The 134523-nt window shown below is 45.0% G+C and overlaps 3 protein-coding genes across 5 annotated transcripts in view; 2 read left to right on the top strand and 1 right to left on the bottom strand.

Annotated features, from left to right (window-relative positions):
• Positions 1-802: 802 nt before the first annotated feature.
• On the bottom strand, positions 803-30868 carry ACSS1 (acyl-CoA synthetase short chain family member 1). Of its 2 annotated transcripts, XM_057379329.1 has the most exons (15): positions 30508-30868; positions 27297-27393; positions 20577-20776; positions 19289-19464; positions 17244-17396; positions 15547-15694; positions 15130-15267; positions 14485-14577; positions 11125-11237; positions 10627-10753; positions 9001-9128; positions 7671-7734; positions 7023-7141; positions 5701-5914; positions 803-958 (listed from the first exon to the last, which is right to left on the bottom strand). In XM_057379329.1, the coding sequence occupies exons 1-14, from the start codon at positions 30800-30802 to the stop codon at positions 5741-5743; spliced, it is 2025 nt and encodes a 674-aa protein (XP_057235312.1). In that variant the 5' UTR covers positions 30803-30868; the 3' UTR covers positions 803-958; positions 5701-5740. The 2 variants fall into 2 exon arrangements, with proteins under 2 accessions (XP_057235312.1, XP_057235311.1); XM_057379328.1 differs by lacking the exon at positions 803-958 and having other exon boundaries at positions 2719-5914.
• A 16892-nt stretch (positions 30869-47760) lies between these two features.
• On the top strand, positions 47761-120315 carry TTBK1 (tau tubulin kinase 1). Of its 2 annotated transcripts, XM_057379327.1 has the most exons (14): positions 47761-47940; positions 55348-55495; positions 65076-65149; positions 67914-68054; positions 69327-69431; positions 81778-81843; positions 83282-83374; positions 84043-84168; positions 89204-89358; positions 90049-90268; positions 93512-93687; positions 94347-94905; positions 116341-117944; positions 118873-120315. In XM_057379327.1, the coding sequence occupies exons 1-14, from the start codon at positions 47833-47835 to the stop codon at positions 119291-119293; spliced, it is 3996 nt and encodes a 1331-aa protein (XP_057235310.1). In that variant the 5' UTR covers positions 47761-47832; the 3' UTR covers positions 119294-120315. The 2 variants fall into 2 exon arrangements, with proteins under 2 accessions (XP_057235310.1, XP_057235309.1); XM_057379326.1 differs by lacking the exons at positions 47761-47940; positions 55348-55495; positions 65076-65149; positions 67914-68054; positions 69327-69431 and adding an exon at positions 77885-77951.
• A 6631-nt stretch (positions 120316-126946) lies between these two features.
• The window catches only part of SLC22A7 (solute carrier family 22 member 7), a 12819-nt gene continuing 5242 nt past the window's right edge, over positions 126947-134523 (top strand). The window contains exons 1-4 of the mRNA XM_057379351.1: positions 126947-127346; positions 129624-129727; positions 130649-130803; positions 132203-132371. Coding sequence (XP_057235334.1) covers positions 126969-127346; positions 129624-129727; positions 130649-130803; positions 132203-132371 — 806 coding nt within the window. The 5' untranslated portion in view covers positions 126947-126968. The remainder of the gene's footprint in view (positions 127347-129623; positions 129728-130648; positions 130804-132202; positions 132372-134523) is intronic.

Genomic DNA, 134523 nt, shown 5'->3' with positions numbered 1-134523 from the left:
CGTGCACTAGAAAATGTTTCCTTCCACAAGAAAGTTTTGGGATTTTTGTCATTGGGATGCRTTTCCATACCCATGGTGTTACTCTCACTCATTCACTGGGCCTCAGTTACAGATGTTTTTTGGGATTACTGGTTTTGGATGTATACATGAGCTTCTTAAAACATATTTCAGTGGCAGGAGAGACTTACCCAGAACAGTGTTTGCTCTCACTTTTCCTTTGTAACTACCATGGAAGGCRTTACCAAATTTCCTCTCTAATTCCTTTTGGTCTTAGACCAAAAAATATAATTTTCTGATAGTCAAGTTACTTGGGTTTCCTTTTCCTGCTTAAAACCAAGATTCAGCCTCAGATTAAGGAAGCATCTTTGAGTGCCACGACTGACAGCACACAGGGCAATCGCCTTCTGTAGGGAGTTATTATATCCAGTGGATTTTTGGAGAGGTTTTATTTCAAACATCTGTTCTACCTTTTTGCACATAACAATGAAAACCATAACAATGTTGTCAAATATCATGAAAAAAAGGTTTTTTGCCCCATCGTGGGAGTGGGGAAAGATTTTTAACAAATAACTGAAATTGCCCAGATGGATTGGTGCTCCAGCTGTGATTTTTGAGGGGTGTGTGTMGTTGTCATATTCCCATTACATCAATACACCAACCATCTTTCTCCTCTCAACCATCTGCTGCTGTAGCCAAATGTTTCGAGTAATTTTATTATTATACTTCGAGGCAGTTTGTTCCCCTGACATCTGAACAGGGACAGGGAAAGCCACGATCCGTTTGCAGCCACGAATAAAGGGATTACAGCAAAACCTTTCCTGTCTTTCCCACTATTGCAGATCTGATTGCAGACACTGGGTGGAGCAGGATGCTTACAAACCGCTTGTCCTGCACATTAATGGTTCTGCGTGTGCATCAGGAACGCCTGGTGGAAAATCGTATTTTTTCACTTGTTTCTCTGCAAAAAAAAAAGGGTTCAGGAAAGGAAAAAAGCCGCAGAAAGAAAGCTCTACATGCAGCAGTAGCGCCTTAAAGAACAGCTGCTGGATCCTGAGCCCATCCTGGGCGCCTGCTCCAGGGCTGTGAGTGATGGAGGTGCTGTGGCAGCTCGTCCCCTTCAGCCTCTTATTAATTAATTAATTCATTCATTCATTAACCCAGATGCGAGCGTGACACCCTTGCCCCTGTCCCTGTCAGAGCATCCCTTCTGCTCCTCTCTTGCCCACCTGGGTAACACAATGTACTGAGATTTTCCTGGCTTCTTTGCCCTGGTGCTGCAGAAGGGATCCTGGGGGTGTCACTGCTAAGAGTGGAACCAAGGCTTTGTTAATACTTAAAAAAAACCCCATTTTTTAGCTTGATAGACAAGGGCTGGCCAAAACAAGGGAGCCCCCCAGCTGCATGATGCCAAGGAATGGGAAAGGCTGTTTGGCATCTTGCCTAACAAAATGTGTGGGCTTTCCATGGAGAGAGTCTCTAGCCAAGGAAGGGAAGCCTTTTCTCCATGCTCTGGCTGAATTCAGGCTGAATTTAGGAAAATTAATCCACAAACACCAGAGGTTTATGTCCAAAAAGGAGACAGAAGAGTCCAGTAACTTTATTCAAATAAAAGGAAAAGGCCATGGGGCATTTCCATGGAGTCTCTCAAATTGCTAGAGGACGCAACCTCTTTTTTATCTTAATTTTGCGACCACATTTCCCTCTCTCTTTCCCCACTGGCTGAGGTACTTGAGAGGTACAGACTTCCTGAATCACCCAACACAGACCCCAATCTAATGCGCATCCCCTCCCTTTTTATTCTTTGTGTCTCTTTTTCTCTAAGTCCAGGGATTTAGTGCTGCCTTAGGTGAGTAACAATCTGTGTCAATGGGTGGAATTCCTCTGGAATTTCTGGTTCCCCCCATTGCTCCTTTCACCTGTCAGGATCTGGCCTTATCTACCAGCAAACCCCACAGTTTCTTTATAAAGACATCTCCCTGTCATTCCTTTCAAGGCAAAAGCCCCAGAAGCTGCAGAAGACCAAGGCACAGAAAAGTAAAATCAWCCCCAAAATCCAACAGGTAGAAAGTTGAGTCTTCTGCATGCTGGGCACAGGATGAACACTAGAAAGCACTGAGTTCTACTCTCCCAGYCTCAACAACTGAAAAGCCAAAGTTCTGTCACCTCAGACACAGGGAATCAAAGCAGATACACAATAGCTACAGAGAAACAGAGGCAAGAGTAAGAATGATCTGCCACAGCAGATTTTATTGCCGTGTTTGTAGGCTGGTAATTTTTGCACAGATGTGAACATTTCCATCCCAAAAGGTGGTTATGTCTCCAAAATCCTATCCCAGAAAAAAACAGGACTGAGATCACAGCATGAAAAACATGTTTCACCTCTAGACTCAGTCAGAAAACAGTTCCCTGTTCAGAATAATCAGTTTTCAAGGTGGAAAAGGATCATCTGTTCCTGCTTCATTTAAAAACAGAAATTTGTTGCTGAAATCAATTTTTGTGACTTTAATTAGCCACAGAGACAGCCCTTGAATATAATTGTGTTAGACCAGAAAACAGTCWCCATTTTACCAGTAAATTATCAGTAAATAAACCAGGGCAGCTGCAGCATCAAGGGGCCAAGTGAGGAGATGGACACCTGCTTKTCAGTCTRGACCTTTCTGTGACTAATGGTAATYAAGTATTCCCATTCATTATTCTCTGTTTGCATCACACGTGTAGAGCAGTGGGATTTCAGGATTTACACGAGACATGCAGCTTATTGCCATCCAAATGTTCTTCAACTTTGACTTGTGTTGCAGTGGCAGTTTTCTGGCATTAACTCATTTCCTGTGAGCTACTGTTTAGAGAAAAGGAGCAAAGCAAAACATCAATTTGGATCATGACTCATCCTGATCTCAAAYTCCTTTGCCTGCCTTTGAAAGTTCAGAGAACTGAGAAAGTCCCAGACCCTGGAGGGAATAGAAAGTCCGACACCTGTGATACAAAGCCAATCCATCACATGTATTTCCTTTACTGAAAATATGAATACTAAGATTATTGAATACACTGGTTTTGGTCAAGGACAATAAATGTGTTTAAAGCATGATTACAAGTAAACAAAATTCAATTAAAGGCTTAACATTAGACTGTACAAAACACACCTCTGGACAGATGGAACTTTCCCTTTATAAAATTGGGAAAATCATGGTCTGTGTCTCCAGTGGGGAACAAAGGCAGCATGACGAGGTCTTACTGGCCAAACTCGGTGGGTAAAAAAAAAACACATAGTGGCCCTTTGCAATAAATGGCAACAGGTAAAATCGACTCTGTGCCTTTTAATGAAGCTACAAAGGCAATCTGATGAATACACCACTCATGGACACACAAAGGTTTACAAGAATTCAACAGCTCTGCTTTTCTAAATGAAGCCATTGCCCCCAAGTTTGTCCCACAATCCCACTGATATTTAACTCCTTCACTGATTAGTGAAGATCAGCTCATCTTTAGAGCCTTACAGGGCCAGGGTCCTTCAGAAACTTCCTCCTTCCTGGCATTTCAGGCACTGACAAAACAGTGCCATTTCTGTGGGCTGAATCCCTCCCTGAGCCACAAGCCTGCTGCATGTGAAGTAGAAAGCACTGTCACCATACACCAGTGCTGCTGTTGATGCAAATGCAAAGCTCAACTCAGGCTTGCAGCGAAGAGCCAACTGCTGCAGTTAGCAGAAATAATGGGTAGAAAGAAGAATGGGGACTTCTCTGGACGGAAAATTTAAACTCTGGAAGGAAAATGTAAAATTTCAATTTTCAATTTAAAGCTTTCTATCAGTAGGCTACTCACTAATGCACAGAATCCTTCTGCTCATGGGAAGTGCTCTTTCCAAGCCCTGCCTAGCTCTGTTTTTAGCAGAGTCAGGGTGCTATTACACGGGCTGGGCATGGACTCAAAAGATCAGCTTGTTCCAATCCCCCTGCCATGGCCAGGGACACTTCCACTCGACCAGGCTGCTCAACCATCCAGCCTGACCTTGAATATTTTCAGAGATGGGGCACCCACAACTTCCCATTTACACCATATCTAGCACAGCCGTGAATTTATTGTGCTTCTGCAGCTTCCTGGTGAGCAGAGGAATTGGATGACAAATGTCCCAATGTCCCAAAGCACATTGCTCCTCACACAGACAGTGTTTGTGAGACAGTTCAGATGAACTAAACCATGGTTCTATGACCACTGGGACAACTCACATGGAAATTTCAGGTCAATAACACAAGGAAAATCTAAGTCTATAATATAAGGAATGCTTTCTTGACCAAAAGGAAAGTGTGTAATCTTGTTCAAAAGTAATTTTTCTTCCTCCACACTGTTATTTCAGTCTGCGTGGAGACAACTTGTTTAAACAAGGGAGTCTGCTTTTTCTGTCAAAAACATTAACTCTTGTCTGCTTCCCACTTGAGAATTACTTAAGGAAGTGGGTTGTTTTTTTTTTCTTTTGCAATGACAATAAAGTAGTGTYTATCTCCTAAAATATTAAATATCCAACTCTATCAAATCTTCAAAACTTCTGATCTTCAATTTCCCAGACAGTCCACAGGGTGTCTATACTTACCTTATGTAAAAATGGTTTTCAGTCAGAAGGATGGGTTATTTAACAAAGCATGATATTTCTTACTGTATTACTCAATCCCTAGAGACATTTAAAAGAATTCAAATTTTTTTAAAATGCAGTGTTACTCCAATTAAATTCGGGAATAAGTAACCCTACAAGCAATTTCTTCTGTACAGCCCAAATATAAGAAGTGCTTCAACTGCAATGTGTTCATGATAAAATGAGTCTAGAAATAAAACACTGGCTATATTAGTTGCAATTTTGAAAAGATTGAAAAGACAAAGGCTGTTCTTCCCTGCTATTCTGAGGTTGCTGGTTTAAAATGCCACTATCGCTTTCCACAAAGCATCTAAGAGGCACCTTTTTTGGTGGGCTGTGCAGTCTGTGGGTACCCACATGGCACTTGACTCTTTGGAAAATCAACATGGCAGCAAAGCACTGAGGACACATGGGAAGTCCAGTCGTGGGCTTTGTGGCTCCTTTTTGTAGCTGGAAGTGCTGGTGCTGGGTTACTGTGATGGGACATGAAGGGTCACAGGCTCACCGACTCTCAAAATCCCAGGACACACGGTGGTAGGAACAAATCCATAGGAGGAAAGCCAAAGGAGATATTAGAATAACTGGGTAAAGTCAAGGAAGAATTGTCAGAYTAACCATGTCCTTCTCATTTCCCTAATAATGCATATGAAACATTTAATAGAATACTCAGCATTGCTGAAAAGGCACCGCAGTTGCAGTCAAAAACAGCAGCTTGGACTCAGATATCCAAGCTGAAGGAAAGATTGAAGAAGTGTTTGCCAGRACTTCTTTTAAAACAGCAAGAAGTATTGTATAAAAAACATTTCCCTGTACAGTAAYGTTAAAATGAGGAACATTAACATCTGTATCTTGTGTTAAGTTTCAGCACAACCCATGGAAACCACCAATGGCTGCTCTACAACAGCCTGGAGAGCAAGGAAAAGGAGCTCACTGACTGTGGAAAACTGCAGACTGCTCCTAGCCCTGCACATCTCCAATTATGTTGTGGAGTGGAAAATCTTGTTCCCCTAGAAGGAAACAGTTTTTTTTTAAACACACCAAGAGAGAACTATGCTGTTTGCCTGGTTATTTGAGACCTTCCACATTTCTGAAGGAGTGAAATTCCAGAGCCGCCTGTTATGAGGAACTCTTCTCCTTGTACTTCTGGTAAGCATCCAGGATCTCCTTGACAACACTTGGATCATCAAGTGTGGTGACATCTCCCATGTTGCTTGACTGTTCAGCRACTACTTTCCTCAGCAGCCTTCTCATGATCTTCCCTGATCGGGTTTTAGGGAGGCGCTTTACCACCTGCAAAAAAAGGAAAAGACACACCTTCCATAGAACTTGAATCCTGCTGGAAACCACAAGGAAATCTGGCTGGGCCACCCTAAGCCTGGCACACTATTTCATGGCCACATCCCCTTTGGGGCTGCTGGGGAATAGATTATGGAACACACTAAATTATGTCAAAGGAAAGGAGTGTTACTAGCAGCAAATTCCTTGTGCTATAAATTTTATTCTTATTTCGAGTGGGTTTTGTTCCCCATTTCCATGGCCAGGCTGGTACCCTGATCTTTTGGGAGTCAGGTCCTGCATTTGCTAATAACTATTGAAATTTTTACTCAGATAAACTCAGGCGTTTACTCAGATAAACTCAGGCTCAGTAAACTCACTCTAACGGTGACACAGACCTCAAGGCGTTACCAGAACAGACAGAAATACACATATTCCCCTTTACAGGGCAGGAATATAGAGGAACAAGATTCTGCACACCAGCTGCAGGGTCTGCTACTCAAGGGATATCCCCTCTCTGCCTGGTATCTGTCAGCCTACACACCTTCCTCCATAACCAGAACAAAGCTAAATGCCTTAGCTATGCCTCCTGGGCAGCACTTAGCAGCAAATTCAGCATTCAAAGGCTTTAGCATGAATCTGAGCCTGGTGAGGAATTCTCAGGCAGTGACCAGAGATACCAACAGGTCTCACATTTTGCTGTGTGATCACAGTAGGCTACAAAACTCCATAGCATCAACTGCTATGGAAAAAAGTTAGAGGTCTTCTCTGCAGGTCGACCCCAAAACACAGGGAAACAGGCTTTCTCTGGCATTCCTGTAAATTCTGGAAGCTTCCCCAATCCATTGAGGATATCCTGGGCTGTTCCAAGTTGAAGGAGCCACCCTTGCCTGCTCCTGTTGTATTCTGTCACCTGTGCCTTGGTGTCCACCTCACAAGCACGTGGCTAAAGCAGAGCCCTCAAAGGAGTGTCTGGTCACTGCCTCCAAGAAGAGAGAAATGGATGCAGGCAGACTTTGGGGGCAGCTAAGGAGAAGCTCTGTGAGCTCTCCTCTAACACCAAAAGGGAGATGCTGGAAGGTGAGGAGGCTTGAGACTGGTACCAGTTTCAGTCTCCACTTACCAGAATGTGGTCAGGCACAGCATACTTTGCTATCTTGGATGCCACAATGGTTTTGAGCTCTTCTTTGATACTGTCTGCATGAGCTGTCTGCTCCTTTAGCACTATGAAAGCAAAGGCACCTGGAATGAGCAGAAGCCACAAACCTCGTATTAGATACTGGCTGGCAAGACCAGGGATGCTCGCTCAAATGCTTCAAACCATTCCTATGTACAATCCAGGAACTGACAAAAAAAAAACATTGATCCTGTTTGCAAAATCAAGTCAGAATCCAGCCCTCAATGGCTCAGCCTTTTCTTGGCATCTATGACTGATCTCAGCGACAATGACAAGTCAACATAAATTACCAAAGTGTCACTRGGATCAAAAGCTGGCCAATGCAAATCAGCTATTCCCATTCTGTTYAAAGGACATATCTCACACAATCCTRTAAAAGGAAGCTCTGCCATAAACACTATGTATGAAAACAGTTTAGGGAGTAACACCCAGGTTAGGAACATGCAGTGATTTTCATGGCTGTCTTTGTCTCTTGGAGCTGCAGCCTTAGGATAACTGCCCTCCCATTCCCTAAGCATCTCCTAACATGCAGCCTGGGTTAGAATTCAGGGAATTAGATACAGATGTCATGCCAGGACACTGCTTTTCACATACCTTCTCCTTTGATCTTATGTGGGTACCCGACCACAGCTGTCTCAGGGACCTCAGGGTGGTCAGCCTTCACAAAAAAATGAAAAAAAATACACAAATCATAACTGCATCAAGCCCWGCAGAGTTTGTGCCAGTTGCTCTACAAACAAAGCTCTCCTACATCCACTGCACACCCAGCTGAATTTGCAGCAGCTGGAAACCTGCTTTCTCTTTCTTTGTGCCTGACTGTGGTCCCAAGTGGTGACAGGCCACAGCCAAATCACAAGTACAACCAGTCTTGCAGTGCTCAGGGTGACAGGGAACTGTGGCCAGCAGAGGTAAAAAGTGAAGCTGCCAACACCACATTGGACTGGTGTTTATAAGTGCCAAAAAAACCACCAGAAGGCAGAAAGAATCAGATTTCTCCATTCCCGAATCAAAATGTATTTTTGTTAACATGCTACACAACAGTGATTACTTCTGTTGCACTTTGGAGTTTAATTTAACATTCTTCTGCAGTAATGTGATGGTTTGGGTGCACAGACCAGAAGAAACCTCATATCTGCATCCCACACCAAAGAATGGATTATGTTATCTTCAATTAGATTCAAATATGAAAGAAAACATCATACAGCAATCTAGGCATGTAAATATATTTGCATATACACATACATAGATTGTGAGAGGAGCAGGATCCTATAGCTATGATCAGAAACTTGCACAGACATAAGAATTGTTCACAGGGGAGAAAGTGGGATCATGTGTTCCATGTGAACACAGCTCAGGTTTATCAGATATTACATTTAAATGCMATTTGCAGGCAAGGCACATAATGTAGATATACAGGTCAAGGYTTAAATATAAACACTCTGAGGACTTTCTGTTTTCAATTCCCTGAGCTAATATGATTTTCTCTCAAAATGACAGGCTACCTTAGCAGCTGACATAAATCAAGGTTGCTTTATGTTCAACACTGCTGAACTCTCAGGCACACTCAGCTAGTTGAGATGAAGCTCAGGTTTAGGAAGGAGGGGTGAGGTGTTARCAGAGGGCAAGGAAGAAATAGAAGAGAGACTTATGGAGTGTCCACCAGCATAAAAAAATGACAACTGCAATGTCACTGAGAGGAAACAGCTCCGACAGTTCTCCTGCATGGACTGCCCACGGTGTTTTTCCTCTCTCCATTGCTCATTTGTTGTCCCCTCAACAAGGGAGCTGTTTCCTCTCACACCTTTTCTATTCCTTGTGCATYGAGCTGTGGCTATGCAGGGGCAGGGGTTTGAAAGCAAGAGACAAAGCTGCTTTGAAAAACACTCATGCCCTGCTAAGAGACCTCCACCTGCCTGGGCCTTACCATTGCATCTTCGATTTCTGCCGTGCCCAGCCGGTGCCCACTGATGTTGATGATGTCGTCCACGCGCCCYGTGATCTGGTAATGGCCTTGCTGGGTCCTGTAAGCACCATCCCCTGTGAAGTAGTAACCTGCAGCAAGGACACAGGGCTGATCAGCAGCAGCAAGTGGGCCAGTTTTGGGTTCTGGTGCAGGACAGACCTTGTCCTGGGGTGGTGGAAGGGCAGGGTGGATGGGACAGCTGGCAGGTTGTGACAATCTCCCAGCTGCCTCCCACCATTTCCATCCCCTCTGCCATCCTCTGTTCTGCCCAGGCTGTGCTGCTCCTGACAAACATSTGAACAGCACCAAAGCTCTGGAGCTCAGTCTCTGCCAAGGTGGACAAATCACTGCAGCACTCAGTAGCAAACAGTGGCTGATGCTCCTACAGTAAAACCAAACCAGCGACACAACCCAGCAATGCTCAGTTGGATTTACAAAACCAAGAGGGGCTCTCTGATCTCCCCAGGGTTCACATGCCTATGTTTGCACAGCAGCTGTGTGCTCAGGCCTCTTGGTGCCTCAACATAAAACCACCCCAAATGCCATTTGCCATCGTGCCACAGGCCACTGGTGCAGCTCAGAACTGCTGTTAGCTACTCCTGAGCAATGGAAAACCTTAGCTGTTCAGCTGAAAGGGAGCAGTTTTATTACATTTTCTACGTGGGAACACTGCCAATTTTTTATCACTTACATTAGGATGGATGAAAAGCCATTTTCCCTCCTGGCTAACAAAGATTCAGATCCCAGATAACAGCCACTGTCTAGCATGTGAGTGTGGGAGAAACACTCTACCAGATTAGCTAAAAAAACCCCAAACCATCCCACAATAAGCAGGGTGTTCAGAGGGTCTGAAACATTTGATGGGAACCACAAAAGGCCCAGGGTTTCCTGGAAACTCCAGTGTCACAGAGGACACATCCTGTAACAGATTGTGCTGGCTCTTCACCAAGGCTCTGTCTGCATCTGAATMGCTCCAGTGGCACCTCTGAGAAGCAGCAGGCAGCTACTGCTGTGAAATGTGAGGGTGGCTCTTGCCAGAACCCATTACTGGCCTATTCATGGACTTTCACTCACGTCTTCCACCCTTCCAGATCAATTAAACAACTCTCAACTAAACATCAACAAAGCATCAGATGCAAATGTAGTGAGTAACAAGGGACTATGGGGTCATTCAATTTCTTGTACCCATTTCCCATTCTTTTTATCCAGCCCATTTTGTACAATTTTCAGGATTGCCTATCTAATTCTTGCTTTTCAATTGCTTTCCTGAATGAAGACAGTTGTCTTGTCCAATGTCCTACAAAAAAAGGTTTCATCCAATATGCCTGTTTCCGAGTAAAACACAAGGCTCCAAAGAAAAGCTATTTAGACTTCAAAGCTAAGGAATTAAAGCTTTCTAGAAAATACATGCCTTTTTGACAGCTAGAAGAGTCAACACTACCCAAAACCATCAGGGCATGCTTGCAACACATGGCACACACTCCAAGCCATCATGGTCTGGATATTACAGAAATATCAGAAAGTCCTGCTGAAAATATTCACTGTTTATAGAGCAGTGAAACTGCTTTCCCTTGGCACTTTCCTTACCTGGGTAGGGTTTGAAATAGGCATCAATAAATCGCTGGTGATCTCCATAGATTGTTCTTGCCATGCCAGGCCAAGGGTGGGCAATGCACAGGGCACCAGACRCGTCATTGCCCTCTATAACCTCTCCCTGCAGGTTCAAGCACAGGAAGGATGAACAGGTGAACAAAAGAGGAATAGAAAAGATCTTCTGAGCCATTGGTCTGGCCAGAGTCACCCTGTTGCTTACTGCAGACTGCCAGAGAAGGTCATAAGTGGATAAAATAAATGTCAACAATTTTCCAGACACTTGCACTGCCCTATTGGCAAATCTGTGTGGAGAAATGAGATATTCTGTCTCTTTCTCGCTCTCCATATATATATAAATAGCTCATCTGTTCTATTATTTTAATGGAGAAACAAGCATCCTTCTGGATCCTGTCCCTTTGCTGTCCAAAAAGTGATCAAGGCAGAAACACACACCAGYTTCTTGTTTGGGCACCCAGCAGAGCTTCAACTCACGTTCTCATCCATCAGCACAGGCACAATGCCAAAGAAAGGTCTCATGGCCATAGCTGGAATGATCTCAGCTTTCTCCTCTGAGGGCCGTGGGGCAATGCAGATACCACCAGTTTCTGGAAGAAAAATGAAAAATAAAATATATGTAGTCCACGCAGGGCTGGATGAAAGGAAATTCCAGAACTCAGCAGCCCCATTTCCCACCCCAGAAGTGATTTTACAGGGAAAGCATAAGCATGTCAGGGGATTTGTCTCCCACTAGTGTTTCCACAGCTGTCTAAAGTTAGCAGGGAAAGCACTTCAGGAGTGTGAATTACTGTTATTACAGARTATGAGATTAACCCACCCCTTACAGGCAGGTTGAGCTTATCTTCTAGTCAAAATTGAATGTTTTAATYATCCTTTTTCCTTCCTGCTGGGATGGACATTTTATCAGACTCCAACCTTAATGAGATCCTTTCTATTTTAAATCTAAATCAGCAAGACAAGACAGAAACAAAAATAAAGGAGAACAAGGCTTTTAAAAATACAGCTCTATAAATAAAGGTATGTTCTGCTGCATGGAGAGTGCATTCCTCTGCTGGCTTTGCTGAGATTGTGAAAACTGAAACCAGGGGTTGGTAAGGCTGAATTTGACCCTGAATTTACATCAGGTCTCTGGTGGCTTCTAAGCTTTAGATCTGTAGAAAAGAGTTTCTTACACAGAGAATTATGTCCCAATTATTTCATTGATGGGCATGCATCCATCCAATATTTCTGTTAATTTTGAAAACAGGAATTTGAATTTTTTCAGGAAAAAGCACCCCAGACAYCTGCTGTTCTCAGTTTGAACAGACAAAATCCACATCAGAACAGGGACCCTGATGAAACCAAAGGCTGCTCTTCCTAAGACAGTTTTCCTTCCAAACACAGCACTGAAAGCTGTTTCAACACRGTGTTTGCCACATCCCACACATGCTGCAGCCAGCTGCACACAAAATCCCATTCCTGAGGGAGCTACATGGTAGCAAAGGTGCCTTAAAAATYATTTGCAAAGTGAACACCTGTTATAATTTGGTTTAGAAGCACCAATTTTAGCCACTGACAGATGACATCGAGACTTCCAGGCCCTGTCCTTAAAAAGCCTGTCTCTTCAGAGGCAAAGCAGAAGGAAAAAAGTTGTATTTACCTGTACCCATATTTTGGGCAAGGACAGCAGAGTGTGAGCAGGGGATGGGTGCTTTGAACCAGGCTCCTCTCTGCCATGGAGAGATCCCTCCTGGCAGTGGAGCACATGCTCTCTGCCACCAGATTGGAGTGCCCACTTTGGGGAAAATCTGTTTCAGAAGCACCAGCCCATTCTAAATCGATGTCAACAATGATACCAACAGCAAAATCTTCCACAGCCTATGCAGAGATGTCTTTCACAACCAGTTTCTGTTCATGGCTGTATTTTTTTTTTGTGAAATCAGAGACAAAAGTGAAAATACCTGGTGTCTCTTCTGCATGGTGAAGAACTKCATCTAAAACTCAAACACAGCTTTGATTCTATTACTGTTGTCAATCACAACAAAGCTCTACCTGGCTTCTTCACAGCAAGACCCATAGGAATTTTTCATCTGCACACACCACACTATTTAAATTGCTTCTCATAATTGCTCTCTCACTCATTTGCCTCATCCAAAGACTTTAAAGTGGATTCTTAAATCACCATTTGCTGATGCCTGCCAGGCTTTATTAGCTGGCAACAGGTTGCTGCTTTGGGGAGCAGTGTCCCGTGGAGGACACTGCACAGAGCAGCACAATTAACCAGCAAGACTGAAATTCTATAGGAAAGGTGACACTGCAGYACCACAGCCAGCATCCATCACACTGTTCCTGTGATCCCTTCCCACGGTCCTTTTTTTTATGTTCAAATGGCATATATAATCTTTCCAAGATTAATTTGGCTTCCTCTTTATTAAAGCATCAGCTGTGGGAAAAGATTGATTCCACTTTCTAATAAAATCAATGTCATGAATATTTATCTTTATATTATGCTTCCAGGAGCAGGAGTTCACCTGTTTACCTGTGAAATAATGCCTGGTTCAAGGTAAGACCAAGCACTAACAGACTGTCCAGTGAATGCTTTTTAACTTTTCACCTAATAGCTGTTGCTCCAAAATCCCAGGAGAAATACAGTTTAATACAAGATCTAACCCTGTGCTTTGGAGGAGACAGAAAACACAGCATGAGCACTGCATGCACCAGTTAACAAACAAACCAAAAAAATGTCAGTGCTAAACTGGATTCTTCTCATTTACATCCATGTGCTCTAATCAACTGCTTCTCCATGTTTTCTTTCAGAGCAGTGAGGAGGAAAGCAGATAATGAGGAAAGACCTAGCCACTCATCTTTCCTTCTGCTCACAACTCAGAAGATTTAAGAGATCAGYAGCTGAAGGAGATAGCAGTTAACATTGCTGCTCTGAATTCTGAGGAGGTTTTATCTCAAATCTGAAAATAAAAAAAAAAGATCCTGCAAGTCTGGTCTGGATTAAATGGAACTTGGTTGAGTGCCAGAAGAAAATTCATCACACTGAGATATAGGGCCTGCTAGCAGGGATAAGGACAAAATCAGGAGCAGCTTGACTGGAAAGGGAGTGAATGTTCTACTCCGTGGCAGTTTCAGACCATTTTTCAACAGAGGCAGAATGCCAGCAGCTGTGCTCCTGTCTCCATGGCAAACTGGATCTCACAACTTGAGAAGGACATATGGCAAGACACCTCTAGCAACTCCTGAGTGCTGGTGCCCAGAAAAGAGAGGACTGGGTGCTGAGGAAGCAGGGAAAGAGCTGCAGAACTCCTTCAAGCAGAGCAGAGCACTGCTCTGATGGGCAGCCAGCAAGTCTCCACTCACTCTTTCCAATCTGCCAGGGCAGTTGCACAAGGTCCCTTTGAGTGCAGAGCTCTGTTTTCCACCCTCCTCTGACCATTCAAAGGAAGGAAAACAAAGCAGACCTAAGTACAGATTGTGGCTGTGTGGTGCTTTCAATGTCTTTGTGGATGAACAATGTGGATGAACTAAAAATTAGTTTTGCAATTCAAGCTGACTATTGACAGCTTTACCCAGCAATTCAATCTCTGCCTCATATTTCTAGCACTTGGCATTTTACAGAATTCAAAATATCAAAGGACATTCAGAGAAAAACAAAAACCCCTACATTGCTATTGATTCTACATGTTATTACATCGCCATTATGTGCAAAAAATCCCCAGTGACTTTCAAAAGCTGATCCAAATGCCAGGATGGGTTTTTCACACTCATTGGATCAAAGTGAAATGTGTTAATCCTCTGTCCCCACCAGCACCCTGCCAATGGTTGGGGTCCCCTGTGCCCTTTTACCTGTCTGCCACCACGTGTCCACGAGGGTACAGCGCCCTTCTCCCACCACCTGGTAGAACCAYTGCCAAGCCTCCTTGTTGATGGGCTCTCCCACTGCACCAAAACAAGAAAAAAAACAACCTGAGACCCAGGAGACTGCAGGCAGCTCATTCTCCCTCCCGGTGCACAACAAGCAAAGTCTCCAAGCAGAATGATTACAGTACTTTTGCTGGGATGCATTCGTGTAACTGAGGACTGACTTTTTCCAGAAGGACCAAAAGACAAGCAATGAATATCACTGAGAGTAACTGATCAATGTAGGTCATGTGTAAGAACATCCATAATTGAAAATAATACAGGAAGATGCTGCTTGGGTCACCCYTGCCAGTAAAATTCAAAGTGATGCCCTTTACCATCAGATAAATTTACTTAAAAAAGAATGTTACCCCGCAAAACAAACTAGGAAACAGGCAATGACACAAAGCTTCCAAGGACCCAGCTCCATTTTGCATCTTCTGCTGAGAAAACATTTGAAAAGCCAGACACAGAGCCTGCTTTATTATCTGTTTTTGAACCACATCCCTTGTGGTCAGCTGAGTTCCTCTGGCATCTTCATTCCACCAGTTAGAACCCCATGTCTTTTTCAGATTATTTCATGCCCCTTACCTGAACCCAGAATCCTCAAGGAAGATCTGTCATATTTCTTCACCCACTCGTCTCCATAATTCAGYAGCAGGCGTATCGCCGTAGGTGCTCCATAAAACTGATTAATTTTCAACCTTTCCACCACTTCCCAGTAACGACCTGCAAAAATCACAAACTGGTTTTTTACCTTTCCAGCACTGACATCTCRCTGAAAGGTTAACAGCCAAGGCTGGAGCTGTTATTTCTGTGAGTACAGAGCAAAAACAATGATAAGTTGGTTTTTTTTTTCCTACCCTGGACGCACGGATGTTCCTGAGTGCTGTGTACAAAGCAATGGAGCTTACCTCTCCTGAGCAGGCAGGTCATGCTGGACAAGGTTTCTAAACCTTTTTGCCACATTGCCACGTCTAACCAAACCTTTTCCCACCACTTCCTCACCTGGGTCAGGGTACACTGGAGTGCTTTCAAACAGGACAGAGGTGGCTCCATTGCAGAGTGGTCCATACACAACATAGCTATGTCCTGTGATCCAGCCAATGTCGGCCACACAGCCAAAAACATCTCCTTGCTGGTAGTCAAACACATACTGCAAAGATAAACGTAAGGCCAGCTGATTTCCTGTTGGCAGGTGCTCAGAGGAAAGGGGCTGGGCTGCACATCCAGATGGGAGAAGTGGAGGCAGAAGAGTGGGGCATGGCCACACCAAGAGCAGCCCGAGGTGAGGAAGCGACTCAGAGGGAGCAGGACTGAGGATCCCGGGCTCCTGGCACTTTGGCAAACACACAGAAAGCGTGGCTGTACCAGCAGCTGCTCAGCTGGAGCTGCAGAGCTACAACCAAAGACTGGAAACCTGAGGGTGCCTTCTCCACGTGGGAGAGCTGATTCTGARTCACAGGGAGACCACAGAGTCTCACCAATATCAACAGATTTCCGTGAGAGATCTGCAGGAACTGGTAGGTGCCCACAAAACACCTTCTGAGAAATATTCTTAGCTGCTCAGCTTCTCCATGTGAGTGCTCCCTTTCCAGATGCTACCCCTCTCCTTGCTCATCAAATTCAAGATAAAGATCCTGGAGAACTCATTATCTTGGATATGGAAAATGCTTCCCACTGTGAAACTAACTCCTCTGCCATATGGTGAAGATGTCCTGACTCATAAGGCAGTCAGGTTTATGGATCAGGACTAAAAAAAAAACCTCATGAGTGTGTGACAAGAGCGTCACATGCGAGTGTGCAAAGACCACAGGGATCAGCTGATCACCCTACCTAGAAAAGACAATTTTCACTTTACTTTTCCAAGTGCCTTTTCCTCTCATGCAGTCTGCAGGTGGAAAAAATGCACCAGGGTGCAGATCTACCTTCTGGACTAAGAAAGGGATGCTTTGGAGTTTATACTGCCACTTGGAAAAGCTGATGTAACAAATGCCCTTCATGCAGAGAAGTCTGACACTAAAAATTCAACTGTGTCAGCCTAAAGAAAGAAAACCTTCACATGAATTGTGTGCGATTACAAGCAGGGTGATACCACTAAAGACAGATGGAGATCTTTCACTACAGCCCTGTCCTCATCTCACTGTTACCTTTTAATATGCAGAGCTCAGATCAGAAGCTTCAAGAAGCAGTGCCTTGACTCTTTTTCAAGASAAAGGATGTTAAAATATTTTGCCTAGATCACCCAGAAAAGCTGCACAGAGGTGCAATCACAAGAGAAGAAMTACAATTCTTGTTCTTCAGACAAGTACTATGTAAAGCAGCTGTTTTAAGAGTCCAGATCTTCTCTGAAATAAAAAAAGTCCAGCACCCAATACAAAATACTACAGTAATATCCACATTACCAGTGCCAGTAAAATACTTACCAGAACCTCCTCAGCTGCAAATTCTGGGCAGCCAACATTGGCACATTTTAAATGCAAAAGCAGTGCTGCCATTTCCTTGCTTTCATAACTCTAGGTTCAGATTTSCATTATATCCTATTCCTCAGAGCAAATCCTGAAGATTATTTACACAKTTCAGGCATTTTCCAGCTTGTTTACCATCAATAAGGCAAACTGGGCAGCACACAGAGAATACAGCACCCCTCAGTGATGCAGTTAGTGCTGTTGGAAGGTGAGTGACCCTTTGYCAGAGGAGGTTACCTTGTGTGTGAGAGCAGCGTAGAGCAGGTATCCAGCCTGGGTGTGCACAATTCCTTTGGGTTTCCCAGTGCTGCCCGAGGTGTAGAGCATGAAGAGTGTGTCTTCACTGTCCATGCTCTCTGGAGCACAGATGGAATCTGCCTTGGTCATCTCCTGAGAAAGAAAAGGTGACAATGACAGAGGGACTTTGGCTCCATCACTCCCYCTGTAAACATGGCAGCAGTGTCCAGAGACAAGAGCCACCATTGTTGCTGCCCCTCACAAATATCCATGGATTTACCATAGCTTATAGGAGCTCACCCAGAGGAAAAGTTCCTGTGAATGCACAGCATCTCACCTTTCCACCAGTAAGAAGAGCAGTCAAGGAGAACAGCCCAGATAAAATAACATTTCAGGGAAAAAAAACAAATGGTGAGTCTTAGCTGCTTACATTTCAAGTCTCTGCAAGGTGCTGGTAGAAATCCAAAATGTGACTGCAAAGACAGCAGCAGCAAAGATGACTGGGTACTGCTTAGTGCCTTCCTTTTCCTCCAAAAGCTGCAGTGCTGCAGTTAAACTGTGTGTTCATCTCCCTTCCCTGGCCCCAGCAGTGGATGGCTGCCCTGTCCATTTGATCCTCACATCCTCARATTCTAATTTTTTCTACCCAGGAGAAATTCTCCCCATTCTGTCACTCTCCTCATACTCTCCTGTTTGGCCAGTTGGGTGAGATCCTCTCCTCACCCCATGACAGGGAAGGATGCAATATCCTGCCAGGTCAGAGCTTCTTTTAGCTCTGTGCTGTCCCAATGAATAACAATTCCTGCAAGGGTTTGTAGGTGACTCCTTGGAAGAATTTCTTGGTACTGCCTTTTGATGAAAATACAATGTAAACACTCTGTATTTACAAGTGAGCACAACCATCAGCAGGTCCAGTTGTTTAAAAGTGTCTGACAAACTAAGATGAATAAAATACGGAGAGTTCACAGAGCTGCTGAGTTACAGCACTGCTGCTCATCTCAGGTATTTCTCATGACATTTCAGCGCTGCCARTTCAGGCTGACTTGCCAGTTTTTGWAACAAAGATGGAACACTCATATGCTCCATCACAACACGAGCTTAAATTTTGCAGTAAGACATTGCACAAGAGMTGGAAAGTACAATTGCTGTGAAGATCAGTAAGGACAGATAACCGCACTGACTGTTTAATTCTTGTTTTGTTTCAGATCCTACAACTGACAATGACATGAGCTCAGCTCTTGGATCACCAAAGCACCTCAGGCTGTTTGCAGACTAAAGAAAATAATCAGAAAGTCCTTTGTGGAGTAAGGAGCAAGACCATTTCCCAATAAAACCTGTCTTCTCTGTTTAACTTACACTAGTACTTCCTCCTATCTCATGTGACCAGCACAGAGACTCTTGAGCAATTAYCTTGCCAGCAGATTAGCTTTTTCCAGGCATTATTAGTACGAGCAGTTCCTGTTTACTGCTGCCAGCAAACTGATAAAACTACTCCTGCATTAAGCTGGAGTCCCACGTGTGCCAGCTAAACACATAAAAACAGCGGCTGCTTTCTTCCCTAGGAAGCAGCACAGGCTCTAAATATTCCCAAGAATATTTAGAATATTAGAATATCACTGTTTTCCCACCATGGGGCAACCACAACGCTGTTCCTGGGCTGGGCTAAGCCTCTCTAGGAATTTCATAATTTCTGCACTGYCTTTCAGCAGTGTCCAGTCTGAGTGCACATGCAAACCACACCACAGTATAATGACAACAGGCACAATGGTCTTAGTGAACCTTTGGGTCTTGGGAAATGCTCCTGAAATCTCAGCAAAACCATTAAAATGGAGCAGCATAACCCCTGCCCATGCTGAGATAAACCAGACATCAACTGAGCTGCTCCCACTCACAATCCTGGCAGGCTGCAAGTGCAGGCAATCCATTTGAGCATGAAGATTCAGATGCTACAAGGAGCAGAACTCAGGCCTCAAAGGCACACATGGGGAGGAAGATTATCCCAGTCAACACTCAGAGCTAAAAGGAGTTATCCAACAAGAACGTACCTCTTCAAGGGGAATATCACGGTCACCCATCTGGACTTTGYTATCTGTCCTCTGAGCCACAAACACGTGTTGGATGCTTGGACAGTTCTTCACAGCTTCATCCACAGTTGTCTTCAGCTCCACAATTCGGCCTCCCCTGACTCCCTGGTTGTAGGTGATAACTGCTTTGCAGCCAGCTAAAAAGAGAAAGAATTAGCAGACATGCCAGCCTGTCTTCCAGGCTAGGATGAACACMCTATTTTCATTATTTTGGGGGATGATGTATAGGACAAGATGTGTGACAAACACTCAGAACTGCTATCAGTCAAAAGCAGCCAGTGTCACTGATGAAAACCCTTTAAAAGCTGAGGACACAGAGATGGAGGGTAGCTGGGACCTCCATAGGTTATCTAGTCCATCTCCCCCACCTCAAGGCAGGATCCACCTATGCTAAACCACTTCTGACCCTTCAATCTTCCCAAAACACTCTACTCTACCCTTTCCCCAGCAGTTCCACTCCAGTGCCTACCACAAMCATGAGGAATTCTTTCCCAACATCCAGCCTAAGTGTCACTCACTGCAGTTTCCATCATCCATCCCTGCCTTGCAAAGCTGACACGCAGAACAGCTTCTTCCCAGTTCCCTGCGTGAGGAGTAACTAAAACATGTGCTTGCTCTCTGCAGATTAACTCCACTAAAAAGAAAAAATAAAAAAAAAGACAATTTCTGTAAGACTTATTCCTTCACACGAGCCACAAAGAAACAGATGTGGCTGCTAGAACACGAGCCACTCGCTATTTCTCTCTTCTGCTGCTATTTTTAGCATCAMTTTTTACCTAATCACACTGTACAAGTACTTTGGGGCTGAGAACAGCTCTGCCTGCTGGTACAAGGGCTCACAGAGCAGGGGCAGGCTGCCAGCACTTCCAGTACTAYACATAAATCACAGGATCACAATGGAGAATGCAGAATTAGTACTGTGCAAGAGTACCAAAGAAACACTGCAATTATACTGCAAAAGAACAAATCAGACCCAATCCCTAAGCTCTGGTTTTCCTTCCAGCTTCACTGCTGTCAAGCAATAACCCAGTGCAGGCTGAATGTTCTGCAATTTATAAAGCATTCTGAGGCCAGAGGACACTGCATATGCCACTCAGGGAAAGGCTCCTCACAGCACTCTGCAGGGGAGGGTGAACTGTCCTCTGAGGAGAAAATGAACCAAGGAAACTCTTTCTGCCAMGAAGAGGRTTGGGATGTGCCTTGGAGCACTGTSACAGAGGCTTTTGCTCCCCAGCCTGCATCTACTCACAGTCCAGGATTCTCCCAGCCAAGGACTCKGCGCTGAATCCAGCGAAGACCACGGTGTGAACGGCGCCGATCCTGGCACAGGCCAGCATGGCTGCCACCGCCAAGGGGGACACTGACATGTAGATGGCCACCCTGTCCCCCTTCTGGATCCCATATTTCTTCAGGGTGTTGGCAAGGCGGCAGGTCAGCTCCAGAAGTTCCCTGCGGCACAGAAGGAGCGTTGTCATGTGAGTGCACAAGCTGCTTTACATGGGGTGAGCAGAGAAAAGATGAACTTGGACAGAGTGAGGCATCATCACCACCTCTGGACCTCATCCCAGCAGCACAGGGCATCTTAAAGACAGGGCTTGCTGGCAGCCAGGCTGCTCCTGCCATTGTGGAGAGGAGGAAAAAGGGGCACAGAGTAGTGCTGGTGTTGTCCAAAGGCTCCCAGGCTGTTTATGGAAGCGCTCCACAACCTGGAGGTTCTTTTTAAATTGTATTTTAAGGGTAAGCAACGCATTTACCTGCACAAGGAAGAGAAGGAGTCCACAGACACTCGTGTGAGGGGCAGATTTTACAAGATTCTCATCAAAGCTGGATCACCTGCAGCCCAACAGCCTTGCAGGACAGAGGTACTGTGCCACTCCAGCACAGAGAAACTTGGGAACACCAAGAACTGGAACAAAGGTTCTTTTCACAGGACTCCACTGTGACACGGTGACAATGGCAAAAAAACATTCCTCTAAAGAATGGAAAAGCACTTTGTGGGCAAGGGCTTGCACACAGCCTTGTTCTGATGCCTGCACAGCGGATCACACTGTAACACACCTGGGATTGAGAGGCTGTCAGGAACWGAGCAGCTCTGCATGTGTGTAAAGCATGAATCCTTACTTATGTATCCTCTTCTCCCAGAAYTGGTCACAGCCATGAAAAAACAAACAAATGAACAACCCCAATTTTCAGCAAGTGGCTAAGCTGAAAATAAAATGAAAAGTTGTTTCTGGTTCTTCAAAAATTATTTTGTTCCTTTTTTTAAACCCTTGCAAYTAGGAAATAGGCAAAGTTGATGTGCTCTGTCTGCTTTGGAAACATCATATCAAAACTRTGGATTAAGAAAAACTAATTTTAGGAGTGTCCACCCTTTACCTTGTCTTAAACCAAGAGAGGAGACAAGGAAATTGAGCCTCAAATACAAAGCACAGTGCATCATATTATTTATTCTAGGACTGTAGGCTCGAGTAAATAGTCCAGTCCTGAACTCAGAGAGTGGCCAGATGTGTTCAGATGTGTCCCCGCTCTCTGGCAGAGTGACCACAACCCTGCAGAAACCCTAATCCCTTATAGTTAGAGATCAGCCTAAAGGACAGCACTGAACACCTCTTCCCAAGCCCCTCATGACCRTGGAAGTGGACAGTCAGATTTATTATTTTGTTTTCACTGAGTTCATTAGCATGCAACTCTGTGCAATAATGAATTCCCACCCAGTGATTGGTTTGGTGCCTTGTCCTAAAAGGTCACATTTTCTGGCCTGGAATTTATTGATGCTGCATTAACGAAAAATCTCAACGTGGATCAATAACGAAGAGGCAAAACAAARCTAAGCTGCCCAACTGCAGAGCACACAAAGGGAAACAAGCCCCAGAGAGACAGCTGTGAGAAAGCAAAAAACTACTTATCTGAAATGGGAAATACTCAAGTGCTTTCTGAGCTGCAGCCTTTTTCTCCTGCACAGAAATGCCTGAGTATCTCTGGCTAAGATGTGTTTTCTGAGCAACTCCACAATTCCTCTCAGGGCTCAGTGACCACGATGGCAGAAGCTCTCAATGGTTTTTATGATTAACCCCAATTTMACATTTACTTAATGAGAGCATATGAGCAAGTTAATAGACAACACGGATCAGTCTTTACCCACAGATCTATTCACTTCTCCTTTGTACGCTGAAATGCTGGGATGAAAATCTCTTGGAGGTGCAGCACGTAGGGGAGGAATAAASCCACAGGGGACACAGAGGGTCCCAGGGCAGGCAGCTCCCTCTGTGCAAGCAGGGCAGGCAGCAGCAGGATGTCAGCAGAGCCACTGCACCAGAAGGAAATGGGCTGCAAGCAAAAGGAAGTGCCCAGCCCCTCYTGACAGAGACAGCTGAGAAACTGCAGTCAGCTCATGGCACCACAGTCAGGGAATCCTCTGCAAAAACAAATTGTAAGAGAGCAAAGAAGAGAACAAACTGGACAGCAGAACACTGCTCCAGTGGATAAAGTGGCAGAGCAGAACAGAGAAATGGGGAAGCAGCAACCATTCACAAAGGAGCAAGAGCAAAGATCCAGTCTTCTGTGCATTCAGAACAAAGCAAGCCAGGGAGGTGGCAGGTGCATGAATGAACACAAAGGACCAGTAGGAGAAATGTGGACCTCCTGCTGGACAAATGTGGTACCAGTGGTAACCAACGGGACCTGTTTCTTTCTTTTTCTGTATTATTTAGAATTTGAGTAAGAAGATTAGAGTGCTAAGAGCCAAAACTGAGAATTAACTCGTGTCTCTCTATATAAGGTGTGCTTCCATTTTGCCCATAAATAGGGCTTTGAGCATGTTGTTTTCCAGACTCATCACTCTCTGTGCAGGCCTCTCCTCAGCTACCACAGCATCACCTCTAGGCACAAGACCTGCAAGGCAGATCATTGTTCAGGCCAGTCCTGTTTAATCTAACAGACACAGCACTGCTCTCCCTGCCCTTACATCTCTGTTCAGGGACTGACAGACCATATTTCTCCCAGATCCCTCCCCAGATTCAGCTGTGCCTGTGTTTGCAGAGCCCATCACTCAGTGCAGTGTCTGGAACAACTTCTGTAAAACCCATCAGCACCACGTGGCACCGCTCTGACGCATTTCAGGGACGCTTTGCAGCAACAGTTTTCCAGTAAGTCTGATGTTACCTTTCACCACAGCAAGACAACCTGCAGCTTTCTAAACAAAGGAAGTCAGTTCCTTTTACATGCAAAAAAAAAATTGCATCAAGACCTTCTTTGTGAAGCAGCCTCTTGCAAAGTTATTCTAGACTTTTTCTTAATAAATTCAATGCCATATACAGGTTTTGACAGCACCTGTTTTAGAGCCTTACCCCAAGCCATGCTCTCTGCTGTCACAGCACAAAAGTTGGGTTGAGTATTTTTTGCAGCAATCAGTTCATTTCCTGGAACCAGAGTTTAAGTCAAGTATCCAAACTGGGCATTAGAGCCCAACTGCCCAGCCTTCCTGCAGACATCCTGAACCCAAGGCGAGGGAAATCCCGTGCAACCTTCTTCAGGTAAAAAATCCCTGAGCTGTCTTGGATGGGGAAAGCTGAAAGCCTGAAAGATTTACTTGCAACTTTGACTTACAAAGGCARCTCTGGAAAGATGGAAGAGAGTTTTGCTGGCAATGGTAAGTACCCCCACAGCTTCCAGCTACAGTTTGCTCACAATTGTTTCAGGAATTTAATCCAAACAGGCTGAGATAAAGCATTAATTTGCTCAAASTCCCTCAATCRCTCTSTCACTGGACAYAAAYKGAGTRCAATGAAGGAGCYGGCTCRTTTTTGGATTATTTGTGYATCKKGKAGAAGGACTATTTGCAGTCAGGACTATTACTATTATATTTTAGGTATGAACTGAAATGTTTCACCTATGGCTTTGAACATCTTTGCCAATCTGCAGAAGTTTGGATTCTTCTCCTAGTACAGAGCACTTGAATTCTGCTGCACAAACACAACCCACCTCACTGACAGGGATGGGCTAACTGATGGCACAGCCCACCAGCTCTCTGAGACTTTCATTTCTGCCAAGCATGAGCAATGATCCAAAAATTATCTGAGCAAGACTCTGCAAGTGATATAATTTCAAGTTGTGAAGTAGGTATGTTTATTGCAGCTCTGGGTGATCAGGAGATATCCCAGCATAGCTATTGCTTGGTATATATCAGGTTACATGTTACACATTCACAGAGTTTCAAAATTCACCTATATGTATGCATGACCTATCCCCACTTCGTATTATAATGAGTTCAAAAGTCATTTCCATGTGCTCACGCCTGCGCAGTGTTATTTGGTGGTGGGCTCCGGGGGTCTTGTGAGGAAGTAAAATACTCATCCTCTTTTTTGAACTTTTCACTTTTTTGCTCTGAGTCCCTGGCCCAAGTCCAAACAACAACTCTGGTTTTAGCCAGAATAGGGGTTACACGAACACAAGCTGGGTCACAGTCCCTGCTTTTGTCAATAATCTTCTACATCTCATTCTGCTTTGACAAACACAATCAATGTTAAGTAAATAATATACACTGTCTAGCAAGCAATTAGTGATMTATACTGTTTAGCAAGCAGTTYCTAACAAGTTATCCCTTAACTTCTAACTGCATGAGTAAGCTGGGACAGCACTTTCCAGTGCAGCYCTGCTTCTTGCCAGTGCATGGAGGATGTCCCACTTCTGAAGGCTTTTYCCTTCCTCAGGGAGGAGAGAGCCCATTCCAGCCCTTTTCCTGCACAGCCACCTTCTTCCTTTGCAGGCTGTGATGGGAACAAGGCCAGCACTCGGCTGTTTTCTTGTCCCTGACAACTCCCCAGAGGAGAAGGCAGAGGACCCAGGCCAGCAGCTRCAATTTTCCTTGTGTCACCCAGGGCTTATCTCTGAGGAGAAGCAGCTCTCAGCAGCAAGCTTGGCAAAGCAGATAATGCAAAAAAATGGTGTTTTGCAGTGTATTTTTCACAAGCTCTGGAGAGCCCTCTCCCARCTGAAAATCCATGTCCTTCCTCAAAGCTGGTCCACAAGGCAGTGCCCAAATTAAATTCTTTGGCTTCCCAAAGTGTTAAGTCCTCACTCTAAAGCTGCTGCCCCATTAACAGCACMCCCAGATCCTAAGGAAAGGAGCACCTCTCTTCTGCCACAGACATGTCCAGATTCCCCTCATTCCCTCTTCACTCTGGGAGGCCACAGAAGGTTCACCAAAGACACTCAACCAGCATCCCAGCTCCTGGCCACTCCCTTTTTTGATATGCTTTCCCTCCAAAATTTCTAGCYCAAATAAGGCACTACTGCAAAAAAATTTCAGCTAACCTCAATCTCAAAGGGAGGTCACTGCCAACACACCCTGAAGAAAGCTTCCTGTCCCATTTAAAATGGTAAAAATGCAGCCCAAAGATCACAGAAAAAGCAAAATACTCAGAGTACCACTGTTTTCAACAAAGCTATTCTGGCTTAACRAGATAAGCAGAGAACCAAGTGACCTGTTTAACCACGTGGCAGGACCAAAGTCTCTTGAGAAACCCAAGTGCAGTCACATCTCACCCAGACTATCAGGCAGAAACAGAAACACAGCTCTCAAATACAGGCAGAAGTTTAAAAATAGAGGTTGCCAACACATCTTTCACCTGGATGTTCTCCTTTCTGGTACCAGTKACTGCATCTCTGTATGGCTGCACAAAGAGTGGCTCAATTTTCAGACACAGGTTACCCACCTTCATGTCAMAGCAATCACAATTCCACAGGCTGAAAATATATTTCTTCCACATGCATTTTGGCACAGCCAGGAAAAAAAAAACAAAACAAAACAGTTGTGTTGCAGTTCAGAAAAGACCTCCCTGTATCTCCAGAGATTGCTGATAAGATGTTTGAGTGCCTGCAGCAGCTCAGCACATTTCAAGCAGCAGCCTGAGGGGGAGGCTGGAGCTGCCTTAAATGAGGCAGTGCTCTCCTCATCAGGTTAATTGAGCACAGCTGTCACCTCTGACCTACCCCCTGCTTTTCATGCCTGAGGCATAAAGAGAGAGGTGAAAGTGCATAAACCTGGGAGAAAAACATRCCATACGTAACCTCTGGGAGAAACCTTTGGTTCCATCTCCATGTTTACCACCAGAATGGCAAAAAGCACTTAGCCAGGTAACCCAGTTCATGACAACATATTTACATCAGAACTAGCCTAAACACCCTGTTGGAGTAATAACAAGATTAAAACCAATGCACTCCTTTCAGATTTATATCAGACAGCGTTTACTTTTGTTGCATGGAGCACTAACCTCTCAGAGYTAATTTCACACCTGCTCCTCCCTGCTGACCACTCTCCTCACTCCAATAAATAATATTTGCAGGAGCTTTAATAAATTCCAGAGATGAATCAGTCCACCACAACCTATGCAAACCAAGGAGCTCTAGGAATGCCAAAATGTTCCAGGAAACATTCTGTAAAAGTTTGATGCTAGGGCTTCCTAGATATCCTCTGCTTTCTGATGCAGCAGATCACACATCTGGCTCCCTGAGACTGAGCAGCTCAAACATTTGGCTCCCTAAAACACGCACTGAGGAACATAGAGGTCTGGAAAACATTTMATTCTCACCAGAGATGAAATAAAAGGCATTTTTGCAGGCAGGACTGTCCCCTAAATGAGGGCACATAGCAAGGAGAAGAGAAATATGCAGAAACCTGCCCTGTTCTAACAAACCGTACAATCTGCAGCATCAATTACAGGTCAGCCTCAACTGCTCTGAGGATGGGGAAGAAGAACATGGGGAGCTTAAAATCCCCTCCAGCCAGGGCTCAGCATCGAGCTGTTGACCACCAACACAAGATGYTTGCACCAAGATGTTCGCTGCTGTGCTGAAACCAAAACTGCTCACAGAAATTTTCCTGTGCAAGCAGAAAGGAAACTGTCAGGTGAAAAAAACCCCATTTCCTGTCCCCCTCCAACTGCCAGGCATGGTGAGAAGGTTCCATTACCTGTATGTGACATGCACTGCAGTGCCAGGTTCATCTCTCTCCCAAATCAAAGCCACTCTGTCTGGAGACTTTTCGACATGCTGATCCAAGCAATTCACTGTGAAAAAAAAAATTAAAAAACCAACAAATTTAAAAAAAAAAACCACAAAGGTTTAAACAAAGCCTGATCGTGTGCAAGGTTCTCTGTACATTTGCTTGGTCAACTGCAACAGGCAAGCAAGGGCAAAATGAAACATCAGTTTTTAGCTGCTAATGTACAACAGAGGAACTGAGAGCACTTGCAGCTCTAGTAAAGCTGTACAACAAATTCTACACTTAAKTGGCACAGCTGCCTTAGAGATGGATACCCATGAGAGGCCATGGCAAATTCATATCAGCTCAGCTCCAYTGGCTAAGCTTAAGCCAGCCCAAATCTCTCCCCTGCTCCCAGCAGCACAAAGACAAGACACCCTTTTGATGTTTTTGCTCCCCAGAGCAGCGTTTCATTGCATAAATCGGACAATCTTTCCCAGCTGGCTTATTTAGCACTGCACCATTTGGATTTTCTAATTAAAGCTCATGTGAAACATTTTTATTCCAGGGTATAACAAAGAGCTGAGTCTCAGCTCACTGAAAATATCTAAAACTGTAGGATCTATGGCAAACTCAAAGTTCAGACATCTACAAATTACCAGACACCTGGGAAAAATTAACACMTCTCGGGCTGTGTAGCCACCTCCTACAATTTAAAGACATTAAATTACCTTTTAAAGGTGCATCTCTCTGCTTCAACAACTTGAAGTAGAGGACCTAGGGAGAGAGCTCAACCTGAAGAAATTTATAGAATTCACAAAGAAAAAAAACCTGCCTGCATGTCCAGCAGCAACTAGTTAGAAAGCATCCTTATAAAGTATTAATTCCAAACTGATGTGACACTTTCTTATTGTGTTGTAATCTTTCAAAAGCAGTTACTTTATTTCAATAGGCAACTGGTCGGGGACACTGTTGTATAACTCCGAGAAAACCTTTCTAAAAATTGCTGAAATTCAGATCATATTTCCTGGAAATATTAGTACTGATGGGAAAGGATTTCATTTTTCCAGATAAATTAAATAAGCCATAGTAGCTTTGGCTGTTTTGTGATGACACCATCACACCACCACACAGAGGGTGGGAATGAGCCCCTAAAGGTGCACAGAGAAAGAAATCCCTCAGAATTYAACATATTTCAGTACGAGACCAAGTGTCAATCTCAAAAATTTGAAACAGCATTCTTCAGCTGTTTAAAGTATTTTAATTTTTATCGTAAAAATCCTGCAGCAGTACTATAAAAATAAAGGTGATAAAGCTATTTCTGATATTATACAAGAGGACAAAAACTCTAACGGGAAATGTTTTAAGCATTTATACACTGGTTTCTTCTACCTGGATGCATATTCCCATTTTCCCTGGATGGGAATTGCTGTGGCTCAGTCCACAACCAGTAGCAACTCCCACCTCCAAACTCCTCGCAGCTACACCTGCGAATATTGTGCCATGCTACAGTGAATCACATGAAGTATTTAGTGCCCAACATTTCTTCCTCTTGAGCAGCCCCACTGGCCTTCAGAGGGAATTTCTGCAGCAGAAAGCCCTGGCTGAGCCAAGTGGGAGCTTTAGCTYTGTGCTCAGTTAAGAACAGGCAGGTGAACCAGAGCCAAATGCTATTATTTCCTTCCTGATCTTAGGCTTAMCAGAGCCTTTTGCTCATTTTACAAAATAGAATTTAGTGACCTTCCCCTTGCTACTACACTCTAATGGTTTCTCCATACATTTTCTTGCTTCCTTGACAATGCTCAGAAACAATTCATCTCAGTAAGACATGCTCCCAAGAACGTGTGGGGAATGGAGTAGTTTGCCAGGTTATTCTCCTAGACAGGAGTTACAGTTCAATAAATCCAAAAGCATTGAAGCTCACAGGTCGCCAAAATCCTACTGCAAGGGCCCCCAAGCAAAAAGCAGCAGCTGACTCAGTTGCTTTTGGTTCAGCTGCACTGGGAGACGTGCACACAGGATGTTCTGGATCASGGACCTGAACTGTTGCCATGTTTCTGCAGCCAGTGTTCAAATCAAGAGGGGAAAGGACAAAACCAGAGCTTCCTAACAGAAAAACAGCCACTTGGCCGAGTGCTGTCCTCATCATGCTTGAAAAGAAAACCAGCAACAGCAAACCTGTTTATGTCTGTGCATCTGCTTCAAAGGTCTATGATTTCTTTTTACATACCCAAAGAAAACCAAGTGACATTTAATATCTGCTGAAGAACAAAAGCCAGGGCCCAGCAATATCTGGATTTCAAAGATCTGACAGGGGATCAAGAAAGTGTTGATCCCACTCTACAGAGGAATGAAACAAATCCCTGAAAGTCTGCTCAGACAAGATCTTCCTTTCAACAGGGATAAATGAAAACAAAAGCCAGGCTAAAATCCCCTGATTATCCCCTGCGGGAAGCAGGGCTGTACACACATCTCCATAAGTTTGGGATCCACCACTTGGAATCAACCCCTGGGAAGACACACTCTCTCATGTTCTCTGGAAGCCCTGAGGAGGGTTTCATCTTTTGCTGTCAAAAAAACRGTGGCCAGAGATGTTACGGTTACTGCACTACCGAAGCAGTGCCCTCTCCCAGGAACGGGAAAAGAAGGTCAGAAACGATCATCCCTGTGAAGAGACATCACCCTACATGGGGCTGGGGCTCACTCCCACTGGATGAAGCACGGCCACAGCACAGAAGAGCCTTCAAGGACAAAACTCAGAGGCAGTCAGCGCAGCCACGGCAAACTTTACTCTTGTTTCATGTTGAGTGCTGAAGTCGGAGGAAAATACCAAGATCCCCGTTTAAGAGAAAAGAATTCCTACGCCTTCTGCCATAAAAGCCTGGGACCGTTCCCCACCTGTGGATCATCCTGAGCCGCCACGGGGCCGGGCAGCACCGGGCTGGGCATCCCAGCCCATCCCCGCAGGTCGAAGTGCGGCCGCCCGCAAGGCAGCGCACGGGCAAGAGGCTTAACCAGGGTTATCCCGCCTTCGGATTTTCTCCCCTCTTCCAGCATTTCGCAATTCCCGGCTCGTTTCCTCCCAGCGCCGCCCAACCGAAACACTCGGGTTTTCCCCCCAAAGACGCGGGCGCTGGCGAAGCTTCGCCCCGCGGGACGCCGCCCGTCCAKCCCGGGATGCGCGGCCGGGACGCCTTACCGGAGACATTGAGACGGCCGCCGAGGAACCAGCGGGCCGAACCGGCGGGCTCTCCGGGCTGGCAGGCCGTGTGGAAGGGACTGTCCCAGCGCAGCCACCCCCGCGCCACGTCCGCCCAGAAGCCGGCGGGGTCGCGGACCGCCCGATCCCGCCAGGCCCGGTACCCACCGGGCGGCAGAGCCCCGGGATCCCCCGCATGGCTGCAGCGGCACCGGGCGGCCACCGGCACCCGGCCCGGGGGGAGCGGGAGAACCAGGGAGCGCAGAGCCCGCGTTCGGGCGGCCGCCAGCGCCATGGGGACACAGCCCTGCGCTGCTGGCCCCGCCGCGCCCGCCCGGACCGGGAGAGGGACAGGGAGCGAGAGAGAGAGAGAAAAAGAAAGAGAGAGAGAGAGAAAGAGAGACCGCCTGCGGGGAGGGGCTGCCCCGGCGGGGCGGCTCCGGGAGCGCCGCACCCCGCACACCCGGCACACCCTGCATCTGGGAGCACCTCGCACTCAGGGGCACTCCGCACCCCCGGGAGCATCCTATACTCGGGAATACCCTGCATCTGGGAGCACCCCGCACTCAGGGACACCCTGCACCCCCGGGAGCACCCCGCACTCAGGGACACCCTGCACCCCCGGGAGCACCCCGCACTCGGGAATACCCGGCACCCGGAGCACACTGCCGTCCGGGGTACCCCTCAACCACAGGAGCATCCCACGCTCAGTAATACCCTGCACCCGGGATCACGCCGCACTCAGACACACCCCGCACCCACGGGAGCATCCTGTACTCGGGAATACCCGGCATCAGGGAGCACCCCGCTCTCAGGGACATCCGCACCCCCGGGAGCACCCTCATCCAGGGATACTCCGCACCCCCAGGAGCACCCCGCACTCAAAAACACTCCGCACCCCCGGGAGCACCCTCACCCAGGGACACCCCGCACTCCCGGGAACACCCCGAGGGATATCCCTGCACCTGGAGAGACAGAGAGATAGACCCAGCACTTCCCTCTGTGGCAATAACACCCGCACAGATGTGCAAGCGGGGGTGCACCCCTGTTCACATCCTCACCACCACATTTTCTTCGGTTCCGAAAACATCACCTGAAAAGGCACTTTTTTGTGTGTGATTTTCTGACACTGCCGAATTTTTCTGCTGTGTTTTATAGGCAACAAGGAAGATTAAATACGCTTTTAATTTCCTGGTAAAGTTGGCGTTAGCACTTGGCTGCTGTAGCTGGAGATTGCTTCCTTGTGTTGTGACTGTCACTTTCGGTTTGCCCCGAGCCCGGAATTCCAAGCAGCAGCACGTGTGCCACCTGGTGCCAGACMGGGGCACGGAGACCACTTCGGCTTTCACTTGGTTTGCCCAAGGATTGCTCAAAAGTTTTCTGTCCAAGGTGACTTATATGCAAATCCCACCCCTTTCAGGATTCCAGGGGGAATGCTTTTTACACTACAAACGAGTTGTCAAAAAAATGAAGCATGAATTTAAATTCTTTGGCCTTAAATCCTACCTGCTTCATTTGCAGACTTTGGAATCTTCTGGGAATTGTGCCCTTCTCTGGTTTTCTTCTACATGAGGCTGATTTTCCTTTTCTACCAGCAAATCTTGTTTTGATTATGATTCACCAAAACATCCCCCACTCTCAAACCTTGGCTCTCTTTTTCCTCAGAGAAAACCAAGGCCAGCAGCAACTCAAATCCAGCCTGATCCCCACCCCCCCATTCAGATGGGTTGCTGGGCAGAACAAGCACAACCCCAAATCTCCTTTCTTGCCTCAAAAAGAACTGAGAAGAGAGAGGAAAAGAGTCCCTGAGATGTTGCAATGTAAAGCAGTTACTCATTGGTCTCATCTTTGATTCCCGTCACCATATAAAAGACTTACTCAATGAGGYGTTATATTTCTCAATTGCTCATTCCGTTTTTCCCTTAATGACCTAAAAAGAAGAATGGTGAAGTTGTGAAGTCCACGGGTGTCATTTATCACTGTTCTGCTCCTAACTGTCCTGTCCAGTGATCTTCTCACATGGTGGGCACACAGTTGATATCTGACTCCACAAAGGAAATGCAGAGCCAGGCAAAAACACCATTAYAGAGCTATGAATGCACTGGTCCGTGTTAGAAATCCTCCCAAGTCACAATTAACCCAGATTTTAATAAAATCTTTTGATCGTTTTCAGCTACATTTGTGCCTGCAGATTAAATTGGACATGTTCCCAGGTGGCTGTTCCAGCAGGTTTCTGAGCCCATTCAGCTCCATCTGCAGAAGARCAGGCTTAGAGGGAGGTTTAGAGCAAGGATGAAATAAAGCTAAAATGCAGTTCTTGGGTGTTAATTTTAACAAATCAGCATGGACCTTGTGTCCAAAGCAGGTTWGAAGGAGCTGAATACCTCAGCTAATCTGGGATGTGCATCTTTGCCAGATCTGCTCACATCTGGTTACCTGAAACAAAGATCAAAATTGTGTGAAAAACATAAATTCACCACACTTCTGTTTATGAATGTGTAATAAATGGCCAGTGAGTGACAAAGGGAAAAAACAATACTTAAACAAGCATGTCTGCAGGTGTGTCAGTCTTCATAACAAACCCCCTCTGTCACCACCCTGGACCCGAGGGACTGCTTTGATGGGGGGGAGATAAATCTCCTTTGCTAAGACATAAATCCTACAAGGGATTGGGGAGCACTGCAGCCCTGTGGGAGCTGGTGTGGATCCCACTCATGAGACAGATGGGAACATCCAGCTATGGATGGAACATCCAGCACCAGGTTGGGTCACTTTGATGGGGACAGAGAGAAGGCACCAGTGTCCTGCAGGAAGGGTCTGGCAGCAGTGTCCCTTGCAGTGYGTTTGTGAAGGTTTATAAGGCACAGAACAGCGTCCGTCCACGGTGTGGGGCACAAGTGTGGGCACCAGCTGGGAATGTGGGTGATCTGCAGTGAAAAGGGAACATGAAAACACAGCCATGAGCATTGCATAGCGCATCTGTAGGAGCCACGTGCTGATCTGTGCTTCAAGAGCAAAGTGATTCACAGCCACCCTGGCAGGGCAAGATCTGGCCCTGTATGGATGGGGAATGGTCCTGATTCTGATCCTAATGGTGCAGTGCCCAGGCCAGTGCTGGTGCTGCTGGTCCTGCTCCCAGTGCAGTGTCCTGCCCAGACTCTGGTGACRCTGCCGCTTGCAGTGCAGTGTAGTGCACCAGTCCTTTGTTGGCCCTGGCCCCAGAGGACTGGAGTAAAAATCTGCAGCCAGCACTGCTGGGGCTGGCTCTGCTGCCAGCTCAGGGCACTGCTGGGGCTGACTCCTCTGCCAGCTCAGGGCACTGCTGGGGCTGACTCCTCCGCCAGCTCGGGGCAGTGCCAGGCCCACAGTGGTGACGCTGCCAGTCCCAGTGCAATGCAATGCCCAGCCTCACGCAGCTGTGCTGGCTCTGGCCATGGTCCCGGCAGTGCAGTCACCCGGCCCTGTGCAGACGGTGCCAGCGCTGGCCGCGGTCCCAGGACAGCGCAGTGCTCAGGGCCATGCTGGTGATGCCAGCGCTGATGCCACCAGCGCAGAGACGAGCACCAGTCCCCGTCCTGACAGGGTCCRCGATCGCGTTGGCAGTGCCGATGCCGGTCCCGCTGCCGGTCCCAGGGCGGGGCAGCGCCGTGCCGGTCCCGTTCCCGKTCCCGGGCCGAGTCCCCCGCCGGTGCGCTCCCCATTGCTCGGAGTCACAGCGCGCTGCGGTGCCCGGCCGCGTGTGCCGCCAGTCGGTGCGCGGAGCCGGTTGACGGYGGAGGCGGGGCGGGCCCGGGGCGGGCCCGGGCGGGCGGGGACGGCCCGCGGGTGATGTCAGGCTGATGCTGTCGGTGCGGCGCGCGGTGCATTGTGGGCGAATCCCGCCGCCCGCCGCGGCTCCGAGGGGGAGGATGCGCTCGGGGCCGGCCCGTCCCACAGCCGCAGCCGCAGCGCGCCGGGCCGGCGGCACCGCGCCCGACGAGCCCCACTGAAGGGCGTAGGGCATGCGCTGCCTGCACCGGCCGCAGCGGTAGGCGCCGGCGGCGGCGGGGCCAGGTGAGCCGGGCCGGGCCGGGCCGGGCCGCGGCGGGCACGGGCGGGGAAGGGAGGGAGGAAGGGAGGGACCGTCCCGCCGGCGGCCTGCGAGGTGCGGCACCGGGGACCGCACCGGGCCGGGCCGCTCCGGCGCTGCGCGCGGKGCACTGCGGGAAATGTAGTTTCCCGCCCCACCCGGTGTCTCCAGCCGAAGGGAGAGAGTCCCGCGCGCGGGACTCGGGTTCCCAGAATGCCCKCGGGGCTGGGCGGGCCGGCGGCGGAGTGACGGGCCGGTGCCGCCAATGGGAAGGTGGGCCGGGTGGGGCGAACCAACTGCCGAGAGGGGCGGCGGGGAGTGGGGGGGCGGCGTGCCGGCAGCTGCAGTGCAGGGGCGGACGCGGCCACCTCCTCGGCGGGGGGAGGCGGGACGGCCCGAGGTGAGGGCAGGGCAGGGCAGGGCAGGGCAGGGCAGGGCAGGGCGGGGGCCCGGGCGGCGGCAGCGCCTCAGCGCCTCAGCGCCGCTCCTGCCCGGACCGGGGGTCGCGGCGATGCCCGGGGGTGCCGCCGCGGGAGGGGCGCAACGTGGCCTCGCTGCGCCGTGCGCGGCAGGGGCGGGGGCGCCCCGAGAGGCTCCGCCGGAGGGAGCGGCCCCGCCGGGTGATGCCGGGGGACGCCAGCCCCGGTGCCGGGCGGGGGCCGAGCTGCGAAGGCACCCGCGGCCTTGTGCCGAGCCGGGCCCCAGGGAAACCCACSGAGGGTGTCGGCCACCTCAGGGAASCGGGTGCCGCCCGGGGCTGGGCRCTGCATCCTGCCCGGGGCCGCCGCATGTGCAAAGGCAGCCCCTCCATAGAGGTCTCTGGGGAGGGAGCGCTTCCATCGCGTTACGTTGGGATARCTCCGTGGTGCTCGGGTGTGAGGCAGGAGGCTGAGAGTTTCTCCTCTTTGGAGGGGTGGAAATGGTGCTCCTGTGTGCGTGGCCGTGTCTGCTGAAGCTTTGGGGCTCGGAGTCTCCTGCCGTGGCGCCGGCGCTGCTCGTGGCGCTCAAGTTGACATTGCTGCATGTGCCCAYAGTCATTGTGCTTTCCCTGCATTCCGGGAGAGGAGGTATCCGGTAGCCTGGGTCTGACCCACTGGGGACTCTTGAGATGAACACCATGACCTTGACGTGCATCTAGGATTTACAGGGACCCAGAWTGCTGTACGAAGCGCTGGAGTGTCGTTGTCACTCTGGCAGCTATATGCGTGACAAGTTCAAGACCCACTGTGGGTTTTGGGGATGGGGACTCCAGTACCTGTTGGTGKTGTGTTTTTGAGCAGTTCAAAGCCAAAGCTAGAGTTTTGCATTTCCTTAGGCTTGCAAGGTGGTTTGGTTGACGGAAGGAAAGTTTTCCTAATTCTAACYATTTCAAATGGATTTCTTGTACTGTCACTGCAAATGTTGCCKTTTAGCAGCAAACTTCTCAGTGAGTCACAACAGAGATTTTCAGCCTGGGGTCCTTCTGTGAGTGAAATCTAGCCTCGTGTTGTGTTGTGCCACAGRGTGTGCTGATGCTCCCTCAGCAGCCGTGCTTGTAGGTGCTGTGCCTGTGCAGGTACTCTGAGTGAAGTGTCAGTTCTGTCTCACAAGTGTCACTGTGTCACCACATTTCAGTGTGTTGCCTTCTTTTGAGATTATAAAGAGGGGCAGAATAGGATTGGTGTGTTAATATTTTGGCTTTTTTTAAATTTGTGTGCCAGTTATCTTTGAGCTTGTAATGAGCATCTTCATGGTGATATAGGTGGAATCAGAAATTTTTAAGATGAGTGGTGTATGTGGCATCCACTGCTGTTACTGTTGTGTGCTTTTGSATGCTTTATGATAATCTCATTCCTTCTGGAGTAGGCTAAGTTCCTCTTCTCTGGTGAAATAAAACCCTGGAATCTCTAGTAGGACACTTTTTTCAGGGTCAGTCTTGGGGACACTTGCCTAACCTCTTTTTTCTTGGAATAGTCCTCAAGGGAAAAGTAAGATCTCTGTCAATGCTCTTGGTCCCCCAGAGAGTMGTGTCTCTAGTGTTAGGAAATTATTCCATCAGCCCCCAGGGTTGGTGCTAATGAAGTGGCACTCCTGGCCCATGTGTGGTTTCATTCCTGCTCCATCCCTGCCCCAATGGTTGTTGGTGAAAGCTGCAACAGGCAGCCTGGAGCTCTCCCCCATAGAACAGTTGGAACTTGTTTTTTCAAAGCAGAAATGATCAGGCAGATCCAGGAAGGGCCAAATCCCTTTTTCTTCTGTGTGTTTAGTGTGGGAATGCTTTCATGCCATTTCTTACGGAAAGATTGACACATTACTTTGTAGTTTATCAGGTAGCCCCCTCCTCTCACRTGGATCTTGCTGTGGGCTCTCCTCTTCAGTTGTGTCCTTTCAGTTTGTTGCTTTATTCTTACCTGTATGTATATCAATGTGCAGGGTTCAGAAAAACCCTGGAGGGAATGGATRAGGGAATGGCTCCTCATCCTGGGAAGCTCCTAGGTTAGGTTTGTTTGCCAAAGCTCCATAGTGACCTTCCAGTAACATTGATTCACTTTGGAAACAGAGAAGAGGACAGAAAATAGGTCCTTATAGAGAAAWAAGTGTTTATAAAATCCTCAAGGACCTTGTAAACTTTCCTCACTTTTAAGGGTGTGTGGGCTTGGTTGGTRTCTTCTGCTGTGAACATTGCAAGGCACAGCCTAATGTTTGCTGGAAAGATTGTGGAAGTATTTGCTAAAAAAAGTGTTTGAGCTCTGCTAGTTTACTGGGCAAGATATAGAATTGACAAACTACTGCTTTCCTCCCCTTATTCCATCAAAGATAACCAAAAMGTGGGTATTCCTCTGAAACATCATGAAATCCCCTTAAATGCCATTGTGGGACACCATCCCTTTGGGATAAGTGTTAGGAATGCTTTGAGAGGGAGGAATAAGGAAGGCCAGCTATRAGGCCTCCCCCCCTAGGACAGAGGAAGAATGGGAGAATCTGTTGGGTATTTATTGAAGCAGTGAGAGGTGAGGGAGATGATGTGACTTTTCCATGGTGCATCTGAAAATTGAGGTTCCCTTTCATGTGAGAGTTTCCCCAGCTRTGAACAGGGCAGTGGCAGTCCTTGTTGGTCAGAGCAGCCCCTGCTCTTCTCCACAACCCTGACCAGTGCCTGTTGTGTTGTGAGCCACAACAGTTACCCCCAAAAATATGGAAAATAACTGAGCAATAGCAAAGTGGCTTGGACCTCAATGTATAAGTGGTTTTTCATGTGAACTTTTCTGGTTTTTTGGAGACTGGTGGATGCATCAATGTATTGGACATGATGGGGAAAATSTAAAACTGCCACAGTAGGTTTTTGCATGAGATTCACAATCCCTTGGCCCCTTTGGGTCTCACCTGGTTCCMTACTGTTTTCTGTGGTCCTCCTCCACTATTCAGGAGCTGCACACATGGGAAAGAACCTTTTTTTTTTGTAGCTGAGAAGGAAGATGCTGACAGCATGATGGACTGTAGAGTTAATCAAATAAGATGTGTTTGGAAAACCTTCCCTTTTGGTGTCAAGCTGTGTCATCTTTCATTTGGGGAGCAATATGAARGAAACAAACTGGATCCTGGGCTGGCTCCAGCCAGATAGGTGCGACAGAGAGCAGAGAATGCCCGTGGGTGCAGATTTGCTCTTGGAAGAAATGAGGCATCTGAGCCTTCAGAAAGAGATCCAGTGTCAGCTGTGGCAGATGGGAGTGGATTCCACTCTGTGTGCAGCTGGAGATGTTGGGGGGCCACTGTCAGCCGTGGGAGTGCCAGTGTGCAAAGCTTTGGTGGCCTCCCAGACAGRAAATGACAAAGGGATAAGGAGACATTGATGTCTGGTGAAAAGGTTTTGATTACAGGATCATAAACTCAGCTGCTCAGACCAACCCCCCGGATTTCTCCAGTCCTTTCTGCACCAGTGACCAAGAGATGATGCCCAAGGAAAGGCTAAGAAGACAGGCACCCTGTGCTTGGCCTGGCTGTACCCCTTACCCCTTGGTGGTACAGGCTGCAGCTTTTACTTTTTAATAAAAAAGCTTTTTTATTCATTGGCTTGAATAATTTTTTTGTATACAGAAGATGTGTTTTGTATGTTAAGAGCACTCCATTGTGAAACTTACCTCTACATTCCTATGTGTTTTCCTCTCTTTTAGCCAGTTATTTTAGAGGAGCTTTAGTTTTRTCCTGGAACATCTTCATTTCCAAGGCCTTTGGCCTGATACCTTCCTAAAAGCACATAGCCTTTCCTAATAGGTCTATAAATCAGGGCCTCTCCCTTCTGCCTGCCACTTAGTTTAATTTTTAATCTTCAGTTTTCTAAACATGTCTGCTGTGGAAGACTGATTTTCCAGATCTTCTGCACAGCTCTTCAAAATAAACAGCAGCCAAAAAATCCTTGGCATCTTCTTTCTGATCTTTTCTTCCATCAGTCTTTGTATTTCTTATCTGTCCATCATTCAGCAGACTGGCTGGCTGGCTGGCCTCTGGGCAGGTGTGGGTAGAGAAAATATGTAGATTTTATCCATAAGAATTTATTTCATCTCTTTTACATCATCAGGAAAAAACATCATCACTTGGAATAATTTGTGCTGTTTTCTGCTTTTGCAACACATCTTCTGTTTAAAAAAAAACAACTTTTGTATGCACCATAAGTTAGAATTAAAATGAAGCAAAAGTTGCACTGGCCAAAGAATTTTCCTTTTTTTTTTTCCCTCAAAAGGTGATACATTTCTGTTCAACAAARTGGAATTATTTGTAAGTTATATTTAAAATTCCATCTTGGTAATAGATCCTGATCTGCATGAGGAAACTGAAGTTCCCCATTGCCTCCTGTTTCCTAAAGGCACAGGCCATCTGTTCTCACATGGCAAATCACTGTTGCTGCTTTATTCTGGTCTGATGGGATAGTTTTACATTTTTTCCATTCAGCCTTGATACAAAATTTATTTATCTCCTATGATAAAGGAGATAAAGACTTATTTTGCAGTATGTAGTACTATTCGTCCCCTGGGGTGATCTGGCTTTTTTCTGTGTATCTTTTCCACGGAGAATGTGCTGACATACCTCCACGTTCACCCTTTAATTCATACATGCTTATTCCCTGCCTTACCTCTGARACCTGTTGCATCTCTTTGGTTTTCTGGGTTCAATTTAAATACCTGAATAATCCTGAAACTGCTCTTTCTCTGTGTATCTGTGTGTGTGGTGTTTCTTCTAAAATAAAAGCCCATTTTTAGACTGAATTTTTGGATCTTTGTAAAAATCTGCCTCCCATATTCTTACACCTGGTGTGCCACTCTTGCCCCTGACTTGTCTGTAGCTCCTTGACATGCAGCTTGAATTCTTGATACCTGTTCTGCTCGCTCAGACAAGGGGARGGTGCAGCTGTCTGATACTTTAACCTTCACAGAGGCATCAGCTCAGTGCTCCTCTTGATTGGACACTCTAATAAATTGTCTGGCTTGTTTCCCTCATTTCATGAAAGTTGCTTGGTGTTTGCTGAAACACCTCAGCCAGAGAATAAAAGTCACCTTTGTGGTGACATTGTGTTAGGACACTTAGGCTTTGTGGTTTAATTATGTCTTGAATTATTTAAACAGAATCCAGCTGCATTAGACTTCTAAAATTTGCTAGTTTAGGAGTTGTGTACGCAATTTATCGAGACTAACTGGTTTCTTTAAATTTTATTTTCCTTGGAAAAAAAAATTGGCCTCATGTAGAGCTACTCCAGTTTTTTTAAGCAGAAGGGGCTGAATCCTGTGATCTCACAGAAGGCCAAGGGCTTCCTGCTGTGGASACAAACACAGAGCACAGCTTGACTGAAGCTGAAATGGATCTGAGGCACTGCTCCTCCATTGTGCTGCCTCTTGCATTTGACTGACCCYACAGTGAACCAATTCAGGAAGCTCTAAGCCAAGGAAACACCCTTATTTATTAGGAAGAGGAATAGTTTTTCTGCTAGTATAGGTCACTGGGCCCATGGTGGCCCACTGGCCCATAGTGGAATCCTAAATACACAAGTTCAGAGCTGGGAGCAGACAGAAGAACTGTTTCTCTTCATTTCAGGCAGATTTTTATATTGGCTTATTAAGAACCTGAAGCTGTGGGTCCACTGTCAGGGTCTGTAGGATTTATGGGGTAATGTAGGTAATGTAACAGTGCTGCCATTAATTCTCATCTTTCATTCATTAGTATCTAGGCACCCAAAATGTGATTTTTTTGAGTGGGTGTCAGGGTTATTTTTTGTTTGGTTTTGGTTGGTATTTCTGCTTTTAGTAAAATTTGCWGTWGTTGCCTTTTTAGAGRTGTCCAGCCTTGGTCTGAAAAGAGSAAGAGATYTGGAASCCACTGTCTTCCTTGCTCCAGATYCTGTCCTTAAAAAAATACCCATGAAAAACTGATTTGCAATGGTCAGRCTTCAGCTTCTGGCAGAAGATGAGCTAGAATGTTAGAGCCCTTCAGTTTCTAAAATATTTGTAAAAGGGTGATACTTCACCACATCCCCTAGATTTTTGGGTTTTCTTCTGGCTAGGATATGTTTATTTTTGGGAGCTTAGTTTTGAGGTGGAAGGCACTTCCCAGCCATTTTTTCTGATCCAGGATTTTTAGTGGCCATGAGACATGGAGACTCTACTGTCTCTCACCACTGGCAAGGACAGGATTACCTCCCTTCTTTTTTATGCTTTTCTCTGCAGCAATATTCTGCTCTGTATGCATGACCTCTATGGCTTATTCATAGATGTCTGAACGTGAGTTTGGTTGTATTCAGAAGCATTTTGTTGGGGATGCACTTTTTCTTTCTGCTGTTCTCCATTTCTATGAAGAAATAAGAAGTGATTGCTTCTCAAGCAGAGATGAGGCTTGTTGCTTGTTGCTTCTTTTGCAAAACAGATTTTTTTYAGCCTTGCTGCCTGTGTTTCTGATTGGGATGAGATTATAGGTATTTTTTTTCCCCCACCAAACATCCCAAGCTGGACTTGAACCAATAATTGTTCTGTCTGTGGAGTATTTATTATTAGAAGCTTTCACCAGTAGCCAGCTTACTCTGGCAAGCTGAGCACAGAATGCACAATTACTCATTGCAGGTTGAGATAGGTTTGAAAAATTGCTATGAGCATTGACCAAGTCACGTACCAAATTTACTTTTCCAGTATTTTATTACAGCTATGAATAGAAAATTATTTTTACATTAAAATATGGCATAAGGTTCATGAAGCTTTTTTATAGAACCCAGTTTGGCCCATATATGTTCCATAATAGGAAATTGTCAGAATCCAGTTACTTGGCATAGCACTGGCAAATTAAGGATCAAGTGTGKTTTTTTACAATGCATCTGTCCCAAAGAACACATTTTAAGTTTTCTTGTGGGAGGRTTTGGTTTGTTTTTTGATTGTTTGTAYTGGGGGTTTTGTTAGTTTTTAGGGTTTTTTTCTGACACAACAACCAGTTTGTAAATGACTGACTTCTGAGAATCCTTTGTGATTTTKCRTTGGGAATCAYTTAAGTATTTGTGCACAGGGATCTATAACCTTGGATTCTACCCTGTGGCAATCTGSTTAGTTTTAATTCTGTTAAGTTTGTTATTTGTAATAATATTGTAGAAGGACAGTGGTTCAACACCTCAAAAGTGTTTTCTTTTTCCTTTTCCTACRTTATCAGGGGTGCTTAATTAAGAGAAAGGAAGAAGTGTTGAGGAATAYACTGAGTGTGGAGCTGCAGGTTGTGCATTGGATGGCAGGAAACTTCTGGAGCCCAGGCAAGGGGCCATGAACTGGTGCCCCTCCTTTGCCAAGCAAAGGCTGGGTGGCTGCTTCATTCAGAGAACCCAAATAAAACAGGAGAAGACTGCAGACCAAAATATCCCCATTTACCAAGAGGCAAGTGCAAGGGGCCTGAAGAGCAGACAGGAGCACAGTCTGTCAGGGCAGTAAAGTCCAGTGGTGCCAGTGTGACTCCCAGAGTGGTTCCTGAATGGTCAGACAGGGAAGTTTCCTTAGCCAGCTGTTTGCAGACAAAAAAAAAAGGGTGGGACAGAAGATCAGAGGATGAAACTCTGAATATGCAGGCAGCAGAGGAAGGATGAATCTGCTCCCCTGAGCATACTCCAGCTAGGGGGAAGAGTTCCTTACAAAAATGTGGAAATGGTTACAGAAGGGCTGTAGAGGGATGGTTTAAGTGACTAACAGTTGGCATGATTTGTCATGTTTTTGTCAGGCCCAGGAAGCCTCTTCKGTGTAATAACAAATAGAATCTCTGTTGTGATCAGCATTGGGCTTGAAGACTGAAAAAATGTTGTCCCATTTAGTCTCATTTAGTCTGATTTGACATCAGTGCAGCAAGTGGTAGTTGCCCCACTTATGCTAATTTTTATTATGAAAGTGCTTGGTAATATGAAGTCTACATGGCAAATCTAGAAATACATGAATTTTCCTAGCAAAATACCCTGTCTTCCAGAATTTGAATCAAATTATGAAACCTCTCATCAGAAACTTACTGTTATGTTCCTAACCTCTAAATAAATTTTTGACAAGTTTATGTAATACTTGATAATTATGGTGACTGCATCTATCAAAAAAAAATTTGAATGGGTAAGATGAACACAGCTTTCTCTGAAAGGGAGATTAAAGTGATTGATCTCAGGCTGTGTGCCTTTTAATAACCTGATATGACAGGGTTATAACAAGACCACTGAGCAACAGATGTTATCAGTTTGCTGTGTGCCTGAGTTGTTTTTTCAAGATAAAACCCAAGAACAAGGACTCAAGGAAGGTCCTGTTGACCACTCTGAAAACCGAATTGGAGTAGCTACATTTGATGGAAGAGGAATAACAGGCTCTACACAAAAGCATTTTCTGGAGAGAAGGGAGAGAATGTGCCTGAGGGGGACATTTTGCATTACCTGAGGATCTGGTCACACTCTGGTCTGGGATCAGGTGATGAAAACATGYCCCTGTTTTACAGATGTAGGCTGAGTCTGATATCATAAAGACAATCTCTGCTTTTATTCAGATAARTTTGTTTTGGCTGCCAGCAGACTACTCAAGCTTTTCAGCAGTGATTTATATTGATTTTGCAGGTACATATACTAAAGCTGCAGTTAAATGTTCATTGCAAGCAAATCATAATGTTTGTCTGTTAAATTAGTGGAGGTTGAGCTGGTTATAATATCAGAGGGATTTCCTGATGTTGGATTTAATGTTCTGCTTGTTTCAAAACTTAGAGCAACTCTRTCAAGGAGATSGGTGGAAGGTAATAGACTTTCCTTTCAAATTCTCCTGCTCTCATTGTTTTGCTTTTACTGCTGAGATGTGTTTGGGGAGGATTAGGATCACATAAACCCCTGGCAGTGTAGGCGTGCTTATCTGATGTGYGTTCCTAATGATTTGTTGTCATAATTACCTGTGCTGATTCTTCCTGCAGATAGTGGGGTTGGCACAGAAATTACTGGTGTGTCTGACTGCTCTGTGATGTGCATGAATGCAGTCTCTGGCAGTGTGGTGTTGTTTGTTTGGGGGTTTTGTTTGATTTCCTCAAGTCCTACGCTGTTACTTTCCCAGTGCAGGCAGTGATAATTTAGTTGGCTGTGCAACTGGGTAGCCATAATAATCCTGTCAAGGTGCATCTGTTATCATGTTTAATATGTATGTTCTGCTCAGTGCAGCCTCATGGTAGCAGAGAATCTGGCCTGTTTGTCTTGATTGCAGCTTTTTTTTGTTTGTTTGTTTTTCCCAGTCAATCCTCAATGGTCATAAACCACTCAAAGATGAAAAACAGCCCCAGCATCTTGCAACCTCACCTTTAGATGTTTTGATTTTTACAGAAGTGAAATGCTGTGAGCAGCAAGTCCAGAATGTGTAAGGCTGATGTTCTTCCACGCCTATGAGAAGAATATGTCTCAGAGGAGACTTCAGGCTRCAGCTGATAGGAGCTGAGCCTGCTGTCTAAGCAGGGATTGCTGCAGCAGGGRCAGGAAATGAAGGAGAAGATGTGTCTTCAAGGAACAGTTCAGAACCTTCCAAGCTCCTGCTGTCACACCTATCCTAACAGGGCATGATTTGTTTTTCATTGCTGTTGCAATTCAGCAGGGAGTATGGTGTATTCCAGGGCKGAGGGGCTGTTAGATCCATGCACTGTGTTTTTTTTAATCAGCTCCTTTCCTGTACTGTCATACTCATTCCTACCCTGATAACAGAATGCTGGTACGTGGTACAACTWATTTATACAAAGATTTAAGGGTTTTTGTGGTTTTTTTTTTTTGTTTGCTTCAATGTGAATTATTTCATTTTTATGGTTGGTATTGTGTGTTGGAAGGAGACAATGTTGGAAAAACTGTGAGGGACACCGAGTGCATGCAGTTGCTGCTGCCATTAACTGAGCCCTAGTGATGCTGAGCAGTGGAAACTCCATTTGGAAACTCCACTGGTTTTTGCTTTCTTACTTCTAAACATTCTCAGTCCTGCTTGTTGTGTTCTTATCTTATTCCCCGCCCCATCTATTTCGTTCGTGTACATGTTGGGAACAGCTACATTATGCTTAAATTCTATTTACAACTTTTTTTTGTTTGTTCCCCCTATGCTGGTGTCAGACAGGGAGATTGATCTGATTTCTAGCCTGCARTTTATTGGGTCATTTCTTTTGGTTTTGCAGACGTCCAACTTTGTCTCACCCAGAAGAAGCTGTAGTTTTTATCCATATTCCATAACACCTCTGGAATATGCTCTTAAGKTGGATCATGCTCCTCTGGTGGGGAGTTTGGTCAAATTAAAAGGAATTACAATATTGCATAAATTAAAAGCAGAATTTAGATGTGCTGATGGTTTCTGCACAAGGGTAATTCGTTCCTTCTATTGCCTCTTGTGAGGCTCCTGGGTTTTTAGTTTAATGTGCTACATCTTGCTATGGATGTAGGTAATGTTTGCCCCATAGGCCTGAAGGTGTTTCTGCAGTATTTGYACTGCCTCAGGAGCAAAGTTTAGATTTGTGCTGCCACTGTGATCTAAAACAGCTTGAAATTTGTTTTGTGCTGTAATTAAATTGGCATTCGGTTTGGCTGCATTACTCTGGYTGTAGCAGAGCATATCTGTGAACTTAGTTCTGTAATTCCATATTGCCAAATGGCTGCTATTCATGGTACTGCCCAGGAGGATTTAATCCTATTTCAAAGCCAGATTCCTTTAAATAACRGACATGATATCTTTGTACACAAGTATTAAAATTTTGATAAAGGAAAGTGGAATAGTGCACCAGGGAAAGCAATCGTACCTTGCCTGGCTTTGAGCACTCGTAGACTCTGCTCTAAAATTATTCCTTGGGATTATCTTCCCCCAYGAGTCACCAGACTGAAATCTTACTATGCACTTGCATCACTAAAGTGATGTGAAGAGACCTTGAAGAGTAGGGAGGGGATACTAATTTCTGTGTGTTCATGTTGGGGTTTTTTTATGTTTTTGTAGTGTTGGAAGTTTGGGGCAGTTTATGATTAACTAATTTTTCTTTGAATACCAGAAGAAAAGCCAACCTTAGGGGAGATTTTTGGAGGGTTTCTCTGTCCTGTGCCTCCTGCAGGGATGTGCAGGGAGGTTGTGTGCTCAGCTGCTGCCTTAGGGATGGCCAGTTCAGGTGTTTTGGTGAATATAAAGGAGCCTGGGCATGGCATTCCACTTGCTCATTAAAAGAGGCACAAATGCTGTGCTGCCAAACACAGCAGGCGCTTTCTCTTTCCAGTTTCTTACTTCAGTACCTGGTGATTGAAAGCACAGCTGCCCCATACAGATGCAGGACTCTTTCASTGAGAATTTGGAACATTTTGCAGCACCTTTCTTCTGAATCTCTCTAATACCCATTTTTTTCTTATTTCTCCTCTATCATTTTGATTGTCCTTTAGCAGATGTTGGATTGAACATTTCTCAGCAGCCCCCTTGCTGAGTTAGTCTGCTGCTCTTTTTTTTTTCCATGTAGTTATCTTCTATATCTAGAATGAAATCTTCTTTTGTGAAGATTTTTATAAGATCTCTTTGAGAKCTTTTGTTCATGTTTTGTTTGATCATCCTTTGTCTTGCACTTTTGACATACTTCTGYCTGCTGCTTCCTTGTGCACGCTGCATGCTGGCCACTTCCTAGCCTTCCCTCTCAGTCTTTTTATTGTTAGGGAATGAGTTCTTTTCTCTACTTGAGCTCATAATTAACTGGTGGCTTTTTCACCCTTTTTTGGACCTGAAGAAATGTGGTTGAGTGACCAGCTCTAGTCTTTTTTTAAAAATGTGTTGTTTATGTYGTTAATCTAAGTCTACAACCAGAGTGCTACAGTAACACTCATTTTTAGAAAGGAAAATACTCATATTTCAGGGGAAGGACAATAGAATTTCTGAGATCCATGCTTAGTAAAAGACCTGGCCTACTTCTAAAGCCAGTAAAATATCTGAGCAAGATCTTTTATTAGGCCTGTTTCATTCATTTTCTTCTAGGAAAGCGGAGTTAATGTGTTTCTGAAAGTCATTTTTGTACAAGATATATCACAAAAAACCCTTAAAATTAATATCAGCATAGGCTATCTGGAGCTCCATATAAAGGCAGGAAAAAGGGGTGAGATAAACACAGGCACAAGTTATCTCTCTGCATTTTCATTTGATCATCTTTAGCACTGTTTGTGTGGTATGACGAGGACTAATTTGTACCTGGCCGAAGTCTTTTCTACCGATCCTCATCTTTTCTTCTTGGCTGTTCATTACAGTGATGTGTCTATAACCCTGGCCCTGTACAGGCCTTCTGCCCTATTCACCCTTTTTAGGCTTATTGAATGCAATACCTGGCACACCTTTCTGCCTTGTGTTGGATGTCATCCAGCACAAGCCATAAAAACTGCCGAGGTAGCTAAAGCCCGGCCTTTTTGCCTGGTAACAATAACAGCCCTTGCAACATTTCCCTGTCCGATTCTCTTTGCCTTCTTGACTGTCAATCCCAAGAGCTCTGGATGGTGCAGCTGATGGTTTCACCCTTTAATTTGTGCTGCTGGCTTGGAGAAAAGATGTGTGTCAGGTTTTGCATGGAATGAGCTCAGGTATTTGCAAGGTGAGTTTACCTTYTTCCCTAAAAAGCTGGTTCTGGTTTAGTCATCAGCAAAATGTGGAAATGCAGCATATGCTTGTACTGCGAGCTGTAATAATTTTGTCATTTGTTCCCCCTGCCCCTTTTTCTGTCCCTCCCACCAGATAAATGGCTCATTTAAACTGGGAGCTACTGAAATACTCTCTGGCTGGCAAATGCAGTGCCTAGCAGCAGTCATCAAGGACGAACCAAACATGAGTGGTGGAGGGGAACAGGTCGACATTCTCCCGACCAACTACGTGGTCAAAGATCGCTGGAAAGTGGTGAGTAGCTCTGTTTTTTGTGGCACAAACAGAATTCCTCCTTCTCCTGGAGTAGTACAGCATTTCCCTGCTTAATCCTGGCCTCTGGCAAGCAGCAGTGGAGTGGTACAGTTTGACATTTTAGCAAGATACTGCAGAAAGAAGGGTTTTAGACTGGTGTTTTCAGAAGATTAAACCTGCCAAGGAATTTTAGGTAGGATTGAAATGTTGCAGCAGACTGAGTAATGTTTTAGTAGGAAATGTAGCAAATTACTGTGGCAAAGAATACTACAGACATGTCTATAAATAAATTGCATTACAGCAAAATGATGTAAACCCAAATGTTTTGGATTGGAATGTCAGCTACTTCAGGAGTCACAAAGTCCATGATTAACCAGCTGGTTCAACTTCTGTGTAAATTTATTAGGATACTTCTTAAAATGATATCATCATGTGTTAAGAGATTTAGTTTCTCATGGGAAAACTATCTTATCTGTTGTGCAAGCTGGACACACTTTGCTTTTAAAATGCTGAAAAAGTATTTCAATYCCATGTGTGCCATTGTCTCAATTTTTAACTGGGATTACCAGCACTCTCTGAATCATTAAGCTCCCAGCAGAAGCCTCACTAGTCTGAGCTATAAGTGATTTGCAGTAGTAGCACTGAGTTGTTCTTTATGCTGACTGGCCATGGTACTGTGGCCCTGTGAGTTTTGCAGTGGAGTGTGGAGTGCAGMGGACTAAAGAAAATTGGGACTGAATGCACTTGAGTTCCAGGCTGTGGATAGGTTATTTTTCAGACAAAACATCATCCTTTCATTAGATCTGCCTTGTGCCTGTATCTCTTTGTTGACCTGGGCAGTTCAACAGTGCTCTGTTCTTGTTGCTCCCCATTGCCTGTCTCCCTTCACTTTGTCCCAGCTTTCTCCACAGCCTTCACTTTTCTCTCTGGCCTATTGCTGAGCAGCCTATTTATATTTAAGCAATTTAAACCTCTCTTCATTCTCCTTGCTTCTTGAGAGCAGATGGAGAATCTCAGTTTTCTCTGTGATTAGACACTAAAATGGAGACAAGCCCTATGCCCCTCCCAAAGCTTTCTGTCACTGCTGAAGGARAGCTTTGCTGTGCTCCTGCAGCTCTGGGCTGGAGCACATCCACTTGTTCTGGAGGGATGATCCATGTGCAGATTAATTGACATGCAGGATTTGAAACATGCCCTGTGCTTACCAGCRTCTCAGAAAATACTGGTGGCAGCTTTTATCTGTCTCTCCCTGTACAAATGGAGATTTCCCCAGAGCCTAACATTTGGTCAGATTGGTGCATGTTCTTTGCAAAGCTGAATTTCAGTGCTCTCCTGATGCCTTTGCTTCAGGTGCATGATTGGTAAAACTCATTTTTCCCTAACATGAGGAAGAATTTCTTTACATGAGAGTGGCTGAGCACTGGAACAGGCTGCCCAGGGASATCGTGGAGTCCCCCTCTCTGAAGACATTCCAAAYCCTGCTCCTGGTGACYCTGTCTTGGCAGAGGGGTTTRGTTTAGGTGATCTCCAGAGGTCTCTTTCAACCCTTACAATTCTGGGATTATGGGATTCTCTGTTCTCCTTTATCTTGGGTAACTTTAGCTTGTACCATTCCCCGTTCGCTAATCTTGGAGTTACTCCTTCATAGACAGGAGTGCTAAAACTTCTGTAAATGATGGGATTATTTTTGTAACAAAGTCTAAACAAAGTAACKTCGTTCTTGGCAACAGCAGAGCTCTTAAAAGCACCAAAAATTCCAAGTAAAGTCTAAAATATGCTCAGCAATGATCACAGGGGAACATTTAAAACCGATTTTAAAGTTGGTAGAGGCACTAAATGTGGGGTTCAGTGCTTCACTCTTGCATGAATCTGCGACTGGGGTCTGCTGAAAGCTCTGCCCACTAACTCTGCCTTAGAAAAGATAGAAATGTGCAGCTGTATTGTCAACAACAACTACCTCCAACTAGAGGAATAACCTTTTATGTTTGTTAATGTCTCACAGTGGCCTCAAATACTGCAGTGAGGTCATTGCCCCACTTGAAGGCTCTGAGAAATGACATGTCTTGCTGTAAATAGCAATGAGAAATCCTTTTTCCCAGCTCCGAGTTGGGAATTTGACCATGTGCTGGCTCACTTGTGCATTGTGAGCCTTCATTGAAAAGTCCTTCACCCCACCAAAAGAAAAAGTGCAACGTGCAGACCCTTTTTCCTTTTAGGCAGGCCTTCTGTGCCTTCCCTTGCTTTAAGTTGGTGTGGGACCAGTCAGAACCACGAGCTCTGTGGGGCTTGGAGTAATCTGGAAAAAATGAAAATACTTCTGGTGGCCCAAGGAAATGGATAGCACAGGATCAAGGACAGAGGAAGTAGGGACCATACCTTAATGTGAGCTGTAATATCACTGGTAGCATTTCTTTCCTTTATCCCAGACCTTTCTGAACRTGCCAGCTGTATGGTCCAAGCTTTGCTGTGGGTGATGCATCCTGCTCAAGCAGGTGTGAGGCATATTTATGTGGTGCTGGGGTGCAGCTGCCAGAAGGTCTTTTGTGTAATTTGTCCTCCCAGTGTCTCTGACTGTCTCTGGCTGGGCATCTGCATGAACCTTGTAGCTCTTAGTGCTGGCACACTTCCATTATTGAGCCAATGGCTAATTTTAGATTGGTGTAATGTATTCCTTGAATTCCTTTCCTCCTCTCCTCCTTTCTGGTGGCTGACAAAGCTTTGACAAATGAAGATGCTAGTTCTCTGCAGTTAGCCTGGTGGTAGTTCATTTTCCTGTCGCTCCAAGTCAGTAAAGTTTGGCTGTCTGACAGCAGTAATATTTTTGTTCTTATTTATGAAAAAAGGACTTGGACAGGGTGTGTCTATGGTTTTTATCAAAAATTGTGGACTTAGAAGTATTCTTTTGAGTCATCATTCTTTACTTGCAGATATTTTTGATGCTTTGACCAGGTGAAATTTAGACAGTACTGGAACCACGGGACTTTTGCTGAGACCCCGGAGGGTCCTGATCCACACGTGCTCTGAAYGATGTGAACAGTTTTGTTCAGGGGAGGGAACAAAGTCAAACATGACTTGTACTTGCTTTGAACTAGGTGTGGATGTTAAAGCTGAATTGATGTTATCTCTTTATTTCACGTAGATGCCTTTTACTGGGGATTCACAACTGACACTTATTAGCAAGGCAGAGTTGGCAGCTCCTGTGCTGAGCTTTGAACACAAATGATGACTCGTGTATGTTCTTTTCCTAGGTGCAATCCATATTTTGTTTTCTTCCAGCTTTCTGAGCTTCTTGAACTGAAGCTCTCCCGTTTATTTTGGAAACTRTGCTGGAAGCCCCAGAAAACTTTYGTGGATTCTTTACCTTGTCTTGCTCACAAAGGGCATTWATGATTCCAAGAGGGAATATGGGACAAGGAAGGTTCTTTGCCAGATTTGGGACCTGTTTTGATCTTGATCTGAATTGCTTTAAGTCGGCTTTGACAGGTTGTCAGCTGATTTAGAATGTGGCCAATTGAGTTCTTGATTGGCTTTTCAGTTCGTACCTGTTTTACCTGAGTTCATGTCCCTTGAGTCCCTCCAGTCCTCTTCAGCAAGTTGAGTGGACTCTGGAGAGTTTGATGACTATAGGAAAACTCTTCCTCAGCTTTTWAGTCAGGTGAGGCCTCCTGGCCATTTCTGGATCAAGTATCCCATTGAGTTGGGCTGCARGAGTTGTAGGCTTGACTGTACAAGTGCTCCTAAAAGACAGTCACAGTGGTCACTGTTTGACCACTGTCAAATCTTCAAAGCCTGTGAATGACTTGACCTTGGCTGAGTTCACTAAAGATTGCTGGCTTTCCACCTGGTCCTTTGCTCTGGATTTAGAGCACACATTCCTGTTCCTTGACATTGCCACCTATCCTGACCCTGAACCACTCCTGCCTTGCTCCTGGAATGTTATCCTAGGAAGGTGTGGTCTTTATATAATATCCTTGGAAGGCAGACTTTGTTTAGAGCAGCAGTGTCATATATGCTTCTGGAATAAAAGATTAAATTTGTTTTCAAGCCTATTTTTGGCTGGGGTTGTGTGTTGCCTTGGTTTTTTGAACTGTGTTTCTGAAAGCGCTGATTTCTGCTTAGTGAGAAGGCTGCCTGTCGTTGTTGCTGTTGTTGTTTTGGGGTTTTTTTTTAGTAGGCTTTGCAAGATGATGCTAAAAAGAGTCTTTTTCAGGAAAAATCCAAAATATTTCAGAATATTTAAAGGAGGTTTCAAAGGGAGCCAATCTGTGTCCTGTGTAACCCCTGATAGTCTGTGTCCCAGTCCAAACACCTCCCTGTTTGATCAGGTGAACTGTTCACTTGATCCCACAGCCTGGAATAGATGCCTGGAGACACCCAGGGGCTCGTGCAGGTGGGTGGAATGAATCCAGCTGGTGTTGGCAGCCTGTAGTCCAGTCCTAACATCAAGTGGGMTGGTAGAAACAGGACCAGAAGAGAATATCCCCAAGGCAGTCAGCCTTAACACGGGCTGATGACTGTGATTGCCACTTAGGTGGTTTTAGTTAGGTGTTTCCTTCTCTTTCTGACTTTGTGTTTGCAGTTTCATTATTGTTGGTTGGTTTTTTGGKTTTTTTTAAGTGGTGTATGCCCAGTTCTCCTTTTTGTCCAGGAGAAAGCTGTGCTGAGTTCACCTCAGAAAGTGAACTCCCACTGAGCATCCAGGCAATAAGGAGAGGGATGTGTCTTAAGGCCCTGACCTCAGCCAAGAGCTTGAGTTACAACAACTTTCTCTGCAACAAAGGAAAGGAAATGGCTGCTGATGGCCTCTGGATATTGCCAAAAAAAATCCAGAAGAATGGCAGTGCTAGTGGTGATGTTGAATAGATGGTACTGTCTGGTGTGCTGGGAAAAGTGTGCCAGAGAATAATTTCCATAAGAGTATGAGCAAGGGTGCAGGGAAACAAAAGTAGCTTTGACAGCCTTCCATTGGCTGGAATGTGTGTTTAAAGTCAGTTTTCTGATTCAGCAGAAGCTCCAATCTTGATCTTGTGTCATCTCACATTTGTTTCTCTGCAGACTTTTATGTATCCTCCAATTTGGCTGTTTTGCCAGGTGTGCAGTCTCAATATTTTACTTTTTTCCTGAGTCTGCACACATTCCTTTGCTTTTTCTGATGTAGCAGTCCTAGCTTGTCCTTAGTTTTTCCAGACTCCTGATCATGCTTTTACTCCTGAAATGAGCAGCTCCTAATTCAGTGAGAGCCTCTAGAGCAAGGTGTTCAATACTGTGCATTAAACATGACTAGACCTTCCTACAGATCTTATCCTAGGGGTTTTACTGTGCTGTTCCATTTGTACTGTAGTATCTTTGCATTTTGACAGCTGTGTTGAACCCTCAGAGCTGTTCCTGTTGGGGCCAGTGAATGGAAAGGGATCATTATGTGTGTCTGTGCTGGCTCAGCAATATTTCTCCCCAGATCTATTTCTTGAATTAATCTACACAGTGARATATTTGGGTAGCCTGTATTTTTTGTCCATCCCAGCTATGCTGTGTTATATTTTTTACTGTTGACTTTTGCCTGTTGTGTTACATTTTCTGACTGAGAATTTTTTAATCTTCCTCAAAGTCCCTCCAGATCCCARCTAACCTTTTTGCCTTCTGTAGCTTTGACTGTCCCTTTCCCTTTCTCATTAATACATCAGAAGATCTTGTGTACTGCATCCTGAGGTGTTAGCTGACATTTTGTTGCAATGCTGAATGTAGCACTGTTTTGGAAGGAAGATYTTTAATAGCCAGCTCAGTTAATGTGAATTTCCAAGTGGAAGTAGGGCTGCAGTGTAATAATTTATGAATAATCTGTGGTGACCTAGTTATTGGGCTGTTTACTGTGTGAAAATCCCTGTTTAGCCCCATGGAAGGTCATGAGGAAAAATGACAAGAGGTTGCTCTGGACAGCARCTTTCAAAGGGTTATCAAGTAATGKCTTCAGAGACAATAATCAGGTTGTTAATATGGAAAATGCTGCCTTTTTCATGTGGAACTGTTTTTCTTGACCTGGGAGCTGGAAATGCAAATTATTTGGGTCACCTTTGGGAGGAAAAAACCCTGCCCGTGGTAGGCAGGGCCCTTTGTTCAGCAACTGGASAGATGCATAGGACAGGCTTTTGGAGGTGCAGAAGACACTAAAAAATAATCTAAACATTATTAAACATTGTGCAAGATCCATGTTTGACTAGCTGTCTGACCAAAACTTTTCCTCTGTAAGTGTTATTGCTGCTGTTGGAAGGAAGAGACACTCAGGACTTCCAGACCAGTTGTTAAAAGAGTGAACACAAAATGCTGAAGGGAAGGGCTGCACTGGGCTCAATGGACAAGTCCTAAGCAGCTCAAGATTATTTCTGCTGTAATCCTGAATTTCCTCCTGGGCAGCACAGAAGGCTTTAAATATATCTAAGAGAAACAAATATAAAAAGATTTTCCTGGCGTAGACACCAACACTTGCAACACACGAGGAGTCTGCATTGTATGTGGTTATATATAACTGTATGTACATCTGCTGTCAAGTCTCAGCAGAAGGAGGATCAAGGAATCACCTTCTAGGAAAGGCAGAGGATCCTGAGCTGCTCCCTGAATGGGATGCTGCTCTAGAACAGGCAGACAATCCATCTCTAGTAGGTACATATCAAACATGCTGAAACTTGGGTATCTTTAGCTTTGAGTTTGTCAAGTGAAGTGGTGGGTCCTATTGTGAAATAGTCTTTCATTTTGCTTAGAGACACAAAAAGCATAACTTGATTGGGTTTCAAACTGTAAAGTGAGAATGGGAAAGAATGAAGCTGTGCTGGTGGCTTGTACACAACTGTTTTGASGTGATGCAGTTGGCAGTTCTCTGAAATGTGACACCAAAGTAACCTCACTGCCAGAGCTGGTAAAGCATCTTGTAAAAGATTCCRGTGGATGTTTTGTTCTGTGTTTAACATCCTTTGAATGAGATGAAAATTTCATTTAATTTATTTCTTGAAAGCCTTAGTTCCAACTATCATGGTTATGTTTTACTGCAGAGATGTATTTGTTAGGAGGGAATGACACTTTGCATCTACCGTGGTCTGGGCAGTGGTTCTGTTCTCTCCTTGAAGGGTCTTTCCCTGAATTTTGGCAAGAACATCATGGAGGCAATAGGCCATTATCATTTGCTTTTAAAAGTATCACCTGTCACTGCTTGCTAGGCTTGTTCTTTGTTGTCACAGCAAAGAATTTATACATAGCACGGTCAAGTGGGTGGCTGGACTTTTGCCAGGCTGTGCAGGGAAGGGATTCAGGCACTGCACAGATTGGGAGCTGAGCTTCTTCTCCCTACGCARTCGAGGAGCTGGCTTTGTGGGAGCCAGCTTGGTGTACATTGTACCAAACCTCTCTGTACTTTTGCAGCTGAAGAAGATCGGTGGAGGTGGCTTTGGGGAGATCTACGAGGCCATGGATTTGCTGACCCGTGAGAATGTGGCCTTGAAGGTTGAATCAGCCCAGCAGCCCAAGCAAGTCCTCAAGATGGAAGTGGCCGTCCTGAAAAAGCTGCAAGGTAAGGCAGAAAGCCCTYTGGATGTGCTACAAGTCTCTGTGCACGTTAACAATTGGAATCCAAAGTTGCAAATAAATAGTTTTAATAATTTTCTCTTTGGTTTCCATCTATATGTGCTGTCACATTAAGTCATTCAGCTCAGAAAGTTGTTAAATTCTGCAACTCATGTGAGTTCCAGCAACAAGGTATAAGGATAATGAGGAGACTTACACTGAGCTGGTACACTGATCTATCCAATCTAGTGATACTGATTAGAAAATAAGGAAWAGAGGAGGCAGCATCTGACTAAGAAATGAGGTTGCCTCCCAGAGGACCTGTAAGCATGACAGAGTAAAAGGGTTGACTACTAGAGGAGTGCAAAAAGTGGGTAACAGGAAGTATAGGGAAACTGACTGTTAGCTAATTTTTTATCTACCTCGCTGTCCTGAAAGCAAAATGTGATGTGCCTAAATGAAGGGTGCAAGGGAGCTTGCAGTTATTCCTGCCTGATGGAGGGGGGATTCTACTAAAAGGATGCTATGGGGGGCTGTAAACAAGGAGTTTCCAAATGTGCCTTTGAGGAGCTGAGAACTGCTGGTTGCTGAAGGGCATCGTGCATGGATTTCCTTGCTGTTGCCAGGTGCAGTTTATGTGTTACAGTAAAATATGCATCTGAGGGGATTTCCTTTTGCAGGATTCCCACAGGGGCTGAGCAAACACCTTCTGCTGAAGCAGTGGGTAGGATCCCTGTCASCAGGGCTCATGCTACAGAGATAGCATTGTGGCCCTATGTTTGTGTCTTTGTGCAAAATCTCCAGAGAAATTATTGAATTTCAGGGYGAGACTGTTGCAGGCCTTGTGAAACAAGTTATTCAATGTTTGTGACAGATCCCCTCTAGGTAAAAGGCAGTGAATTATTTTTGAAGGTCAAATCGTTTTTCACATTTCAGCTCTCCCAAGAGGAGGGCTGATAAGGCCTTTCTTGAATACTCTGGGTTGTAATATATGCAGCTGAGCTGTGTAAAGGAGAAATCAGCACAGGTYATTACCAGGAATCCTGTTGATCTGTAAGAGGCCTGGAGAACAGCAGAGCGGGTGTCTGAGGTCTGAAAACACTGCAATGAGGCTGTGATTGAGATTTTCTGATTTGRTTGTATGCTTGAAACTGCTCAGAATTGAGTGAGGGTATGACTGTGTAGAACAATGGATTTTAGATCCAATGCTGTCATGCCAGCCAGTACCAACAGGTGCTGCACCCAGGGTAGGAAATGCTTGAAAAGCATGATCTGAAATCACCAAAGCAGGACTAACATCAGAAAATGTGCAAGGTGTCGACTAATGCATGTGTTTATTTCTGGAAGATTGTGGAGAATACCAAGTGCTTGAAGAAACACCCACATTTGTGCACAGCATGATGCTGGTAACAGGGGAGAGGGAGTGGTGGTGTGTGGAGCTAGGAAAAGCCCCTTGGCAAAGCAGTTTGTAAATACTCAGGGAAGGGACAGAAAAGACAGAAGAAGCAGAATTGGCTGTGCATCAGCTATTCTRCACATAAGAATGACACATTACTTCAGCCATGTTTTTACAAATCAAGCTGTTCTGTTGAGGAATTCAGCTTTTTTTGGTTGAAGGTTAATCCCCAAATGCTTTACTGAAATAAATGATAAAGTTAAAATAAGAAATTGGGTTGAGAGCATGGGGAATCGTACATTGTGTATGTTTTCACTGTGAGTGTTGCAAAGAGGTGAGAAACATTTCARAAAGGGAGATGCTGCTTTTTCCAACAGTTGGTGGGTGGAGTAAGTTGCTGGTATTACCAACCAGGTGATGCAGTCAGTTCATGGGTTTCCAGAAGAAAAGCAAGGGAAGGGTGATCTCTAAAATTCCTCTGTACTTCCCTGCTAAAATTGAGTACCGCAGTCCCTCATAAATAGTGCAGCCTTATTGTTTTCTATTTAGGTGTCACACCTTAGAGAACTTAAACCTTAAAGGACTAATGAGCTGCTGCTCTTTTCAGAGCTTGAGATCAGAGTCTTACAAGTTGCTGTGGTTTGGCAGAGTTTGGGGTATGGAAGGTTGGCTATTGGCCCTACTGCAGATCTCAGGACCTGGTTTGGGTACAGCCTGACCTGTGGGTGCAGTGGCTCCTGGTTGGTGTGGACTGCAGTTAGGCTTTTGGGATGGTTTGTGGGGGACACAGCTGCAGGTGGGTCCCTCACAGTGTCCCTCCTGCACTAGCAATCCACACAGAACAGCTGGGGAGCCACAGGTRATGATTCTGCTAGAGAATCTCTGTATCCTCTGCTAATGAATATTATCAGAGTCGTTTTCTGCTGTGAGGGTGGTCACATGCTGGAGCACCCAGAGAGATSCTTCTCTGTCCTTGGATGTGCTGAMAACCCAGCTGGATGTGACCCTGGACAACACCCTCTAGCTGTCTCTGCTTGAACAAGGGTGAGCACTAGATAATCTCAACAAGTCCCTTCCAACAACGATGGTTCTGAGATGCTCGAGCTTGGCTGTGTGAGATCACTGCAAAGTGCAGTATCTCTCACCTGCTCTGTAGAGTTGTTTTGTTCTGCTCATACTTGATCTGATTTTTCTGGCTGTCCAATGCTTTCTCTGTATCTGTTTAGATATTGTTTCCCAAAGGCAAAGTTCTTTCTCATTTGCATTGTCACTTGCAAGGATCATAAACCATTTTCTGACCAAACTTCTAAATCTGTTCACTGTCTTTGGTCTGTGAAACACCAGCAATAAAGGTGCCCYTTTATGCTCCGGGTGAAGCACAGTTGAGAAATCAGCTTGCAGGGTTTCTTGCTCAAGCAGGTGAYGAGCTGAAGCTCTCAGTTGTCCTGTTTTTGCACCTTTATCCAACAAGTTTTTAGCAACATTTTTGTCCTTTTCTTGCCTTCCATGAACTGTGTTAGGCAAAATCAAAACCTTTGATCAACCCACCAAGTTGCTATAGWGTGTTTCTTTGTTCAGGCTGGGCTTGCAGGGCTCAGGACATTCTGCSTGCTGCCATTCTATCTGGGAATTTSTTTAATCAGAGCACCACAAGATAGCTTTTTGTTTTAATCCTTATGAAGCTCTGTTTGGCTTACATTGTCTTGTTACTCCTAGAGAAGCTGGTAGAGAATTACACTGCTAGRGTTGAAAATATTACCAATAATAAATTCAGAAACTGCTTCAGGGATAGTTTGGGCACATCTGCCCAGTGAACTTGTGCTCTGTCAGAATATTATTTTAGTGCCAAGCCCTCATTTTATTGCTTTAGTCACTTCTGTAAAACTATCTTTAAGTGAGGTGTGTGTGATTGTACCATTTGCACACAATTTTAACCTGTTGGGATTTTCTGCTTTGCAGTCAAGCATTTTGAAACCAAGCCTGAGCTGCACTGACAAAACAYTTCCTGCAGATTATCTCCAGCAGAGAAGGTTGCTGGTTGAGTTGTATCTGCCAGTGTTTTGCTGTGCAGACAAAGCCTATCATCATGTGCATTAAAAAGTAAATGGATTTTTTAATCTGCYCTCCTGTCTGAGGATCCATTTGTTGGTTTGTACTCTCCTGTAGGATTTGGAGACCACTACATGGTGTGCTGCTGAAATGGATCTTCGTGGTCTGTTTGCTCAGAAAACTCTTCATGACTCAAAGCCAATCCTRGAACACTGACTCGTGGTAGTTGTGATGACTTAGGCAGTATAGGAGACTTCTTTAAAACCTCATTGCTTTTATAAACCAGGACTTGAGGCTTCTGTTTATTTGAATCATGAGGAGAAAAAATGGGATGGTTTCCTATCACTGAACACGGGAAGGAAGAGTACCATCACAGCTGGATGAGCAGATGCTTTTCCATCTCTTCAATGCTTTTCTAACCCTTTGAAATACAAATGGACAGCAACCTGCCTGCTCTGTCTCTGATTTTTTCCCAACCCTGGGTTTCTTGTTGGGCAATATTCAGGTGGCAGCTCTGGATTCAGTTTCCCATCTATGAGATCTTTGAGGTTAATCAAAATGCCACGACTCTGTGAGAACAGCTGTGGCATACCTTTGGATGTTACTGGCTTGGGCTGTCTCTGTCACTCTGCCTTTCTAACAGCAACCTTTATTGCAGAAATTGTAAACTGGTATCCCTGATTAAATCCAGTGGGCTACTGCAGAGAGGGGTGTGGAGACTGTGTTAGATGCCAAACCAGGAATTGTGTTCTCTTTGAATGCTCAGCTGGGGCTGTGTGAGGCTCAGAAGCAGATGCTTTGAATTCCAAAGTATTCTCCCTGTCCTTACCCACTTCTTGATGGGTCTCTCTGGGAGCACCCTGGTGACTTGTGAGACCAGGGCACTGCAAAAGGATCTCTCACAAGTCCCTTGTGTGCCTCTGGTCCCTAGGCTCTCTAAAACATGGATATGGCCCCAGCATTCAGTTTCCTATGCTGGCATTCTCTTTGGAGCAGCCTGGCAGAGTGGAATTTAAAATGCCCAAATTATTCTGGTGCTAAGCACTGTTCTCTGTTCATCTGCAGTGGCAATGTTGCCCTGGTGTGAGGCTGCAAGGCCCTAAGCATTTGCTTTTGATCCCACTCGGCTGCCAGATATCGCTAAGCTCCCTTCAGAGTGTTGTTTTCTTTGTAAATGCCTTCTTTTCAGTGTAACCAGTTTCATTGTGTAGGACTCTGATTAATTTTATTCTGCAGTGCAGAGATCTTCTGCATATTGAGTAGTTGTGCAAGATGCAGCCTGGTCACAGGCAATGTAGTTTTTGAGTACCTGATTTTGTTACAGCAGATACTAAAGCCAGTCTGTGCTGCTCATTCCCTCTTTATTGCCAGGGTTTGGACAGATAAGAGTATCCTAGCAAAAAAAAAAAAAAAATGGAAGAAAAAAGACCTTACTTTTCTTATTTGACAGTCCTGGGTTGTTTTTTTTTTCTTATTGCATATGAGAGTTTTTTGTGTTAAAGTGGTGCCTTAACTCACTGATTCAGTTTCTGTTACTTTTGTAGACATAGTTTATACATTTCCACAATATTTCTCTRGGCTGATGTACCCAAGCTATCTGCAAAGACCAGAAAGCAGAGTCAATTACCCTTGGCAGGCTTTTAGGCTATCACAGGGTGGCAGATTCACAGACTTGCTGTAACTTGAGCCTCTCTACCCAGCACTGCATTTTTCCATGTTGGAAGGGTGTTTGAATGAACTGGTTTTGGGCCACGTGTTTTCTGTGCTATGGTGCTGTTGGGTGGGGGAAGGCCATGGGTTGCCTGAAAAAGGATTTAAACCACACTTTTTTGAGGCTGTGTTGAATTCTTGCTCCAGCACTGTTGTTCCTTGACCTGTATGGGATCTGTTACCAGTTACTCATCTTTAAGTTGTTAGTCTTGGGAAACAGCTAAAGGAAATTATGCTGTGCAAGGTCAGGCAGTTTTAACATTTGCTGTTTGAYATGGAGACAATGACCAGCCTTTTGGGGTTTGTGTCCATTAGTTCATTGATTTATTACAGAAGCACTAGCAAGCTTAACCCAGTTGCTTAAATCCTAACTGATTACCCTTGAGTAATGTAGTTATTTAATCCTTRCTTCCAGCACAGAATTTGTTTTCTTTCATGTTCAAAACTCCTTTGTCCAGCTGAGTTGACAAGTCCCTGAAGTCAGCTCTGGCCAGAGATGAAATTTTGTAACTGCAGAGGAAAGAAGTCTGTGAGAGCCAGCTCTGCTAAGCTAAAGGTAGCATTTCCAAGTAAAGCTATAGGAGGATGAAAATAAYTCTCATTTCGTTTTCTAGTCCTGATGAATTTTCCATTTCTTTACAATATTTGTACAGAAGTGAATTCAATATCCCCACAATACAAAATCTGTGATAAGCTAATAAACCTGACACTGGCAGGCAAATAAAGAAGACGATAAAATTTATATTATAATGCAGAGCATTGAGAAACAACTGCAGCTTCCCAAAAACCAGTGAGAGCAATTGTACARCTCCATGTCTGCAGCTGAGCATATCGTGGAGACCCATGGGCTGCAATGAGAGCAGTTTATTAATTAAAATAAGAACAGTAATAGTGAAAAGGAAGATAACAAAAAGAAAGAGGGGAATAAAACCCAAGAAAAACAAGCGATGCTCCACCTCTGAGCAGTGCCCAGCACATTCCCAAGTGATCTGTGGCTCCTGGTCAACTTACCCCAGTTTTTATACAGAACATGATATTCCAGGGTATACAGTATCCCTTTGGCCTGTTCAGGTCAGCYGTTCCTGCTGTGCTCCTGCAAGGCCCCAAAAAACTCCGTGAGGCTTTTAAGAGGGCTTGTGGTTGTTCATGCTCTCTGAGTTAGGMRCACAGGAGAAATATYGACARGATRTTCTCMAGAAGTCAAAACAACAAAATGGACTTCACTGGCAGCTTTGGAAAATCAGAGAACTTTGGTAAGAGGCATAGAGCAGCCTTCAGTCAACATAAAACCCTTCTCATAGCACTGACTTAGCCTATTCAGCTTCACAAACTCTAAGGCTCTTYRATTTTAAGTTATTCAAAAATTCAAASAAGTTTTTTCCTTCRATTTTAAGTTATTMAAAAATTCCAAGAAGAGGGAATTAGAAGAAGAAGAAAAAGAAAGGAAAGATACAGAAAAGGACATCTATAGCTATTAACACTTGGATTCCAACAATGTTCAGATGATGGAAACTCCAAGAAGAGGTGGGGTCAAGAAAAGTCAGRCTCMATCTTYTTGGCACTCTTGTGTTAGATKATCCTGACCAGCAGATTGTTTCCCTTCTGCTGCCTTCCTAAAGGGTGGGCAAACTCAGTTCTCTGACACTTTTTGTTGATATCACATTCTCCTTTCTCTGGTGGGCACTGCTGAACCCGTGATGTTGTATCAATTGTTGGTCTTGTGCAGRAGAAAATGCAAGAATTGGTAAGGTTACAGCAATTAGAGTCACAATTGCTGTGAGATTTATGGTAATTCATGCAGCAGAAGTTACTTCAGTGTTTTGGGGGAACTGATAGGAGTGAGACTCCTATCATCTGTGGAGATGAATCACAGAATTTCAGCATAAAATTAAAAGATTAAATTTTTTAACTTCTTTGTGTAGAAGAGTGGTTACTGGTTTTCTGCAGGTGAAAACACAGGGAATACAGAACCTTACAAAAAAACAACTTCAAATTGCAACAATAATGTCACGTATTTCCTTCTTAGTGTTTATTCGATTAGTTTCATTGCTGCATTGAAAATACATTAGGAATATTTAAGAAYTTAAATGAGTAGAAGATTGGAATGAATATTGGTGTCCACCAGTTTGAAATTGATCCATGTGAAAAAATAGACTCAAAAAAGGATCATAATTTAGGTTCTTTCAGGGGCTGTGCAATGAAAGCTTTTCATGTAATGAAAGATTTGAAGTATTCAAATGGGGACTTTAATCATATCTCTACAAGGTGATGAATATCTCTCCAAGGGTGGAAGRGGATTTTATGCATGAGAACATAATTATTGACTCTAATTTTTAAGTTTCTTCAGAACAAGGATGGTGAAGACCATTTCAGTGACTGAAATATTTCTTACCCCATCTATATGGGAGATTATGTTCATTGTAATTAAAAGACAGCAATAGAAAGAATATTTTTCTGTGGCTGAACATTACAATTTTGCCTTAATTTAAATGCTTGTGAACAAAATAAAACACTCTGAAACTTTCCTCAASTCAGTGCTTATGAACATCAGGCTGATGTATTCCTCCTTGGTTTATTATCAGGCCAAACCCCTTTAGAATATATTKCTCTGCTCTTTGGGTTCTTTTTCTTTAGGAAAAAAAAAATACAGATCCAGAGCATATTTTTTACAGTGTAACTTGTGATCCACTGGAACATCTGGGTGGCTGCTGAGCAAACCAGTCTAGCAAAGGAGCAAGATTCATGTGGCAGGCAGTGTAATAAAATGGTTGTGAGGCTTCCCATACGAAATATATCTTGGGAAAAAAACCAAAAAAACAAGAAAACATTTTCCCCCCTCTTCCTCCCCTTCTTTCTTTCTGGTTTAAAATACACTTTGCTGCACTCTGTGTTACGATCTCCATGCCTGAGGAGGGCATGTATGAGAAGACAGGGCAATTTTTTGTTGCCTTAAAGGGAAGTGTGACAGTTCCATCATCCTGTCTGCACAGGAGGTGATTAACACGGTTGTTCTTGTGTGTCTCATAATTGTGATCAGCCTCAGGACTGAGCTGCAGGAATCCCAAAGTCACACCTGACTGTCAGCCTCCATCTGCTRCTCCAGCATGGCATGAACTGTTCCAAGAGAGCAAACAGTTGTCATCTGGTGCCTCCTTTAGATGACAAATGAGTAAAAGCCTCCTGGACCCAAAGCTGTTCCAGGGACAGCTTAAATTCCCAAAACCAACAGGTTGGGTCCAAGCCCATTTTAGGCTGGAAAAGAGGATCCAATATAAAATCAAATCAGTTTGGGGATACAGATCATTGAGAACTGTCAGTCAATTCATCACCTTCAGAGCAGAAACATGTTGTCATCCTAAACAGGCAAACAATTCTCAAAAATAATAAATTAAGAATGCAAATGTTTTTTCTTTCTCYGAAATTTTGTGATCCAGAAAACAATAGTGTTAGGGTGGAAACTGCTTAAAAAAATAAAAGTCTCAGAAATACACTCAAAATCACAAGAGGCAGTAGGAAAATAGCAAGGATGTGTCTTAAGTCATATCATTGGGTAYTACCCCATCTGTTTCATTGAAATTTGTGATTTAGGTGGGCAGGTTTTCCCTGTCAGAGCATTGGTTTTCAATGTTCCTGTCTGTAGTTTTGCTGCAACAAAAAGCACATGGTGTCCGTGCTTTGCAATTATTTAAAACAGGAAAAGCAAGTACAAAAAATGAGTAATTTACCCTTTTTATCACACAATGGCTCTCATTGTCACTAGAAGCAGTCACTGGTTTTGGGCTTTTGCCTCAATATCCATCCCCTGGTGCTCTGAAAGGCAAACAGAGCAAAGTGGGAACCAAGCGTTCACCACTGTGGTGTGCATCAGCCTTTACTCTGCCACCAGCATTCAGCTGCTAAGGGAATTCAAACCTCATCCTTCCCCTTCTGAGAATCCAGACAGCAAACCACCACAAATCCATCACAGGTCTGAAACCACAGCCTCTACTCCCTCCCTGAGGAACACCTGAGTTTTGTGGGGTGGCTGAGCTGGTTTGATTTTGCCTCAATAGGTGTAGTTTGTACTTCTAACATCAGCCAGAACTTGGCACAGAATGMCCCCTGTTTATTTCCTTCTGTTGTTATGAAAACGCTTTAATGTTTCAATGGAGTATTTCCATCCACATCTTTCTTTTACAGATGTCTCTGACTGTTGAAATCAGGGTTTGTTCACATCCAGGCAGCATTAAATGAGCTGTGGTGGTGATGTGTACGAGTCAGCTCGTACTGAGTAAAGTTGGTGTAATGAGCTGAGCTCAATTTGTTCTGCAAAACTCTTTACCTGATATAACTTTGTGGTTACCAGCCCCGAGTCAGAAACCATTTTTCTAAAAATCATGATCACAAGGCTGTTATCTTATGTTCTATTCTGTTCATTTYTGTCTCTTTTCAGGGAAGGATCATGTTTGCAGGTTTATTGGCTGTGGAAGAAATGAAAAGTTTAATTACGTGGTCATGCAGCTTCAGGTGAGTTCTTTTCTTTCCCTTCTGTCCCACAGCAATGGCATCACTGAGGATTTACACTCAGGGAATAAGGCCAAGCACTGGTGTGAGGATTTGTTGTACACAGGAAGAGGATGGAATGGAACACAGTGAGAAGGGGTGGTGTTGCTCTGCTATCCCTGGGGATGGCTCCAGTCCTCAAGATGTGCTAAAACATTTCATAGCTCTGCCTTTCTGTCGATTTTCTGGGGAAACCACTCTGTTCTGAATGCTCACAGGAGCAACACACAGCAAGCTCTTTGAAATACCTCCTGCTGGGCTGTGCTGCGACATCCAAAATATGTCTGGTGTCAGAGCTCACAGTGGTGTCACAGCAGCAGTGCAGTTTCTCTGTGAAAGGCAGTGCTCTCTGGCTCCCCCGTCTCTCCCCAGCTCAGCAGGAAYTCAGCTGCTGCTGTGCAAGTGTTTACTCCTGCTTCAGCACTGCTGATACCAAGTCAATAAGGGTAAATAATTGTGTAGCTGCCATATGGYCAGTGCACTGCTGGACAGCAGATGAAGTGAAACAGGCACCAGCAGATCCCAGTACTTCATTAAAATAAACTTCTGCTTCTTTTGTGGCTGTGCTTTGCAAGACAGTTGTGTAAAACAAGTAAACTCCTGGTGCTTGGGCTTGCTTTTGATGTACCACTGGCATCCCAACTGCTGTTATGGATAGAAAAAGTCCTTTTGCTCTCTAAACAACCCTGGCTACTATTACTGATTCATTTTCACTTTAATGAATTGTGAAAGGGCAAGTCTGGAGCTCATGGAAGAACAAAGCTCCTAACCTGCCAATGCTGTCCTTACCAAGCCTGATGAAAGGGACTTTACCTTGGAAAAAAAAATTCTCTGCATAGATTTTTTTACTTTCTAGTTTGTTCTTGACTATGTAACTGAGCTCACAGAGTAGGCAGAGATAAAAATAATTTTATTATTTGCAGATGAAGACGTTGATACAAAAAGCATTAGCTAGTTTTGCACCATCACTCTTCAGGCTAAAATTCTCCTTGAACTTCAAGACCTGCTGAGCCATGGTTTCTCATGTGTCCCTCTGATTTGGTTTGTCTCGTGTCCCTGTGACTGTCATCTCTGCAGTTCTCCCTTTCTCTTCAGTCATTGGGGCTGAAGTTTCCACTCCAAGCTTTGCAACTCATTGCATCTGCTCTGCTGCTGCCTGATGGCGTTTATTTGGAAAATAATGCTCATTTTCTGTCTTTTCCTGGTAGCAGTAGCAGCTGGGGAAACTTATGGCACTTTTCAGTGTGCAGGCCTGAAAAAAAATGAGCCTTTCTTTTCCTGTTACTGCTGGATAAGAGAGCTGGTGTTCAGGGAACAGCTTAGCAGTGGAAAGCAAGATYTGCTGTCAATTCAGTAGCTTGGATGTTTCAGGATAGCGATGACAAAGCTGTGCTGCCTCTAGTAAAGTGTCACAGAAATTCAAGGAGATAAGCACCAGGGAAGAGGTTTAGTTTGATTTTGTTCATGTTAAGCAGCAAACCTGGGCAGGCTGCTGTGGTTTGGCTGTATCTGTGAGCTGGCCTGTATCAGATGTGGATTCTTCAAGGGTCCAGACCCTRAAATGAAACATGGGTCAAAACAATTTGAGAGACTTGTGATGTGCTACATGAGCCAGTTGGCACCTTAATGTCTGTAAATAACTTGAGAACTGGAAATGGGTGGATGAAAAGGTGGCATGTCACTGCTTGGGAGAGCAATCTGTGTTTTCTCCTCAGCTGTTTGGAACCTTTTATTTATTTTCTGTTGGGAATTTTGTTTGAATTCAYGTGGAGTTCCACCATAAGCTTATGCCTTCTGTAGATGTCTTTACAGAAGCAGAATTGAGAGATTCTAAAGCACAGCAATAAACAGCGTGTCCCTGCAGCTTTTGTTCTTGGTGCATGTTCTCTGAAGCAGCAGGCTCTTATTGCTAATGTTTTAAATGACTTGGTAAATGAATTATTTTGTGGATTAGAAGAGCATTCTGCCATGGAATRCAATCATTTTAGTAACTTCTCTTTACAAAGCTAAAGAGGTGTAGGCAAAACTGAGATGACAGACATCAAAGAGCACTGGGATTTTTACTGCATTTACTCTGTCCTTTTTTGCTTTTTCTTTCCTAAATTGTGTTTGTTTTCATGCATAGCTGGTAGCCTTTTTKGTTTTCCTCAGAAATTTAATTAACTGGAGGTAAATTAACAATTTGTTTTGATAAGTATTAAGTCAGTGGAAAAATTCTCCTCTCCTGATTTTGGGTATGAGTCTCTTGATAGACAACTTACCCCAATGTGGTGCTTCCACAACAATGCTGGCTTGAGCTTGAACCAGACAATGTGTGCTAGGAAGTTTCTGATGAAAATGCAGCATCATGACCTGCTTATGGAACTTGTGCTGCTTTAATCTTTAGCTGGCTCAGAGAACAGTCCGAGGTTGTTCTTAAATCAGCTTCTGTATGGTCTGGGTTTAATAAGGAGATGCTGGTCTTACACTCAGGCACTGCTGTCCATGCTGTGCCTGCTGCACAAATAGTGACCAGCTGACTTCCCCAGATAATGATTTGGCATCTTCTTATCACTTAAAAAAAGCAAAAATGAAGTACTGGAAGAACTTATGCAAGAAATAAAGCAAACATGAGGTGAGCACCCTTCTGAGTAGCGTGTCTGCTTTTTTGGTGGGGCATGTTAGAGCTCACAGCTGTGGAAGGCTCTGCTTTGGTGTGATGGTTGAAGTGTTTTATTGACTGTTTCAGGGCCGAAATCTTGCAGATCTCAGAAGGAGTCAGCCTCGAGGGACTTTCACGCTGAGCACAACGCTGCGACTGGGCAAACAGATTCTGGAGTCAATAGAAGCCATTCACTCTGTGGGATTCCTGCACCGTGACATCAAGCCTGTATGTCCTTTTGGAAATTTTCCTTTTGGCTGTGTTTCTCTCAGCTCTGCTTGAGTCCATAAAGACAGTTTGAGTATGGAGAGATCCCAGCAGACATATTTAAGCCTCCTTGCACACTCCCACTGACATGTTGGCTGTTTTCTATAGGTACAGAACAGTAAGATAGTATTGTCCTTTTCATAAGTGCATAGCAAACCAGCTTTTATTGGCATTACCACTCCAAGGTGGGCTGGTAGCTGTCAGTCACACGTGCACCAGTCAAGATCCCATGATRAAGCAATCTAGTTGTGAATGGTCCTTTGGAGTCCAGCCAATCATCACTGTAAAAGTTGTTCAGAAAGGMAGTCCTGTTCTGTGACACATCACTTGAATTAATGCTATTTCATGTATTTGGCTGAGCTAAATCATCCTCTTAATCCTGTACGAGTGATTGCCAAAAGAATTGGAGCACAGTTTGCTGTCAGGAACTCAGTCACATTGTTGGTCACCTGCCTAGGCAAAGCACAGTAATTCCAATCTATTTGCAGAAGCCAGTCTTTTTCCTACAACTCTTCACTGCTTGACCTGAACTTGTTGAAATTCAACTGAGCTTGTTGCAATCCCATACCWGAGACCAACTTCCTTGTAATGCTCATTTGCTCCTTTTAACATCAGGGGCTTTTGGCTCACCAGATTCASCTGAAAACTGATGTGATTGGCTACAAATCCTTTAGCAACCATCCATTATGGTAAAGGACAGAACTTTTAGATTGAGGTTAGAAAAAGGAGCTGCTCCATTTGCTTGTGATTGGTTTATTTACCAAGAACCAAACCTGGTGGTTTCTATATGTCTGAATGTTCAGATAGATTTAGGCAGTGCAATACAGTAAATGGAGATTCTGGGAGTTGGGGCAGAATAATTCATGCCAGCAGCTGAACCACGAACAGAAGCATTTGTCTGCACTAACTCCAGCCTGTTATGCAAGTGATAGAGCTCACAGCAGAGCTGGTGGTGTTAAATGTAGCTCTTTCTCAGAGCAGCTGAAATATAGCTAAGCTAATGTGAATTCGAGTAATTTTGAGACTCCACAGTCTCTTATCTGCAAAGTGAACTTCTTACCAAGACAGTGGTTCTCTAATCATAGTATTTAAGGTGCATCTTAAAATTAATCACTTYGATTTGTTTCCACCAGAGGCACATGGAGCTACACGACGAAGTTTTGCTAACAAGGGGCCACTCTTACCCAAGCTGCTGGCATCAATTTGACTTTTTTTCTTTCCTTCTTTGTCCAGTCCAACTTTGCCATGGGCCGCTTACCTTCAACGTACAGGAAGTGCTACATGTTAGACTTTGGTCTGGCCCGCCAGTACACCAACACTACTGGGGAAGTCCGACCAGTAAGTACATTTCAAGGAGGTTTTTTTCCATTTCTGCAGCTKAGTAGGAATGGAAAGGTTTGGTGGTTCTGTTTGTTTTGTTCTTGTTATGCACTGTCATTATATTGGACTGCATTTTCTGTAAGGTGAGAAGCAGCAGGTGACTTCAGCTGAGCTGGGGATCTGAAAAGGGCTGCTTGCTTTTGTTTTACAAGATGAGTGGCTTTTTAATTTTTCTTTTATTTCCTTTAGGATAATCGTGTTTTCCACAGGTTTGCAATACTTACTGAGTACAATATGGACTAACAAAGAGGGTGAGCCCAGTGCTGGCCATGTAACTTYTGTAGCCTTAGGGGACTGGTCTAGTTCAGTTCTCTGTGGTCTGGGGAAATAGGTTGGTGTATTCTTAAAGCTTCTTCAAAAAAAAAATGTTCTACAAGTTAGAGGCTGACCTGATCTCTGAGGCTGAGCTTACTGTGAGCTGCAGCCTGTAATGCTGTTCTCACCTTTCCTGGCTTTGGTTTGATGTCTGTTGCCCCTGTGCAGATTTCCKAGCAGGGATATTTCAGTGTGCCTGCCTTGAGGGGAGGTAAGGGCMGGGGGTTTAACTTGTGCCCTTAACTTGTGTAATAGAAGTTTTATCTTCAGTTCTTTTACCAGCACTGTGTTATCTGGGGTCATGAGGATGTGTAGAGTTTCAGATGTTTAAGGATCTGTCAGAGAATTCCTASATTTATTTCAGAGCACAGTGCAAGCTGAGAGTGCTCATGCAATCTCTGTTTGTGATCCTGGGCTTACAGCTTTTGGTCTGCACACCTTTTCCATCTGCAAGATAATTGTTGTTCTGGAAAATGTTGATAATGTGCTACCTAATACAGAGACTCTGTAGTGCTGGGTATGATTGGAACATGGGAAGGAATCAAAGGCCATGAACAGATTTTTTTGTCTTTAGTAAATGAATAAAGCTGCAGAATTTTTCTTCTTTTTTTTTTTTTCTTCTTTTGTTTTTTCTTCTTTTAAAAGTCTTTTCAGTTTGCTTTTTCCAGAGGTTGTGCTTGCATCTTATTCCTAGAAAGACACACAATTATGTACTACTGGATTTCCTTGTCGATGCTTTTTAGTTTGGGGATAACCCTTCTTCATATTGCCCTTTACAAAATGTTCCTSWTYYTTTCCTGTTTCTGCAGTCAGAATYCAAGTCYATTATGGAWTGAAATTGTCATTTGGATTTCTGCAAAATGTCTTCATTTCTTAAGTGGTTATAGTTTMTGTCTGTATTTCAAGTCCCATTGTTTTAACACTGTTCTTTCTTTCCAATTAAAGCAATTAATTTTTCTGAATGTCTCTTCTTTTGAATCTTCTATTTTGTTCATTTCTCACCATAATTTAAAATTGCTTCACTTTTATTTTGCCCCCAGGCCCTGTTTTTAGAAACAGCTGTACATCTAGCCTTGACATTTTCCAGGGGGAAAGATTCTTCATCTGTGTCTTGCGAGCTGTGTCCTGCTTGGGTTGATGTGGGTGAAGGGGAGCTTTGTCAGAGCACAGGACTCTGAGAAGTTTGGTCTTAATTCTGCTCAGTCTGATGGTTGATTGCTTGCTTGCCACAACTGTGTCTCATAGAAGGATGAATGAGATGTAATCTTTTCCTAAAAAAAGGAATGCAGTCCCCAGAAAGGTGTATGTGCTCTCCTGGAAGTGGCACAAAGTTTGTTTTGGGATGTAGGAGGCAAAATACACAAGAGAGGTGAGGGAAGGGGCTCWCTCTCTTTTTCTGGAAGCATGTCTGGATTTCTCTTTCAGTCATATTCAGTATTTTCTGCTCAAGTAGGTTCTCTGCAGTTTCCTGCAGTTTCAGAAGCATTGCCATACCTTATGAATAATATCATAAAAGTATTATCTGTTTTCATATCCTCTGAAATTCAGAGCCTCAATCTGATTTATCACCATTTCAGAAAGACTCTGAATGACTTTCTAGCACTACAGATAATGAGCCAGGTCTTTAGGATGCTGTGGAATTGTTGGGTTTGGGGTTTTTTTTAACTTACCTCTTGCCTCCTATTTTCTAGAGACTGATTAAAACTTTGAGATAATTTCTATTCTGCATAATCTTCATTGATCATTAGTTTCTCCATCTTTAGCTGTCACCAGTCTGGCTTCCCAGGCCCTCTCTTAAAGCCCAGCAGTYTTTACCTGGGGGGATGTTTATCTCCTGATGAGTGTTATGGATTTGATTTGTTGTTCTTACAGAGGATGGCTACTTGGCTGTTCAACTTGGCTGCTCAGCATTTGAACATTTGTAAAGTTATGGCCCACTTGGCGTAACCAAATTCAGATTTATTCTGGATCTGAATTTTCCCCGTGCTTCTAGGAAAACAAAACAGATCTCCTTAATCTGAGATGCTAAAATTAGCACAAATGCTACTCCTTGGAGAAAAGCTATTGTGGCACAGATTTGCTTTCATAGGAATGGTCTCACCCCTCTGCTGYTCCTGGGTAACAGTCTGTAGGAACTTRCAGAAGATKGYTGGGGCCAGAAGGTGTGTAAGGAASCATCAGCAACATTTCTTCCCTGTGCTGGCAATCAGAAAGCTCTGCTGTTCCCAGCAGTGTCATTTGTTGGTATTTCTTTGTGGGCTGTGTGAGTCAGCCTTTGACAGTCACTCCTTTGGACAGGCAGAGCAGATGTGCGTTGGTCGTGTGGCCACGTGGCGTCCGTGCTGTGCTGGGAACTGCTCAGRGCCTGGCTGAGGGCTCTTCCTTGGCTACCATCATCATTTTCTGGGTCACAGCCAGCATCCTGGTTAGCTAGGGGCACTCTGGCTGTTGTGAGAAACAAGGCAGACTGCTGGTGGGRAAAAAAAAAAAAAATATTTTCAGTGTGTTTTGTTCTCAAACACTTGCAAGGACAAGTAGAGAGGCAGAACTGCTGGATGAGATGCTGATTTCTTACTGCTCCTCCCTGACTCTCTAAGCTGCTCTCTGTCCTGTTTAAAAGGTGGCAAATTCTGGTTAAAATTTGTCATCTGTATTCAGCAAGTTGTATTTGACCTGAAATTCTTCGTTTCTCAAGGGTGCACTGTCAGTGATAAATTCACAGTGYTCCTGGTTCATTAAGCTTAGTAACACCTTTTGGTGCTCAAGACTCATGTTTTCTGACAAAAGACAGTGGGAAAATTACTCAGTCACAGTAAATAAGGCCATCTCCAGGTCTGTGAGTCCCCTGACCTTCCTTTTCTAGAGAATATGTCTTAATTTTGGTCACAGCTGTAAATCTGAAATGAGAGATGTTCCAATGTGCCTGCTCCCACTCTGCCTGTGGCTTAAATCCATGGTGTTTGTGGTGTTCTGCTGTCAAGTGAGAATGCAGGARCTCCTGGAGGACAGGAAGTTTTTGAATCTTCCARACTTTKGRTGAGTGATYTGATGCTGGAGAGGAGAATCAAACMCAGATTCACAGAGTGGTAAAGTTGGAAGGGACCACAGTGGCCTCCTGGATTGCTTCACCCTGCTCCACCATTGTCTCTGCAGGATTAGATACAGGATCAGTGGATGTAGGAGTAATTCAACCCTCTGTGAGTACCAGGGCTTTCAATTGCAACATTTCCTTGAGTTTTCTGGAGAAGTTTTCATTCATTTTTAATTCTTGATCAGGCTGTCAGTAGCAGGTGCTCACAGTTAATTACGTTATCTGTGCTGGTCACTTACCCATCAATAGGGACTGTAAAGGAAATCGTGTTCTGAATTTGGCTGATCTCTAAACTCCTTGTTTTTGCCTCTTTAAAAGATAACTRTAATTGCCAATGCTCAAATGAGAGAGAAACGGGGTATTTTGCAGTGCAGTTTTTTTGTGGTGTGGACCTTCTCAGGGGCTGATGTTTTTAAAAACTGTGCTGTGCTGGATGGACTACCTTGCCCTTCTCTATAGGCTCAAATTCTGCAGAGAGCACTATTGGTGATACACTATTTTCCCATAGAAAGCTGTGTAGATTTGTCCTAWTTAGAAATTAGAAATGTAGCTATCCCACATTTCTGCTGGTTTGTTCCTTAGGAGAGTAGTGACAAAGTTTCATTCTGCTGTGTGGAGTCTGAACCAATTTTATACCTTTTTAAAATGAGTGTTGCACATGCCAGGTGAAACAGGATACGTCTGCCCAGCTCTTTGTAACCTACCTGGTCATCCAGAAGCATCTTCTTTAGGACTGGAGACAGATTTCCRGAGATAAATAGAGCCAGGAATGCAATTTTTAGGGTCCATATGGAACAGGGTGATGAAAACTACACCTTTGTACAAATCTAGATGAAAATAGTTGATGCATTAGATGCTACCTGTCCAGCTTCAAAGAAGGTGTTGTAGATTTAAAACGTGTTCAGAAGACAGTAATGACAAACTCATGTGAAGAGGGATTGAAAAGATTGTGATTATAACATGCACAAGAAGATGAATGAAAGGAATTTTATTAAAGTTTGTAATAAAGTGCTTCCATTGCAGGAGATACTCTTCTGAGAAACAAGTCTAGTTTYTCCTTCCTGATTTCCCCTCCCCTTTCCCTTATTCCCTCCCACCCAAAAAGTCCATTTTGTGGAGAATCCCAAGACCTTTCATACCAAGTTTGATATTACAGGATGCAGAGATCTTCTTCAGGGATTTAACTGTGATTTCTCCTGGCTGCAGTGTTCTGCTGTGGTTCAGACAGAGGGATGAGCAGTTTTATTCACTGTGACACCAACCTTTACCATGCAGCAGTATCTGCAGCCAGTGTCAGTTCACATCTTAAGAGGACCAAGCAGCTGGGGAATGAACTGAAAAATCTTGTTTTTTTAAAAATATGTAGAATTCTTTTCTTTAGAATGTGCACAAATCAAGTTTTTCATCTTGCATTAATTTTTATAGCAGAGATCTGGGCTAGCAGAATGTTTGATGTGGAGAGCTAAAGCTGAGAAGAAAATTTGCAGCGGGAAATGAACATAAACATTGTTATGCAGATGATGAACAACACATTCTTACGTAATGGAGGTGTTGTGAGTCATGAAGGTCTCCCGTGCTAATGTAGGTCAGGTTTTGGACAAGAACTCCTTGATCACTGCTCAGSTCTGCCAGTTTTGTCACATGCAGTACAGAAAGCACCGTGCCTCTCCTCTGTCTGTGACACCCTGACTTCAGAAACATAACCCCTGTGGCTCCACAAACATTAACTGAAAAYATTCAAGGGTTTAGCAGCTTGATCTTAATTATTTATTTGAAAATAGAGGCTGTGTTTTTTTCCTGAAGCCTCTCTCCCATTGCAGGATGTGACAGTGGACTGTTCTGCAGAGCAAGCATTTTATTTCAGCTTAGTCAGCTGCAGCAGCCCATTGATTAGATCTCCATCTCCTTGTGGCTCAGACTGCACTGCAGCAGTTTGCAGTGCTTGCTGGAGAGGCTGCACACGCTCAAGGGAGGCTCTGGGACTCAGTGGGCACAGGAATGGTGCTGTGGGCAGGGCAGTGCTCAGCCTGTGCCAGGGAGCGTGAGGAAGGCTGAAGAAATGTGTCAGCTAATTGAGAAAAAGCTATTTATTTTCCAGATGTCTCTRCATAAAAATAAACTTCACTGCAGCGAGCGAGGTGTTAGAAGAGGAGATGATGGTTTGTTTTTTTACTGAGTAGTTTCCCCCCGCCCCCACTGGAAAATTAACTATAAAATAACAGAGAAGATAGGAACTTCTACATCTTAATACCCCAGATATTCAGACATAGAAGCCCAGTAGCTTCATACTTGCTTTGTACWTGAAAAACATGTAAATCTGTAGTATTACATAGGGAGTTAACATTTGGGAGTAGAATAGCAGATTGGTGGAGCTGTATTAATGTGTTAGCTTGGGAGTGAATATAATTTTCGGTCTCAAACTTCATATTGTAAAAAGGTAATCACAGGAAAGGCTGAAAACACAGCATAGTCACGTTTGTTCAGAGATAAGGAAAAGGAAAAAGAATGGACCTAGGTCTTAAAAATAGTSCACATTTAATATCTGCAGTTTCACTGGGAATGGATTAGTTATAAAACAGATCATAAYGAAAATTACATTAAGGTTCTCATTKTTGGAATAGCAYATTTGGACTTGAGAAGGGAGACTGTTCTGCTTTAAAACATCACAGCTACAGAAATCCATTGCTGTTGAAATTAAATGTATGGAAAGCAGACTCGATGATGGATTTGAAATTCTCATAGCCAGGGAATCTGGTACCTCACTTCATGTGGCTGTTTCTCTGCTTTCCTCACCTGGAAGCCCTGGGCAACTGAGGGTGACCTCAGATCATCCACATCATGTTGTTGTTGGTTTTATTTTACAYAGCAGCTGCTAAAGGGGTGAGAGAAAAAGAAGAAAATTTGAGATCAGGCTCCAATTTTRTGTGTACCTGCAGGGGACTGAGATCCCATTTTCCATCTCTGAGTGCTTTTACTACCAAGCTGCAGGGGGGTATCCATTACATCTGAAATGTGTCATTCCTTCTGAGCTATTCCACTTGAAGCTCTGATTATTCTTCCCACTGGAAAACAGAGGGAGGAATATAAAACTCTTACTGTGGCCGGTGATGAGGGAGCTGAGGCAAGTGAATGTTGATCCCTCAGTCAGAAGTGCATTTGCTGCCAGCTCATACATCTCCTCCCTCTTGGTAATAATTATTTCTGTATTCTGTGCAGAAGGTATCCTTTCCAACCTGTGGTTTGGGGATGAGAGTGCTCTGGAAGGAGGGAGGTGTGGTTTTCATGTCTGTTCAGAGGCTGGGGAGGTTTGAACTTCAATCTGCTGCMCCTCAGTGATTGCCACAACAGCCTTTTGTCTTCTTCCTTTTGATAGAAAAGAAACATCACCTCCATCTGACTCCAGGAAAGCATTTTGAACTCCAGAGTATTTCCATTTCAGTAGTTCCCCTGCTCTGTTACAGCAGAGGAAAAACTTGTCTTTCTTACTTAGCACTCCCCATTCCTTCTGTGGGGATATTCTGTGCTACCATTGTTACCTCATGGGACCTTGCATGGAAAGAATAAGTGCAGTTCTGAGGTCCAAATTCTCTTGTTAAAAACTGATAACTAATAGGATTACAACTGAAATAAGCTTTTGCCTAAAAAAATCCTCATTTTTAGTCCTGTTTCTACTATGAGAAAGGCATTCTCATCTTCAGCACAAGTTCAGGTGCAGGAATCATGTGATGAGATGGTTGGTACATGCTATTTAGAAAGACAAAATTATTTTGGTCTTTAATAATGTTAAAATTCTTTGGAAATTTTGAGCTCTCCTAAAGTAAAGAAGGAAYGAATGCATTTTAACTCACCTGCTTTGTGTCTTTTGTTTTGGAAAGAATAGCAGGAGACTTAAATAGCTTTCTCAAAATTAAATTTCATGTGAAGCTTATGGATTTCTTAGGATTTGCACAGTTTTAGGAAAGGGGAATAGTGCGACTCAAATAAGAAGCTCCACTGTGTGGATTGTTTTTGATTACTTGATTTCTGTTGGAGTAAGTGTCTCTCAGCCAAGGTCTTCCCTCAGGTCTRTGAATTGAGTTTTAAGGTTATATAACATATTGTAATATTAGCTCTTGCCTCTGATAGGGGTGGCCATCAGATTTCTCTGCTGTGCCACTCACAGATGCAGTGACTGCTCATGTGATCTAAAAGCAGTGCTGATTTTCATCCTGCCCCCTCCCAAACCACCTCATGGACAGTGGAGCACTGCAGCAGTCATCAGGGAAAGGAAACGTGCCTGAAGATGGTATTTGTGAAACCTGTAAAGTTGGCGAGCCACTGTTTGTGTGGAGATTGATCGTGACAAAGCAAGGTGGTGTTTGCAGAAAAAAACACAAATAATTTGGATGAGAACCCATAACAATTCAAACAGGAAAGGGAGACATTGCTGTTGATTTTTGGGAATTTGTGTGCTGATGTTAGAACTTGCACTGGGTGAAAAGGGTAAGAGTTGAGAAAGCAAATCCTTTGCTGATTATTGGATGAGTTTAGGGGAGGAAGGGAAGTGTACACATCAGATAATTGTAGGAAAGAAAATCACGGCATAACCACACAACTCTCCCGTGGTGAGGCTCCAGCATTGCTGCTCTCAGCTTGGTTTTTTCACTTRCTAGGTGTGGTGTGCAGGCAGGGGAAGGTTCTCCCTAGAGGGCCCCCTCTCACCGCTCACAGAGCACTCACAAACCACACAGGCTCACACAACCTTCGTGTCTTTTGTGAATTCTGAATGAAACTCAGCACAGGATGGGCCAGCAGCCCTGGGAAGGGTGATGGGAGACRGCAACAGCTGAACAAGACACAGGTTTCTGTTGGGTACAATATTGAATGTTTTTTAATTCATTTCTGTTCGATTTTTTTCTCATTTTGTTGTTTTTTTTATCATGTTTTTCTTTGGGTTTTTCTCTGTTTTACAGTTCTTTTGGGCTCTTCTTTTGAGGCTGTGTTTGATGCGTTGGCTTCCCATCCGCTGCTCGTAACCATCTCTGCTATGAGTTGTGAGTGAGCCATCACCATGCTTCTGGGTTTTCATTTTGGTTTGTGCTTTTGTTATTTATGGAAGTCCAAATTACACCTGGTTTTCTTTTTTCTCCTCATGATATGTTTGTTTTTCAGCAGGATCGTGACAGCTACCTAAATGTGATGGAAAGGCCTAGAAACTTGGGATTCTGCGTGAGGGGCTGGCAGATATTTGGGTGGTGTCAGGCTGATTTTGTCAATTCTGTGGTTTCAGAGGCAAAGGGAGGGGAGTTTCTCATCTTACATTTCTGTCTCCAGCTTCCTCTATTCATTTCTGACTCCCCATGGGCATAAAATACGATGCAGTCATTAATGATCCTACAAAGTGTTTAAATTAGCGAGTCAAAATGCAAGGGGTGTGGATTTTGTCCCCACCAGAAGAGGTGGAGATGCACATCCCTGTCTGAAGAAGCAGAAKGTTCCTAGAGATCACAGGGACACTTCATTTTAGTTCAGTTAAAGCTTGCTTTCATTTTCCTTCTTATCACAACCTTTCCAAGATATATCTCCAAGTGCTTTCCATGATCTGTGGCATTTCCTCTCTCCCGTTACCACCTTCTCTTCAATCTGCTCTAACTTTTTTTTTTTTCACATTCTTACCTGCTGAAAATCCTTTTTAGTGATGCCAGCAGAGATGGGTTGCTGATCCCAGATGGCAGCAGGACTGCCAGGGACAAAGGTGGTGCATCTCAGGAGGTGTCTGCACAGGCTTCCAGAAAGCTGGGGAGGAACCAATGGTCCTGTGCCACAAGGGCACCACAGTCACAACAAACAGCAGGAACAAAGCACTGCCATCCAAATASGAGTTTGTAGGAAGGCAGCTGGAAACCTGGACATTCAAAATATCCAGTTGATTTTTGCCAGTGAGGCAAAAGGAATAATTTTWATCTCTGTGAATGAATATGGTGTARGGAGCAGAGATGCAGRTTAGTGAGGAAATRTCAGCACTCCTCAAATAAAAAGGRAGTGTACAGGAGGAGAGACAGACTTCATGTGGCTCACGAGGGAAACACTGTTAGCACTTGAAATACAAATCCTAACTGATCTGGAGAATTGATGAAAAGCTGATGGGTGTAAAAGAGCACAGTTTGGAAAATGCATCCACTTCATCCAGGATTTCATTACCTGGTTCTTTCTCTATCTGTGAGTCAGTCTACATTGGTAATGCAGTGGAAGGAACACAGAGTGTAGATTTTGCTCTATGGTAGTGATCTGACACATTCTCCCAAGCTGAAATGAATTTTAAACCAAGCTTCTAACACAATGCAGCACTGTGTAATAAAGTGCTTCACCTTTATGGTAGACACACTATGAATGAAAGAAGAGATACACTTTGTAACATTTTTTATAGTAATACAAATGTGTAAAAAAATCATCTGTGGTTTAAAATTGTATTTCAACTTGCTAGTTTATTATGTATTCATAATTTTGGGGATACAAATCAGTTGGATTATATATAATTCCACAGTCTCAAGCTCCTAATTGTTACAATTTCAATTCTGTGTCAAATGTTGACTGGTCTGGACAAACAAGGATGCTTTATCCAGGCTCTTTCCCATTGCTGGCCAGTGCRGAGATGGGATGAAATTTATTAACTGGAACAAGTGAAGCACGTAAAGAAATCATCTGGAAAACGAATGTTTATAAATTCAGAAGCAAAGTCAGTGATAKTTGGGTATACAATATGTGCTACAACAAATGCCCAGGGAGGATGAAGAACAAGCCTGGGAAATACTCAGTTGCAGTGACAATTCTTTGTGACTGGCAGGGCAGTCAAACCGGGTTAAAAGACTCTGTTCACAGTCAACATCTGCCTATTTCTTTCAAAGGATTCTAAAGGTCCTGACAAAGCAATTCCARTCTTGCTCTGGAAAGCCCTGTGGGTTCAGGAGTGGGATTACTCGTGTTGGCTGTGGGACAGGTGCGTGGTTCAGAGCCTGCACCAAAACCTGGGCTTTGCTTTGCTTCTGAGAGAGGAGGGMATGCACTTGCAAAGTGCCTGGCACTGGTTTCGGAGCAGTTCTAATTAAAGTGTGCCAGAAATAGCGAGTATTGATCTACAACCATTTTTAGAGATGTTGCCGACCACACTGAAGCTGGCACACGTGGTACTTGGTCCAGAATGTGCACAGCTGATAACTGAAGCCTTGAAGCAGGGATGGAGCCTGAGAGATWAAGTTGCATGGACTGCAAAAATTGCATCATTTTTGTTCTGAAAACATTACAGGCTACATGTTAGAATCATTCATGGTACACTCTTATGGCTCATGGAAAGTATCCATTCATAATGGAAAAGGAGAATGTCCTCTCGCTTTTGAATGTGTAGAGCAAATTTATGGTGATGGCTGCWTTCCAGTGGCCAGTATTCTGCTTTTCAGGAACCCACATCAGTGAATTCTCTGGAATTCTGGAAAATATTTTGCRGTTATTTGTCAGTGGGAATCCTGAATTGCATAGCTCTGAAAGCAACGAGGTACAGGATCACAAATGTAATATCTCTGCTATTACCTGCTGCTAAATAAGCAYCTTACAGCTCAAGCTGGTGCACTGCAAGATTAAATACTGCATCAAGTGCATGGGATGTGCATATGGSTTCTCCTTGTAGAGTATTTGATTAGCAGAAAAGATTTGTGAGGCAGACTTGCAGCTTTTTTTTGTTCAAAGTCATTATAACTTCGAAGCTGCAGTGTACACCACATTGGTGTGGGTATGGTACATGGTGTTGGTGAACTTGTTTAAAAAACATTTGAAATTTTATCCTTTCTGAGAATATTGAAATTCAGAGCAACTTCTCTGCATCCAAAAAGAAGCAACTGAATTGTATTTTTTTAAGGTGACAGAAGGGTGCCCTAGAATAAAAGTATGGGGTCTAAAGCCTAGTTCTGAGAGCACAGGCACAGCTGAAAGAACAAACCTGAATCAATGGGCCTCTGTGGGACAAGTCACTCAATTAACTTGTTATTAATGGGCTCAGTTTTCTTGTTGGAGTAGGATCTTCATTTTGAGTCTGTTTAGTTCTTTGCCCAAGCTTAGCCTCGTCATGGAAGAAGTCTGGGCCACAAGAATTTGGCCACAAGAATTTTGAAAGCACTGCTGTTAAGTCTCATTAATTCAGCGAAGAGAATTTAGTGGATGTCATTATTTAAATGCAAGTTTTTCAGAATAGTRACATCTGCATTAAGCAAACTCACGTGGTCTAATGTTCTTGTGAAGGCAGCAATAGAAAGAGTTCRCCCCCAAAGCAGAAAAACCCTCCAGATGGGACAGATAAGGCACAGGACTGCCTTTCCACAGCCACTGTATCAAGCATGAAAAAGAGGATCAGGGAAAGAGAAAATAAAGACAGATATACTGGGAAGAATGTGGAACAAAGCAAGAGCTCTGAAAGTCAGAGGTTTTTAATTTCTTGAAGTCTTACAGCATTTGCTGACCAGCAGTGTCAGCAAAGGTGTGTGGTCATCTCCTGGTGTCCGAGCAGGTGATCTCCATTTCCATCCTGACCAGGCTGCCCTCAGGCTCTGCTTAGCTCACGTTTCTCATGACTCAATTTTGCACTTGCACTCCTTTTCTGGCTTTTCCCTTGACCTGGAGTTTAAAAAGGAAAATCTGGTCCTGGTTGCTGTTCTTGTCTCTGTGCCTGGACTGTTGCTGCTCTAACAACCACTGTGACCACTTTGCCTTCTCTGCAGAGTTAGCTGCTAGAGCACAGGGAGGCAGTGAGAGCCTTGTATCCCCTGGGTGCACACAGAGCAGCAGTAGAGACAAGAATTTCTCAGGAGCTGGCTGCACAGGGGGCTCAGACACCTGCTCTGTCTCTGAGATGTTTCTCTTGTCTCCCTCCAGCCTCGCAACGTTGCTGGTTTCCGAGGAACTGTCCGCTATGCCTCCGTGAATGCACACAAAAACAGGGTGAGTGTTTTGGGATTATAAGCAGTTTCTAATAAGGTAATTTCCTCTCAGAAACCTGTTTTCAGGAGCAAAGGAGCAAGAGGCCTGGTTTCTGGTTTGTAATCCACAGAAGTTAGTACATATATCAGAAGAATTTTCTATTATGTACTTGAGACTGTTGACTGTAAAATCAAAATTATGGTTCAGTTATTGGATCCTGTCTAGCTGGCAGACTTAATGATTGTAATTATTGCATTGCCAGGCACTGTTTAAAGGCAAAAGTAAACCACACTGAAGGAGAAATCTGGCTGAATGCCAGACTGCTTGCTGCTAGTTTCTAGCAGAACATGTCCAGGAATTATCAAGTGCCAAGCCCCAAATCCATTCTTCATCTGTAATTTTTAATATTAACATCACCCCATCCAGTGAAGAGCCACCTATTGAAAGCTAGGTTTATTTTTTCTGAGAAGAATCATTATTTACATCGTATCTGGCCTGTTTCATTATAAATGCTTCTAGAAGGCTCAACTTACTTTCTTCTCAAAACACTGCTGTGTCCTGTTTTGATAGTGTTCCTCTGCAGACAGTGAAYAGTGAGTGTGGACAAATACTCTCAGGCCCAGGGTGTGATTCTTGGGRTGTCCTGCACAGGGCCAGGACTTGGACTYGATGATCCTGATGGGTCACTTCCAATTTAGCAAATTGTGTGGTTCTGAGTTCTGCAGTTCTGCTGCTGAGTGCCTGCCAGATGGAAACTGTCAGCCCTCCTGTGTTACCTCCAGGTTTCTGGTGTCAGGTTTTTTAGGGAAGGAAGGTAGAAAGGGTAATGTGAGGAGGGCAGTTGGATGCCATCAYGAATCCTTTCTGTTTCCTGGGAGACACAGAGAAACCTGAGGTATCATTTTTGTGAGAGCTGAGTAGGCCCAGCTGTAGCTGGCATCAGCTGAATGTATATTTAGACCCAAAAATTGCTGTATAATGCAGGCTATTTTGAGAAATCATATCCTAGACATTGGAAGTTGAGCACCAGAAATGAATTCATGTGCTTTGACAATTTCAGCCTTTATCCCCATGTTTCGATTTCCCATTCACTAGCCCAGGAGGAGAGTTGTAAGTGGATATGTTATAGATCTATAAATCGTTGTGGTGCATGATGGTGAGTTTTTTGCAAAAGCCCTTGAGCAAATRCCTTCTTGTGAGAAAAGTACAAATTATATTTAGGCTCAAAAATAATATTATGTTCTACATACAGCTTGGGTGTTTTTTTTAATCTAGGTTACTCTGCATCCCATTAATAAATATGTATCTTTAGCCTTTATTTTGGCTTCTTGAATTATTGAATGGAAAGTGTGACTTCTCTTCCTGCCCTTCAAAATGAGGTGGCTCATCTGGAGGGTACACCTGGACCCCTGAGCAGTGTGGAACTTGGCTCCTCAGTCTTGGTCTCTGTTTTCTCCAGGAGATGGGTCGGCACGAYGATCTCTGGTCCCTCTTTTACATGCTGGTGGAGTTTGCCGTGGGGCAGCTTCCGTGGAGAAAGATCAAAGATAAGGTAGGAAACTTGGTGTCTGTGCTTAAAAGAGGGTGCTGCATTTTAATTATTATGATTCTTCTCTATTCCTCCTGCAGCTCAGTGCGGCTTTTTTTTTCTGGAGCAAAGCCAGTCTCCTTTTCATGAGATCTTGCTGCAAGATGCTGTCCTGTTTTTGTGTATTCTGATACACAGGGTGGCCTTCTCTTATTTGGAGTAATTAGACATTCTTAATGCACATTTTTAACCATATTTGATCAAGTGATTTTTTTTTCTTTTTTTTTTTTGGCAAAGCAAATGATACAAGTGGAAAGACTGAGCTGTCCTTTTGACAGATGAAAAGAGCCTTTAAAAAGGCAGGATGATAAAGCCTTCCTGTGCCAAACAAGCCAAATGGGATTTGAAATTAGAAAGTTAAACAGAATAAAGCTAAGTGTTGTCTTGGAAATAGTTGGTGCTAAAGAGTAAAATCCCTKGAAAGAAGGAGGTCACCTGTGCAGAAAGCTTCTGACTCAGGATTCCCCTTTGACCTCTGCCTGTGCTTGGGACAGCAAACAGGAGAAGTGTGTGACACTGTGCTGGGTCTAGGAAGAGGCTGTTCCAGGAATGATAAACCTTTATAAATGTGAAGCAATGGAAAAGATTCTTGGCTCTGAGATTTTGTTTGTTTGTTTGTTTGTTTTTTCCAGGAGCAGGTTGGCATGATAAAAGAGAAATATGAACACCGAATGCTGCTAAAACACATGCCTTCAGAGTTCCACCTTTTCCTGGATCACATTGCAAGCCTAGACTACTTCACCAAGCCAGACTATCAGGTGGGAGCCTTTCATTTATATTTATAGTTATAGTTATATTTTTTATATTTATGTTTATATGTATTACCAGCGTGGTGAATGGCATTTTGATTTTTTAACATTTCCATGAATGAGTTTACATTTGGCTGAGGAATACCTTTCCTAGGACCAGGAGAAAGAGGCTGGATTGTACAAGTCTTCAAAACCTCAAAAGTTTTTTCGTCTCCTTACACCATCCTGTCCAAAATAATCCTGTACTGCACRTGAGATAGCTCCTCCCAAACAACACAGTGCTTTTGGCTTTCATTAAAACACCAAAATTTTGAGGTGCTCCAAATGTGATGGAATTTTAGCACAGCTTGCCAAGGTCTAAGAGCCTTCACCAACAGTTCACCATTGCACACCAACCCCKTTGATTTCTTGCAGGCTCATGTAGACTTTGGCCATTATTATCTCTTTCTTTAATATTCATCTCAAATAATAATATTCAAATTCAATAACATTCAATTTTTTCCTCCCATTCAGTGTTTGCTATCAGCCTAAACATGAGTAACTCAGACTAACCAAACAGAACTGAAGCAACTTGATTCTGTGTTGCTTTTTTTTWATCACAGTTGTTTTCTCTGTGCATTAAAGTGATGGAAATAACATTTTATAAGCAGATCTTATCTGAGTGCCTGCTCCTGTTGATAGTGCATCAAATGAGTGGGAAAGTGGTAGGAGGGTGTTCCAACAAACTCCTTCCAGCAGTGCTTTGTGGTTTAGCCATGTGCTTGTTGTAGCATAGCAACCACAAATTTTTAAAAAATTAAAAGGAAAAGAAAAGGCAAATACTTTGTGGATAGTGCAGTGGAAAAAGAACATTTTCCACTAAAAGGGAGAGCTACAGAGGGATGGAGGTGGATTGATGAGATGGAGAGGGAGCTGGATTTGTTTGTTTGTTTGTCCTGGAGCAGAGAAGTCAAAGAGGGGATCTGATTGTTGTCTTTCACTACCTCAAGGGCAGTTTTGGGGAGCATAGAGGCAGCTAGGGAAATCATGATTAAATCTAGGGAGGGAAGAATTCAGAGTGTGGATTCTTATATGAAACAGGTACTTGAAAAGCTGTGGAATTTTCATCCTTGGGGATTTCCAAAGATTGGCTGGATGACAAATATGATCTGCCTTTTAATTGGCTCTGATTTGAGCAGATGGTTAGATTAGAGATTTCCAAAGCTCYTTCTGAACCTACATGCTCCTGTATCCTATTCCAGTTTAAAATAATTGTGTCCAAATGGAACTGAAAAGCTATCCTTGAGACTGGAATGGAAGGAGATATTTCCAGATGGAATTCAGGCAGTGCAAATCACAAACAGCTCTTTCACAGTAGGGCATTTGACTGAAGCTGTGAATTGCCTTTTTGCCTTCAGTTCTTGCAGCTTGGGCAAGAYGCCTCCAAAAGGGAACTCCCCACAAAAGTCTGGCATCTGCAGGTTGTCACCTAACTCTGATTTTTCTATCTTGACTTGGAAATCTRTTCCTGACAGCAAATTCTCCAGACATCTCAGCTCCAGAGATGTCTTTGTGTTGATTTATCTGGATGTACTGCTCTGAAAGATTTTAAACTATACCAGAGGGCATTTGAGTTTATCACGATTATCAGACCCACAGGGAAATTAAGGAAATTGGGAAAGTGTGTTTACTTTATATATAAAGTCATGGTTTATTTAAAGATGAGAATTGAAGTTTTAGGTTGTCCTAAGCACATGTCATGCTGAGTGGCAATTTTACCACAGTTCTGGGCCCCGGAGATGATGTCAGAAGAGAGAGGAACCAGGCCGTGGCTGGAGACTAAGTGTGACCAGAGATAACTTCTCTCTGATGGACAGATGGAACAAGCTTTGCCTAAGCAGAGGTGAAGAAAATGATGGTAGAATAAAATAAACTTAAATGTCAGGTGATGGATCTTAAGCCCTGTGTTTTTGCACTTGCTGGGCTCATGGCCTCAGGTCTGTCCCTTTAATGGATCATTGTCAGTGTTGGTTTGTGCTTAGGATCAAACTTTCAGCATTTCACAGCAGGAGGATGTGGGTGTTAGAGCAGCATTTTGGGTTTTTTTCTGACTCATCTGACAGCAAGAGCACTGTGCCTCTTCCCTGGGATAGTGAAGATAGGATGGAGTGGAAAATATTTTGTACTACACTTGCCTACAGTCCAGGCAGAAGAACAGTTTCAGGTATGCTCGTGGAGGTGGCTTCTCTCCCCAAAGATCCATCTTTTTCCGTGAATATCAGAAAAGAAGTAGTGACCTTTGCTTCAGGAAGATGATAGAAATCGGAGTGCCTTTGCCTGGGAACCCATTCTATTCCCTCAGCCAGGGCATTGGGAATTGCATTTCACTCAAGGAAAAATGATCACGTCACCTGTTGGTGTCAGAGAATGGCTGAGCAGGGAAGGTTAATTTTCTATATGAAGCTCTTCCTTTAGATTCACTCAAATCCACAACTGAGCAACATCTGATAACATCWGTGTGTTATCAACGCTGTTTTCMTCCTAAATGCAAAACACARCACTGCACCAGCTATTAGGGATAAAATTACCTCTGTTCCAGTTGTAAACAAAACAGCAAGTTACTGGGTGTCTTCCATCCTAGTCCTAGTGTTTTCTCCCTAGAAATCCTTCTGGGATGTATAAACACAAACCAGGAACTTATCCAAAGAGGACCCCTGTCACTGAAAAGGCTTGCCTAAMATTTATTCTTAAATATTGTGTTGTAGATTACAATGCAGATTAGAAACTTGAGCAACTTTCTGTGCCCAGAGTTTCTGTTGAAGGATTCCATCTTTCTAGACAAACCCCAAAGAACTCAAGGGTGGAGCACATGGACAATCCATTACTGTTTTGGTGCCTTTTAGATGTGAGATTTCAGGATTGATTGCGATTCCTTTCCTGAGTCTTGGCCAAGAGAAGGCATTTAACAGGATTTATTGTGACAGCTTAGTGGATAATTTGTGCACCACTGGCTGCTTCTCTCTCTCATTCTCTGGGACATCAGCCCAAAACATGGCATGCTACTACATAATGTGCAATTAAGCTTTATGTCCTTAGTCCTTATGGACATTACTAGAGAAACATACTGGGCCTCTTCTTWATCCCACTAGTGGTTTTGATACTCAGAGAGTGGGAATTGTCTTGCCCAGCAGAAGGAGGCTTGCAATGATTATGGAAGCTCTTCTGCTCCCTAATATTGTGTCTGCAGGCAGAGGATCCCTAGACAGGATCTAGGAGCTCTTTGCACAGCTTTCCAGGAGCAGTGGTTCTTGCTGAGACTCTTCTGTACAGTTTTCCACTCCACTTTTCTCCTTGTAAAGCTTTGACCTTTCATCAGAAATGTAAAGGTTTCGGAGAAAGCTGAGAAGACTCARTAAGTCCATTTAATAGCTCGAGAATAATGGCAGATGGGGCCACCAGGTCTGAAAAAAGACCCTACAGGGAGCACWGTAAAAGGCTGTAAAATCCCTAATGGTCTGCAAAGTCAAGTGCAAGAGTTACAGAAGAAGTTAGAGCAGAAAGTAACAAAAGTTGTTTCGAGTGAGTGAGTCCGTGAAGTAATGCTAAGAATAAGACAGCTGAACTTCTAATTTTATCATGTGGTTTCTTGCTTCAGACTGCTTCAGTGCCAAAGGAATGGAAGATGGCAGAAGCAGTACCAATTTTTAAATAGCTTCAGGAGACACCACTCCCTGACACTGACATGTCCATCACAAAGAATCAAAAGCTGTGATAAGACTGGGATTARGTGGACAGATGGCTGAGGGTGATCTAATGAACAGAAGCCAGGATGGATTTTATCAGGGCATCTGTCTACAAATGTGTGGAGTYCTTGCAAGGCATCTTTGAGGATGTGGGGATGTTAATTTCTGAAAGATACTTGACAGTAATGAGTGAGAAAACAAATACAATCCTAAGAATTTCCTGTGCCTTGGTGTGACCGACAGGCAGCTCTGGAAATTCTGGTAATCAAATGCAGGAGTGGAGCACCTAATTCTAGGGTTCTGGGTCACAAAAAGAAAAGATGGCCCATCTGAAAGTTGCAAGTAGGCATTTTACTGCAGTTTGGTGGAAGGCAGTAGGAAATGGCAGGCTCTCTGATCATGTTGATAAGCAGAGCTGGAATATAAATACAAACAGGGTAAATTTTATTCACAGCTTAGTGCTAATTCTATGCCATATGCCAAATGTGTTTGCCACCACATTGTCCCTCCCTTTAGAGCAGAACTGACAGGCTGAATCCTGTCAGTTCTGCATTATTTAGCTGAATAATTTTATTAGAAAAACAGGACCTCACATACAGCTCTGTTGGCTTGCAGCATCCAGTTTGACAGCAGAACATCAGATTTCTCTGGTTATGCATTGGTGCATGGAGAACTATTGACAGCAGTTTCATTCTCTCCTAAATGTTTTTCAGTTCTTAGAAAAGCAACAAGCATAGAGCACATCACCATGAGTATTTATACCTACCATCTTACAGGGAAGATCRTATCATCCTTTCTGGAGTTTAATTTTCTTAGGCAGCCAAGTGTGTCAGGCCACATTGTGCACATTAAGCACAACCTAGGGCTCCTGACTAAGCCATATTTGAGCCAGGCACTGCAATGAGTCTGCATCCTAGGGCTGCCTTTTCCTGTTGTGTTTATGTCTTCTGGCAGCCCTTGAACTCTGCATACCAAATGTACTGYTCTGCATAATGCACTGTCTGATCTAGAGGAGAGCTGAAATGAAGTTATGGGTTTAAAGCTGGAGTAACAAGACCACGGCCAGATTTCATCGAATCAATGTCAAAGTGTTGCATGTATTTCTTACAAAAGAAGGTTTGAGGGAATTCCACTTATGAAGTCACAAGCAGCCTGAGAAACAATTGTTGCAATTTTATAACTTTTGCTTCCATTTCTTCATACCTTTGACAGGCAAACTGGAGATTATAAACTGCACTTGGTCCTTGTGCACGTACTTCAGATTTTTGGTGAGAGCCACTCTCACCCACTTACCTTAAATTKTTCTTGTGAATCTATTCCAGCTAATCATGTCCGTTTTCGAGAACAGCATGAAAGAAAGAGGCATCACTGAAAACGAAGCCTTTGACTGGGAGAAGGCTGGTACAGATATCTTGTTGTCCACTAGCACCTCAACTCCACCACAGCAAAACACCAGGCAAACAGCAGCCATGTTTGGGTGAGTGTTGACCAGTCAGGACAACAAGTTCAGTAATTTTTTTTAAAGATTCCAAGACCATTATGATTCTGGGAAGTTGGAAGTGTGTGGCAGCCACCACTTGATCTGAGTTTTGGTATATTAATGGTTGTCTGTGGTGGTGGATAGTGAGCTGAGTGCTCACAGCTCCAACACAGCTCCTCAGCCTRTTTACAGCTTCATGTGCTGCTGCAAAGGTACACAGAGACTGATGCTCAGGGGTGGAGATTAGTCCAGATAAAAAAGGTTTGATCAGGCCTGGTTGCCTGGTCTGCCTTGGTGCTTTTAGGGGGAGTGGCAATAGGGGATAACAATAATCTCTGGTAATATTAGAGAAGATGAAATCTGTGAAGTCTAGTCAGCCTCATTTGCTAATGCAAAATGAGAGGTTTCTTCACAGCTCAATAAGGTGTGATGGGCACTTGTGAAGAAGCTGACAGCCTGGGTAWCAAGGTTCCAAGATGCTTTCACTGATCCATCCAACTGTCCTTGTAMATTTATGTTAGATGGAATCCTCCTGCTCTGATTCAGGATGTCATATCTGGGATAAAGCTGCCTGGTTTTCAACTTGGTAATACCCTAAAAGCTGCTAAGAAATTCCTGTGGGGCAGTGTGATGGGCTTYATTCTTTCTATACCAATAATTTTACCTTTCTTCTTGTCCGTTCTGTAGGGTGGTTAATGTCACTCCGGTACCTGGGGACCTGCTCCGTGAGAACACTGAGGATGTCCTACAGGGTGAACATCTGAGTGACCAAGAGAATGCTCCTCCCATCCTGTCAGGTCGGCCAGTGGAAGGTCTTGGTCAGGCTCCAAACACGGCTTTCAATGAGGGTGAAGTTTGGGAAGAGACAGATGTGAATCGCAACAAACTCAGGATCAGCATCAGCAAAGTAAAGAGCATTTCCTTCTCTCCCGTTGGATTTAGGGCAATGATTTCCTAGACTTGYTAGAAGCCACTCAGATCCTCTGATGTAGCATCCTATGTAGTAAACCCAAAAAACATTGAAGGATTTTTCTGTGGAAAGGGGAAATTACAAACTATAAAAACCATTGGGATTAATTTAGATTTTTATGCAAGTGATGTTTGGGGGGTCAGTAATGCTAAAGTGAATCTTTTTCACAATCATATAATTATCTAGGATTTTGATAYTTTAAGCAAGGAAATTCTAGTCCTTGCATAGCTGATAAAACATCAGAAATGTCCCAGGCTTGGAAATTATAAAACAACATTTTATTGTGCCCCAACCTCTTGGGTCAATAAATTTATTCAGAGATATCTTCCTAAGCCATATTTTTCTGTATCTTGATTCATCACTCATTTTTATGTTSCTTTTTTTAACTGTCCTTTCTAAGGGTAGGACAATCAATAAGGAGCATCTGACAATGGAAGAGTGAGAGCAACTATTACTTAACATTCTCATATTTCTGCATTCCAAGATGATACTAAACATTTTTACCTTACGTAAAATATGTACACTTCAGTTGATTTTCCTCATAATCTCTAGGGTGTTTCTCAGTCCTTTCTTGTAAATGTTACCTAATTTCTTGGAGGCATCCCCAGTGACTGATGAATCCATAGTAAATGTTAAGTGTAAGAATCTGATGGTTTATTTATCAGATTAATTTATGTATTGCCAGCAAATTAGTATTAGAGGTAGGTCATCAGATACATACAAAATCTATTAGCAGAGAAATGCTCATCAGACTTAAAATGTTGTTGGGCCTTATCAGATTCACATGACAAACTTGTCTTTAGTGGACATTTGTGGACTGGCTTGTTAAATCTGTTAATTCTGGGGCTGACTAGAATTCTCTTCAGTCTCTAATGGTACAAAGTTATTCCTTATTTCAGTAATGTAGGTATCTCCACTATCCGTAGTCTTATCAGAAAACATTATGCATGGAYAAGAAATAATMTAACTTATKGAAAATTCTCCAGTGCAAATAATTSAGATCAATTTATTATCTGTATGKAACATTAGCAGGAACATTTCACCCTGAGAAWTTATTAACCAAATTCAAATTAATTCTTCGTCTCTCACTGATAACTCTGCATTCCCAGTTTTCATCTGAAGGTACATGAAATAAGGAAAGCCTGATGGAGAGGGCTGTTGAAGTAACATTTTTTAAAAAGAGTATTACAGAAAAATTCTAGTGTGTGTTTCTGTACATTTCTACCACCAGATGCCTTGATGCTCTCCAGTCAGACTTTACWCAGGRTTGTGTGTCATGTCTTAGGTACCTSATTCACAAGTCCTGTCACAGCAGCAGCTAAAGGCAGGAGAAGTTTCTAGAAGCTCCCCAGCAGGGTCAGGTGCCTCTCCTGCCAGTCTCTGTGCTGTTTGTTGTCACGTTGCTGCCAAAGGAGCTTGGGGAGTTACAGCAGTGAGCACTTCAGCTCCRACAGGTTCTGTAGCTGCCCAGCAGTCTGTGCAGCAAAGCCCAGGGAATCACTCTTCCCAAAGCTGAAGTCCTTGCTCTCCGGGAGGGTTTTTATCTTTAGTTTGATTCTTGCCTGTCCTTTTGCTTTGCTAGGCTTTATTATCTTTAGTCTGACCGTTCTCTTGGAGAGGATCAGTTTTTATTTAAGTAACATTCACCATGTGGATAAAAAGAGGATGCTTCAGATTTGATACCAAAGGGCACAGCTTTACCTCTGCCTGTAATCTGAGGCATCCTTTGTGTCTTTCAGAAGCACAAGGGCACTGGTGTGTTTAAACACCCTTCTGCTGTTCACAGCATCACATCCTGCATCTTCCAGTCTTGTAGCACTAGAATTAACTGGCTCTCCCTTTGTGTTTAGGTGATGAGTGGATCTTGCCATGTTTTTCATCCCTAATAACCCTCTAACATGATCCTTACTTCCCTGTTTGCACAGTTCAGGTCTCCTGTCCCTCTTCTCCCATTTCTTTGTTATGGGACAGGGTTTACTGTCACTGGTCTCCCACACCATCCCCAGCTCTCTGCTCTTGAGTCTCACCAAGTTGGAGCTACCCAAAGTCACATCAATACTTTGCTCCTTTGACAAACACATTTGACCTTCCCTTTTCACTGGCCTTCTCCTGGCCATGATTGCAGATTAAATCATTACCATCTATCCTGCTTTTCCTCTAATGTCTGGAAGTTCTCCACTTTCCTGAGCTGCAAAGGCTCTTTAGTTATGCATTCCAACTCCAGCCTGGGTGGTTTGGGTCTGCTGATTTATGGGCACGGACTGACTTGCCACAAACACATTGCATGCACAAAGRCAACTGTCTGGATCAGCAGAGATGAGATGCTGCCTGTGTCCAGAGCCTCTGGCATTAGCAGAGGACAGGGGAATGTAGGACATGCAGCAGGGAAGGGTGAGCACTCACATCCCCACCCAGAGGCAGTGTGCAGCAGATGATGCTGCATGGCTGGAAAGTAAATCCTACACTGCTGCTGTAGCCCTTGGACCATTCTGCCTCTTTGCTTTTGCCCCTCTCTTCCAAGGAGAATCAGCACWGTGGAAGGCACATGTGTTGATCACTTGCTTTTCCTCCTTTGTCTGCTGCTAAATGAAAAAAGAAATCAAATTTAATAAGGCCTAATGGAAGAGGAAATATGTAATGATAGAGTGTCCATGAACATGTTCAGCTCCCTGCTCCCTCATTGGGTCTGAGAAAAGCTCTTACAGATGTTGTGGTTGAGTGAATGTCATGGAGGACTTTGTTTAGAGGACCAAGATTTAAACAAAAAAACAAACAAAACCCCAAACCASCCTGRTAATTAGGAGATGCCTTAGTCATAGCAGATGTAAAAGTTTGTACCTTGCAATGCAATGCATGGACCCTGCAACAATGAATGTTGGCAAACAAGGCTCTTGGATAAGCATTTAGGGTTTGTGTATGCAGATTTAACCCCTTGGATCAACACTCAGGCRCCTTGTAAAGATGTTTAAATATTTGAATTGATTTTAAATCCATATCTTATTTTAATATTAGCTGATTGCCAGGGCACACGGACCCTTGCATCCCTTCAGACGTGGCTAATGTAGAGTGTGAAAATGCAGCTGAAAATGGGTCCTGGGAGAAAGTCCAGAGCGACAGTGATGGATTGGAAATCAGTGTCTTTGGCAAGATCTTGAAGTTTTTTGTGTTTCCCCCCTCCAGACTCAGTGCATGGTGGAAGAGGAGCAGAGAAACGGGGTGTGCCCCAGTTCCCCTGTCCGAGTGCCTCCRGAGTCCCCGACCGCACAAGTGCGCTCCCTCCGCTACCGCCGCGTCAACAGCCCCGAGTCAGAGCGGCTCTCCACGGCCGATGGAAAAGGAGATGCACATGAAAGAAGGTTTGTTCACCCTCTGTGGCCTCCTGCTGCTTTTAGCAGTCTTGTGGATTGGCTGTTGAGACCAACCTAATCATTAGATCAGCAGGCAGTGCTCACAASTTTATCTACGTTGACCTTTGGTTCACCTCCTTCTCTGCTTCTCCTTTCTTCATCAAAAATTTTGATGTCTCTCACATGGAAGGCTTTCCCCAAAAGAGTTTGCAAGGCTTCTGGATGATCCTTGCTGAAAGCACGCTGTGGTTGTCCAAAAACCTGGGCAGCAGACACTCTGGCTTTGTGGAGCAAGCTGCTGGCCTCTCAGATAGGCAGAGAAGCACAGCAAGCAGCAGATGCAGGCTAAATGAGAAACATTGATCAGAACATGGGTTGGTTTGTTTTTTTTTTCACAAGCCAGTAGAATTTATCAAAGGGGAAAGGTAGTGTTGGGGGATAATGGTTGTCATCCTGTCTGCAGGGGAAAGTGATGCTGAGTTGGCTGTCATACTGGAACATTTCTTCTTAATGCCACTGTAGGTTGTAAAGAAATAGTTCTGCTTAAGCCGGTCTTTCTGCAGTGTAACAAAAAACGAGTGAGAAGGACTATACAGGTTTTCTCTTAGGATCGCTGTCTTTAACCCCAAACCCAATGTGTTTGTAATGGCYTCTGGTTGTGTCTGCAGGTCTCGGATGGATATCCCTGGCTCTCCATCACGGCTCGTGTGCTCCTCGCAGCCAGCCCAGATGCTGTCCATCGACACRGGCCAGGCTGACCGGCAGGCCAGCGGCAGGATGGACGTGTCCGCCTCCGTGGAGCACGAGGCCCTCAGCAACGCCTTCCGCTCCGTGCCGCTCGCRGAGGAGGAGGACTTTGACAGCAAGGAGTGGGTTATCATTGATAAGGAGACAGAGCTGAAGGACTTCCACCCCGGTGCTGAGCCAAGCACCTCTGGAACCACGGATGAGGAGCCCGAGGAGCTGAGGCCGATTGAAGATGGGGAAGAGAGGAGGCGCCTGGGGGCAGATGCTGCAGTCAGGCCGAAGACTCACGATGGGCGAGGTCGGGGKATGCAGCCCGTGACTGAGGAGGACAGTTCCCACAGACACGAAGGACCTTCTCAGACAGTGTCTGACAGTAGACATGAACAGCAGACAGGAAGTCCAGCCCACTCCCCCTTACATTCAGCACCAGCTCTCCGGCAAAGGAGACGAGAATCTGAACCTACTGGTCCTCAGAGACAGGTAAGATCCCTGGGTCTGTACCTTTTTGTAGCATAGCATCATCTTAGGAAACCTCAGCTGTGCTGGAGAAGCCTTTGATTCCATAAAACTCWTCTGACAGTGCTGGCAAATGCTGTGAGCGCCTTAGAAGTGCTCCCAATAGCCAGTGACGTCCTTCTGAGGACACACTGTTAYGAAGATATTTCAGCCATTTTGGTACAGGGGCAAGAGGAGAGCACAGCTGTGATTGTGGGTATCTCTAGTCACTCCTCTTACGCTCTCCCACAGTGTTTTGTTAATAACTKCTTAGCTGTATGGAGGTGTTGCTAGCAAATCTTCTCCACGTCGTTTCTCAGCAGCAAGTGCAGTGTATGGCAAGAAAATGCCCTCTCATCCAATCACACATCACCACTGCACAGGCCCAYAGCAATGCAAACCATAAAATAACTCCCTGAAATTAAACTTTATTCTAAATACCTAATTAAAAAAMCAGAGTAGCCAGCACACACATCCCATCAACCTTACTTCAGTGATAGGCATTGCTGTTCCCATGTRTTTACTCACAGAAATGTTCTTTACCTGCTGTGTTTTTTCCATATCTGTAGAGGGCTTTTTTTCTTTCAGTTTTGCTTTTTCCTGTGCTCCTCTGATGCTATAAAGCAGTTCATTTTTTAGTGGGAGGTAACGTATTAGATTATCTGGAAAAATACAATACACTAGGCTCTGAATTCCTGTCATACCTAATCTTCATTTCTCAGAAGACGGCTGTCCCAGAGTGTTCAGTGCAAGAGACAATCAGATTGTTCCCCTAAAAGCTTTTTTGTATTTGTATGTTAATGAAGATCTTTCATGCACCTGGATCCATAAGTACAGCAAAGAGCAGGCAAGTTTGGGGTCATGGTCATGGTGATACCCCCCTGTGATAGACATTTGTGCAGTCTGCCTCCTTCCTGTCTGGAAGATGGTAATTTCATTTCCCCTTCCCTCTTGAGCTTATTCTCCAAGGAAGTGTTCACTGGGCTGGAGCATGTTAAAAGAACATCCTTCTGTTCAGGTCTTGCCCAGATTCTTCTCTTCTCTGGATCCCTGAGAGGTACAAGAAAAAAAAAACATGAACAAGACAAGAATCTGTGTAAAAGGAATCAAAGCAAATCTTTGCCTGCCAGGCAAGGTGTTCCTTGCTAAGGTGTGTGAGACTGCAGCATTTGCAGGAAGGATAGAAATGCTGGCAAGCAGGCACTAGTGGGACTCTCCCRCTGAGCAGGAATAGAAGCAGCACGTGCTTCTCTTGGAGGCTGCATTCCAGTTGCAAGGTTGCTAGGTGTAGTTTGCTGTGTAAAGCCAATATGTTGAATGCCCCAGATATCTAGGGATTGTGTAAGGSAAGATTGGCAGAGCGGGAAGGCTCTGTGTCCGAATTTGCTGTGTCTTTATGATTTTGGGATCAGTCAGCGCGAGATCTGTGAGATGCAATGGATGTGGTGAGAGCCAGCTGAAAAGAAGCAGCTGTGAAAAACAGCAGGGACACTTCACTGATGTGTTTAGTGTGGCTAAAGAAGGCTGGAGAGGGCCTTCTTGGCCACAGCACATCCACCCCTCTGTGCAGTGACTGGGGGAGCTGGGTATGATGGGTATGAGCAGGACAAAAACTGCTTATCACTTCAAGGGTGATACTTTAAAAGCAGGCAAAAAGGTAAATGGATGGGACTGGGGGTGATTACTGCTGACATATTAGACAGCCTTTGCTCCACAGCAAGCTGCATTTTTTGTCCCTATGTTCTGAAATACCCTAGCTTTGTACCTACACACCAACACTGGACTTCTCTGGCTGACTGGGATTTAACTGTTCCTCCTTGGTTTTCTGGATCCTTCAGTTGCCACTGCAGCTGTGCAGTGATACTCGTATTTCTCCATTTGCTGTCACAAAAGCAGCTCTTAACTCTCAAAGGGACTTGGTGYCTAAAGGGAAGTAGAAGCCTGTTTTCCTTAGGTACAGCAAATGTGGAGGGACAGATGGCTGGGATGTTAACAAGAAGTTGACCAAGGGCTTAATGAGTGAAAGTACTGAAGGCCTCATTAGCAATTACAGATGTTTCCTGTAGCTCATGCTTGTGCTTGGGTTTGATTAAAACTGTGATTAAGCTCTATGTGTGTGTGTGTGTGTGTGTGTGTGTGTGTAGGTGAGTAAATCATTCTTATCTTTAAATATGGATTGAGCCTTTAAGATAGATAAAAATTCTACTAAATGCAGAGCTGCCATGACTGCAGTCACAGGCTTTGTTGTACACATTTGTGACCTCATTGTGGCGTCCCAAAACCTGGTGATCATCCCTTGGTGTCAGCAGAGTTCTCGCTGAAAGCAAATGGGGAATCCCTGCTCCAGTGCTTCCTTCTGTTTCTCCATTCTCTGGCTCCACCCTGTGAGCCATCCCTTGTACCTGGCAGAAAGACAGGGACTTCTGGATTGTCACAGAATCACAGCACACCTGAGGCTGGAAGGGACCTCTAGAGATCATCTAGTTCTACCCTCTGCTCCAAGATGGATCACCTAGAGCAGGTTGCTCAGGACAGTGTCCAGTCAATATATCTCTGAGGATGGAGACTCCACAACCTCTCTGGAAAATCTGTTCCAGTATTCAATCATTGTTACGGTAAAAAACCTTTTCTTACATTTAAATGGAATTTCCTGTATTTCGATTTCTGTCCATTTCATCTTTTACTTTCACTGGACATCACTGAGAAGAGTCTGGATCCATCTTCCCATCAGGTATTTATAAATGTTGAWSAGAATCCCCCTGAGCCTYCTCCASACTAAAYAGTCYCAGCTCTCTCAGCCTTTCCTCARCTGAAAGGTTTTCCWGTCCCTTCRCCATCTTTGTGACCCTTTGCTGGACTATCTCTGGTGTGCCCATGTCCCTCTTGGACTGGGCAGCTCAGATCTGGAGTGCAGCWYTCCAGRTGWGCCTCACCAGTGCTGAGCAGAGGGAAAGGAYCATCYCTCAGCCTGCTGGCAGCACTCCTGAWGCATCCTGAGGGGCTGTCAGCCYTTTTTGCCCCAAAAGCACCTTCCTGGCTTGTGTTCAGCTTAGAGTCCACCAGGTACTTCTGTCAAACTGCTTTCCAAACAGGTGACCCCCAGCGTGTTCCATTCCTGCACACATGCAGGACTTTGCACTTCCCTTTGTCAAACTCGAGGAAATTCCATTTTTCCCGTTTCACCAGCTCTCCAGGCACCTCTGAATGCCAGCACAACCCTCGGGTGTGTCAGCCACTCTTCCCWGTATTGTGTTATCTGTGAATCTGCTGAGGATACACTCTATCCCACCATCCAGGTCACTGACTAAGTTGTTAAACAGYAGTGGCTGCATTATCAGCCCCTGGCTACACCCCTAATGAAAGGAGTTTTTGTTTCCAAACACCATGTCTTATGACCAGGAGCCCACCCAGTTTTCAGTCCAAATCACTATCTATTTATCTAGCCCATAATTCATCATTTTGTCTTTGAAGATATTATGGAAGACAGTGTCAGAAACCTTACTAAAGTCCAGATAACAACCTCCCACCCAGTCCTCTCAGCACAGRAAGCTCTCAGGTTCATCAGACATGATTTCCCCTTCATACACCCGTGTTGATTGCACCTTCTTCTCCATTTGTTTGGGAATGGCTTCCAGGAGGATTTGCACCATCCTTTAGTTCCCTGAGTTATCCTCATTCAGAACTCAATGTTTCCTCAAATGTGTCAGTCTTTCGGAAGACAGATATTGTAGCACAAATTGAGAGTTGGTGCTGTCCCYGTGAAAACTCTGTGGGTGTAAGAGGGAGCACAGAATGATCAGATGCTGCTGTGAGGAAAGTCAGGAACAGAGGAGGCTCTGAATAGCCTGCGGGAGCTTCTGACCCAAATATTCTCACATATTAGGTATCTCCCAGTTTCAGATGATGAGAAAATGGCTGCAGTGGAGCACAGATCTCATGGGAAGGCCTGGTACAGAGAGAGAACAGAAACTGTGTCCTGTTCAAGCCCTTGTGTCTGTGCCCCACTCAATACAYCTGTTTAACAGAGCTCTAATGGTTTGCTTTAACGTATGCATTTCAGGGATGTCCTCATAACACTCAGCTTTTTTTTTATGCACTAGAGTGCAGATAAAGCTATAAAAATAGATAAAGAATRACTGGAAGAAAAGATTGAAGCTGCACTTCTGTTTGCATATTAATCCTGACACAGGATTGCTGTTGTTGTTGGAAATAATTTAAATCCACATCTAGCAATGTAATTTAAAAATCTGCCAAGTTCTAAAGTGTGCTAAATAAATTCAATCATACTCAGGAAAGATGACAACTTACTGCTGCCTTCTGCACTGACAAGAATTACGAGTGTTCATACATGTATGAGTTTTAGAAATTAATTCTGACTATAGGTTTGTGCTCATAGGTATTTCTTGTCTCTCAGTCTCCCCTGCTGCTAATGCAGTTGGCATTGTACAAAATGTTTTGGGATTCGCCTGCCTAAAACATGCCAGCTCCTCTCTCCCTGGAATTCCCATTGAGCTGTGTTTGATGCCTGTTGTAGATGATGTGATTCTTTGACAGTCAGCTCATCTGCCTTCCCTCTATGTGAAAAGAGGAGCTTGTCAGCTGATGGAGAGGGATGAATGTAAAGTCGGCCTCTTACACTCTTTAGATTCAGCGTCCCTGTCCATTTGTGTGTCAGGAATAAAGGATCAGCAAAAGGATGATAGTACAAGTAATGTTCATATATGCTCTTTATATTTATATATTTATACAGATACCAGGTAATAGCAATCAAACCTTAAGCTCRGTAGACATTCTTAATTATGTTTTCTGTAAAATACATTGAGTTCCATCAACATCACATTYTCCTGGGACTTCTCATACAAGGTGTGCTACTGATCCTGTCCAGACAGAGCAGAACAGGCCTGATGGTCCAGCCTGATTGCTGCAGAGGGATAAAGGGGCAGCACCTTCACATTGAYTGAGTAATTTAAGCATCAGAGCACCAGTGAGAAGAGGTGGCATGTCTGTGAGCTCAGCTTCATCCTGCAGGCAGCAATACCAAAGTGCACTCGCTGATGGGGGTTGGAATAGCTCCCTCATGGCCTGGGCAAGGTCCTGGGTCCTGTGCTGTAGAGGGTAGAGCTCCAGCTCTCTGGTAGCTGGAGTGATCCTCTGGTCTGAGAAGCCTTTACCATGTTGGGGTGATGTATACCTTGGAAATCATACAATGTGCTGAACCCAARCATGGAGCAAAAATTAGGAATAAAAACTCCAGTAATGCTTAGTTATGCAGCTTGCAAACAGTACACCCAGGGCTGAATTTCTACACTASCTATGCAAAGAAGAAATGGTTGTCTTTATGAGAAATTAGAGCTGCTGTCTGGATTTTATTTCTCTCTCTTGAGTACTTTGTATGACAGCATTGCATTATTATTATCTGAGACTCTGATCTATGCAGTGACATGCAGTACATTTAGGACTGTGAATAATTGCTTTTCACATTTAATGCCAACCACGAGCTGAGTAGCTCTCAGGCACTTCTGAAGATAAGATATCTGCCTCAAAGCACTGCAAAGATATTGAAGGTGACAGGGAAGAGATGACACTGGATGACATTCAGCTCTTTTTCTAGTGCGAGGGCACATCTCCTGTAAGGTAAGGAGAGCAGTTCTGGCTTAAAGAAAATCTGATATCGCCTTTCCACATTTCACCTCCAGAGACTTGCTGAAAGAAATGCAGCACAAGGAAAGAAATGCATTTGAAAGGAAAAATGTGATTCCAGGAGAAAAGGTTGGGTTCTGGAGACTGAGATTGCTGAGCCTTGTGGAAGTGCCAGTTTCATGAAGAGGTAGAAAGGGAAGGAAGGGCTTAACACTTTCAGGGTGAAGGGTCTGAGGTCATTCCCGTGATGCTTCTCTCTTCCATTTGATGCATAAAGGGAAGGTAGGGACTGCAATCTCATCCCGACACAAACTGTCCTCAGTGGCTATTCTTCTTCCCTCTCCTGGCTATCCCARGCTCACAGAAGCAGAAAAGGGACCTAAGAGTGCATCTTCTAATGTCCTCCCATGGCTCTGTGTTCTGAATTTCTCACTGAAAGGAGAATTATGCTCTGCCTGCCTTTCCAGCTGCTGTCTGTCCTCTGCTAACCCAAACTGGAAGCACTAACACTCCCCCTGCAGGTTCTCATTATAAAAGTGCATCAGGAGGCCAGCAGTCTAAGTGTGAGAAAAGGAAAGTCTACTAACAGCCCCCAAACTTGCCTTTTCCAATCCCTGGAGYGAGTTTTAATGACTCATTGAAAGAGCCCCTGAGAATCCCTCACTTTTAAATACAAATAATCACTTTAGCAGCAGTTGTTTCACCTTGTAGCATACATGTGGTTTCCAAATGTGCTCAGAGTTTGACTGTTAGCTGTGTGCCAGATGTAGGAGTAGCCTAATGATGTGGCAGTGGAACGGAGAGGTGAGGCGTGTGGCCCGAAGAGCCAGAGGAGGGGACAGAGTGGCAGAGCCTGGCACCRCTGGTGTCACTCTGGTCCACGTGTGGCTGGGGAGAGCGTGGCAAGCCCCCTGTAGTGACAGGCTTCCATGGTGCCCATAGATCCCCGGGAACTGGTAGCCGTAAGTAAGGCCCCGTGTAGAGCAAAAGCATTTTTCATCCGCCGGCGAAGATGCCCGCAGCATGCGCATCACAAACCAGGGGCGAGTCAAGTCTTTGCCTGACACCTTTTCCTCCACTCTTCTTGGTCTTTTTCAGTTGGAGGAGGACAGGCCTTCTCAGCACTCCCTCCCGAGGTACAGCCCCCTGAGAAGACTGGCGTCGTCCGTTTTCTCCTCCTCAACCCTGGAGACAGAACACTACCCTCACGTTGGTGGCACTTTCATACAGCGCAGCCGTTCGGCGGAGAGCAGCCCCGTGCGCATGCCCCACCGCAGGCACATGCCCCTCACGGCAGGAAACCACAGACTCATGCCTTCCGTGCTCCGCATTTCCAGGTCCCAGCTCCAGCAGGTGTGGGCCCGCTTCACACACAAAACATAGCCCGTTCAGGGAAGCGGCGGCCTCCATAATGCAATAATAGAATCTCCCACCCGCCCACAGTGTGTCACCACTTAATGCAATATCGAATCCCAGACAACACTTGGCCTAAGGTACTGTAACTCCCAAAGCCCCCGCAAGCAGAGCCCACAGAGACCGAGAGCACCCGCCTCGCGAAAGCCGCCGGCAGCCCGAGCGCGGGGCGGCGGCCGGGCCGAAGATGAGGACGCGGATGGCGGACGGGTGGCAAGTGAAAGAGGTGGAAGGAAGCCAGGGCTCGGCTGAGAATGTCGCCGTGCAGGGTGACAAAACGCTGTCACGTTGTGACTGGGACCGAGAGACTGTGGAGGTATCGGCGAGCGTTACCTTCCTCAGCAGATCGCTTCCAGCGTCTCTGTTGGTGTCCGCGCTGGGCCGAACCCGTAGGCGGTTTCACTCCATCTAGACGTAGGCAGACTCCCACTCAAAGCTYACCTGAGGCAGGACCTCAGGTTTGTCCCTCTTGTGGAGTTACAATCGTGTATCTCTTTGTTGCTTTGGCCTCGGGAATCCCCTCGCTTTCCTCGCGGTTCCGTTTCCATACAGCGACCACACATTTCTGTCTCTCTGGCTGTGCCTCTGTTACACCACGGTGGAACTGTTTGTCTGCTCTCCACTCCTAAGCTGCTCCAAATTTTCCTACCTGCCCCCAGAGGCACCGACTGTCGAGTTGGATAGCAAAGATTTTCTTACTGATCTGGCTGTACATGACGCTGTTTTTAAATTCCAGAAATTTTAGGCACCTGCAGCTTTTCAATGGCAGAGCAGTCCTGCTTCTTGGCCTTGCTTGGAAATGCCTGTGATAACAAATCTCATTTGAGAAATAAAAGTGGCCTCAGCTCCTGGTATACAGAGCCCATGAAGCCCTTCCCCAAAACTGATTTGAATCTCAAAGGAAAAGGGAGATCAAATTTCATTTAAATTGTCCTAAGTATCTTTATTTCCTGTGTTTGCAGAAATATGTTGCCCTTCTCAGTAGAGCAGGAGTGTAACACACCAGAATGTACGAAGGCTTTSTGTAGTTAAGTGAATGTAGTAACTCTTCTATTACCATGAGCCTTTGRTCTGATTTTCGGGGAGAACAGGCAGTATGGATGGCAAGGTTGAGGAAGAAGGGGTCACTGCTGGTGCTCAGGGCAACAGGGAAGTGCAAATCCAAAGTAAAATACTGTGCAGAAAATGTGTAAGCATAGGATACAGGCAAGAAAACACGTAGAAAGCTCAGACAGATGTGWAAATGGGTTGGGGTAAGTGTGGGTGCTGGAAGAAAGCTGTGGCACAGAGGTTTTACTGCATAGGGAGGGTGTTAGTGATTGAGGCACGGATTTTGTTTAGGGGGTTGCACACAAAGTTTTTTATTTTAAAGAAATTTTGGTTTTTTGTAATAATTCAAGTAATTAATGATCACTTCCTATTTGCATACAATGTGTAGTATGTGGGTAAAGTTTGGGGGTTTTTTGTTCTTTTTTTCCCTTAGGGTTTTAGTTCCTTGTGAACTGATTTTTTTGTATATTAATTGTATCTATCCAAGGTTTTTTGTTCACCAAGGTGAGCAGCTCTCTGCTGTCTGAGCTCTGCACTCCCACCGTGGGATTCCCATGAACAGTGCCTCCCAAGCAGCACTTGCTGCAGCCATATCTGCCCTACCTGAGGCTCCCTTAATGACAGATTCACCCTCCCACGAGCAAAACCATGAAGTGCAGCCCCAAATAGAGTGGGTGGTGCTTTCTGAAGTTCCTAGGAGCTGACCAATGTGTCTGCATGCTGCAGGACATGGTCAGACAGACTGACATGCCAATAGAGCATCCTGAAAAGTGCAGGGATGGAGATGGAGAAGATTGGGCACAGGTATGACCAGCCTCTTCCCACARTCCTTCTTTGCTCAGTGACATCAGTTTCTTTTTGATTTGCCCCAAGAACACGTGTGAACAGGACAATTTACTTCTCTAACAAAATTTTTACTGGCATTTGTTCACGAGTTTTATTTTTTGAAAAGGGACTGAGCATTGCCAGAAATACTTGGGCTGAATTAACCAGTATCCTAATCCTATTTGGCAGTTCTCTTGTCAGGCACAGATACCAGAAAGAGCAAGGCTCTTGTCTTCTCAAAGTGACATGAGAAGGGATGATTTCCTTAAGTAGACTCTGCTCTGATGTTATTTTTTTTCCATCTTCAATAGAGACTTTAATGGAACAACAGATTCCAGGGAAAATGGAATTTGTGAAAGCAGTAGACTTGAGTCAGTAGCTCTTATTTTTTGTTTGTAGGCTCCAAAACACTGTTGTTCACTTTTCAAGGTCAGTTTTAGGAATTAAGATTACTCTTGTTCTATTTTTAAAGAAGAAACAAGCAATTTTTAGTTTTACCAGTCAGATAAGGAAACAAACAAGATAGCTGGGTATTTATTAACTCCAAGCCTTTTGTTCAGACAAAAACAATGACTTACCAATAAGTAGCTCCATACAGAAATTTCAAAGGTCARTAATCCCTCTAATGCTGCTCATCATAATGCTACTCACATAAACTTGGTACTGCTCTTTTAAGTTCAAAGATCTGATTTATAAAGATGGTTGATTTATACAGGCTTCAGTAAGACTTTCTTCCCGTTAAAATTATTAATAAATTGAAAGCCAGCTAGACAAACAGAATATGTTTATGTGTTGCTATCTCTTACAAGAGAGGCTGTTTCTCATTAGGACTCCTGCACTCCTGCCCTTAGCTCAGCACTATTCCATGCCTTTAGTGGCTGTCAAGAAGAACAAAGAAATCACTGAGGAGAAGGTTTGCAGTGACAGAAGGTGGGTGGTTTGATAAAACACTGCTGACAGACGGGCTCTGCAGAAGGATCTGAATTGCTTGATAAATTGCTCGCATTCAAAGTAATGATTGCTTCCACCCAGGGACAAGGTCGTGTTTGGAGTGTGAAGAATGTAAGCCACATGTGCAGAATGAGAGAAGCTGTGCCCTGGGAGGTGCTGTCTCCCAAAATGAGGTGGGAGTTAGGTGAAGTAATTAGCTGCATCCAAGTTCTCACTATGCTGCTACAGCAGAAAAGAATAAATGCATTCTTCTTTGATGTATCAGCAGGAAAATGGAAGATGTGAGCAGAGGGAGATCTCTTGTAGTGGTGAGATCACTACCAGGCATCACATCCAAACCTCATATGGAAATCTTTGTAAAAGMTTTTCAAAACCTAAAGAGAATAAGTGATATGGGAGCACTTGATTCCRTAAAACCTGCCTTGTAGAATAAGCTGGAAGAGATGCAGTCTGTCATTAAATGCAAAACTAAAAAGTGACATGATTGTTGTCTGAATAGAGGAAGAGGGGGGTTTAACCTACCAGGAAAAGATGAGTCTAAGTGCTGGAAGATAAAGGTAAACCTGGAAGCAAGRTGCTCATTTTAAAGACATAGGTGTGTAGTGAAACCCTGAAATGCATTATTAAAAGACACCGAATTCTTTGCTGTTCAGTCTCTGTAAGGTGGGGTATTGGTTTCTAAACCAATCCTGTTAAACCGTCAAATTTGGGCTCTATACCAGAACAATTGGACATGTTGCTGTCACCTGGGTTTTATGGGAAGTCTTATTTCATTATCAGTATGTCTTTTACAATTTAATTCTGAACAAATTAATTGGTGCTAATGGCTGGAATCCTGATGTTAAAGTATTATGCAAAAAAAAGTATCAAAAATAGTCRATTTGAAGGGGTTTTTTAACATCTTCATCTAATGCTGTAATAATTACTATGGAATCTGCATACTGTTGAGGAACAGTTGGCAAATTAAAGAAATGTGAAAAGAGGTCTTTTTTATATATATGGAAATGTAATAAATTAATATTGAAACTAGTGGCGGTGCAATTCTAAAAAAAAAAAAAAAACTTATGTAGATTACATTTATATTGCATTTATTTATTGTGTTTAATTTATAATGACTGCAATTATAAATGTAAATACGTCCAGAATCAGCTGGCAAAAAATCCAACTGGTGGAAGACTGTTGACATGAAAATTGATCATGGGGATGTGAGCTGAAAAGTTAGTTGCCCTAGTTAGTTGTCCTTTTATGTTTGGTAGGGTTTTTGTTTTTAATTCTTCAGCTGGAATAAGCCAGTGGGAATCAATCCAAGTGAAATAAAATTCCCTCTCAGCATCAGATTCTTAGGCAAACTGTGTCCATCAGAAGGGTCCAAAAGAGGGTTTGCATCCTGAGGGAGATATTCTTCTTTTGCTTCCCATTGCACATGGCACTTGTTCTCCTSGGAATCCAAATTGGAAATGAGCATTTGCTGCTCCCTCACAGATCTCTGGCATCAGGACAGGTTGCTGGTGCTGGGATCTCATAATCTCCTTCAGTGAGCAGATGTTCATCACTTGTATATACATGGAAAAGCCATCTTTTTATATCTTGGCCTTTTGGCTCCTTTCACTTTTTTTTCTATGCAGAACGGGAGATGTTTCCAATTAATTATTATTAATCTCTCCTCAGCCTCCTTCCCTCAGGAAGGAGCTAATGAGATATGATTTCTGTGGAAATGTTACTGTAAATGCTTGGGTTAAGTTASAGTTGGGTAAATGGGGTTTTGCCAGCACGCATTCACTTTCAGGGGGGAAGGTTTTGGTGGGAGGGAGTTGACTGAAAATGAGTTACACAGGTGTGGTTCTGCAGATTCCAGTTTGCATTAGGAGTGTCCTCGTGGTGCACCCATGCTGGCCAAGTCCCTGCTGTGAGCCTGACCTGGAACACCATTCCCATTCTTTTTCACTGTAGCTGGGGGCTGGCATGATGGTGCATCACCTCTTTCACTGTGTGAAGCCTCTTTTGTTACAGTGATGACAGAAATTGAGATAGAAATGCCCTGTGAAAGAGCCATATGGGTGATACAACCCCATCCTTACACTACCTCTTCATGACCAAATCACTCCTGTTCTGCCACTCCTTGTTGTGTGTCTGAACCTGGGTGTTGTGGTGCTGGAGCCTGATGCAGGACTGTTGTTCTGAAAGGGACAGACTTGTTCCAACATTGTGTTTGTTGGGCAGAATGGCAGCTGACATCCCCTGCCCAGGATGAAGAAGCTGTGCTTGGGCAGTGGCCTCCAGGCTTTGAGATAAGTCACTGATGAGGCAGCTGATGTTCTCCTCTGGGATCTCGTGGCTGCTCTGTAAGCACAGGCATGGCTCTGCAGCTGCCCCCCAAATTCTGTTCACATCTGAACTGGATGCAGGAACAGCAGCAGCTGGCTGTAGCCCAAGCTGCCGGTGAGCTGCACATGCAGAACCTTCACCTTCACCTCCCTGAGGAGTTCTCTCTGCTCTYGTTGCCTCTTTGTTCCAGTTTGCCTCTCCCATCTCTTCCCCATKTGACAAAATCTTCCTGCTCTGCCTGTGTGTGTGCCACTGTACACATTTGCCTGCCCCCAAGATTAACCTCCACTGCCATTCATGGAATCTCATCCCTCACATCCTTATTGCATCCCTGGCTACCTGCTCCACCTTCTGCCTTTGCCATTCCCAAGGACGTGCAGAGTGTGCCCCTGCACCGCTTTCCTGTGCATTGCATAGCTCATGGTGCACCATGCAATCCCTACAGCACTTAGAGCAGCCAAGAGGCCTTCCCTCCCTCTGATTTCCTTGGAGGAAATTGAGGAAAAAATGGCACATTTTGGCAACTGGAGCAGTCTCAGCTCTACGTGGAATCTCTGTGAGGATTGCATTGTTTAAAGGCAGCTTGATTTCAAAGATGAGAACAGAAGATACCTTCCGTTTCAGGACAGTTTCAAATCCTGGAATCCCTAGGATTTAGCAAACTCCTCCCAGATATTGTCTGCATCAGCAGCTAAATTTAGACAGCTGGCAATGCTCTTTCCCTTAAGACACAGGTACCATCTGTGTTTGCAAATCATGTGTGTGGCTGGCTAGACACCACTTCTATTGTTGTGAGCATGTCTCTGAGTTCCATATTTTTTTAGACACAAGACCTCTGGAAAGAGGTTTTGTTTGAACTATCAGCCATAATTAGCCTGGTCTCTGTGAGTGAGAAAATGTCACAACTCCAGTTGTAAACTCTGCAGGTTCTTCCAAGTGGGTGTTTTCCAGGCTGGCAAAGTTGGCTGACCCCATTCTCCAAAAGGATTTGGGAGAGTGGGGAGGATTCAAATCAAAGTAGGATAAATGGGGTATTTCAAACAGCCAGGAGAGGGCAATTTTGAGTGCAACAAGCTGACACTCTTCATTAAATATAAACTTCAACACACCAGTRTTTGCTCCTGTTGCCTGTCTTCAGCTGGAGGTACCACAGGCTGGATTCTTTCTTGGGGATTGGTGTTCTTTTCTTTGCCACATGCAATGACTGTTCTTCCCTTCTCAAGCCTGTGCCGCTGCCATTAGGCCACCCAAGTATCTTGTTGTTTTAAACAAGCTCCGTGTTTCTTCTGCAATTCCATTTAACCCCCAGCTGCTGGAGCAGCCAGGCTTAGGTGTTACACAAGAAGGCAAGCATGCCTTTAAGAACCAGTCAACAGTCTTTTTTTTCCTTTTTGCTGTATTTTTTTAAATACAGGACCTCTGGAAAGAAGCCCATTGTTTGAACTGATCAGCCATAATTAGCCAAGGTGTTTTCAGCAGCTTCCCCAGCCCATTCACGGGCACAGAGGTTGAGTGGCTCTTCAGTAGCTGGGCTGTTTCTTTTCCAAAGGTGTCTCTGAAGCCAGTGAACACATCTCTTCTAGCTCACCTAGGCTGTGAGCTCTTGAGATGAGAAACAAAACAAGTGTCATTTGAGACACTTCTCTGTGCTTCAAGCATTTCTTCCAAAGATTTMGCTTTGGAGTGTTTAACTACCTCATTTGTCTTTTGTTTCGGTAGCATTGCCAGGCTCTGGTACCATYTTTGTCACTGACTACATTGCCCCGATGTGTGCAGCCTCTTCTGAGARTCTTGATGATTTGTGTTGTAGTAGAAGCTTTCTGCAGTCAGAAAGGCCCTTCTGCAGTCTGGGAAATCAGGGCAAACACCTCAATTTAGCCTTTCCAGARTTTATTCAGAAACGAGGCTTGTGGTATTCATACCTTCTTATGGGTTCTTTACTCAAAAGATCCCCAAGTGCTTTATTTTTCCCATGAGTCACTTCCCTGCTGTTTGATATGGGGGAGTCAGCAGAAAAAAAAAAAAAGCCTTTTCAGAATATGTCGGGATGAAGCCAGATGTTTGGTTGCACAAAGGGAATTTCAGGAGGCTGAATTTTTTTTCATGATCTGCAAATTGTCAGGACGGTGGGTGGGACCTATATACCAAATGCAACAAATACTATTGAGGCTGCTTTTCTGACTGCAAATCTCCAGGAACTTCACTTGCTCTCTTGTGTAAAAATGCACTATTTGAATCTGGTGCTGTGATCCTTTGTAAATAAATTAAGGCAAGAAAATACAACCACTGCTAGTTTATTCCTCTCTTGTAAAATAGCTCRACAGTAGGATGCACTGTGAGACTGAAGGTCAGAAAGCACGGAAAGATGTGTCCAGTCCTTTTCCTGTTTTCTAACATCCTTCCCTCTCACACCTCCATCAATCTTCCATGATGTGTATGCGTGGAACTTTTAAGAGCTTGACAGCAGCATGAGATTATTCTTGAAAAGAGATTTTCTGCTGCTTATCTGGAGGGATTGGTGAGAGATACCAGCCSTGTTTGTCCAGTAGGTCTGGCATCTCTTCCTTAGGCTACATGGAGTCTCTGTGGTATTATCCAGTCACATTTGTATCACAGCCACATAATGATGCAGTWCTGCGTCACTGACTGAATTTATTTGTATTCTCAACTGCTGGGTTGTGTGAATGACACATTTTATTAATGGCTGTCATTAGAGATTTATTCGTGGCACTCTCAGAACCTTACCTGAAGCTGAGACCATTTTGCTACTTTCACACTGAATGAGAAAGGGCTCTTTTATCCCAATCTATTCAAAAGAGAAGCTTTTATTTTTATTTTTGTTTTCTTGTTTCCCTTTGGTAAAAACRAGAAAGAACAATTTGGAGATAGCTATCGTATATTTGTCTAGCTCTGCTCAGCAGTAACAGATGGGCTGCAAGAGGCTAGCTGAAAAAAATAAAATTGCATTTCCTAGCAGACAAGGTCTGAAGCCTTTAAAATCACAGATAATTTGCAAACCCCTAAAATCCTGTTAGTGTTTATTGTGGAAAAAATTGCCTCAGATATTTCTCAGCTGGAGAACATGGGGTACCTTCTTCTTGACCTGCTTTCCCTGTGGTTGCCAGCTCTCCCCAGGAGGAGATAATCCTTTCTGGAGAGGCTGACCAAAGTAAGCCAGATGTGCTTCCTGATTTCCCTGCTGTCCCCAGGAGGGTGCTGGGAGGTTTTTGGGTGGATTGCTGGGTTTCTGATTGTCGAGTGTTTGTGCGTGTGCGTGACCCACACGTGGCGCGTGCGTGGTCCTGCCTTACAGAAGAGTTTCTGTGCCAGCAGTGGGCCGCTTTGCACACCCCCAAATGCTGGAAAGGCTGTTGCAAAGAACAAATCCCAACCAGTTATGAAAGTATCTTTGTGGTGTCTGGTTCAGGYGGCACGCCTGGCCTCCCCTGCCCGCTGCAGGTCTGACTGCAGCCACTTGGCCCAGCCCAGGTCTCTTAATTCAGARTTTTGTGACACACAGACACATCTCTCCTTTTGCTGTCAGCTGGTGGCAGAGTGCTCTGGTGATGAGAGCAGTGCTGGCACTTGGGGTGTCATTTMTAGTATGCAAACACCTGTTTTGGGTAATACTGAACATGGAATAAAGCACGYGAAGGCTGATCACTGCGGCACGACCTTGCTTTTTGTTGCATTTTTATGCCACGTGTTTCGYGTTTGGGTCACTGCATCACAAACCTGCATCGCCAGTTCCAGGGGACAGCACGAAGATTAATTTCTGGGAAATGTTTCTAAGTGTTATTTGCTGTATTGCAACTCCTTTGTATCACACCTGCCATTGAAAAAAAAAAAATGATGTTACGATGAATGTACATTTTGAACAAGCTGCTAACTGTGTAACCTGGGGATTGGAAGCAATCCCCATTTTACATTCACCTGCATGTCTTCTAGTGTTTAAAAAGAAAATTGCTTTATGTTTGGAGGTTTTATTTTTTCATATGCAAAGTGGTTTCAAGTGAGTTACCTCATCTAGTGCACTTGCCTCGTAAGAATCCCCAGGGTTTCCTCCAACAACTCCCAACAAGTTTCTCAGTTTAATTATGAGTGCAATTAATTACCTGGCAACATGAAACACAATAATGGCAAATTTCCTCTGAACAAGTCAGATAAGGAGGATTTCCATGGGACTCTTGCCCCTTCAGCTTGGTCCTTCCTTAAAAAAACCCTACCAGATCAGGTTCTTACTCAGCATTGCTGACTTCTGGTTATTTTTATGACTTAGGAAGATGTTTAGCTTTCAGAATATTCTTCTTCTTCTTTCTTGCTGCTATTAAGTTGCCTTTACAGTTAGGGACTAGAACAATTTTTGGATTATCATTTCCTTCCACTTTGCTCACTTATTTCCCGAGTCTCTAATGAGTGATAAAAATGAAGCGGTCACTGTGTCTGCTCAGACAGGGAGCTCTGCATCAGCTCTTGCTGGAGACACTGGTGGGTAGAGAGGTGGAAAGCTGAGTGGCAGGCATTCCACCTTTACAGAGCTTTTGCTTCCATCCAAGACGCTAGGAAAACCGGCACAAACCTAACACACGAAAGCACAACCAGGGAGGAGCAGAGAGAATTTATCCAGCACAGGAACGGGCTGTCCTGTTCACCTCGGTGAAAAGAATGAAGAAAAAAGGCTGTGGAGCTTTTGGTGGTAAGATGCTGGATAGAAGAACATCTCTAACATTTATGGTGCTGATTCTTGGAAGGCAGAGATCCTGCAAGTAAGCATGGCAGCTCAAAGACCCCTGCTACTTTTACCTCATCTGATGCTGGTTTGAAGAAAGAGCTGCTTCAGAAACTCAGATTCTAGGTTTTTTCCACTCGCTCTTRTCGGTCCTGCCAGATCTCCCAGTCCCAACCAAGCTTAGTCTATGTTGGCAGAGGATAATGTCACTTCCAGGATATGCTAAGGTCCTGATAGTATCCAAATAAAAGCTGTTACAGGGAAGACTGGACTACAGCTCTTGCTGTCTGTGTGCCATCTGCATCTCTCAGGACTAAGGCCTCTTCCCATTCCCAGTGGAACAATTRACGTCGTGTTGAGAACTTGATTTCTGCTTCTCAGACCTTTCAGCTCCCATGAAGAATCTCAGGGACCAGCATATCCTTCCTTTGCATTACCTTGTGTCACCTGTTAGGCTTCTGTTGCTGCTAAGCAGGAGAGTCCAAACCATATTTGACCAACTGCTACCTGAGTAGGAGGTGAATGTGGGTTTCTGTGGTCATTGCTACTGAGAGGAGACAAAAGCTGTAGGGAACCTGTTGTGCTTCCTGGTTTGCTTGAGAAACTCCATCTGCTGGGACTGGAGCTGGCTTGAAGCCGTGGATCTCAGTGCAATCCCCTTCAAGCATTTCTCCAGTATTAAGGGGTCCAGCAGAAGGGATTCCTCGGGCTGCCAGGAGTCCTGACAGAGCGCTAGGGACAGAAGGTTTGTGGAAGCTGTGGAAGTTTGTCTCAGGGGGAAGGCAGCAGGGAGATGGAGGGGACGCAGCCTGCTGTAGCTTTAAAGGCAGTACTGTGTAGGGATCCGTTSGGAAGGACGTCGTTGGCTAAAGGGATCCAAAGCTTGTTTTCCTCGAGTCTTTTTATTCTTCCTTATCTAATCCCTTTAGAGCCTAAGGTCAACCCCTTTTTGTACTGCAATAACACTGTAATATATGCTTGCACTAATTCTTCTGGTATTCCAAGCATGCAAGACCAATTTAAAGCTTTTTTTTCAGAAGAAAAAGACTGTATTATTGTGTATATAGAAATACTGAGAGAGAATTTGAATTCTGTCTCCTGTATAAAAGCATGCATTGATTACCTGTATGTAGATCATGCTGTAAATGCTGCAGAGTACTGTAAAATCCTACACTTGAAACCACAATGAACAGGCAATGTCATCAAAAACAAACGAAACAGAAGCTGTGCAATGGATTTTGTGCCTTTTTTAAATCCATGTATGTTAATCCAGACAATCGGGGAAAAAAAAAGAAAAAAAAAAAGGAAAAAAACAAACGAACAAAAAAAAGCTTGTATACTACCAAAACCTTATTAAAGAATCAAAGGCAGCATCTTGTTGATGGCTGGGGTTTTTATTTGCTTCCTCTCTTTGTTTTTCTGCTTCCTTTGCTCCGGGAGGTGTCCCCTGCTCATCCTTGGGTACACRGGAGCACCAGGCAGGGGGTAAAGGAGATCTAGCAGAACAGTGAGGGTTCCATTATTGCTTACRATCGTGATCACTAAAAACTTGCAATTAAGACAGATCTGGGAACAGAAACAAAGTTAAGTGTCTGTTAGAGAGGTGTTTCATGAACTTCGGGAAGGCCACCCTGTGATTTCAATTTTAGGCATGTGAAGGCTCTGGCTCCTGTGGAAAGGGTGATGGAAACTTTCCCTCATGCACAAGACTCCAGCTCCTCAAAGACAGAGAGCAATTCGTGCAGGGAAGTGATGGTCAGGGAGGACAAGCCTGGTCCAGTTGTCACAAACACCTTGTTGACACAGACAAGCTATGGAGGAGCCCCCTTCTCCCAAAAACATGGCCAAGAGAACAAAGAAAAGAAAAAAAAAAAACAAAACAGCGCAGCAACTGAGCTTTTGTGATTACAGAACTCCCCCTGAAAAACATCCAAGGGGATGTCAATAAATCATATTAAGGGTTTCCCTATTAATCACAAATATTAATGGTGGCATAGTGGTGTTGCAATTCCATGTTGTTGTGTTGTTCTTGGGCCATTTCAAAATGTATTTTTCCTCCTCAGTTCCCCAAGTCAGATTTGTGTTGTTTTTTTCATGTGATCTCCCAAGTTTTGGTCAAATGCATGTTTAGTATTTCCCAAGTTACTGGTGAGTTGGGAGACTGAGGAAAATGCAAACACACAGTGCTTTGACTAATACTGTGTGAATATTCAAAGAATTGGATTAACTGCAGCATAAGGTTTGAAGTGAAACCTGAACTTCCATCTCATAGCAAAACTCCTCAGAGCGTTCAACAGGACCACTGGCTTGGGGATATCATGGACTGCAAAATATCCATGGAATTTCCTCCTCTTTGGACCAGTCTTGGACCATTGTGGCTGTGGAATGTGAGCCATTGCCACTCTGAATTTCCCTTGGGATGGGAGGTGTGCTGAACTGTTCTTCCATAATTCCACTGATGCCTTCCAGATAGACAGACCACTGTAGGTTCCTGAGCAGTTCCTGCATCTAGGAGGTGGGAAGGTCCCCTCATAATCACACTCTGTCCTCTCTTTATCTSTTTATCTCTTCCACCTGTTTCACATCAACTCTCTCCAAGATTGGAGGGCTTCATTTTGGTAACATTGAAAGAGTGGGAGCAAAACTCCAGTGGTGTTTCCACCTCTCCTGGCCCCTTTTACCACAGTTTAAAATGAAACCCTGATCAGTGAATCCTCATTCTATGTGGGTAAGGTCAGTTGGGTGTATGGGACTGAGCTGTTGGAACAATCTCAGTTCCCTTATTAAAAATTCTAATAAATCCCATGGTTTTCCTTTCATCAGTAGTCCATAGAGGTCAAGCAAAAATGAAAAAACCCATGGTCAAGGRGGGGAATTATGAAAAGCATGTCCTTCACATCCAGGGYAGCCATCCAYRTATGARCAGGCCCTGTGYCAGTGTCCCCATCTCCACAGTGTCKGGAACTGCAGCAGTTAAAGGTGCAGTATTAGCAAAAGACTGTTGACAATCCACGATGAAATACCTGATGCAAAAGGTAGAGTGGRTCAGTRAAAGCCCAAATCAGGTTAATACATCCTCAGAGCCAGGCTTCACCTTTAAGGAAAGAAAAGAAACAGCTTTGGACTCCAGAGGTATTGCCAAAAMCAGCCTGTTTTCAATTCATAAGATATAAAAAGAAATATTAACTGGATAACAACTTAGCAACCAATGCTTGATGCTGCCCACCAATCTATTTGAAATGTCTCTTATACAGGAGCATAAAAATCTTACATTTTTYAGGCTCAGCACATGCAGATTTTCAGCACAATTTTAAATTTTGGGACTGAAAAGCCACTGAGGGTTTTCTCTCCCCAGTAGAGACAAAAAGATCCATTCCATGGTCAGGTGAATGTGGCAGCTCTGGAGCTCACATGGTTAAAGGGGTGCATGTTTAGTTGTGCAGCCTAAATATCCTCTGGTGCTGTTGAACACTGCTGGAAAACGCAGATGTTTGGAGCCCTGCTGTTCATGATTAGGACTTTTCAAGGGTAACATGTGATGCAGTATTGACCAGTTGTGTTTATGGAGAGGTTACAGTGTGCGAGCCCTAATAGAAGTGCATTGTAAATGATTCAGTTCTAAATCCATTCTGCGGGGTGGCGCCGATATGATTTTCATTTGCCAGCAGTTGTTAATCAGGCCACGCTTGATTGGCATTTCCTATTTATTTTGGTCAAGTGTGTGCAAGTGTGTGTGAGCTGCTGTTTTTCAGCTCAGAGAAAAAGGATCATTTTACAATCCTTCCACAGGCTGCTGCTGGAGAAACAGTGGCCCCACCACCTGTCCTGCCTGCCCTTCACTGCTCACGGCCCAGGGTCTGACAGTGACACTTTATGTCCCATCTGTCACAGCTTGCTGATGGYTTTAAAGGAGGCAGAAGCCTGTAGGGGACACTGTGAGGAGCTGCTGGAGGGATATTGGTGGTGCACAATAACTACAAAGTGTTATTGCCCCAGGGATAATGGTGGATGGTAATGGAAAGTGATCAGGAAATTTATCTAGCCCAGAGGTGCCCCTTGAGTTCACTATGGCCTGGGCTTAAAGTTGCTAAGTGGTTCCAGTGGCAAGGAAGCAGTAAATATATAAATACTGAATTGAATATATAAACAATATATAAACACTGAAGAAGATTGGGAAATGTAAAGGAATCCTGAGGAATTGCTCAAAAATGGGGGGTTTAGGTCCAGTTTAAAAACTGCTAACAAAGGAAACTTCTTTGACACATTTATTTTCCCTTCATTGCTGAGTATCTGTGAGTCTCTCCTTTCTGAGGTTTGTACAAATCAAATGATGGTGTGATCACTGCTCAGGTGTGCATTTTGGAAGCGTGATGGACTGAATACTTGCTGTGGATTCTTCCCGCTGCTGTTGGTCCCAATGTCTTCTGTCAGTGCCGTGTCTGAACTCTCACTCACCCTCTCCTTTTGTCACGTTTGTCTCCTTGCAGGCATACATGCTGAAGTCATTTGAAATGAATGGCCTGCCCAAGGCGGTCCCTTTAAGTTTGCCTTACCAAGACTTCAGAAAAGATCTGTGCAACTACTGGGAAAAGCCTAGGTTATCCCAGCGGATAAAGAAAGTCGATTTCTCAAACATTGTCTTGACTGCTCCTTGCAAACCTCTGGAACCTTATCTGGAAATGAACGGAAAAGAGGAAGAGGAGGAGGAGGAGGAGGAGGAGGAAGACGAGGAAGACTACGAGGAGGAGGAAGATGAGCAGGATGACGGGGAGGAGGAGGACGAGGGCAATGAGATTGACATGCACAGCGATTCCAGCAGCGACCTGAGCCAGAAGAGCACGGAGCGCAGCCAGGAGTGCGCACCATCCACGCTCCTGGCCGATGACCAGAAGGGGTCCAAGGGTCGAGCATCCACCGCTGACGGGGACCTGGAGCTGGAGGAAGGCTCCAAAACACTGGTGCTGTTCTCGCCAGGCGATCTGAAGAAATCTCCAGTGGCTGCAGATTTACCTCCAGAAGTCGATCTGGGCACTCTGGCCGCGCTGACCCCTCAGAGCGAGCGGCCACAGCCCATGGGGAGCCAGCTGGATGTGTCTGAGCCRGGGACCCTGTCCTCAGTCCTTAAATCTGAACCAAAGCCTCCCGTGGCGGTGGCGACAGCTTCCTCCCCTTTCACCAAAGTGGAGCGCACCTTCGTCCACATTGCCGAGAAGACCCACCTGAACGTGATGTCCTCTGGCGGGCAGCTGCTGCGGCACGAAGAGCACGGCCCACCGGGGCATTTCGAGGAGGTCATCGTCGAGGAGGAGCTGGAGGACAACCTGGTGCCGGTAGAGAACGGAAGCATCCACTCCGGGCTGGAAGGGGCAGAGACGGAGAGCTGCGCGCTGTCGGCCAACCACGCCGAGACCACCTCGGACACGGCGGGCGAGCAGCCGGCGCTTGCCAACGGCGTGCCAAAGCTGCCCCAGGACGAGCCCGAGCTGCCCGGCAAAGCGGCGCTCTCGCTGGATTTGGAAAAGCCCGGCAAGGTGGCTGTGAGGGAGCCCGGCCAGGAGAAGGCGGCGGCGGAGCAGCTGAAGCGAGCGGAGACCCTCCCGGAGACGCCGCCGCACGGCCCCAGGAGRCCAACGGGCTCCCGGTACAGAAGTCGGATCCCCGTCTTGTTCTCRGAGGAGGACACCGGCTCGGACCTTTCCACTTCGCTCTCGGCCAAAGAAAGGCTTTATAAGAGGGCGAAGCAGCCCGACCTGGCTCGCCTGGTGATGGAGAAGAGGCAGAGCCGTCTCCTCCGGCTGGCGTCTGGTGCCTCCTCGTCCGCCTCCTCCAGCGACGAGCGGCGCCGAGCCTCCGAAACCCTGTCGGCCACGGGCTCCGAGGAGGACACGCACGACTCTGACGACTCCATCCCACGCAAGGGAGACAAGAAGGCAGCGCTGCTGGGGAGAGAAGAGAGAGCCGGGAGCACAAAGAGCAGGATTCCTCGTCCCATCGTGCCGGTGAAAGCCGCGCTGGAGGCGGCGAGGGCGGAGAGCTCCGTGGCCGCGGCGGGGCTGGGYGGCTCCCCGCAGGATACAGCTGCTGCCAGCAGGTAAGACCAGAACGGGGAGAAATGCAGAAAGCTGGATCTGGGCTCACTTCYCATGATTTCATCCACTGCTCAGCTTGGATGCATAGTCCATCCTTGTTTCCTACAGTTATTTCAGCTCACAGGTGTGTGAAACTGCCATCACAGTTACCATCAGAGGCCAGGTCGTGCACAGCAACTCCTGCCCACATTTCCAGATTGAACCTCCTGCCTTGGGAGAGGTTGCTGCATCCATTCTGCATGTTAAGAATGATGCCAAAATCCCACTTACCTAAAACAGAAGTTAGATAAAATCGAGAGAATAAAAGCAGTTCTGTTTATTGCAGGGCCTTCAGGTGCCCTTCAGGTGCGTTCAGGGCAGTCCCAGCCCACCCAGGGGTGCACCCACAATGGACAATGGCTCACGGGTTTTTCACCCTTTCTCACTTTTGTCCATTTGCACATTGGGGCTGAATCCTCCAATTCCAGCTTCAGCCAATGCAGTCATTTACTCCAAATTTGCTCCCCCAATTCTCTGTTGATTCCATCTCTTGGGGCCTGGAACAGTGAGGTGTCCTTGAGTTTGGGGCCTGGAGAGGAATTGTTTTCTCTAAAATGGGAGAGCAGGAGCTGAGAACTGTATATGGAGTCTAGAGTTATACATTCAAGAATTCCAGGATTGCAGACACCTGAAAAAAACATAGAAGCTAAAATCCTAAGGCACCAAGAAGAGTCCCAAATACCATGCCTGACTATTGGCTCTGAGGTGCTGGAGGATCAGAGCAAACATTTACCACTTTAACTGCATTCAGAGTCACAGCATGGTGTTCAAACCCCTCTGGGTCACAGCGCAGGTTCTGCCATCCTGGTGCTGGAGACTCGTTGTGATTGTCCTGCCAAGAGCCCAGAGCCCCTTGCAAAACTTAATCCTCCCTGTTTTCTTCCCCTGCAGGCTCCAGACCCAGAGAGCAGCTGGAAGTGTCCCCTGCGAGGGCCGAACAGCCCAGGCGCAAAGCCGGCTCCCTTCGTCGCCGAGTTCCTCTTCTCTTCCTGCGCGGAGCAGCTCGCAGAGATCCAGCGGTGCCTCCCCTCGGAGCCCCGTCCTCCCCTCCAGGAACCCCAGTTCTTCCCCCAGAAGCCAGCTGCTGCCTCGGAGGGAAAGTCCTTCTCCTTGCCGACAGCACAAAGCAGGGACTGCTCCTCAGCGAGTTCCTCCCTCCCCCCGACCTCAGCCCTCAGCTCAGGCCCCTGCGCCTACGGGAGATCCTCTGCCGTCWCCCGGCGCGGCCAAAAAACGGCAACGAGGAAAAACCCAGACTCAAAGTCCAGCAACCAAAGGAAAGCAGGTGTCCCTGGAAAGCAAGGCCAGATAATGACCTTCTGCCAGCCCAGCAGCCTGGGTAACCTCTGCATATAGTCCACACTTGAGCTGCTGCAGCACAGCCTCCCACGCTGCGCCCGCAGGGTACGGCAGCAGCCGTGCTCCAATGCTTCACTCACTGTCACCCCACGCCGCAATCAGCTCCCAGAGGTGCAGAGCCACCCCAGGGAGACGCCCCAGCCCGCAGCTGCCACTTGCTAAAGCAGCCTGCCCTGCCTCCCCCTCTCTCTCTGTCAGCAATACCAGCCCTCCACAGCAGCTCCAGCCGTGCAAGGGGAGCACAGGTGACAGGAGCAAGGCCTGCAGAAGGGGGAGGTTCCTGTCCTGCAGGCAATTCCCTCCTTTCTGCTCGCTGAGTGAGCGCCAGCCTTGGCCACCACCATCTCCTCCCAGCACCACTGTTAGCAAGGGGCTGCCAGCAGCTTACCAGGAGGGATGGATGCACCCTTGAGTGCTGAGATGGGACAAGGGCAAAGAGGAGAGGGCTCTTCTCTCCTTCCCAGAGAGGCATCTGCAGGTGGGGATTAGGAGACAGGCAGGTCTTGCTGGATGCTCCTTCCTGCTCTGCTGTGTCCCACAGAGGAGGGTGCCTGGCATTGCTGCTCAGACACTGCTGCTGTGTGCTGGGTGCTTAGATGGRAGCAGGGATGTGTTGGCAGCTTGCTGGGAAACCAAGAGCTCTTGCTAATTAACGTGGAAGGGAACACGCTGCGGTCACTCTTGTCACAAATACCAAACTGTGACCTGTGGGCACCACATCTCCCAGCAAGAGTGGTTCCTCTCAGACCTGCAGCCCACCAAACACAGCTCTGTCATGAAGATGTCAACAGCCACTGGATGCCTTTAGCCTGGGTGCCCTCTGCACCTGAATTCCTTGTGTTTTCCTTCCACGCTCTTGGTGTTTGTGAATTTTGGAAGTTCCCCTATGTGGCAGGGCGGGAGATTATTATCCTGTGGSATACCCAAAAGCTGCTGCTTTGCCAGGAGAGGTTTTCTGGTGTACATTTCTATCTGAGGGTACAGCAGGTGGAGTGGCAGAGGTGGGTTTTGTGTCTTTTCCTTCATGCTCACCCCTGCCGTGCRTTGAGGACAAGCAACGTGAATGTAAAAGCAAGGGCCATGCTCTTCAAGTAATATTATCTGAGCTAAATCAAGTGACTGCTTAGCCCCCAGACTAATCAGGAAGGCTTGAAAATTATGGCAAGGAGGGCTGATAACTGAGCTTGATGAGGTCTTGAAGTAGACAAAATTTYCCCCACACCTCACAGGAGAAAACACTCCAGACCCAAACACTTTGTGCTTCACGCCATTGTTACCCCACCTTTCACAACCAAAAGAGGCTTTGCTTGAGGCAGAACAAGAACACAGCTGCTCTGGGTGCCCATTCCTGCAGTTGCAGCCAACAAAGCTTGACAGGAATCTGAACAGTAATAACCTTGATTTGTTGGAACAGGAATGCAAACAGTCACCCTGATGGCTGCCGAGTTTAGGAATCCTGAAGTGGCTCATATTTACAGGAGTCCTGGGAAGGAGTATGAGAGCTGTGACAGGGTGGCTGGGAGAAAAGGGTACTCCTTGCACATCTGAACAGGGAAATGTGTAGGAACAGGAGGCAGGAACTACCCTTTTATGTGACAATCTCAGTGTTGCCAGCACACTAAGAATTTATTTCACCTCGCTCCAAGTGTTTTCCATTGATGTGGTTCACCCTGGTCAAGCAAGCAGCACAGCTTAGGCTGAAAGCACCCCCTCATCTTCGCAGAGCAGCACTGGGAGCCCAGAGGGAGCTCAGGCTGGGGTTTGGTGGGCTGAGCTGGTGTTGCCATCAAAAGCAACATCCCTCCGAGTTCCACCTCATTGCACAGCTCCACCACATTTTCCCTGCAGCAGCTGTTTGATGAAATGGCTGGAAATGCTGTTCCAGCACCACATGAACCTCTCTGGTTCGCCAGTCTGGGTTCATTTCACCCCTCTGGTTCACCATTTTGTCACACAACACAAGAAGGAGAGGAGACTCTGACCACTTCTGGTGGCACTGTCACTTTCTGTGAGTTTGAAGTGTGGGTCAGAACCTAAATATGCACTGTATGTTTAGAAAGTAGAAAACAGAATAAACCCAAACACAGATTCTTTCCAGAAATGTAAATCCCAATGGATTTATATCCCTATTAATTTATTGGGGTCTGTTAATTTTAGAGTGCTCAGATGGTAAGACTTGGTTGTGAAGCCTTTACCAGGTGCTCCATCCAGGTCTCAGATGCAYATGCCAAAAATGACATTGAAAGAGCTTGGAAAGGGCACTACAGGACTATTAACAGGATTAGCAAACCTGCCTCATCATRGGAAGCCAATAAAGCACAATCAAGGAAAAGATTAAAGGAGAGTTTTCCGTGGCCCTGTGTCAGGAAGGAAGCTCCAGGGCAGAGAYAAGGCCAGGTTGGATGGGGCCCTGAGCACCCTGGGTTAGTGGAAGGTGTCCTGCCCATGGCAGGGGGCTGGAATTGGATGATCTTTAAGATCCTTCCGACCCAAACCATTCTGTGCTTCTGTGGTCCCCATATGGCATAAAAAAACCAGGGAAGAGGAGCAGCCCAGAGCAGCAGATGAAGAAATCAGGCAGGCTTTTAATTGTGAATCAACCATCCAGTRAAATCTTCCACAGGAATATGGAGACTTTTTCTTATTAAAAGGTTTCTGTGAAACCGAGCTGTCTTCTAAGAGGTCTTTCTACCATGACCCAGCCACAAGTAGCAGGCAGGACGCTGGTGACACCACGGGATCATCTCTCTCTGCGGTGCAGGACATTCCTGATCCTGCTGGGACCATGCTGGCAGATGCTGGAGAGCCTCCTGACCAATACCCCAGGTTCCAGAAAGCCAGGGGAAGGGCTACCAGACTGCCTGCAGAGCTGTCCTTTGGTAGGAGGGAGCAGGAGAGTGGATCAGCCTGGAGCAGGAGAGTGGATCAGCCTGGTGCTCCCCGTGCTCTGAGGTGGAGGATCTGTCCTGGCCAGCTGCAGGGGGCTGTGCCCAGCTGTGTTTTCAGGGAACACAAACCAGTGTTGTTTGGATGGCAGCACAGGTGCCTCTGCTCTCCTCGGTGCCAAAGGTGTTCCCGTAGGAAAAATCTCTGAACCAGTTGAGCTTGGGATCAGTGAGAGGCAGGAGGCTTTGCTTGCCCTTTCCTAGTAAAGAATATTATAATATATATATATATAATTACAACAATATAAGTAGTGACTATTATATATAGTGGCTAAAGGTTCAAAAGGATCCTGCTGCCTTCAGAGAAGTCTCAGCTGTGACTTTAGAGATGTGCAGGGCTGACCATGGAGGAGGGAACAGGGTGCCACTCTGCCAAAGTGCACATCAGCCGTGAGGCTCCACTGCCTGGGCACCAAGCAGGGCCAGCCTGGGTGGGTGACAGCTGTCCTGCTGGCCACCAGACCTGCTGGATGGACACACAGCTCCGTGGGGCACGGATCGGGGTCTGGAGCGCTGCTGTTCATGTGGCTGCCCCTGGCTAACACAAGAGAGTTTGGTGGGAAACGCTTTGTTGTGCTGGGGCAGGAAAACCTTTCCCATTTCTCCTTTCCCACACAGAGGTGTTTTGTCAGTGTGGATGCCATGTCAGAGGATGATCACTGACAGTCCCTCAGCACACTCCTTCCTTATCTGTGTAGTTATGGAGCTCCTGGCATGACCCCAGCGCTGTTCCACGGTCACAGACACCAATGGCCCCACACATCACTCACCTGCAGTTGAGTTAATCCTGTGAGCCCAGCAGATGTCCCATCATGAGTTTGGTATGCAGTGAGGCTGAACTGACACACACCCTGTTCCAGCACTGCTGGGCTGCCGTGACAAAGCCCATGGGACCAGCTGAGAGTCTGCAGGCACCTTTGGTTCCATCTGCTTGCCAGCCACTCCTGCACCTCCCAGGAGGAAGAGAGCTTGGGCTGCTCCCGTTCAGGCCCTTCCCTGGTGTGGTGCCTGTAACGGGGCTGCTGGGTGAGGCTGAGATCCCGAGTGCCAGGATCCTGTGGAATTGCAGGGGTTTGTCCATTCTKCTGTCACCTCGCTCCTGATGTAGCTCCTCTAGCAAATCTTCTCTTCAAAGTCCCTGTATGTCCCTTCCAGCTCAGCCCCTCTCTGCCTGCGGGGTTGAAGCCCTCCTGGATTCAGCAGAGCCTGAGGCAGTCTTGGCCACCAACCTGTGCAGGCCATTGCTCTGGGTCCTAAGGAAGAGGTTTTCCCTTTTATTTCTGGAGCTGCAAATGGCTGGAAAGCAGGTTTAAATAAACACTGCTGCCCTCYGTGCTGAAAGGAGGAAGGGAGCTACCAAAGCTGATCCAGAGCTGGTTCCTGGTAGGGACTGAGATAAGAACTCCTGCTCTGAGCTCCGAACAGAGGGGTGAGAGCTCTGCCTTGGCAWGGGTGCCGCATCAGCACGGTGCTTGTCTGGCTGCCCTGCCTCTGGCTGGGCCCTTGCTGCCCTGCCTGGAGCACAGGGAGCTGTGGCTCAGGTTCCTGCAGGAGGCTGGGGCTGCTGTTCCCTCGTGAATGTGGCTGGAGTGCCTGGCACGGGCGTGGGACCATCCCTGCGGAGGGTGGGGCGAGCTCTGCAGGACACGGGGGTTACCCACGGGTGGGACACCGCTGTGGGTACACACAGGACTGCTGTGCTCTGGGACCTGCTGCTGCTTCTTCTCCAGCCAGGAAGTGGAGCTGGAAGCACAGATAATTTTATATATCTCCTTTTAATATCACGATAGCATGTGACTCTACACTCAGACGTGTTACCCGGCRCACCGACGTTCTCCTCCGCCTCCGGCACGCTTTGGGGACAGGACTTGTGCCTGGAAACGGGACTGAATTCACCCCAAAGCTGAATCTCTCTCCATATCTACTTTGCATTCTTTAGGAAAGCAGCTGGAGAATGTTTACACACTGCAAACAGAATGTAGGACTCCGACYGAGGAACCGCAGTCTGGTTCAACTGCATGGCGAATTTCTTGGCCATAAAATCTGGCATGCATCACAGAAGCCCTGTCTGTGTACAGACCCACCTGGCGTTTGTCTTAATTTCAGATCACATCTTAAAAAAAAAAAATAAAAATAAACAATTATGCCATTTCTYGTTCATGTCAGACACAGCTGTCATTAGGTTTGTTATTAAAAGGGGATTCTGGATCATGCCATTAAAAGCCTGTCTACCTTTTCATTGGTGTTTTCTCCCGTTTCTTGGTGTTGCAGGACATGTTCCTTCACCCTGAGCCTTCTTCACAACCACGCTGCAGGCAGCAGGCTCAGCCATCCACTCCCAAAACAGCCCTTGGCAGAGAGAAAAGCCTGCTTTTCTAACAACAAAAAAAAAAAAAAAAAAAAAAAAGCTTTTGCAGAGTCTAGTCACATTTGTAGGATGTTGCACCTGCACATTAATATGTGGGAAGTGGAGTAAAAGCCAACCAGGAACTGAGCATGGTTTGACTTTTAATACTTCTGACTGTCTGATATTTAAGCTGAGGACAGTTTTTACACCATTCCTTTTATCTCATGCCTCTGATGTGCAGACCACATCCAGGTATGTACAGTGACACTTTATTACCCAGCTTTGGGATGCAGTGGTGGAAGAGGAAACAGAAAAGAATAAAAAATAAGTGCTCCCTTGGAAAGCTGTTCCTATGATAACAGATTTTATTCTTTCTCCTATAACCAAAAAAAAAAACCATATTTGACTCCAGTGTAGAATCCAATTCCTCAGTAAAATGCAGCCTAACTGGGCTGAATCTCTGCCCTGCTATTTTCCCAACAGCGCTGGTTAGAGGAAAATTACATCAGTGACCAAGTAATTTAATAATCCAACCTTCTCAACAAGCCGTTGGCATCCTGAAAAGGAGGAGAAAGAAAGTTTGCCAAAGAAAATGATGCTCGTGTGAAGTAAAATGTAAATTTTTTTCAGCATTCTGTGTGACAGCAGCAGCAGAGGAGTCTGACTGCTCTCACTGGGCACATTGAGGYTGTTTGAGTCACGTCTAATTAACCAAGTTGTTAATTCAGTCAGGTCAGTCACAGCCTTTGCACACGTGTTGGTCTTTAACTAAAGCCAGTGACTGGTTAAAGAGGCACGTTTGGGTTAAAGGAATAGAGCAATTTCACACTTTTTTCCATTTTAATCAATGCAGTGTGAGCAGAGAACCCCAGGAGCTGCAGGACGATGATGTGTGATCTCATTTCTGAAGCAAAGCCTGGACCTGTTTGCAGTTTAAATGTGCAGCAGCATTTCAGTGCGAGTTTCTCTCCCTTGCTTTTAGAAGATTGGGAGTGAAGAAAAAGATGTGCTGTAGGGGAAGCAGGATTGTGTCTCATCCCCAGGAGTGAGGAGAGTCCTGCAGGAATGGCCTCACAGAACAGAACACAGATTTRCAGGAGGAGGTGGTGTCTTTACTCAGAGCAGCTTTTGTTACSTGTGGAAAAGCCAAAGAGACTTTTGGGCTCAGAGATCTTCGTGCACTCACCTCAAGGTATTTTAAAGTCTAGAAAAACCCTGGAGTGGACAGGGCAAACCTCAGGAGTGCCTCAGTGAGGAAACACTTGTCATTCCCAGCCTTGCACTCATCTGTCCTGGGAAAACACCTTTCCAGGGGGAGAAAAGGACTTCGTGGGGAAATGTTTTCACTTTTCCCATTCTTTGCAGGACATGGGTGAGCAGGTGGCCTTTACCCACAGCCTTTTCACCCCAAAAATCACCTCCCTGTTTGCACCCATCCCGAGACACATCTCCCTTTTCAGGTGTTGTCTTATCGTCCAGTTTTGATTATGACATATTTAAAGGGGATAAAAGGGTTTTACATCAATATTTAATGGGATCCCAGGKRCACAGYYTGACGGAATGGAAGAAAYAACAGAAAATGCAMCCCATGTRTAGCAYGGACACAAGTTTTATGGATTTCACAAACCTAGATCTATCTAGGATTCCTCAATAAGAAACTTAAYAAATGCAGTAATGTCCCTYTATTCTAAAGAATATCARGCTACAAGAATTACCAGCATGCAGGCCAAGGGATACATAAAGGGCACAGAAAATATCAAGGGGTACATAAAAAGGAAAGGTAAAAATCCTCACACATCATAGGCACCCTCCCAGCTTTTCCAGGGCATGACTCRACACAAACCACACCAAAACACTCTCAGCTGGTGCTCAGCAGCTTTGGTGTCCTCAGGTGTCCTGACACAGTGGCCGCTCTGCCATGGTCCAGCAGGTCGGGCTGGTGGCCAGCTCACACCAGGCAGAGTTGCTGCAGCTCCTGGGATCTTCACACTGGAAATGAAAGTGCTCTCACAATGCTCTGCCCACAGCCTGCCCTTCCTGGTGCCCCTCTCCAAAACCACAGCAGGAGGAAAGGACTCCAAAAAGCGCAGGCGCCTCGTGCCGGGTGCGTTGGAAAGGGATGGGTTGTGTTCACAGGGRATAATCCCTTTGGCTGTACCCCAAGTGGGGAGCTTCACTGTGACTTTTGGCACCTTCCAGCAAGGTCTCAAAGTCCAAAGAGGGGGCTGTATGAAAAGCCATGGGGAGCTGAGCTCCAGGAGCAGAGGCTGACATTGGAGCTCTTATTGCTGCTCCTGGTACTCAGCTGCTCTGGATGAGCCAACTCCACKGGAAAGATGAAATTTGAGGATCTCTTGCTGGAAACTGGGGGCTTTGGCCGATTCCAGATTTTRATTTTGGCTATGCTGTGCTTTCCAAGAATCAACCTGCCCATGCATTTCCTGCTGCACAATTTCCTTGCTGCCACCCCCACCCATCGCTGTGCGATCCCACACCGGGAGGAGTTTGTGAACCTCACTGCAGAGGAAATTCTGCTCATCAGCATCCCTCGAGAGCCCGACGGCACCTTCAGCTCCTGCCAGATGTTCTCACAGCCCCAGTTCCACCTGCTGCTCAACTCCTCCCTGCAGCCAGAGAACAGATCCATCATCCAGCACTGCCAGCACGGCTGGGTCTACGACCACTCACAGTTCACCTCCACCATCTCCACACAGGTAATTCCTGGGCTGTGACACCACCAGAAATGAAATCAGCTCTGGGCTTTGAGGAGCAGATGGAGTGGGGTTTGCTGAGTGCACAGAATGAGAGAGGAATCACTGTAACCASTGATTAGAGCCTGTTTAGAGAAGGTGTTCTGGGAGGGGCAAACTCTCTGAAGCTCAGTGTTAGGAGCTAAATTTATTTTTATTATCATTATCATCATCATCATCATTATTATTGTTGCTGTTACTGTCATTATTATTATTATTATTATTATTATTATTATTATTATTATTATTATTATTGTTGTTGTTGTTGTTGTTGTTATTATTATTATTATTATTATTATTATTATTATTATTATTATTATTATTATTATTATTATTCTTGTAAGCATCTCATCCTGCTTAGATTGATGCCAACATTTCTCTCTATAATCACCTGAATTTCCCCAGATGCTTGACAGATTCAGGAGGCAGAGGAAAGTCACAGATACAGGATTTTCTCTGAGGGCCACGTGGCATTTGCACAGGACTGGAAACTGTCAGGGTTTCACATGAGCCCTTAAATTTCCTTTCTTGGTTTCCCAAACACTTTATAATTTCTATTCCCCACCCTTCCTCACTGGTCTCACCTTCCTCCTCCTCTCCCCAAGGCTGTGCTGCCTCTCTTCTCTTATCACCAATGTCTCTTGCTACAAAATCGTGTTCTCTCTGAGGGTCTTCCACAGCTCAGAACCAGCCAAGCCTGCAAAAGGCCCATCAAATATTAACCACCCACCTTCTGAACYGCTTTTCCAGGGCCAGCAGTGATACCTCGGGGTGTTAATGCTTTACTCGCCTTGGAAAAAAAGTCCAAATCCCACAAGGAAGGGAAAACCCGGTCAGGCAAAAGGGGCAGAATTGGRTTGGAAAGATAGCCTGTTCAAGGGGTCAGGGAATTCCTGTTCTTGTGGCAGGAAAGGTGGCTCAAGGTCTGGCTGGCCGTGTCAGAGAGGCTGCGAGTTTGAGTTGATGATTAAATTGAGTTTTGTGGCGTTTGCATGCACAGGAAATTAACTCTTCAGCTCAACTGCAGCATCCTGGGGTGATCAGTGACATTTGCACTTCCAAGAGGGTAAAATTACATTCATTAACTTAATTAGGATGAATGTCCAAACTGACTTCTCAGTAAGAAATCAATAGTTTGGCATTAATAGCAAGAACTTGAACTCACTTCTCTGCCCTCCTTCCTCCTTGCACTGAGAACTTCCAAGGAAACTGGCCAGGACAACAGGAGCTGGTTATCAACAGGACATTCCCAAATGCCCACTGAGGTTGTGACAGCAGAGGATGTGACACCCTGCAAGTGCCCAGCTCGCCAGGGCAGTCTCAGGGGCACAACAGGGAGAAGACTTGCAGCTGGGCAGGTCTTGAAAAGGTCAGGAGAAGAAAAAATGGGAATTTTCTGTGTGTGGTACCCAGAAAAATTTTCTGATGCCCACCCATGTCCTGGGGGACAGCACAGCATCACCAACCAGCCAAAGGAGGGGATTGTCCCACTCTGCTCTGCACTGGGGTGGCCGCAGCTCGAGTGCTGGGGGCAGTTTTGGGTGCCACAATATAAAAAAGACATTGAGCTGTTGGAGAGCATCCAAAGGAGGGCCATGAGGATGGTGAAGGGTCTGGAGGGGAAGCCACGTGAGGAGTGGCTGAGGGCACTTGGTCTGTCCAGCCTGGAAGAGACTGAGGGGAGAACTCATTGGGGTYTTCAACATCCTCAGGAGGGGAAGCAGAGGGGCAGGCACTGAKCTSTGCTSTGTGGTGACAGTGACAGGACCCAGGGAATGGCTCTGAAGTGSTGTCAMGGRAGGTTTAGGGTGGATATCAGAGAAAGGTTCTTCCCCCAGAGGGTGCTGGGCACTGAACAGGCTCTCAGAGCAATGGTCACAACACCAACCCTGACARAGCTCAAGGAGWSTTTGGKCACAGGGTGTGACCCTTGGGGTGTCCTGTGCAGGGCCAGGAGCTGGGCTCGATGGCCCTGATGGGTCCCTTCCAACTCAGCATCTTCCCTGATYCTGTGATTCCATGAAATGTTCACAGAGAAGCTGYCTCAGTGGGAATGGGATAACTGGGACTTTTGTAAAGTCTTTCTGCTTTCCAGGACTTTTCSAGGCACAGTTTAGTGCAGGATTCCRCCCCTCCAGACACAAGCTGCAAGACACAAAATCTGCCCACTGAAATGGAGGAATGTGAGAGGCAGCAGAGGCTGGGCTGGGCACTGAGCATCCTTTTGGCTTTGTGTTCCAGTGGGACCTCGTGTGTGAGCAGCGTGGGCTGAACCAGGCCACAGCCACCTTCTTCTTCATCGGYGTCACCGCGGGGGCCATGGTGTTCGGGTACCTCTCCGACAGGTCTGGCCCCTCCCTGGCTGCTCCTCTGGGGCAGCAGTTCACAAAAATCATCCCTAAAACCCTCGATGGGCAGTCAGAGGGGCGGGGAAAGGAGGAAAAGCGATGGTAAASGGAGAATCCAAACGCTCACTTGGAAATGGGAGTTGGGTCATGGCAGGGAGCAATGCAGGGAGTAAATGTTTCTTGGATCAGAGAAGCAGCTCTGGCTTTGGTTAGGAGTCAGATGATTGCTGGCTGTGGTCTGAACAGCTGCAGGAACAATAAAAACAAAAACAAAAACCACAAAAAAAACCCCATCAATGGGTGGAATGTTACTGTGCATTATGCCCTGGCACACCACTTTTTTCCCCCTGGAGGAATTGTTTTTGCCACCTTCCTTCCCCGGTGGCCACTGGGAGAGCCCCAACGCCAGGATCAGAGCAGGATTTGAGTYCTTGTGGGCTGGATTAGGATTAATCTACAGCTCCAGCTCAAACCTAAGCTTTCCCACCATGCAGCACTAAGACTGACACCTTGTGCTCCGTTTGGATTTTTAGATTTTCTAAGGCTGTGCAGAAATGCGTGCAGACACATTTCTCTATCTGTGAATGTGCCTTTGATTTTTTTTGTGTTTCTCCACACAGGAGAATTGTCCACTCTGGACAATGGGGTAAGGAAATCTCGGGGGAACAACATCCTGGCAAAATCCTCAAAAAACCCTTGGGATTTCAGGGCTATTTGCACACCATTGTGCTCCTTCCAAGGAGAAGGGTGGAAGTGTCACCACTCTGTCCCCTCCTTGACAGTGGTGGCCACAGCCATTGGAGAAGGGCAGTGACACTGGAGGGAGCAGRGTGTGACAGCAGCACATTTCTGCTTTTGGGGGTGGCCAGGAGAGCCTCATTTGTTGTTCTGAGCTGTTCCACGCTGTGCTCGTGGCAGGTTTGGCCGCAAGACSATGCTGCAGCTGTCGCTGGTGTGCTCCGTGCTCTGCGGGATGCTGAGTGCCGTCTCCGTGTCCTACACCATGCTGGCTGTCACAAGGACACTCACTGGGGTGGCCCTGAGTGGCCTCTCCCTGATTGTCCTGCCTTTGGGTGAGTTTGGGGGGCAGAGGGTGGCACGGGACTGGTCCGAGTTTGTAGGAACAGGGGTGTGGAAATCGCTCATTGCAGAATGTCCCTTTTGTAAAGGACCCATAAATTACAATTTGCTTTTATTCTAATTCATATTCTAACAGTCTAYTCAAAATATTGTTAGTACATCTTTYGCAACATGCTGCCCAWTTYCTGTTAAATATCATYAGTGACACAATAAAAACCATATTMCAGATTATGTGCCCCTTTCCTCTGACACAGAATTCCCACTTTTCAAGGACAATTCAGCAGCACTGCCCTGTCATTAGCACAGGAAGGATGGTGTGACATTTAGGGGGTTTTTCTGCTTCCCCAGTTTTGAGTTTGCTCACCGTTTTCCTGAGTTACCAATTTGTATCCTACAATAAGAAGAAAAAAGGAAATCGCACAGAGCTAGGCAAAACTGAAACTGAAGAATTTAGGTAATTATTTATTTTGTAATTACCTAAATTCTTCATCTTCCATTCTTATCATAAATGGAAGATGAAGGATTTAGGTAATTATATAATAAAAACTGAGGCTGAAGAATTTAGGTAATTCTATAATAAAAACARGCTCCAAATTTCAGGGTATCCAATAGACTCCTGGATGATTTTGTAGACATAGCTGGGACATGCTGGAAAAAAAGTGTTGCACCCAAAAAAAATTAACAGAAAATTTCCAGGATTTTTGCGGATCTAGCCAAAATCAAGCAAAAATGKCTTCGATATTGGAAAAGCCCACACCAGACCTGATGAATCCCAAGGCCTGCTGTGTTTATTGTTATAAAAGTTGATTCCTGCAAGATGAAACAGAGCTCAGGAGGGACGTTTTTATTGTTAGAGGCAGCAAGATTTCCAAATCTTTGGAGGAAAATTGGCTTTTAGTTCACACACACAAACAAGGAGGGCCCCATCTGGCTACTGCACATGTCATGTGATGCCAATTCACCTCAATATATTGCTTTAAACTGAAATCATGAGTGGGCAGAGAAATGGGAAACTGTGGGGGCAAGGTCATTATGGGGGAAAAAAAATCTGGTTGATGAAGAAAACCATTTGAATGCTATTGGGGTATGGAGTAAAATGGGGCAAAAATGTCTTCTATCATCTAGAGTATCACCTACAGTGGTTTTAGGTCTTTTTCTTAACACATGTCCAGCATTTCTTCTCTTAAGGTTTTGCTTTGCTTAGAGCTTTGCGAGAGGTTAAGAGTGAATATGGCTGAATATTTGAAACATTCCAGTTATCAGCCAAACAGTGAAAATTTGTGGAGGAGAAGATGAGGGATGTCTTGCTTTGCCCTTGATTAAAATCCCTGCAGAGCCTCCCTCCCTGGAGAAGCCCTGTGTGTCCTGTCTGACCTCTGCCTCCTCCTCCAGGGCTGGAGTGGGTGGATGTCCAGCACCGCACCTTCACTGGGATCCTGTCCAGCATCTTCTGGAGTGTTGGCAACATGCTGCTGGCCCTGGTGGCCTTCCTGGTGCGCCAGTGGCACTGGCTGCTGGTGGCCGTGACGGGGCCCTGTCTCCTGAGCATCGTCTGCGTGTGGTGAGTGCGGCCACCACGCTGGAGTTTGGGATGTGCCTCCTCTGCCCAACCCAGGATTCGCTCAGCAGCCTCAGGATGAGCAGGACTCATCCATGTCCTGWACCAGGAATGCCCCTGGGTGGCAGCTCTGGAAAATCAGAGTGATTTTCCCAGCAAAGCCAGGAGCTGACAGCTCTGGGGACAAGCAGGACGAGGACTGAGAAATTTGGATGGCTCTGTCAGATGTGCCTCAGTCTGAGAAAAAAAAAGAGATCCCAGTAGAGGAAGACACAATCAGATCCAGGCTTTGATCCGTAGTGAACTCAAGATAAATAATTTATCCAATTCTCTGTCCCCACCTCGCTGGGAAGGATACTTTCAGCACCAAATTTGCCATGAAAGCCACTGACACCGCCAGGCTAGGACAGGTTCATTTTTCTCTGCCCTTCCCGTGGCTTTTCTCAGCTGTGTAAGCGCCCTGGTGGGCCAAACACACCTGCTTGCTTGGGCAATTTCCCTCCTGTGGCCTTATTTAAGAACTACCTGACATCTCCAAAGCCTTAAAATGGGAGGTGGTTCCTTTAACCCAAGAAATTTTGATATTTCCTTCTTTTTTTTTTTTTTTTTTTTTTTTTTTTTTTTTTTTTTTTTTTTTTTAGTGTAATGATACAAACTAGAACACAGAGTTGATTCACTGACTATGACTGCAATGTGAATTGCAGATTGATGATCCAAATCAGTCTTTTGAATAAGCAGCTCCGTTTCCTTGCTGGCAAAAAGGTCTTGTGCTGAAATAGGGAATGAGGTATTCCCAAAACTGCCCCACTGAGAACATTCAGAAATAGGGGATTGGTTCTTCTCCACCTCAGGGTGGTTCTTCTCCACCTCAGGGTGGTTGTTTAGGTTCCCCTTGGGTGTCAGACTGGTGCTGGATCCCACTGCAGAAATCCCAGATGTGTCCCTCAGGGAAATGGGCAACTCTGGTTGGAAACCTCGCAGAGTAAATCCTGATTTGTTAGATAGATGTGTCCAAAAACCACGTGCATGACCCCTGAGTGGAAGGGGTGATATCGAAATGCTGAAGTGCCTTTCAGCTGCTGTCAAAGAGCCTTCTGGGGACYTTGGTTTGCTTGCCCAATGTGTCTGTCCATCAGCATGGAGCAGTGCATTAAATACCTGCACAGATCTAGCAGGAAAACCTCAAATAATGCTCMCAAAAATGGGATTTAAAGTGCTGTTGTTATTATCAATGGCTAAAAAGAGATGTACAATTTCAGGATTTCCTGGCAGAGTAACATTGACTATGATCAAGCCCAACACAACTAAAATACAAGTTCTGCCAACTTTTTTTAGTTCAGGTTGTTTTCCTCTCTTTCTAGGACAGCCAGCCATTAAAAAAAAAAACCTGAGTCTTTGGAAGTGCTGAAATTCACAGATGCATTTGGACCCACCCTTTGTATCATAACTGTTTGATTTTTCTTCTCATTTTAATATCTTTAATGGAGATTAGCTCTCCAACAAATTATACTCTAGTCCTCGAGCACCCAAAAGGTCAGTGATTGCAGAAAATTGGAAGTCTCTGAAGTATGGAATTAAAATCTAATTTAGCACTCTGTAGATATTATTGATACAATGTCAGAACTCAGAAGAGACATCAGACAACTAAAAGACATAATATTACTCTCTAGAGAYGGTGGCAATGAGTGCAAAATGCCATCTTTCCTTCTTTTGTGTTTCCCAAGGTTGTAAGCCTGTGGGAAGGAGATGAAAACTTTCAAAAAAAAACCCCAAATTCTCCAAACATTTTTGCTCTGCACATCATTTTCAATTCCTGCTCATTAGTTTTATTGCAATCTGATTTAGGGCACGTGAATCACAAACTGTGGATTCGAGGGATCTGGTCTCAGACCATTCTAGTGGTGTGCAAAAGGCTCTAGATTGTTGTGAAAAACAAATAATTTTAGCAACAAAGCATGTGTAGAGCTCACTAAATCCTTTCTACATTGTAGCTTTTAATATCCTACAATTACAAACTTTAAAGAGTCCCAGAAAGAAYAAATGTGTAAATACAAAACGCCCTGGGGTGAGTTTTAATTAACAAGAGTTTGAAACATCAACCAGCTCAGAAAGTTCAAGCTCTGATCAAAAMTCACATGAAAAAAACTGGGCTAAA

This window comes from Malurus melanocephalus, unplaced genomic scaffold (assembly GCF_030028575.1).
Source record: "Malurus melanocephalus ecotype Western Australia unplaced genomic scaffold, MMel_1.1 scaffold_402, whole genome shotgun sequence".
In the NCBI taxonomy this organism is placed as follows: domain Eukaryota; kingdom Metazoa; phylum Chordata; class Aves; order Passeriformes; family Maluridae; genus Malurus; species Malurus melanocephalus.
The sequence above is the reverse complement of the archived record's forward strand: the minus strand, read 5'-3'. Positions and strand labels throughout refer to the sequence as shown.